At 46.8% G+C, this 144,179-nt stretch overlaps 2 protein-coding genes across 2 annotated transcripts; one reads left to right on the top strand and one right to left on the bottom strand.

Moving 5' to 3' along the window:
• Window positions 1-88,526: 88,526 nt before the first annotated feature.
• LOC109731576 (monosaccharide-sensing protein 2) lies at window positions 88,527-92,546 on the top strand. Its single transcript, XM_020290752.3, has 6 exons — window positions 88,527-88,753; window positions 88,833-88,951; window positions 89,248-89,814; window positions 90,453-91,411; window positions 91,520-91,707; window positions 91,800-92,546. Exons 2-6 carry the CDS (start codon window positions 88,873-88,875, stop codon window positions 92,239-92,241), a joined length of 2,235 nt encoding a protein of 744 aa, XP_020146341.1. The 5' UTR covers window positions 88,527-88,753; window positions 88,833-88,872; the 3' UTR covers window positions 92,242-92,546.
• A 3,437-nt stretch (window positions 92,547-95,983) lies between these two features.
• LOC109731575 (kinesin-like protein KIN-14D) lies at window positions 95,984-104,827 on the bottom strand. Its single transcript, XM_073501294.1, has 19 exons — window positions 104,505-104,827; window positions 104,162-104,418; window positions 103,918-104,086; window positions 103,574-103,701; window positions 103,342-103,425; window positions 103,146-103,223; window positions 102,983-103,075; window positions 101,153-102,670; window positions 100,986-101,067; window positions 100,803-100,898; window positions 100,523-100,699; window positions 100,293-100,399; window positions 99,994-100,170; window positions 98,199-98,365; window positions 97,875-98,128; window positions 97,614-97,786; window positions 96,945-97,351; window positions 96,706-96,800; window positions 95,984-96,255 (listed from the first exon to the last, which is right to left on the bottom strand). Exons 1-19 carry the CDS (start codon window positions 104,539-104,541, stop codon window positions 96,173-96,175), a joined length of 4,182 nt encoding a protein of 1,393 aa, XP_073357395.1. The 5' UTR covers window positions 104,542-104,827; the 3' UTR covers window positions 95,984-96,172.
• Between the last annotated feature and the right edge of the window lie 39,352 nt (window positions 104,828-144,179).

Below are 144,179 nucleotides of genomic sequence, written 5' to 3'. Positions count from 1 at the left end.
TTTCTGTAAAAAAAAACCTTTTGTTTTAAAAAAAAACCCTAGATCGGTTTTTTTCGGTTTTCTTATTTCGCGAGCGTTCCCCGAACCGTTCGTTTTAACGAACGCGTTCATCGGTTTTTCTCTGTTAGCGAACGTCCGTTATTTAACCGTTCGTCCGTTTTTCTTTTTCGTCGGATTTTCTCGTTATTTTTTCTCAGATTCGATTTCTGATCGAATTTTCGAATCTGTTTAACTTTTCGCTCGTTTATCGGAATCGGGTGATTCAAGCGCCTAGAGTTTCATCTCGAAATTCTCTTTCCGTTTAACCTACTCAAACAAGTTTTTGCTATAGTACAATTTGACCTAGATCCAGATTAGCAAACGATGTTTCTTTCTTTCGCCGTTTGACTTCCGTTGCTTCTTTCGAGTTGATTCTTTTTGCAAACCGGAGTTCTTAAGTTGAACTTTATGGTTAGATCTTTCATTCGAGTTTTACATGTGCATTAGTTGAGTACTGATTGTATGCTTGTTTGTTTGCGATAGAGTACCCGGAGTGTGCCGCTTGTTACTTCGACTCGCTAGGTTTTGCGGATCATCAGCAAGGCAAGTAACACTTTGATCATATCCCATTCATACCCAGTTTTATTGCATTAGATCTATTCCCTCAAACATTGCATGATTAGGATATAATTAAACTGTGGGTTTTGGGAAGTAGTTGAGGTAGTACCTATTACCTGTTTTCTTATCAAACCCTTGGGAGTTACTTCTACGTTGCTTTTATTATGCCATGCTATGCTCGTAGACGTGGATTGGGTTTGAGAGATATTCATGACAGATGTGAGATGTTTAATAATGGTTCAAACTTAAGGTGGCAACTAAAACTCACATCTGGGTGGATTGAGACACCTGGAGAACCCAGTGTTGTCTGTACGTATAAGGTCCGCCACCCAGGCTCAAAGGGATCATAGGATTATTCATGCTAGAAACTTCCGTGTGCAGCCACAAGCTATTATGGGCTCTAGCATAGCTGAGTAGGTTACAGGATCTCTTGAAGAGGTGGACTAGCAGATGTAGTGGAAAGTAGGTGTACCGGTCCATCCAGAGTAGAGAGTGATTGTTTCTGAAAGACTGTGTCTCGGTCATCCGTTTCTCAAACATCATGCAGTGCGAGAATCAAGCGGAGACGATCGAGTCTTGTGGGGAAAAGTGCACAAACCTCTGCAGAGTGTACAAACTGATCATGATTAGCCGTGTCCCCGGTTATGGACAACTTGAGTATCTAGTATCTGGATTATCATTTGAATCTCATCACCGTGATACTTATAATTAATTTTGTTGGGTTAATGATGTCACTTAATTGGGATTGAGTTGGAGGTACCTTCTCAATGTTTCAACCACCATGATAGTTAAATAAAATTTATTCCTTTGATGTAGGATAAAATTGGTTTTTCGCAAAACTGTAACCATAGAGCCTTTCCACCAGCCATATATGCATATAGTATAGCCTTATCATTGTTCATTGCTCTCTATGTGTTACATTGCCAGCATATTCTATGTGCTGACCCGTTTTCGGGCTGCAACGTTTCATGTTGCAGACTTTTCAGACGACGAGTAAGGTGCCTTAGGTCGTGGTTTTATACTCAGTGATGCCGCTGGAGTTGATGGACTCACTTATCTTCCAAGTCTTCCGCTGTTATCGTTATTAGATGGCCTTAAGCCATATTTTTCATACTTAATCTCTTCGGAGATATTCGATGTAATAAGTGTGTGATTGCTACTCTGTTATAAATCCTCCATTTGTACTGTGCGTGTCAGCATTACTGATCCAGGGATGACACTGGTGCACAGCAGCACAGGCCATTTGAGGTCTGGTCGCTACAATAGCGTTGCTAGTTGCAGGTGAAGATGAAGATTGCTCCATGTTGGATTATGTTTATGTTGGGATATCACAATATCTCTTATCTTAATTAATGCATCTATACACTTGGTAAAGGGTGGAAGGCTTGGCCTTATGCCTGGTGTTTTGTTCCACTCTTGCCTCCCTAGTTTCCGTCATACCGGTGTTATGTTCCTTGATTTTGCGTTCCTTACGCAGTTGGGTGATTTATGGGACCCCCTCGACAGTTCGCCTTGAATAAAACTCCTCCAGCAAGGCCCAACCTTGGTTTTACCATTTGCTACCACCTATCCCCTTTTCCCTTGGGTTCTGCAGACTCAAGGGTCATCTTATTTTAACCCCACCGGGCCAGTGCTCCTTCGAGTGTTGGTCCGAACTGAGTAGACTGCGGGGGCCCCTCGTGGAAACTCGAGGTCTGGTTTTACTCGTAGGATGTCTCATCCGGTGTTGCCCTGAGAACGAGATATGTGCAGCTCCTATCGGGATTTGTCGGCACATCGGGCGGCTTTGTTGGTCTTGTTTTACCATTGTCGAAATGTCTTGTAAACCGGGATTCCGAGACTGATCGGGTCTTTCCGGGAGAAGGTTTATCCTTCGTTGACCGTGAGAGCTTATGATGGGCTAAGTTGGGACACCCCTGCAAGGTATTATCTTTCGAAAGCCGTGCCCGCGGTTATGTGGCAGATGGGAATTTGTTAACGTCCGGTTGTAGAGAACTTGACACTTGACCTTAATTAAAACGCATCAACCGCGTGTGTAGCCGTGATGGTCTCTTCTCGGCGGAGTCCGGGAGGTGAACACGGTTTTTGGGTTATGTTTGACGTAAGTAGGAGTTCAGGATCACTTCTTGATCATTGCTAGTACACGACCGTTCCGTTGCTTCTCTTCTCGCTCTTATTTGCGTATGTTAGCCACCATATATGCTTAGTGCCTGCTGCAGCTCCACCTCTTTACACCATCCTTTCCTATAAGCTTAAATAGTCTTGATCTCGCGGGTGTGAGATTGCTGAGTCCTCGTGACTCACGGATACTTCCAAATAGTTCAGGTGCCGATGATACCGGTGCAGGTGACGCAACTGAGCTCAAGTGGGAACTCGATGAAGATCTTGTTCGTTGTGTTGTTTCTTTTCATTTTGATCAGTAGTGGTGCCCAGTTGGGACGATCGGGGATCTAGCAGTTGGGTTGTCTTCTTTTCTTTTGGTTCCGTAGTCGGACCTATGTGTGTATTCTGATTGATGTATGATTTATTTATGTATTGTGTGAAGTGGCGATTGTAAGCCAACTCTTTATCCCATTCTTGTTCATTACATGGGATTGTGTGAAGATGACCCTTCTTGCGACAAAACCACAATGCGGTTATGCCTCTAAGTCGTGCCTCGACACGTGGGAGATATAGCCGCATCGTGGGCGTTACAATCAGTCACCATATTTCATCATGCATTTCAAACTCTTCATATATTATGTCAAATGCGTGTATGAATTACAAAATATAGGGGGAGATCTCCATGATTCAACTCTTCAAGTGTGCATTGCTTAAAAAGCAAATTCCTCACTATGCCCATCTTCAGGGGGAGTTCTTCTATATCTTGCAATCAAATTCCTCAATATCAGTATTTACACTTCATATGTTTATCCCCGTTGAAAACTTAACCTATATTGTCATCAATCACCAAAAAGGGGGAGATTGTAAGTGCATCTAGTGCCCCTTAGTGATTTTGGTGTATTGAAGACTTATAGGTTAAGGGACTAATGTGTTTTTGAGTGTACACAGATCTATAAGTCTATGAGGAGTTTGATAATTACAGAGAAAGTCGACCCCTAAAAATGAAGTTCTTCGACTGAAGACTTTGGATTTCTGAAGACTTTCTGAAGACTTTGAAAGTGAAGAAATTGGTGTGACCTTGAAGACTTGGTATTCTTTTGAGGAACATGAAGCATGAAGACTTTTGTTTTCGTAGTTTCATTTTTCTCCTTCTTGAGTCATAGGAAACATCGTACTGTTAAAGGGGGTCTAGGAAATACTAAGGAAAAATTTCCATGTGATGCTCAACTCAAAATCCTACACCTACCAATCCCTTCGAGTTAGCCATTGGAAATCTCATACAGTTCAGTCATATTCTTCAGTGACAGAGACAGAGTTCTTCTGGTCTCTGAGGAATTAGTTCTGACTAAGGAGTTAGGAATTCGCCAGTGCAGATTGCCTACACAATGAGGAACATGATAGCCCTGAGGAATTTGATACTCAAATTTCTGACCGTTGCTGTGCTATGCGCCAGCTGTCCCAAAATATCTACCCACCTAACGGTCATATCATTGAAGGGCATTTATGTCTTATCATGCGGGCTGCTCCCTAGGCTATAAATAGCTCCCCCCTACAACCACTAGCTGGTTGGCTGCTCCGAGAGAAACTGACACTTGTCATTTGAGAGCATCCCATCCTGCGAGGACTTTGAGCGAAAATCATCAAGTGAGGAAAAACCCCAAACCCAAACACCTACAAACCCAAAGTGATTGAGCATCACTGAAGAGATTGATCCTGCATGGATCCGACGCTTGTTACCTTTGAAGACTGTGCTTCTTCCAGACAGTTAGGCGTCATGGTCTAGAGCATCCAAGATGAAATTGTGGATCGCCGAGTGACCGAGTTTGTGAAGGTTCGGAAGTCACCTGAAGACTTACCACGAGTGATTGGACGAGGTCTGTGTGACCTTAGTTCAAGGAGAATACGGTGAGGACTGTGTGTCCGGGACTGGGTGTCCTCAGGTTTAAATACCTAGCCGTTCCAACCAGACGTACAACTGAGACAGCAGTTGGAACTGGTCTACCAAATCATTCTCTTCACCAAGCCAACTGGTTCTATTTCCTCAACTCTTTCATTTCCTCATTCCTGTGTTGTGCAATTGTTCATATCTGTGTTTGAAGACTTTGACTGAAGACTTTCTCAATTTCCTCAGTTCAATCTCCTCAGTCTGTTTGTCTTCATCCTGTGTGATCTTGTGTTTACGCTTTCTGTACTCTATGCTTGTTTTCGTTTCATCACGATGACTATGCTTGTGTTCTGCTATGCATACTTTTGAGTACTTATTCCGCTGCAAGTAGTTCTTCGCTAAGGAATTTGCTCACCCACAAATTCCCCAGTGAAGAATTTATAAAAATTGCCTATTCACCCCCCCCCCCTCTAGTCGATATAATGCACTTTCAGGAACCAATCCAAATGGACAGTCAAGTCGGCCCAGATGATGCAGCCAACAAATATTAACCCGCCAAGCCCTGCTCATGCCTCCAGTCCAGTAAAGGCGACTGAAGATGTTCCATTGCACACAATGACTAAAGACGAGGTCACCATTACTGTGGAGGCACATAAAGCTCCGGAGACATTGAATGTGCTGGCCAAGTTCGTGACCAAAGATGAGTCGGCCGCATCTGAGAAAGGGAAGACAAAACTAGAGTTGCAAAACTTTGAAGATCTTAGCACGGACGAGCTTGATCAAGGTTACTTGACCCGGCTATCTACGAGCCGGGATATGGAGGCAAGCATGGTTAACATGCTAAAAAGAAAATATGAGGTATGCAGAGCTTCCTTTGTTCAATACTATATATTTATATAGCCCCCGAGTCTTAGATATAGGAGAGGATGAGTATGTGTGAGACTTGCAAATAATGTTGACAAGCCTGTTGTAGCCCCCAAGGGTCGGGTTGTTATGAAAATAACAAGCCGGTTCGTTCAGAATATGTCCCCATGTAGATTGAAGTGGCATGTAGCCTCCACAGGCCGGCTCATCTCCAGGAGATGAGCCGGATCTTGTCTTTGTATTCTGTGTTGAAAAATGCCACACGGTAGCCCCCAAGTGCCATGTAGATTGCTGACAACTGCTTGGGACTTAAAATGTAGAGTAAGTGTTTGCCTCTTGTAACCCTTAAGTACTGGGTCATGCGATTATGCCGGCAAGAAATTCTAGATTGTTAAGACTGAGCATGTGTTGTGTATGTCAGGATATGGTCAATGAGGCTGAATCAAAAGCTGCCAGTTTTCAAGAGCAGTGGAAAGGAGAGAAAAAGATTGCATGGAAAGGCAGAATCATCCTCTTCTGCATTGCAGAAATCATTATTGATTGACTCTGATAATTCGAGCTCTTTGAAGGCCTCATATGAGGACAAAAAAACATCATTGTTGAAATGTTCTGAGGAAGTAGAGGGTCGGCTTGAGCCGGTCAGAGAAGAGCTGAATCCGTTAAAACACCACATCACCAGCATTAATGTGGCTATCTTTGGAAAGTAGAACTGTCTTGATAAGTTTATGTTTAACTAACTCATCTGGTGACATACTCACATGCATCTTCTTGTAGGAAAAAGAGATGGCAGAGGTGTCCAACTACCTGTAATAAGACCGAAGGAAATATATACTTATGTGGAGCAATTGTGCATGGGTGGCATGTACGCCATCATGGCAGTGAAAGACGACGATTCATACCCCCCGAGGATCAAAGATATGATTAAGTATTTGTCGACATCCATACATAAGTGAAGGACGGGAAATAGGTTGGGACAGAGAGAGACAGAGAGAGAGAGAGAGAGAGAGGGAGAGAGAGAGAGAGGAGAGTGTAGGATCGAAAGTATGTCTAGAGGGGGATGATTAGACTACTTGACCAAATAAAAATCTAGTCTTTTCCCAATTTTAAGTCTTGGCAGATTTTAGCAACTTTAGAACAAGTCAAGCAATCAACCTACACATGCAAGTCTAATAATATAGCAGCGGAATGTAAAACATTGCATATGAAGGTAAAGGGAGGAGTTTGGAGGGAGCAAACGCAATGTAGACACGGAGATTTTTTCCCGTGGTTCCGATAGGTGGTGCTATAGTACATCCACGTTGATGGAGACTTCAACCCACGAAGGGTAACGGTAGCGCGAGTCCACTGAGGGCTGCACCCATGAAGGGTCCATGAAGAAGCAACCTTGTCTATCCCACCATGGCCATCGCCCACGAAGGACTTGCCTCACTAGGGTAGATCTTCACGAAGTAGGCAATCTCCTTGCCCTTACAAACTCCTTGGTTCAACTCCACAATCTTGTCGGAGGCTCCCAAGTGACACCTAACCAATCTAGAAGACACCACTCTCCAAAAGGTAATAGATGGTGTGTTGATGATGAACTCCTTTCTCTTGTGCTTCAAATGATAGTCTCCCCAACACTCAACTCTCTCTCACAGATTTGGATTTGGTGGAAAGATGATTTGAGTGGAAAGCAACTTAGGGAAGTCTAGAGATCAAGATTCTTGTGGTTGGAATGGAATATCTTGGTCTCAACACATGAGTAGGTGGTTCTCTCAGAAAATGTATGCTGGAAGTGTAGGCACGTGTCGGTGGGAGACGACACCTATGGGGTCACAAGAATCCCTACTACGGTTGTCGGGGCGCAGGGTTGCAAGAAGAGCAGGATTAGTAATCAGCACAAGGATCGTTTACCCAGCTCGGGCCGCGAGGATGCGTAAAACCCTAGTCCTGCTTTGGTGGATGTATTGAGTGTTCTTGAGCCTTCCAACTAGCTACGGTGGCTGGATCGATCCAAAGAGCCGAATCCCCCTCCAGTACGCCATGGGCCTCCTTTTATAGTCGAAAGGGGCTGCCACAGTGGCACACAGGAGGTGGGAAGGCGTACAGTGCTATGAGCTTATCGCTCGTATTATAGGACAAGACGCATTTAATGCATCACTTAGGTGTCCCCTTGCTTTATCGGGGACGGGAACGAGGCCCGTCCCGTCCATCGCTGCTCCTCCTTGCTTCGACACGCACCCTGGCCAGTGATGCATGCGGCGCCATGTAGGCAGGCAGGCAGCTGAGGTGGCGCGGTGGTAAAGTCTTCGCGAAGATCTCCATGCCGCCACGCAGGCGTTTGCTGAGTTGGCCTGGAAGCTGCATGTTGTCACGCAGGTGCCTGCCCAACTGGTTGGGCTGGTAGCTGCATGCGAACGGCGATGGAGACTTGGCTGGTGCGGGCCTGGAAGTGGCCCTGCTGGCGCCCTTGGTGAGGGCCTTGCTGGGTAGCCCGGCAAGGGCCTCGCCGCGGCGTGCTGTCGTCCCCGGCAAGGATCTTGCCGGGGGTCTTGTGGCTCTCGTCGGCAAGGATCTTGCCGAGGATCGTTGTCTTTTAATCCTTATCTGATCTTGAGTATTCCTTGTCTTCCCAAAGATCTGCATGCCACCATGGAGGTGCCTCCTGAGCCCTGGGCTAAAGGGTGGTGCACTCCGCTGGTGTTGGACGAGCCGCCCCGGCAAGGGCCTTGCCGGGGCCGCGGAGGCTGCCCCGGCAAGGGTCTTGCCGGGGGAACCTGCTTCGTTCCTCTGCGCTTTGTGGTCTCGGCCTTGGCGTTGCTCTAGCTGTCTTGGGCTTCGGTTTCACCTCGGTTCACCTCCCCTGTTCTGCTTGGTGCGGCCGTGGGCGCGGCTCCGACTGTCCGTGCACAGGTAAAGGGGTACAAAGGTGCGCCCCTTCTTTTGTACACTGACAGGAGCTCCCGGGCCTGGGCCGCACATAAGCGCGACACGTTGTTGGGGCAGGCCCAAAACGGTGCACGGACAGGCGGCGCGGTTTTTACTGCGGTAAAACTTTTCGCGCGCTGCGCTTCCCACGACCCGTGTTTGAATGCGCGACGTGGAGGGGTGCGCGTGATGTGGGCGGCATGCGTGGGGCGGTTCCCGCATGCATGCGTCACATCATGGTAAAGAGGCGTCTCGCGCCTTCCCCGTAAAAAGAGGGAGGCATGGAGGCGCGACTCATTTACTGGATGGACTCGGGTCGCAGTCTTTAAGGCGCCCACGCCCCCTGATCACGGGCAGGGGAACGGTCGCCTCACCCGTCCTTTCGACCCTGCACGCTCGCCACACGTCCTTCATGCAGGTGGCGAGCTGTGGAGGCGGGAAACCGGGCCGTCGCTAGTTGGGGCAGCGGGTCGGTCCTGATTCCCTGCGCCCCTGATGGCTGGATTGGCTGAGCGGGGCGGCCGAGCCCCAACTCCGCCCCTTTATAAGGAGAGGGAAGGGGGGAATGGCACTTCGCACTCTTCTATCTTCTATCTCCTCTTGCTTCTGCTTCTTCCTCTCATCTGCCATGGAGAAGGGGAACCCCGGTCCCTCAACGGTGGTGGCGAGGGTCGCCGCTCGACAGCGCGTCCCTCCTCCTCCTGAGCCCGCGGTGGCGGAGCCGGCCGCGAGGGGAAGGGGGAGGGGCGGGGCCATGGGCGAGGTCGTGGCAGAGGTCGTGGTGCCCGAGGAAGAGGAGGACGGGGCGGCGTGCCAGCCTCCCCCCCGCCAATGATGCCTTTCCCGATGGAGGGCCACGTTGGAGACCAACCTCGCGAGTTCTTTATCAGGCTGCGCCGGCCTCCGCGTCATGGTCTTCGTCTTCCCGCCCTGTTTGCTCGGGAGATGGAGCGTGACCCGCCCCAGACCCTCAGATTGCACATGAGGGGCTATGGGAATGGGGGCACGCGGGTCGACGTTGACTTCCCGGCTCCTCGGGTCATGTACTTCCACCGTGGATGGAAGACGTTCGCTCGCATCCACAGCCAGACGGCGGGGCTCGTCCTCTACTTCAAATTAATGGTGGACGGCCTGCTATCCGTCAAGGTCTTCGGGGATCTTGGAACTCGCCTGAAGTGCTGCGTGGAGAGCTCCTCCGACGGAGATTCCGACGATGGAAGCTCTTCCTCGAGCAAAAGCGATGAGGGGGACATCGGGGAAGATGACGGGGACGAGTCTGACTAGGCGTCGGACTGCCCGCGCCTGGGCGGGTGCGGCAGCAGCAGCATCTGCACCTGGCTGCTCCTCCGGCGGAGTTTCGCCGGGGGAGGGGCCAGCTCCTTGAACTTTTCGGGGCCGTCTCCTTGGGCGGCTGGCGTCGGGGGGCTGCGAAAGAGGAAGAGGGCGGGCGGCAAGGCCGTCAACTCGGAGTACGCGGACACCGACCCCTTCGTCGCGTGTTCGGTGACCTGCCGCCTCGTCTTCCAGCTCCTTTCCCGGCACCGTCATCACCGGCCCATCCGTGGGCGGCCACCGGGGTGTTCTCTTGGTGCTTTCTGCTACTCATAGTTCGCCTAGGCGCCCCTTTTGCCCTTTCGCCTCCTTGACTTGCCTCCTGAGGAGAGGGACAAGAAAGGGATCGCGGGCATCTCATCTCTTTTTTAATCTGTAAGCCTTTGGGCTTTGTTAAATTTAAAGCTCGTAATCCCCCTTGTTCATGTTTTTCTTTCCGTACGAACTGTACCTGTATGGGACGTTTTTAATGAAAAAGGGTGCTTGCCAGGTTCTTCGTGCGTGAGCGAGGCCCATGCCAAGGATGAATCCTTGCTATTTTCATAATAAACGTTATTGCCCGACAACGGGCCTTGTCGTTTCTCTTCTTCAGTCGACCGTTCTTGCGCTTTTGGCGGAGGCAGGGGCGAAGTAGAGTTAGGCTCCTCGTTCATCCCTTCACCACCGCAACTACTACCAAATTCCGACCCAGGAGGTAACTCTCGGGTACGGGGAAAAAGGGAGTACGGCGGTTTTAAGACATAAACGAGGCTTCACATGTCCCAGTTCCATACGGAAACGTACAGCAGGGGGGTGGAAAACTTATCTGAATCCGCAGCCCCCGGCAACCTTGGCTCGCCGTGGTTGGATCCTTACATCTTCAGCCCCCGGCAGCCTTTCCTTGCCGGGGTCGGAGCGTCAGTTCGTTCTCCTTTTCCCAAGTGGCTCAGCAGAAGTGCCCTGCGAACCAAAGAAAACAGAAAAGACGCACACCCGACCTCTAGGCTAGGGATTAGTCGCCGCTAAGCACTATCAACCCTAACCGAGGAAGAGACTCAACCTAGCATGCATGCTATGACTTAGGGCACCAGCGCTTCGTTTATTTATGCTCAAGGTCTGCGCCTGGCTTTGTACAAAGGGTTACATGCCTTGCCGGCAAAGCTTATACAAAAGGTGGCTTGCCGGGGGGCCCGGCAAGCCGCGCCTCATGGGTAAAACTTGTGAAGATGCTCGATGTTCCAGGAGTTACTCACTGGGACAGCATCTTCGGTCTCCAGGCGGACTGCGCCGGGCCTGGTGACTCGTATTACCCGATAAGGGCCTTCCCACTTTGGTGTCAACATGTTGGTATTCTTGGCCGACTGAACGCGCCGAAGAACAAGGTCGCCTTCCTCAAAACTTCGGGCATGAACCTTGCGGCTATGATAGGGGCGCAAGGCTTGCTGGTAGCGTGCTTCTCTCACAGCCGCCCGAAGACGATCTTCCTCAAGGAGCATTGCGTCATCTTGCCGCAACTGCTCTTGCTCAAGCTCATCATAAGCGAGCACTCGAGGTGACCCGTATATGAGTTCCGTGGGGAGAACTGCCTCTGCCCCATATACTAGGGCAAAGGGTGTCTGACCAGTGGCTCGATTTGGCGTCGTCCTGATCGACCAAAGAACCGCCGGAAACTCATCAATCCAGCGCCTTCCGCTCTTGTGCAGCCTGTCAAAGGTCTTTGTTCTCAGGCCTCGCAACACTTCAGCATTCGCCCTCTCCGCTTGGCCGTTGCACCGGGGGTGTGCCACGGAAGCAGAACAGACCTTGCCGCCGAGGTCTTGAACGTACTGCATGAAGGTGTGGCTCGTGAACTGCGTGCCGTTGTCGGTGATAATTCTGCTTGGCACACCAAAGAGGCAGACCAGTCCCTTGAAGAACTTGACGGCTGACTGTGCTGTCACCTTTCTCACTTCTTCCACTTCCGGCCACTCTGTGAACTTGTTGATTGCCACGTACAAGTACTCAAAGCCCCCGATAGCACGGGGGAAGGGGCCCAGTATATCGAGCCCCCAGACCAAGAATGGCCAGGAGAGAGGGATTGTTTGAAGGGCTTGAGCTGGTTGATGAAGCTTCTTTGAATGGAACTGACGCTTCACACTTGGTTACTAGTGTCGTCGCATCCTGGAGGGCGGTGGGCCAGAAGAAACCTTGCCGGAACGCCTTGCCGGCAAGGGCCCTTGACCCTATGTGGGAGCCACATATGCCTCCATGTATCTCCGCCAACAGCTCCAGTCCTTCCTCCTGGGGGATGCACTTCAATTTCACACCGTTCGGCCTCCTCCTGTACAGGACGTCATCGACGAACTGGTACAGGGCAGATCGACGGGCTACTTTTTCTGCTTCTTCCTGCTCTTCAGGAAGCTCCCCTATTTGGAGGAATCAGACGGTATGTTGTGCCCATGCCGGAGCCTGGGGCTCGACGGCAAGGACCAAAGGCATCTCTTATGCCATGGGAGCGGCTGTCTCCACGGCCAGGGCTTGACGCAGTGCCGGAGCTAGTTGCTCTTTGGCAGGCTCAGTGTGCACGGCAACATCCTTGCCGGCAGTCCCAGGGGGGCTCAGCGGGAAGGTACTTGCCGGGACCTGATTTCCTCCGCTTGTTCTGCCCCATTGACGGTTCGACGGATGGCTGAGTTAACCGGAGCAAAAAGGTACCTGGTTCCACAGGTAGCTTGAATGCGGCACGCTTCGACAGGTAATCGGTGATGTCGTTCTCCGCTCGGGGAACGTGCTCCGCTTGGATAGAGTCAAAGCGCTCCTCCATCTTCCTCACTTCATCTACGTAGGCCTCCATCAATGGGCTCTGGTAATCCTTGTTGACTTGCCTGACGACAAGCTGCGAGTCACCCCTGACGATGAGCTTCTTCACCCCGAGGTCTGCCGTGATTCTGAGACCGGCAAGCAGCCCCTCGTACTCAGCAGTGTTGTTTGTGGACATCTCCCTGGGAAAGTGCATCTGGTTTCACATACTTGAGGTGCTCTCCGGTGGGTGCGACAAGAAACACACCGGCACCGGCGCCTTGCAGCGAGAAAGCCCCATCAAAGTACATGATCCAGTCGCGGTCTACTTCCTTGCCGGGGAGAGCAGTCTCCTGGATTTCTTCGTCGGGTGTTGAGGTCCATTCTGCAATGAACTTCGCCAAGACTCTGCTCTGGATTGTCGGGGTACTTTCAAACTTCAACCCAAAACTTGACAACTCCAGGGCCCATTCCACAATCCTTCCGGTCGCATCTGGGTTATGCAGTATCCATTGCAATGGGAGGCGGGTGACGACAGTGATCTCGTGGGCTTGGAAGTAATGACGCAGCTTCCTCGGGGCCATAAGGAGGCCGAAGAGCAATTTCTACACACCGGAGTACCTTGACCTAGCCCCCTGCAAGAGGGAGCTGACAAAGTAAACCGGCTACTGCATCATTTTCTTCTTCTACACCACCTCACTTGACTGCGCGGGCACTGCCTTGGTGGCATCAGACTCTGCCGGGGGCCTTGCCTTGTCGGCATCAGGCCCTGCCGGGGGAATCTTTGGCTTGCCATCCGCTGGTTCTGTTGTCGCCACTACCTCCTCGTCGACCTCCCTCTGTGCCACCAGTGCGGCGCTGACCACTTGATTCGTCGCCGCCAGATACAGTAGCAACGGCTCTTGTGGTTTAGGCGCAACCAGTATTGGCGTGGAGGAAAGGTATTTCTTTAGATCCTACAACGCCGCCTCGGCTTCTGGGGTCCACTCCACCGGGCCTGCATTCTTCAAGATTTTGAAAAAGGGAAGGGCGCGCTCGGCGGACTTGGAGATGAATCGGCTCATGGCGGCGACGCAGCCGGTGAGCCGACGCACATCTTTGATCTGCTTGGGCGCCTCAATCTGTTCAATAGCCTTGATTTTGTCTGGGTTTGCCTCGATCCCGCGCTGCGACACGAAGAATCCGAGAAGCTTGCCGGACGGAACGCCGAAGACACACTTCTCAGGGTTCAGCTTAAGGTTGATCTTGCGCAGGTTTGCAAATGTCTCTTCCAGATCTTGCACAAGAGTTGCCCCGTCCTTGGTTTTGACCACTTTGTCATCCATGTATGCTTCCATATTTCTATGGAGCTAGGGTTCAAAACCAATTTGGACTACGCTTGCAAACGTCGAGCCAGCACTCTTCAACCAGAAAGGCATCCGTAAAAAGCAATACGTACCACATGGGGTGATGAATGTTGTCTTCTCTTCATCCTCTCTTGTCATGAAGATTTGGTGGTAGCCCGAGTAGGCGTCGAGGAATGACAACAGATCGCACCCGGCCGTGGAGTCAACAATCTGGTCGATGCGTGGCAACGGGAAGGGGTCCTTAGGACAAGCCTTATTGATGTCTGTGTAGTCAATACACAGCCTCCACTTCCCATTTGCCTTGCGCACCACTACCGGATTGGCCAACCACGTCGGGTGGAGCACTCCTCTCACCAAACCTGCTGCATCCAACTTCCTGATCTCCTCTGTGATGAACTCCTGCCTCTCCAGAGCCTGCTTTCTGACCTTCTGCTTGACGGGTCGCGCATGAGGGCAGACAGCTAGGTGGTGCTCAATCACCTCCCTGGGAACACCGGGGATGTCGGATGCTTGCCATGCAAACATGTCGACATTCGCCCGCAGGAAGGTGACGAGCGCGCCTTCCTATTTGCTGTCGAGGGTGGAGCCTATGGTGAAGGCCCCTCCCGTGCCATCCTCCCTGACGGACACCTTCTTGGTCTGCGGTGGCTCGGCTCTGGATTTCTTGCTCTTGCCGGTAGAGCTCTCTGGCACGTCCTCGACGGTAGTGCAACACTCCGAGGAGGTGTCCTTGCCGGAGTGGGTGTGAGAGGTCTTGCCGGGCTTGTTCTTCCCTCCCGGGCCTTCAGTGGCAGGAGCAAGTGCCTTAACGGCAGCTGCTGCAACTGCTTCCTGGTAGAGTTGGTCGGTGCAAATCAGCGCGTCCTTCTTGTCAGAGGGGACGGAGATGATGGTCAACGGCCCGGGCATCTTTAGCATGTTGTAGGCGTAGTGTGACGCCGCCATGAACTTGGCTAGCGCCGGGCGGCCGAGGATCCCGTTGTAGGGCAAAGGGATCTCGGCCACGTCGAAGACGATCCTCTCCGTCCTGTAGTTCAACTCTCCTCCAAACGTCACGGGCAGTGTGACCTTCCCCTTCGGCTGGCTCCTACCCGGATTGACCCCTTGAAACGTGCCCGTTTCCTCGAGGTCTCCATCAGGAATTTGCAGCCTTTTGATCACGACGGGCGAGATCAAGTTCAGGCCGGCCCCGCCGTCGACCAACATCTTGTTCACCTTGAGGTTGCGTATCGTTGGTGAGACCAACAATGGCAAACACCCGACCGCGGTTGTGCGGCCAGGGTGGTCCTCGGCGTCAAAGATGAGGGGCGTGCTCGACCACTTCAGCGGCTTCTGAGCGTCGAACGACGGCTCCGCTGCTGTAATCTCACGCGCCCACTTCTTGAGCTGGCGGTGAGAAGTATGCAGCGAGGCGCCACCGTCGACGCACATGGCCTCCGTAGCCTTCTAGAACTCTTGCTCAACGGACTCGTCGTCCTCGTCGTGATCATCGTCTTCTTGCTTCTTGTCACGGCCCCGGGCGGGCCTCTCTTGCTGGTTGTCCTTGCAGGGGCGGCTTCCTTGGCCGCCACACTTCTTGCCGGATCCCTCGGCACCGTCCTGACCTTTCTCCTTGTCCCGCCTCTCATACTCGGCCTTTTTCTTTTCAGCAAGCAGCTCGACTTGCCGGCAGTTCTGGAGGTCGTGGCCCTTGGTGCGGTGGATCTTGCAGTACTGCTTGCCGGAGCCCCTGGCTTATCGGCAGCTGCTAAGGCCCGGCAGGCGGCGCACCCGGCAATCTCCTTGTCGGGGCCATCTGCCTTGACCTTCTTGGCAGCGCCGGTGTCGTCAGATCCTTCAACGGCAAGTACGGCCTTGCCCTTGTGTTTCCTGTTGCGACGCCAGCCCTTCTTTGTCAGGGAGGCGGCGTCTTCGTCGATAGAGTCGATTTCCACGCCGGCGTCTTCGCCGGGGTACTTCCTTCCCTCTTCAGCCAGGGCGCATCTATCGGCCAAAACATAAAGTTCGGCCACATCCTTAACCTTGGTCATCGCCAGCTCTTCGCGCATCTTGCGTTTGCGCATGTCCTGATGGAACACGCTGATCACAGCGGCGGGACGAACATCGGGGATGTTGTACTGCACCCGGCTGAACCTCTGGATGTACTTGCGCAGGGTTTCCCCTTCCTTCTGGGGAATGATATGCAGATCACTGGCCTGGCCATGAGCTTGGTGGCCTCCTGTGAAGGTGCCAATGAACTCATGGCACAGATCCGACCAAGAAGAAATGCAATCCGCCGGCAAGTGCATCAACCAAGACATAACATTGGGCTTCAGTGCCAGCGGGAAATAATTGGCAAGCACCTTGTCGTCGCGAGCTCCGGCAGCCTGCATCGCGATGGTGTAGATGCTGAGGAACTCGGACGGATGGGTCTTGCCAGTGTACTTCTCGCCGACGTCGGGCTTGAACGTGCGGTGGGACGGCCACTGGAACTGCCGCAGCTCGCAGGTAAAGGCCGGGCAGCCCACCTCGTAAGGTAGGCCGCCGGAGCCCCCCGGTGCTGGGTGGTCCATAGTGGGTCCCGCCTGCTTACCCGACTGGTGGCGTGTATCACGCCAGCGCTCAATAGTGGTTCGAGCATCTTCGTGAGCTCGTTCTCAAAATACATGGCGTTGGTCGCGGTGGGTCCGCGGGTCGGATGATGCTATAGAGATGTTACCACAAGCGTCGTAACGACGGGCCAACGCCCGCGGCGGCTGGCGAGGAGGAGGAGAGTGCACCGTGACCGCAGCTCCCCCGGTCCTCCCAGCGCTGGCATGTGGTGGCTCGGTGGAGCGCCGGCCCGAGGTTCCCGCTGGTCGCGGATCATCTTTGTTGGCGACGGCGATGAGGCTACAGATGGTGGCCCTCCACTCTGCTTCTCCGCAACAGGAGGGAAGTCGAGGAGCAGCTGCGCGCGCGCCAAAGCTTCTGCTGGCGTGGGTGGCGGCGACAGCTGCGTGGACCGTGGCGCGCTTCGACTTCTAACCACATTAGAAGGAGCTCCATCACGACCCAGCGGTTGCGCACCATTTTCGCTAGCACTTCGGCGGGCATGCTGAACTCCTTCATCCCGCGAACGATGCACAGGGCTCTTCCCACCGCGGTGCCCAGGGTCACCGGCATGGTGACGCTGCTCGTCGCGCACATCATGGCAAGAGCGCACAGTGGTCGCCGGTGTGGGCGTCTTGGAGGTTGCTGCCGCCCGTGGGTGGCACAACGACACTCCTGGAGGGCCCAGCGCCGCCTGCGGTGGCCAAGCCCCATCTTTAGACTTGGTGGTGTGTGGCCCGTCGCCTGGCGCGCGAACGGCGTCGCTCGCCAGGCTCTGACTGCTAGGGCGATGTTGGTGCTCGCGGACCGCGGCTCGGGTTATGTCCGCGACCGGGCCGCTGCTCGCCCGTACTGGCATGGGCCATTCGGCCCCCGACGAGCCAATCGCTGTGGTCGTCTTCTTCTTGGGAGCCATGGCGATGAAGAACGCTAGGCTAACTACTAGACCAGATTCTCACAATTGCGCCCCCTACCTGGCGCGCCAAAGATGTTGGTGGGAAACGACACCTATGGGATCACAAGAATCCCTACTACGGTTGTCGGGGCGTAGGGTTGCAAGAAGAGCAGGATTAGTAATCAGCACAAGGATCGTTTACCCAGCTCAGGCCGCGAGGATGCGTAAAACCCTAGTCCTGCTTTGGTGGATGTATTGAGTGTTCTTGAGCCTTCCAACTAGCTACGGTGGCTGGATCGATCCAAAGAGCCGAATCCCCCTCCAGTACGCCATGGGCCTCCTTTTATAGTCGAAAGGGGCTGCCACAGTGGCACACAGGAGGTGGAAAGGCGTACAGTGCTACGAGCTTATCGCTCGTATTACAGGACAAGACGCATTTAATGCATCGCTTAGGTGTCCCCTTGCTTTATCGGGGACGGGAACGAGGCCCGTCCCGTCCGTCGCCGCTCCTCCTTGCTTCGACACGTGCCCTGGCCAGCGATGCATGCGGCGCCATGTAGGCAGGCAGGCAGTTGAGGTGGCGTGGTGGTAAAGTCTTCACGAAGATCTGCATGCCGCCACGCAGGCGTTTGCTGAGTTGGCCTGGAAGCTGCATGTTGCCACGCAGGTGCCTGCCCAGCTGGTTGGGCTGGCAGCTGCATGCGAATGGCGGTGGAGACTTGGCTGGTGCGGGCCTGGAAGTGGCCCTGCTAGCACCCTTGGTGAGGGCCTTGCCGGGTAGCCCGGCAAGGGCCTGGCCGCGGCGTGCTGTCGTCCCCGGCAAGGATCTTGCCGGGGGTCTTGTGGCTCTCGTCGGCAAGGATCTTGCCGAGGATCGTTGTCTTTTAATCCTTATCTGATCTTGAGTATTCCTTGTCTTCACAAAGATCTGCATGCCACCATGGAGGTGCCTCCCGAGCCCTGGGCTCAAGGGTGGTGCGCTCCGCTGGTGTTGGACGAGCCGCCCCGGCAAGGGTCTTGTCGGGGGAACCTGCTTCGTCCCTCTGTGCTTTGTGGTCTCGGCCTTGGCGTTGCTCTGGCTGTCTTGGGCTTCGGTTTCTCCTCGGTTCACCTCCCCTGTTCTGCTTGGTGCGGCCATGGGCGCGGCTCCGACTGCCCGTGCACAGGTAAAGGGGTACAAAGGTGCGCCCCTTCTTTTTTACACCGACAGCACGTTCTGATAGCTCTCTCCATGAATGAAGAGTGGGTGGAGGGGTATATATATCCTTCACACAAAATCTAACCGTTACACACAATTCACCAAACTCGGTGGGACCGAATCAGAAAACTCGGTCAGACCGATTCAGTTCAAAATGTGAACGTTAGGCTTTTCGATGGGACCGACATGTCAACTTGGTGGGACCGATTCCATTAGGTTTAGGGCATAACGTAATCTTGGTGAGATCGATTACACAAACTCGGTAGGACCGACTTTGGTAATAAGCTAACCAGAGAGTTGGTCAGGCAAACTCGATGGGACCGATTCACTCATCTCGGTGAGACGAAAACGTTACGAAAGGGAAACAGAGAGTTTGCATTACAAACTCGGTGGGACCGATCGCTCATCTCGGTTGGACCGAAACGTTACGAAGGGAAACAGAGAGTTTGCAATCCCATCTCGGTGAGACCGAGATCCCTATCGGTGAGACCGAAGTGACTAGGGTTTCTGGCAGTGGCTATGTCAAGTGAACTCGGTGGCGCCAGACAGATCAAATCGGTATGGCTGAGTTTGACTTTTGGTTTGGGACATATGTGGATATGAGAAAGTGGTTGAGGGTTTTTGGGGCATATCACTAAGCATTTTGAGCAAGTAAGCCATTAAGAAACACCTCATCCCCTTTTAATAGTATTGGCTTTTCCTATGGACTCAATGTGATCTTGGATCACTAAAATGAAAATGTAGAGTCTTGAGCTTGAGCCAATATGTGTCCTTAGCATTTTGAGGGGTCCACATTCCTAATCCATGCCATGCCAATCATTGAACTTTCTGAAATGATCATCTTGAAATAGTATTAGTTCAATGAGCTATATGTTTTTAGTAATTACCAAAACCACCCAGGGATAGTTGCACTTTCAATCTCCCCCTTTTTGGTAATTGATGACAACATATAGATCAAAGCTTCGACAAATGATAATAAGATTGAAATACATCGTCGCTTTGAGAAGTATGTGATAAGCAAGAGCTCCCCCTAAATTTGTGCATTATTTAAAATTTTCTTTTGAATGCAAATGCACAATCGATTGGGATCATGGGTTACTCTTCCATGTCACATACATCTTGGTGGAGCGCTCAAAATGATAGGAATTAAAACATGCACTCATCACCAAGCAAAGTGAATGATCATAAAGGAATATAAAAGATAATATCATCCAAGTAGACATTAAAGTATGATATGATCAAACACATGACCATGCAAGTATCTCACACACAGACATAAAGTATCAAACGAGCACACACAAAAGTTTCAACCAAATAGCAAGAGAGACAAAAAGCAACACTCTCTCACGAAGCATATGATCTATACATTTCTCCCCCTTTGGCAACAAGTTACCAAAAGGTTTGAAAATGCATAGTGCTATGCGTCTCTCTAGGCTTGATCTTTGGGAGGTGGTGTAGAGAGGACTCCAAGGACGAAGGCATCAGTAGATGTTGTTGGAGCTGGTGGAGTGGCAACTGGAGGTGGTACTGAAGCTGTTGCTGCTGGTGCTGAAGTAGTTGCTCTGGTTTCAGGCACTGGCACTGCAGCAGATCTCTGACCTCGGGGAACTCTCTGAAAAGCTTCTGTAGTAGCCTTCCCCTTCTTCTCCTCTGCTTCCTCCTGGAGCTGCTCAACAGTTGTCTGTATCTCAGTTACTTTCACATCAAGATCATAAAACTTGGTTTCAATGATCCTCTCCAAGCTCTCCTGATTCTGAGTCAGGGTGGCCAAGCCCTTCTCAATCCTCAAAGTTGCTTGAATCAGATAAGCCAGCTCATCTTGTTTGCTCTTTAAGAAAACTTGAGATGCCTCTTCAACACTTGGCATCTTTGGAGTTTTTTTGCGTTTGCCTTTGCTCTCTTCTCTTCTGCTTGCACTGAGGTAGGATCATCCTCATTCATCACAACTGTGTTATCTTCAAATTCTGGCCTCAAGAGTAAGTGCTCCTTGTCCAACAGATAAGTGCATGTGCCCATCTTGGAGTTGATGAGCACCTGAATGTGTGGAGCATACCCACAAGATCTCTTCTGATCAGCAGCTGTCCTCTTGATTGTTTCCACAATCAGGCTCATGACCTTAAATTTCTGAGGAACATCAAATATCTGCAGCAAGTTGATTGAATGGCCTCTGATCATCTTGTGATCTCCATATTTGGGTAACAGAGTATGCCTCAAGATTGTGTTGATTGTAGGTAGACCAGACAACAAATAGTGCACAGATCCAAACTTGTGTGTTTCCAAAGCTTTGTCTGGGATCTCCTTGTACATATTTGCCATAGAGTTGTGGTCTTTCTTCTTCTTGGCATACACATCCAAATCATCCTCATGCTCTTCTGGGCTTTGATCAATTTGGCCCATTCATCAACAGTTGACTGGTACCTTGTACCTTCAGACATCCAAACAACTCTACCATCTGGATAGAAATGAGATGTAGAATAAAACTGCATTATGAGCTCATCATTCCATTTGGTAAGCTTCTGTCCAACAAACTTGTCAACTCCACAAGCTTTGAAGCTTTCATGCACTCTTGGAAAATAATCTTCATTCTCATCAATGAATTCCCAATCAACCCACTTCATATCACGGACTATAGGTTTCTTGTCCAACAAAATGGTCTCATAGAAGTCTTATTGTTCTTTGGTGTGGAACCTGTAATCCACAGCAGTCTTCCTCCTCACAGCATAGGGATCAGACTATCTCCAAAGTCTCAGACCTGCATCCTTCCTGATGCTCATATCCTCTGCCACTGGATGAGTGTCATTGTGGTCTGGAATCTTTGGTTTCAGTTTTATCAGCACATGGGCTTCAGCATCTTCTTCTTCAACTTCAGGCACTGGGGCCTTGTTCTTCTCTTTAGCTGGTATGTTCCTGGTGCTTCTCTTGGGCTTAGAAGGCTTCTGATCTTGAGTAGTAGCTTTGGGAGCAGTTTTGGGCTTTGATGGAGCATCCCCTGACTTGATTGCATCGCCCATAAGCTTTTGGGACTCGGGTGCTAGTGCAGCATCCTCTTCCTCTTCATCTTCTTCTTCTGGATCTCTAAACATAGAGGATCTCCCAATGACTCTGGCAGTGGTCTTCTTGACCATCTCTTTCCTCTTCTTACCCTCACCAGCCTCCTTTGGTTCAAGTGTGAACTCCATGGTTTCCTAAGTGGAGGATCTGGCCTTAGACACTGGAACTCTTTTAGCTGGTGCCTTCTTGTGCAAACTAGGCTTGGTTGCAGCAGCAGTGCCATATTCCTTCTTCAGGACTTTCTTCTTGGAGCTCACTTCCTCCTCTATAGCCACATAGTCCTCATCCTCAGAATCTGAGGTTTTCTTCTTCCTTGATCTGGTGGCTGCCTTGGGTAAATTACTGGGAGTGCTCCTGCTGCCCTCATCATAGCTGCTTGAGGGACTAGTGCCCTCACTCATTTGCACTTGCTCTTCTGATTTGATCTGGCTATCACTCTGGTCAGACATTCTGGCAAGCAAACTGACAGCAGACCCTATGAATAGATATAGATGAGGTAGAGTGGATGAGCATCACAAAGTGCAGAGTTTTTGCAAAACAGATGAGTCAAAAACTTAGTTTTAGTTCTCCACAGAAAGCATTTCGGAGCTACCGATTTGTTAAACTCGGTGACATCAAAGCAACTTTTGGAGTCTAAACAAGTGAACTCGGTCAGACCGAGTCACGGTTCGGTGGCTCCGAGATTGCTAGGGTTTCACTGAGAGTTGAACTCGGTCGCACCGATTTGCAATTTTCAGTCAGACCGAAAAGTGCATGTGCAATGGCCTAAGACGAATCGGTGAGACCGATTTCTAAAACTCGCTCGGTCCGAGATGGGTTCGGCGGAAACCTAACCCTGAATTTTCGAATCAAACCTAACCTAAAGGAAGTTTTCTCTGGATAGATTAATTTCATACGTGGTAATGATCATGGGAAAGCAATGTGCTAGGAATCAGAGTAAGAAATTAGCACAAAGGATCGAACTCATGCCCTAGTTCGCCGGGAGTACGCTACGGTGACAACGGCGGGGCAGAATCCCGTTGATGGCGATGGAAACCAGTGGTGGGAGGTCGCTGGCGATGAGAAGACGATCTGGAGACCCGAGGCGGCAGAGCAGGATACACGCGAGATGGTGGGTTTTGAAGAAATTCCCAAAATCTGACCCGTGGGTATATATATCCAGACCCTGTCGGTGTGACCGAGTGGAACAACTCAGTGGCACCGAGATGCATAATCGCAAGCGGTTACTGCAACTCGGTGTGACCAAAAAGTTCAAATCAGTTGCACCGAGATTGAAAACCTAGATCAACTCAATCAACTCGGTGTGACCGAAGTGGATGGATTGGTCATACCGAAATGCACAGAGAGGTTTTGGAAGTTTAAGTCTACGACGAATCGGGGACTCCGAGTGCTCCTCACATAGAGTGGTCCAAATCTGACTTGATCAAACTTTGTGATGTAGCATGAATAGAGTTTGAGACAATAAAAGCATAGATAGCTAGAGGAAGTTCTTAGGCGTTCTTGTCCATCCACTTGGCAAAAGAGAAAAAGCCAAACAATCAAAGCAACAAGTGGATGTCCTTGAATGAGTAAAATATGCAATCAACATACTCACACAATAAAATGGCAAATGGAATATGTGACAAAGCATGCACAAACACTCTAGCATCTATCAAGCAATTGGCGATGACTAGGTCATCTATATATGAGTATATTGACTTAGGAGTCAAATGAGAACATTTGATCATAGCTCATACTCGTCGTTTAAGCACAAGTGGGGTTACCGCTTTTACATAAAGCATTGTTGTGTTCACACCATTAGAGTTGCTTTAGCTCAGTTGATTAGAGTAAAGCTCCCCCTAGATGTGATATCCCCCCTAAGAGGGATGAACTAACCTTGGGTTTTGTCGATGATGACTTCATGAAGATGTTGAAGATGTGGATGCTCAATGTTGATGTAGATCATTCGGAGCAATCCGTTGGAGTGAGTTGCACTTCCGATACCTACACGGGTTAGTCCCACAAGGAACAAACAAGGATATCCATAGACATAGAGTGATGTACACACAAGATGATGTCCATGAAAGCATTAGGTTACCTTGTACCTTGTCTTACCAACAAGAGGGTTTGTGACTCCTTGAACTAGTGCAAGATGTGAAAGTTGTTTGTACTTGTTCTTGCCAAGATGATATGAGTGAAGTATGTTGGCGGAGTCACCCTCAAGAACTCTCTAGTTCTTCTTCTTTGGGATCCACATCATCTTGATGGGAATCCTTGGAGTTGTAGTAGTACTTGATGAAATAGAACTTGATGTAGTCTTGGGAACCCACTTGACCAAGGCCTTGGGAGCTTCTTCAAATGCATCAATCTCCTCTTGAAGCTTGTCCTTGCCTTTTTGCTTGTGGTCTTGTGCTGGAAGATCATCTTGAGCTTGTGTCCCTTGGAAAGAAGTAGGATCATACTTCTCTTGTTGAGGAACAAACTTCGTCTTAGGGCATTGATCTTCTTCCCACTCAACTCCATTGTCATTGAACTTCCGTTCAAAACCAACACCTTGATTCTTCCGGTGCCTTCCTTGCTTGCGTACATTTTCCTCAAATTGCTAACTCCCGGCAAGGCTCTTGTAAACACCTTTCTCTATAGTTCCCTTCAATAAGCTATTTTCTTGCTCAAGTGTAACTTGGCTAAGAGAATCATTAGTGGAATCATGAGAACTACTAGAAGCAACAACATTGGATTTAACATGACTATTGTTACTACTAGAAGAAAAATCTTTCTTGCTCTTGTTGCTAGATTTAACTTGTGGCATGTAAGTAGACAAGAGTAAACGCTTGGCAATGTAAGAACAACTTTTCTTGCGAAGATCATCATTGATCACTTTTAAGAACCCATGCTCTTGCTCAAGGTTGAGCTTTTCAAAGCGTAGCTTCTCATGAGTCTTTAAAAGTTCTCGATGATCTTCCAAGGTAGTTTCATGAGCTAACTTAAGAGTGTTTAGTTCTTTAGTTAGACGCTCAATCTCCTTCTTATCATCGTCATTCATTTTATCTTGATTATCATGATTAATAGCAAGCTCATCATAGTTTTTGTCACTAGAGTTGTCAACAAGTAAATCATCATCACCTAGCAAATCATCTTCATCACTATTGAAATCAACATACTTGGGTGTGATACCTTTGGGCCTTTAGCCATGAAGCATCTCCCAATTCCTTCACTTGGTGAGTCAAATATGTCGTAGGAGTTGGTTGACACAAGTGAGGGAGTCCTGGATTAGGGGGTCCTCGGACAGCTGGACTATATCCCTTAGCCGGACTGTTGGACTATGAAGATACAAGATTGAAGACTTCGTCCCGTGTCCGGATGGGACTTTCCTTGGCGTGGAAGGCAAGCTTGGCAATACGGATATGTAGATCTCCTCCCTTGTAACCGACTCTGCGTAACCCTAGCCCCCTCCGGTGTCTATATAAACCGGAGGGCTTAGTCCGTAGGACAACAACAATCATACCATAGGCTAGCTTCTAGGGTTTAGCCTCTATGATCTCGTGGTAGATCAACTCTTGTAATACTCATATCATCAAGATCAATCAAGCAGGAAGTAGGGTATTACCTCCATCGAGAGGGCCCGAACCTGGGTAAACATCGTGTCCCCCGCCTCCTGTTACCATCCGCCTTAGACGCACAGTTCGGGGCCCCCTACCCGAGATCCGCCGGACACCGACATTGGTGCTTTCATTGAGAGTTCCACTGTGCCGTCACCGTAAGGCTTGATGGCTCCTTTGATCATCGGCAACGATGCGATCCAGGGTGAGGTTTTCCTCCCCGGACAGATCTTCGTATTCGGCGGCTTCATACTGCGGGCCAACTCGCTTGGCCATCTGGAGCAGATCGAGAGCTATTCCCCTGGCCATCAGGTCAGGTTTGGAAACTTGAATTATACTGCCGACATCCGCGGAGACTTGATCTTCGACGGATTCGAGCCCATGTCAGGTGCGCCGCACAATCACGACGAGCATGACTTAGCTCTGCCATCGGACAGTGTTCAGGAGATCGCACCTACAACTACTCCGGCCCTCAATCTGGAACAAATTGCGCCATCTGAGGACGGGTGGATAGACCCCGCCACGGAGGCCGCACTCTCAGTGGCGATAGAGCCGAATACTGACTTCACCTCCTATGAGACCTGTGTCGCCGGATCCTCAGATTCATCCTCGGCCACAGACCCCGAACCGCCTATGTCCATGCCTATCGAATCTGATTGGGCGCCGATCATGGAGTTTACCTCCGCGGATATCTTTCAGCACTCGCCTTTTGGCGATGTGCTAAATTCATTAAGGTCTCTCTCCTTGTCGGGAGAACCTTGGCCGAACTATGTCCGGCTAGAATGGGATGCGGACGACGAAGACATTCGCTCCCCACCCACCACCCACTTAGTAGCCACTGTCGACGATTTAACCGACATGCTCGATTTCGACTCCGAAGACATCGACGGTATGGACGACGATGCAGAAGACGAACAGGAACCATCGCCCACAGGGCGCTGGACAGCCACATCATCACATGATATATACATGGTGGATACACCCAAAGAAGACAATGATGAGGAACGGAAGGATGCAGCAAAGGATGGTTCCCTCGAGAAGCAATCAAAGCGACGGCGTAGGCGCCGCTCCAAATCCCGCCTCGGCAAAAACAGTGATAACAACGCAAGAAAGAATAATACCCCGGTCGACTCCAGAGGAAACGACGACCACACTGACCCAGCGATAGAGCAGGATGAGCTAGCGGACGGCGAACATAGTACGGAGCCGCTGTCCGATAACGGCGACGCCGAGCATCAAGCTAATCAACCTATCTCCGGAGAGGAGAATAGTCCGAACAACGATGCACACATCATCCCAGAAAGGCACTTGGAACAAGAGAACCTCCATAGAAGGCTTATTGCCACCGCGAGGAGTCTGAAGAAGCAGAAGCAAAGGCTTAAGGCCACGCAGAATACACTCAACGGCAGATGGAACAAAGTGCTCGACACTGAAGAAAACTATGGTGGCAGTCGCCACACAAAGAGCTATCCAAAGCGCAAGCTGTTGCCTGAGTTCGATGATGAGGCCGTAGAGCCTACACAGCCGAAGAATAAAACGGCCGATCAGCCGGATCGACCACCTCGTGGCCACGATAGGGCGGCTAACAAGGCCGCACATAAGTCAACACACTATTTACATGAGGACTGGCGCCAAAAATCCGGTATGACCAGGTCCATCTATGGATCTAGGAAGCGCGCTTCGGCACAAAATGAAAACCGAACACTACAACCGTCCGAACACCCCCTATGCTTCACCGATGAGGTACTGGATCATGAATTTCTAGAGGGATTCAAGCCCGTGAACATAGAGGCGTACGATGGAACGACAAACCCTGGGGTCTGGATTGAGGACTTCATCCTCCATATCCATATGGCTCGCGGAGACGATCTCCACGCCATCAAATACTTGACCCTCATGAAAGGACCAGCTCGGCACTGGCTGAAGAGCCTCCCCGAAAATTCAATTGGAAGTTGGGAGGAGCTTGAGGATGCTTTTAGGGCTAACTTTCAAGGGACCTATGTCCGACCTCCGGACGCAGACGATTTAAGTCATATAATTCAGCAGCCCGGAGAGTCAGCCCGAAAGCTTTGGAATAGATTTCTTACTAAGAAGAATCAAATCGTCAATTGCCCGGATGCCGAAGCCTTAGCAGCTTTCAAACACAGCGTCCGAGAAGAATGGCTCGCCAAACACCTCGGCCAAGAAAAGCCAAGGACAATGGCAGCCCTAACAAGCCTCATGACCCACTTTTGCGCGGGCGAAGATAGCTGGCTGGCCCGTAGTAGCACCAGCGACCCAGGCACATCTGAAGTCAGGGATGGCAATGGAAAACCACGACGCAGTAAAAGCAAGCGTCGAAATAACGAAGATGGCCCAGACAACACGGCGGTAAATGCCGGATTTAGGGGCTCTCGACCCGATCAGCGGAAAAAGCCTTTCAAAGGCAACAGAGATGGACCGTCCAGCCTAAACAAGATTCTAGACAAATTATGTCAGATTCATGGCACCTCCGACAAACCTCTAAATCACACCCACAGAGAATGCTGGGTCTTTAAGCAGGCTGGCAAGTTAAACGCCGAACATAAGGGGAGGGAGACACCAAGTGAAGACAAGGATGAGCCTCGCCAGCAAAGCACTAGGGGACAGAAAAATTCCCACCAGAGGTCAAAACAGTGAATATGATTCACGTAACAAAAAGAAGGAGCAAACATGCACTCCGAGACATATGCGCCTTAGAGCCCGTCACCCCTAAGTTCAACCCTTGGTCGGCCTACCCGATCACCTTTGATCGCAGGGATCACCTGACAAGTATCCGGCACGGAGGATTGGCTGCCTTGGTGCTAGACCCAATTATTGATGAATACCATCTCACCCAAGTCCTTATGGACGGCGGCAGTAGTCTTAATCTGATACATCAGGACACAGTCCGCAAAATGGGGATAGACCCGACAAGAATTAGCCCAAGTAATACTACCTTTAAAGGAGTAATACCAGGCCCAGAGGCCCGATGTATGGGCTCTCTAGTACTAGAGGTTGTATTCAGTTCTCCCGACAACTTCCGAAGTGAAAAATTAACCTTCGGCGTCGCTCCATTCCGAAGCGGCTATCAAGCACTACTCGGAAGAACAGCTTCCGCTCGTTTTAATGCAGTACCTCATTACGCTTCCCTTAAGCTTAAGATGCCCGGTCCACGTGGCATCATCACAGTTAGCGGAAACGTTGAGCGTTCCTTACGCGTGGAAGAACGTGTGGCGGCTTTAGCAGCCGAACACTAAACGGCCTCTCCAACCAGAATAAATGATCGGTCGTCAAGACCGCGGACACTGCTAGACGAGTCCGGCGCATCACTAGCTGTAACAGCTTAGATAAACCTGAGATTGGTTCGGTGGATATACCCCCATAGGCGGTACCAGGGGCTTCCCGCATGTAAAAAGGACTACAGTTCGGCTTGACCTAACTTATCTTGAATTTTAATGGTTTATTGAGAATAACCAATTTTTCGCACGACGACTTTCACCTAAATTTTTCTCTTTCACAGATGATAATCGTGCTACACACTTCCAGGATACGGCACAACTGAGACACAGGCACAGATGTGCAGCAGGGCCCCGCTCAAAGGTTTCTTTTTAGATTAAGACCCTATGTAAACCTTTTTTACTGTCTCTTGTTGCTTCACATCCTCCGGATACTCAGTATAACCGAGAGGGATGCTGACGTTATTGGCATTTCGCCACGTCAGAATAATGCACGTACCTGGACACTCAGGGTTCATTATCAAGGGCATTACTCAGCCCGGTATATGTTGTAAAGACCGAATACATTAGGGAGTGTTCGGCGTCGCGAGTTTGGCCTTATATGCATCAGCTCCGAATCATGTCTTTGGTAAAATGTTGGGTTTGCCCGGCTCCCGTGTTTTGCTACCTTACGTTCCGCTCTATCGGCTAAGGTGGCACCGGGAGAACTACTACGATTGTGCCCTGGTTCATCCGGATGAGCACCTCAGTAGAGAAAGCTGAAAACTGACTGTCATGATAAAGCGCGAGACTGGTCAACCACTCGATGACTTAGCGGAATCTTCGGGATTCCTCCGCATTAACGAAGGGCCGGTTTTCCCGGTCATGTACGTACGCGCCCCGTACTCGGGTGAGCGCAGAAGTACCAGGGGCTATATAGTAGCCCCACTGTCAAACTCCTATGGTTAAGTGAAAGTGTTAAAGCAATATAGTCCGATTGCCTCGTTCGCTGCGCTACCACCTCCTTAATGGACCAAGACATTGGATCAAGTGTGAGGACGCGCTTCTGCGAACACCCCCGCATTATATGGGTGGGGGCTGAAGCCGACGACTACAAACTTTCAGGATATATATGTATATATATACATAAACGACCGCACAGGAGGCATAATAATACTTTCAGGCAAAAGTATAAACACAGCCTTTATAATTCAAATAACATTGTTCTTACAATTGGGTTACATGTCACTAGAACATGATACTCTTCGAGCACTGAGCCTCTATTAAACGAGCGCCTTCCAGGACTTCATCAAAATAGTGCTCGGCTGATACCCGGCCTACGGCCGAACTCTGGGTTGCAATAGCGGTGGCCTCCATCTCTGCCCAGTATGTCTTGACACGGGCAAGAGCCATCCGCGCGCCCTCTATACATGCCGACCTCTTCATAGCATCGATATGCGGCACAGCGCCAAGGAATCGTTGCACTAAGCCAAAATAACTATCCGGCCTTGGTCCTTCCGGCCAAAGATGATCCACAACAGACCTCATGGCAAGCCCGGACAACCTATGGAGCTCGGCCCACTCGGCCATTCACTCATTTAACAGCAGCGGATGCACTGGCACATTGAACTGCGACCAGAACAGCTTTTCCACTTCGTGATCTTTTTGATCTTTGAAAACTCGGTCGCATCAGCAGCACTCGCTGCCAAATCCACGTATGCGTCTGCAGAACTCCATAGATCAAGAGGGGCATACTTAGGATCTCCGAACTTCGTCCGCAACAAAAAGGGCTTCCCAGCCGTGATATCTCCGGCTTGACGTAGCTCCTCCTTCGCCGCTCTGATTTTAGAGCGGGCTTCCTTGGCTGCTACCATGGCCTTCTCCAGGTCCGCCGTCTTCGTTTGGCTTTCCTTTTCAAGAAGCTCACAACGGTCGGCGGCATCTTTCAACTCAACAGCCATCTTGGCTATTTTCTCTTTGCTCTGGCAATGCGCAGCCTGTTCGGCTTTCAGCTCTTCGACCGCCTTTAGGGCGGCCGCATCACTCTTCCTGGATTGTTCCTTGGCTCGGGCGAGTTCCGCCCGAAGGGTCTCCATGGCGGCTGCTCCATCTGCAGTCACAGCATATTAAAGATACTAGCATCATGCTCCTCTTAATACATGTTGATCACTAGAGAAAATACATACCTTGTGCCTCGTCAAGCCGCTTGTTTACAAGCACGATGTCAGCATCTGCCGCATCAAGTTGCCGCTTCAGTTCGGCAAACTCACCAGTCCGGCTTGCCACCGGACTCACAGCCGCCTGCACATGAAAGCAGTACGGTTATTACCTGGGACTGTGATCCTCTATTTGCCGCCTTTTTCGACAGCAACCAAAGTCTCAGGGGCTACTATCTGCATAGGGCACACCTAGCGTGTGCGGTATCGTCAAAAAATATATATTACTTTGCGTACCTCAAAGCCTCTCAGCAGGCTCATAAAAGCTTCATGCAACCCGCTTTCGGCGGACGAAATCCTCTCAACCACCATACCCATTAGTGTACGATGCACTTCTGAGATAGCCACTTGCTCCAGAAGATTCTTCAGTGCGTTTGGTCGCGCACCGGACAGCTCCGGACTTTTTCTGCTGCTCCCTTTAGGAGCCGAATACTCCGGACTTCGGGAGGCTGAAGGATTACCTTCTGGCCTTGGCGGATCAGGAGAAATCCTCTGTGACGACACCTCTGGGTCGCCCGCCTCATGAGGCGGGGAGGCATGGGGAGGTGTTTCGCTCTCCATCATCTCCGGAAGAAGATCCCCCAAAGATGAACTCTGTCGAGAAGGGCTACGATCCGAACTACAAGACATACGCCTCGGTTATTGTCCTCAGAAATAAAGCAAGATATGTTTACTATGGAGTACTTTTGTTTACTTACAGCTCGGTGGAGGGCTGATCCCCTTGCGGGCACTGTGCGGTAAGGATACCCTCCGAGGTAGGGCCCCCTGACAAAGATTTTTTCCCTTGTTTGGAAACCATTGTTCCCAAGTCTTCAGAGGCGGCCCTCTTCCTTCCTTGAGGAGAGGGGATTTTAGATCCTTCTCCCCGGTTATCCTCCTTCGCGGAGGTACTAATTCCCCCGGTCTGGATGAATAATGAGTGCGGCCCGCTTTCGGCTGCTTTATTCCCCCCTTTATCTTCCCCTGATGGCGCTTGATAAGGCGCGAGCTCAAGCATCCTGGCCAGTACTGGATCTGTTGAGCCTTCGGGAAGGGGGGCCGAACACCTGATCATCTTCGCCTTTTTACCCAGTCCTGGTCAAAGAGCGACTTTTCAAAATGATGTTGTGATGAACAAAGAGACAGCATGTTCGGCCGAAGAATTACTTACTTGGGTATCTTGACAATTGCAGCTCAGACCCGCATCCTCGGTGGTGTCCGGACACTTTACTTGTGATTCGAAGAACAATCCATACATCTCTTCGAGCGTCATGCCGAAGAAGTGTTGAATAGCTCGCGGTCCTTCCGGGTTGAACTCCCACATACGGAGAGGTCGATGTTTGCAAGGCAGGACTCGACAAACTAGCATGACTTGCATTACCTTGACAAGGCTGACATCTCTCTCGAGGAGATCTCGGATGCGACTCTGCAATGTCGGCACATCATTTACTGCCCCCAGTCCAGCCCCTTGTTGATCCACGACGTCAGTTGTGGCGGGGGGGCCGAGCGGAAGGCAGGGGCGGCAACCCACTTAGTACCTCGGGGAGCTGTGATGTAAAACCACTCCCGTTGCCATAAGTTGGACACCTCCGGGAAGGAACCCTTTGTCCATGGAACATCGGCGCCTTTGCTTATTACGGCACCTCCACATTCTGCGTGTCGCCCATTAATCATCTTCGGCTCCACGTTAAAGGTCTTGAGCCATAAGCCGAAGTGTGGGGTGACGTGGAGGAAGGCCTCACACACGACGATGAACGACGAGATGTGAAGGATGGAATCCGGGGCCAGATCATGGAAATCAAGCCTGTAATAGAACATGAGCCCTCTAACAAAGGGATCCAGACTAAGTCCTAGCCCTCGAAGGAAGTGGGAGACAAATACGACACTCTCGCCGGGTTCGGGAGTGGGAATGACCTGCCCTCGAGCAGGCAGTTTGTGCGAAATTTCGGCGGTCAGATACCTGGCTTCTCTTAGCTTCTTGATGTCCTCCTCTGTGACGGAGGAGGGCATCCACCGACCTTGAAGGTTGGATCCGGACATGATTGAAGGTCCGAAGCTTATCCTGGGCCTTGGGTGTTGGAACTCGGGGTGGGGGGAGGCTTCGATTGAGCGCGAGAAGAAAAGGACAGGCCTTGGCCCCTTTATAAAGAGGATGAATATCAAGCGTCCTCCGCGTGGCCATTTGGAACTTGCCTAAAATCGAGGAGTCATACTACAGGCACGATTGGGTTACCCATACCCGTATTGATGAGAATCGCGTGATAAGGGGACACGATCTCTGCTTCGACAAGACGTGCCAGGAAAACCGCTTCGCAATATGTGCAGTAGCTGGTTGAGAAAACGGTTCGAATAATGACCGGGCCATGGTGTGATGCCACGTTATGAAAAGTTGTCAGCAGATTAGATTTGTGGAAATATTATTCTCTCTACGGTGGTACATGGAATTTGTTTTGCAGAGCCGGACACTATCCTGGTGTTCAAAATCTTCTATGGAGTATTCGAAGGAAGAACCCGCCTTGCAATGCCGAAGACAATCTGCGCGCCGGACTCATCGTCATTGAAGCCTGGTTCAGGGGCTACTGAGGGAGTCCTGGATTAGGGGGTCCTCGGACAGCCGGACTATATCCCTTAGCCGGACTGTTGGACTATGAAGATACAAGATTGAAGACTTCATCCCGTGTCTGGATGGGACTTTCCTTGGCGTGGAAGGCAAGCTTGACAATACGGATATGTAGATCTCCTCCCTTGTAGTCGACTCTATGTAACCCTAGCCCCCTCTGGTGTCTATATAAACCGGAGGGCTTAGTCCATAGGACAACAACAATCATACCATAGGCTAGCTTCTAGGGTTTAGCCTCTATGATCTCGTGGTAGATCAAGTCTTGTAATACTCATATCATCAAGATCAATCAAGCAGGAAGTAGGGTATTACCTCCATCGAGAGGGCCCGAACCTGGGTAAACATCGTGTCCCCCGCCTCCTGTTACCATCCTCCTTAGACGTACAGTTCGGGACCCCCTACCCGAGATTCGCCAGTTTTGACACCGACAACAAGTGCTAGACCAGCAACACCTTCATCTTGAGTATATTCGGAGTCGGAGTGATAAGTTCTTTCAGAGTGATGGTCGGAGTTGGAGCTGGATACCCATTCACCAACATGAGCTTGATGTCTTCGTTTTTTGTAGCTCCTTGATGACTTGTCCTTTCTTTCCGAATCCTTGCTTCTCCGAGAGGTTCTTCGTTCATAACGATCATCTCTGCTCCTTCTCTCTCTTGGTGGTGATTCCTCTCTTCTACTTCTCCTTTTGGGTGAATCTTCTCTTATTTTGTAGGGGTCGTACACTCATTGGAGTAGTGTCCGGGTCTTCCACAATTGTAGCAATTACGCTCACGACTCGAAGATCTTTTGTCATTGTAGGACCTTGACTTGGAACTTCTTTCCTTGCTTCTATTCTTGCAGAACTTGTTGAAGTTCTTCACCAATAGGCTCAATTCTTCATTGAAGGTTTGTTTCTCACTTGATGATGTAGGAGCATCACATGAGTCTTTGTAAGCACCACTTGACTTGTTGTGGAGCTCTTCCTTATCCTTGAGTGACATCTCATGAGCAACAATTCTTCCAATGACTTCTGTTGGCTTGAGATCTTTGTAATTGGGCATCATTTGGATCAATGTGCACATGGTATCATATTTTCCATCCAAGGCTCTTAGGACCTTCTTGATGATGAATCTATCGGTCATCTCTTCACTTCCTAAGCCGGCAATCTCATTTGTGATGAGAGCAAGCCTAGAGTACATTTCAGCGACACCTTCACCATCCTTCATTTTGAACTTGTCAAGTTGACTTTGAAGCACATCCAATTTGGATTCCTTGACGGAGTCGGTACCTTCATAGCAATCAAAGTATCCCAAATTTCCTTTGCATTCTCAAGACGGCTGATTTTGTTGAATTCTTCGGGGCCACAATCCGTTGAAGAGGATATCGCAAGCTTGAGCATTGTATTGCAGCATCTTCAACTCTTCCACGGTAGCTTCACGGTTCGGTTCTCTCCCATCAAAGAATTCACCTTGCAAGCCAATACACACAATAGCCCAAACGGCGGGGTTATGTCCAAGAATAAGCATTTTCATCTTATGCTTCCAACTAGCAAAATTAGTATCATCAAAGTAAGGACCTCTACGGTGGTAATTTCCCTCGCTAGACGCCATACTCTCCTAGGTTGTGAAACCAATGCTACGATCACCAAAAGCTATGGAAATCAAGGCAAATGGAGAACAAAACTCTGATACCACTTGTAGGACCGGAAGTATGTCTAGAGGGGGTGATTAGACTACTTGACCAAATAAAAATCTAGCCATTTCCCAATTCTAAGTCTTGGCAGATTTTAGCAACTTTAGAACAAGTCAAGCAATCAAACTACACATGCAAGTCTAAGAGTATAGCAGCGGAATGTAAAACATTGCATATGAAGGTAAAGGGATGAGTTTGGAGGGAGCAAACGCAATGTAGACACGGAGATTTTTTCCCGTGGTTCCGATAGGTGGTGCTATCGTACATCCATGTTGATGGAGACTTCAACCCACGAAGGGTAACGATTGCGCGAGTCCACGGAGGGCTCCACCCACGAAGGGTGCACGAAGAAGCAACCTTGTCTATCCCACCATGGCCATCGCCAACGAAGGACTTGCCTCACTAGGGTAGATCTTCACGAAGTAGGCGATCTCCTTGCCCTTACAAACTCCTTGGTTCAACTCCACAATCTTGTCGGAGGCTCCCAAGTGACACCTAACCAATCTAGGAGACACCACTCTCCAAAAGGTAATAGATGGTGTTTTGATGATGAACTCCTTGCTCTTGTGCTTCAAATGATAGTCTCCCCAACACTCAACTCTCTCTCAAAGATTTGGATTTGGTGGAAAGATGATTTGAGTGGAAAGCAACTTGGGGAAGGCTAGAGATCAAGATTCTTGTGGTTGGAATGGAATATCTTGGTCTCAACACATGAGTAGGTGGTTCTCTCTCAGAAAATGTATGCTGGAAGTGTAGGCACGTTCTGATGGCTCTCTCCACGAATGAAGAGTGGGTGGAGGGGTATATATAGCCTCCACACAAAATCTAACCGTTACACACAATTCACCAAACTCGGTGGGACCGAATCAGAAAACTCGGTCAGACCGATTCAGTTCAAAATGTGAACGTTAGGCTTTTCGATGGGACCGATTCCATTAGGGCTAGGGCATAACATAATCTCGGTGAGACCGATTACACAAACTCGGTGGGACCGACTTTGGTAATAAGCTAACCAGAGAGTTGGTCACGCAAACTCGGTGGGACCGATTCGCTCATCTCGGTGAGACCGAAACATTATGAAAGGGAAACAGAGAGTTTGCATTGCGAACTCGGTGGGACTGATCGCTCATCTCGGTTGGACCGAAATGTTACAAAGGGAAATAGAGAGTTTGCAATCCCATCTCGGTGAGACCGAGATCCCTATCGGTGAGACCGAAGTGACTAGGGTTTCTGGTGGTGACTGTGTCAAGTGAACTCGGTGGCGCCGGATAGATCAAATCGGTATGGCTGAGTTTGACTTTTGGTTTGGGACATATGTGGATATGAGAAAGTGGTTGAGTGTTTTTGGAGCATATCACTAAGCATTTTGAGCAAGTAAGCGATTAAGCAACACCTCATCCCCTTTTAATAGTATTGGCTTTTCCTATGGACTCAATGTGATCTTGGATCACTAAAATGAACATGTAGAGTCTTGAGCTTGAGCCAATATGTGTCCTTGCATTTTGAGGGGTCCACATTCCTAATACGTGCCATGCCAATCATTGAACTTTTTGAAATGATCATCTTGAAATAGTATTAGTTCAATGAGCTATATGTTGTTAGTAATTACCAAAACCACCCAGGAATAGTTGCACTTTCAGAGAGAGAGTGATAGAGAGGGAGAGGGGTAGAGTGTTGGATGGGTGGTGGAGTTGCTTCTCGAAGATGGTGGGAGAGGCCTACTAGACAAACTGAGGGTAGAACTGTAATATTATCAATAAGAGTGGGGATGTGTTTCTGTGTGTGCGTGTGCGTGATAGATGTGTCGGGAGGCATGCATGGATGATGAAGGGGGGCCATGTGTTTGGTAAGTAGACCTAACTAGATCGGTAGATCAATTGTTGTGTGTCGGAGGAAGGGAGAGACAAAACTAATGAGGTAGATGAAGGAAATATGCCCTAGAGGCAATAATAAAGTTGTTATTTATATTTCCTTATATCATGATAAATTTTTATTATTCATGCTAGAATTGTATTAACCGGAAACTTAGTACATGTGTGAATACATAGACAAACAGAGTGTCACTAGTATGCCTCTACTTGACTAGCTCATTGAATCAAAGATGGTTAAGTTTCCCAGCCATAGACATGAGTTTTCATTTGATTAACGGGGTCACATCATTAGAGAATGATGTGATTGACGTTCCGTTAGCTTAGCACTTGATCGTTTAGTATGTTGCTATTGCTTTCTTCATGACTTATACATGTTCCTATGACTATGAGATTATGCAACTCCCGAATACCGGAGGAACACCTTGTGTGCTACCAAACGTCACAATGTAACTGGGTGATTATAAAGGTGCTCTACAGGTGTCTCCGATGGTGTTTGTTGAGTTGGCATAGATCGAGATTAGGATTTGTCACTCCAATTGTCGGAGAGGTATCTCTGGGCCCTCTCGGTAATGCACATCACTATAAGCCTTGCAAGCAATGTGACTAATGAGATTAGTTGCGGGATGATGCATTACGGAACGAGTAAAGAGACTTGCCGGTAACGAGATTGAACTAGGTATTGAGATACCGACGATCGAATCTCGGGCAAGTAACATACCGATGACAAAGGGAACAGCGTATGTTGTTATGCGGTTTGACCGATAAAGATCTTCATAGAATATGTAGGAACCAATATGAGCATCCAGGTTCTGCTATTGGTTATTGACCGGAGATGAGTCTCGGTCATGTCTACATGGTTCTCGAACCCGTAGGGTCCGCACGCTTAACATTCTGTGACGATTTGTATTATGAGTTATGTGATTTGATGTACCGAAGGTTGTTCGGAGTCCCGGATGAGATCACGGACATGACGAGGAGTCTCGAAATGGTCGAGACGTAAAGATCGATATATTAGAAGGCTATATTCGGACATCGGAAAGGTTCTGAGTGATCCGGGTATTTTTCGGAGTACCGAAGAGTTGCGGGAATTCGCCTGGGGGGGAGGGTCAATGGGCCTTCATGGGCCTTAGTGGAAATAGAGGGCAGCAAGGAAGTGTGGGGTGCGCCCCCCCCCCCCCTAGGCCCAAACCGAATTGGTTTAGGGCTTTGGGGGCCGACCCCCTCTTTCCTTCTCCCCTCCTCCTCTTTCCTTCCCCTCCTAGTTGGACTAGGAAAAGGGGAACCTACTCCTAGTAGGAGTAGGATTCCCCCCTTGGGGCGCACCCTATGAGGCCGCCGGCCCCCTCCCCTTGCTCCTTTATATACGTGGCCAGGGGGCACCCCATAGACACACAAGTTGATCATTGATCCCTTAGCCGTGTGCGGTGCCCCCCTCCACCATAATCCACCTCGGTCATATCGTCGTAGTGCTTAGGCAAAGCCCTGCGCTGGTAGCTTCATCATCACCGTCATCACGCCGTCGTGCTGACGAAGCTGTCCCTCGACACTTTGCTGGATCATGAGTTTGTGGGACGTCACCGAGCCGAACGTGTGCAGATCGCGGAGGTGTCGTACTTTCGGTGCTAGGATCGGTCGATCGTGAAGACGTACGACTACATCAACCGCGTTGTCATAACGCTTCCGCTTACGGTCTACGAGGGTATGTAGACAACACTCTCCCCTCTCGTTGCTATGCATCACCATGATCTTGCGTGTGCGTAGGATTTATTTTGAAATTACTACGTTCCCCAACAGTAGATCGATCAGCGCGTGGTGAAAAGGAGTTATAACGACCTAGCTAGTTATATGTATAGCGGGAGATCGGTCAGTGTACATCCATTTGTTAGAGGCAAATAAGGCCTAGCGAGACGGATAGACAAAGAGAATGGAGCTAGGAGGTGGTGCCAGAGGCCTACTAGCTAGATAGGGGAGGAGTGTGCGATTGTGAGATCGATGAAAAGAAGGGCGAGAGTTTACACGTGTGTGGGACCGTATGAGAGACACGAGGCATGGACACAGAAAGGAGGAGATGGAAGGTGCGTGTGTATGTGGTAGGCAGACATCGCTGGAGAGGTTTATCGATCGGTGTGTGTCGGAAAGGAGTTGCGGAGACTGTGGGAGAACGACCTAAAGAAAAAAAGTGAATGTGCGCGATGGATAGAATGCTAAGGGAGGGGGAGGGCGTGTGCATGCACGAGAGAAAGTTAGTCCTAGATACAAAGGTTAGAGGATTGTGTGGGTGTAAGAGACTAACAAAGATCATAATTCGATATGAAAGTGGATTCACATATTTGAATAGGAGATCATAGTGTTATAAACATATGCATGCATGAATATAGCGGTGATACGCGCGGTGTGGTTTTGGACATGTTATACCATAATGTGATAATGTGTGGCGTTTGCGACTCACAGCTAAATATCGAACAATCTAAACCATACTATACATCAAGCAATCTCACATTTTATTTGAATTTTTGATAATGTGTGGCGTTTTCAGCTCACAGCTAAATATCAAACAATCTAAACCATACTATATATCAAACAATCTCTTTATTTGAATTTGTGATAAGGTGTGGTGTTTGCAACTCACATCTAAATACTTGTAGGCATAGGGGGTAGGGCACCATACATTATGTGATAAACACATTATACATATGAGACATGGTTTAGATTATAAAGATCTAGCTAGAGCTTGAAATGTATTGTGATTTGAAATCAACATAAAGTGGATTCAAAATATCAAGTTCGAGTTCATATAGTACACATAGTTCATATCTAACTCGACAATAATCATGTGGTGTGCTATGAAGATAATATACAAACGATGGTTTAACTTGACAATAATGATAATTGTAGATCTTATTAAAATAGATAAATGAATTCAAATGGTTTAACTTGACAACAACCATGATTGTAGATCTTATTCAAATAGAGAAACGAATTCAAATTTAGTTCATATTGAAGCGGTAGTATATACGTTGGAATGCACTCAAACGTTCATTTGAGTAGCAGGTTGCATGCATTATACACGTAGCGAAATATTTTAATTGAACATAACATGAATTCAAAGTTTTGAATGGCATTTGTAGTGCGAATTGATTTGGTACATTACACGGGACTAGACTCTCTTGTGTGGTGCGAACTGATTTCTTTTTGTTTTTTCGTCGAGGGAAGTGCGAATTGATTTGGTACAGTACACGTTAGGCTTGTCCGAAAATTTCAACCCGCGCCTTGTTGCCCCAAAATATTTAAGATATATCTTTGTCTTGTTGTGCTCCGAAAATTCCCTTCATCTCAACCCGCGCCTTGCTATCCCAAAATTATAACGCACGCGAGAACTCTCACCTCCTGCGAAATCCTGACACACGAATTGCCCGTGATACCACTGAACCGAAAGAACCGCCTAGCTCAAATCGGTGGGGGTACTTTCGTAACATACCCCACATTTCCGACAAGCGCGTCCCTAAGCCATGGTTCCCCCTCCCATCCCATCCGCCGACCCATTCGTACACCGAGGCCACAAAAACCCGTGAAGCCCCACACCCTCCTCCGTCCGCCACCCAGCCGGAGCCTCTTCCCCGATGACGTCGTCCACAGCAACACCTCGACGTCCCTCATCCACCGCACCGGATGAGGATCCGTTGTCGATCTTGTCATCCCACCAGTTCAGCCACCCCGTCCTCCACCTCCAAGGAGCTACCCCGACGTTCCCCATGTCTTTCGCGCCACCTCCATTCCCACACCGCCGTCTTCACCTGCACCACTTGAAGAGCAGCAGCATCACCGATTCCTCGGATGAAGCTGAGGCCTAATCGGCGCCACCAAAGAGGTTCTACACTAATCGCCGCATTTTCTTCTTCATTCGATCTCATGGTGCTGTCGGCGCTCGGTCCTGAGCCGACATGGCGCGGCTCCATCCACGGCAGCGTCACCGGCCACTTCCTCCACGGCGTCGCTCCCTCGGCGGCGACGTACACATCAGTAGGAGCTGCTGCTGCTTTGGCTCTCTCTCGCGCTGCTGCTCTGCTCTTGCTCTCCGTCCCCTGCCTGGCTTGCTCTTGCTCTCGCTCGCGCTGCTGCTCTCACTCTTGCTCTGGCTTGCGCTGCTGCTCTACTCTTGCGTGCGCTGCTGCTGCACGAGCAGCAGATCCTGCTCTCCCTCGAGCCCCTGCAGCTGGTACCCGAGATGCTGCTACACGACCAGTTGCCCCGGCTCTCGCACGTGCTGCTGCTCCGGGCGATGCTGCTGCTTTTCTGCCACTAGTGCATTCAGTTTCGATAGTAAAATTCAGTTTTGACAGCAAAATTCAGTTTTGACAGTTAAATTCATTTACGACAGTTAAATCCAGTTTCGACAGTTAAGTTCAGAGATGAGCGGATAATGTATTTTACATCTAGCACTTTATGGTTATGTATTTTACGTCATCTATTGGAGATGCTATTAGAATTCCACTCAGGTTAACATTGTCTCTCTTGTCCTACTTCAGCCTCGCCGTCGTACAACTCACCGGAGCTGCTCCAATGATGAAACCCTCCATCACAGCGGAGCAGTACCCCGGGCTCCATCTCCAGATGCCTAAGATCTTCTTACCCTCCTCCAATAGCCAAATCAGTTGGAGCATCCTCACCGACCAACCCAATCACGCTGAGATCTACATGGCTTCGCCAAAGAGGTTGTAGACTTGTTGCGTCGCTTTTTTACTCTACATGTTACATATATTGTCCACTGAGCACACATAGTGAGGTACCAGTCAACTTAGCTATCTGTGATGGACTCTCTTGAATGCCATCATTATTTATCTCTGCGCGTTTGAGCTGTGCATTTGTAGATGAGCCTGGGAGTTGAACTAGTAGGGCAGTGGCCTGGGTCCAAAGTAGTAGAAGTAGCATAAAAACATTTTTTGAGTGTAGGCTTTTCCCTGCTCAAGCCTGCCTACTAGAATCGCCAGTGCTTGAAAGGAAAAGTGAAGGAAAAACATAGGAATTGGAAAGTTTCCTATGGTACTACTATTCATGCATTTGGTTCAAAGGAATGGAGCAAAGGAAAACTATAGGATTTGTTCCTTTAGTGTCTCCTTGAAAGAAAAATCGTAGTGTAACATCCCAAAATTCTAAATTTTGGAATGTTATAATAAACAGGTAGATTGGATTGATTGTTTGATTGATTGACTGAAAGTGAGTGAATTAAAAATCTTTTGAAAGTTAAATGAGAGGGAATAAAAGGACTTTCCCAAACTTTCATTTTTGCTTTTATGATCTCCGTGAATTCAAATTCTTTTCACCACAAAACCCTGGAGAGAAGATGACATGACTTCTTCCATTTATTTAAATGACAAGGGGTGTTGAAAATATTTGAATTTTATTTGGAAATATTTTCCAATTCAAAAACTTTAAGCAACTCAATGATTTTCATGAGAGAAGATAAAATGACTTCTTCAAAACATATGAAATATGAGTTGGAAGTTTAAAAGGATCTAATTTAAAGTCATTTTGGAAATTATTTTCAATTTGGAGTTATTTGGGTTTTATTCAAATTATTTTTCTCCAAAAACAAAATATATGGAAATTAGGGTAAAATGATTCCCTACATCAGAAAATTGGAGAGAAATAAATTTGAAATCATTTTGGTATTTTTAAAATGGTTTTTATTGGATTTTATTAAGGCAGTAGCACTGTTTGATTTATCTAATTTTTTCTATATTTTATTTGACACTAGAAAAATGATCATGTCGTATCAAATCTTTTTCTGAAAATTTCAGTATACTATATGTTTATATAATATTTTTATTTATTTCGTTTTATTATTTTTCTTTGTCTGGAAAAATGTTTTAAAAAAAACTCTTCGAACGGTGCCAGGCCGATGCCCAGCACTGCTCTCTCTCCCCGTCGCCGACTGGGCCAGCCCAGCGCCCGAGCCAGGCCGCGCCCCGCCAGCCCAGCGCGCCCTCGCTCGTCCCCGAGCTCCCGCTCGGGAGTCCGCCGCCCGTACGCCGCCGCCGCCGACGTGCCCTAGGCGCACACGCCTCCCCACGCCCCCTCGCGCACGCCAAGCCACCGCCTCGCCTCCCCTTATAAGCACGGCCACCGCGGCCCTCTCTCCCCTCTCCTCCCGCATCTCGCCGCCGCCTCGTAGGGATTGCCGCCGCCGCCGAGTTTCCTCGCCGTCGCCCCGCACCTCCCCGACCACCGCAGCCACCACCCACCTCACCGCCGCGCCGCGCCGCCGTGCCCCGCCACCGCTGGAGCCACTTCGCCCCACCGCCGCCGGAGACACGACTCGCCGGAGCCGCCGCCGCCGTGGTAAACCCTAACCCGATCCGCCGCCGGTTTTTAACAAAAAAACCGTTGCCCTGGTCCGATCTGGTTTTCTCGGTTTTGTTTTAACAAAAACGGTTTAGTTTTTTAAAGTTCGATCTATTCAATGAGCGTTCTCTATTTAGAATTGGTTAGCGAGCGTTCGCTCGATAGTTTATTTTATTTTATTCAGGGACCTGTTAGTAGTTTTTTTTCTTTTACAGATTAGTCCCTAGTCTTTAAACGACCACATCTTTTTACTCGTTTATCCAAATCCAACGAAAGCAACGCCCACTTCTTCGTTATGATCCCCTCTATCCAGTAAAACAACTTAAACATGTTTTTGAAAGTTTTAAAATTTGAATTCAAACAGATTTGTATTCAAACTTCTTTTGTTCATAACTTAAGTTCCGTAACTCCGTTTGAGTTGATTCTTTTTGCAAAGCGAAGCTCTTGACCTAAAATTTCTGATAAGGCCAAATCCATCTAATTTTGGTACTGTTAGAAATTGTTTTATGTTGCAAAAGTTATTTGCTTGGTTTTGATGTTTTCCGAACTGTCTTCTTCGTTCTTCCCGATCTTTTGAGTGATTGCTTATGTGTGGTTACTATTGCTTGCTCACGATAGATTGAACGGAGTGTGACGAGTAGAACTATCAAGAGTTATGAGTGCGAATCATCTTCATCAACATTGCAGGCAAGTTCACACTTTGATCATACTTTTCATTTCCCAGTTTTATTGCATTAGATCAATCCTCAAACAACTGCATGATTAGGATCTGATTAATATGTGGGTTTTGGGAAGTAGATGAGGTAGTACCTATCACCTGTTTTATTATCAAACCCTTGGGAGTTACTTCTACGTTGCTTATATTGCTATGCTATGCTTGTAGACGTGGATTGGGTTTGAGTGATATCCATGACAGATGTGAGATTGTTAATATATGGTTAAACTTAAGGTGGCAACTAAAACTCACATCTGGGTGGATTGAGGTACCTGGGTATTCCAGGATTGCCTGTTTTCTTTTGGACCGCCACCCAGGTTCAAAGGGATCATGAGATTATTCATGCTAGAAACTTCCGTGTGCAGCCACAAGCTATTATGGGCTCTAGCATAGTTGATTAAGTTGTGTGAACTCTTACAGTGGTAGACTAGCAGATGTAGGGGATGTAGGTGTATCGGTCTACCCATCGTAAGGTGCTAACGCTTCTGAAAGACTGTGTCTCGATCATCCATTTCTCAAACAACATGTAGTGCGAGAATCAAGCGGAGGCGATCGAGTCTTGTGGGGAAAAGTGCACAAACCTCTGCAGAGTGTACAATCTAATCATGGTTAGTCGTGTCCCCGGTTATGGACATCTTGAGTATCTAGTGCTTGGATTATCATGTGAATCTCATCATGTTCCTTTAATTAATCCTGTTGGGTTAATGATGATACTTAATTGGGATTGAGATGCTGTCAACCATCTCAATGTTTCACAACCACCATGATAGTTAAATAAAATTTATTCCTTTGCAGTAGGGAAAAATTGGCTTTTCGCAAAAACATTATAACCATAGAGCTTTTCCACCAGCCATATTTGCATGTAGTGATAGCCTTTGTTCATCATTTCTCTATGGTGTGAATTTGCCAGCATATTCCATGTGCTGACCCGTTTTCGGGCTGCAACATTTCATGTTGCAGGATTCTTACGACGAGTAAGTGATACGTTAGGGTTACGATTTCTACACTCAACTTTGTCGTTGGTGTTGATGGGAATCCACAACCTTGTTACTTCCGCTATTTGGATTGAGGTAATAGTATTTACGTTACTTTATACATGTGATTTACCTCTGTTATAAATCCTCGAGTACTGTGTGTGTCAGCATACCGATCCAGGGATGACACTTAAGCACAGAGACTTGATCCATTCGGGTCGGGTCGCTACAAGATGGTATCAGAGCACATGTTGACTGTAGGACGTGACCCTAGAAACTGGCAAGCCCATAGGAAGGATTTTCCCTAAAACTTTCCTTTTCAAAAAGATCTTTTACCTCTCTCCTTTTCCGAGCTTATGCAAACATTCCCTTTAAGTGAGACCATACCCTTTTTCCTTTTGGACCACTCGAAGATTCGACGGATAAGACCACTTCAAGAAGTACAAGATATCGGACAACTAAGACCATTCGGAATGAAGAGGATTTTACCGTGCATTATGATAATGGAAACTACAACGGTTGAAGACTCCGAAGACTAGGAGAATTGGAGACTCTGAAGAATTCCCAGATTTTTATGACCTAGGAAGGCTACCCTTATGGAACTTGGCAGACTATGGAAGATGTCAATACCCGAGATCAAGTTGTATCGGAGAAAGACCGGAGCATGGAGAGTTAAAAACTCAAAGTTCTGTCAAGGAAAACCCTAAGGCAGGAGATATCAACTATGGAGAGTTAGCTCATGGAAATGACAAGAGCAGAAACACGGCTATCCATGATGTTATCGCCCGCTTATGCTATTGTCACCGTGCCGAGTTAAGCATGCATATGCATGGAAGGATTGGATGGTAGAAGGCTGATGGAGCACCTATCAGCAAGTTGAAGTTTTAACTTTAGACCGGTGTATCACCAGGATCTGGAGTATTACATCAAGAAGTTAAGATGGACCTGCAGGAAATAGTATTTGATAAGGAAGCGTTTCATGAAGAACTCAGGACGCGGAAGCTGAAAGTAGCCAAGCTAGAGGAGCAAAACCTTGAGACATCAAAGGTTCGTTAGGAACTGAAGGACAATAGGATCATGGTTCATGTCAAGGATGTTGAAACCCAAAAGTTTGGAACGCAACTCCAGAAATATAAAGGACGTCACGAGAGACTTCGCGTCAACAGAGATGATCTGGCAAAAGAACTTGATAAAGACAAGCATGATCGGAAGAAGCCATCGGAGACATGAACAAGACTTCAAGAGTTTGGCGACTTTGAAGATTTTTGACCTCTAGAAGACCCAACCCCTGTTATATGCCTACGTTAGATGCGACGTTTGTGAGCTGTCATTTGTTTGATGTTTTTTCGACAGCCACGATAAAAATCTGTCTTTTCAAAAAAAATTGTTTGTATTGTGTGCATCCCTCTCGATCTCTCTTATCCCACCCCAAAACCCTTGGACCCAATAGAGGATGAATGGAGATGAGCTTGTATTTTCTGGACCGATGAGTCAATTGGAGACGGGCCGATGGATTCAGAACATGGAGGATCACATGAAGAATAACCCTATAGTCGGAAAGGATATGACCCGGCATGCTCTTCAATGTTTTGAAAGAGGTGTTGCTACTTGGTGGAGGATGTACCAAACCATCAATGGATGGCAAGGAGTAACCACTTGGAAAGAATTTAAGTGGACTCTACAAAGATCTTGTCTTGTGTCCCAGAAATTGAAGCCTTATGGAAAGGATATGAAGAAACCTTGTGCATACAAGCCTTGTGGAGAAATAGGACACAACCATAAGGAACACAAGGATGAATGCCCGAATTGTGAAGGAAGTCACCCAGTTGAAGAATGCCCAACTAGGCAGATCACTTGTTTCTTGTGTGAAGGGACTACCCACTACCCTGCTCAGTGTCACATCTAGCCCATGGTACAAAGGACCATCCAGCAGAAGAAAGAAGCAATGAAAAGAGCCCTCATGGAAATTTTAGAGGAATCTGTGATGAAGGAAGAGGTGGAGGACACACCCAAAGAAGAACCAATTAAACCCTGCACCAAGTCATGCTATTCATGTGGAGAAGAAGGACACATCTCCCAAAATTGTCTGAATGGGGATTTAGTAGAATTCCCGACAGAGGAAGTAGAGTATGACCCACAGGAAATAGAAGCCCTGATTGGAACGGAAAAGTCCAGGAAGAGAAGTAGATTGGATCCCAGGAACAACCCAATTTCTACAAAGAAAGACCTGAGTCATATCACATGTTTCAGGTGCAAAAATTCAGGACACTACTTCAATGATTGCCCAAAAGGGAAGATGAGGACCCCAGGAGGCTATATAATCACAAGGAAACCTCGAGATATGTCAGAAGTAATATGTTTCCGTTGTGATGAAGCAGGGCACTTTGCTAGAGAATGCCCCAAGGAGACGGAGACTTGTGATAAATAGTTGAGTGCAACGAGAAAAATAGTAGTAGTAGTGTGGACATTTCTTTTATTAGTGAGGTGTCGGGTTGAGGCATGTAATGGAATGCAGGAGATTGTAATAATTTGACAATCAATAAATTTAGCATCATTGGTATTGATTTGGATTTTATGAGTTGTTACTCTATGAAGAAAGATTTTGACCATTTTCGAGGATATGAGAAATATGGTCTATGGAAGATTGTGCATTTTAAAGGTGGTAGTACCCTGTGAGGAAACTTGACCCTTGGAAAAAGGTAATGATATTCCACGAAGTGGATTTCGAACAAAATAAGTATGAGTTTTATCTCGATATGTTGGATACCCCAAGAATATGAGGGTATGGAGTATTATTGGATGTAAAGGAGGTAGTCTATGAAATTGGAGACAGAGCATGTCTTCGTGTGTTCCCTCTACGAGGAGTTAAACGGTTTGGAGTTAAGGGAAAGTTAGCCCCGAGATTTGTAGGACCATACCGAGTTTTGGAGCATATGGGAGAAGTGACCAACAAGCTGGAGTCACCCGAAGGACTGCCAGGAGTTCATGATGTGTTTCACGTTTCCCAGTTGAAGAAGTGCCATGCAGAGATGGCCAATATTCCCCTGTAAGGACGCTTGACCCTGGAAAGGATAATGATGTTCCACGAAGTGGAGTATGTACTTCATAAGTATAAGTTTTTTTTATCTCGGTATGTGGGATATCCCCCGAGGATGAAGAGATGAATTACTATTGGATATAAAGGAGGTATGATGTTGGAAATATGGATCAATGGAAATTCCATAATGAGTCTGAGTAATCATGTCCTAGTTTGGTGCCAATAGAAGGAAGGAAGACAGTACAATTGGATGGATTTAAGAATGCTAGGAAGTTGGATGTTGGATTACGGACCAGTTTCCCCGATGATGAGTTCAAGGTTTACCAGTGATGAGATGGGCCATAACCCACAAGCCCCAGGACCTGCCAAGAAGCAAGTACATTCTTGCTGAAGGAAAAACCCTGGAAGAAGTTACAATTTTATCAGCAGACGATTTTATAGGAGTAACGCAAAACCTGAGAGTTGTGAAGAAACGATAGATGTTTGTTTGGCTTGCAGAATCAATGGATTTTTCCGAACTTGGTTCGTCGACAAGAGAAATTCTGCAATGCTTGTGAGGATGATCGAGTGTTAGAATGCGAGATTCGCTAAACCATGTACAAGGTAATGATTTGGGTGCGGGATGGATTGATCACCATACCGACTTACTCTTATTGTTCACCTTGCTATACGGGATGGTAAATCTGAGTGACTTGCCTATAGTGGAGAGACGACGATCAAAACCTTGTTTGAACCTTAGAATGGTATAAGTATTTTTCCCTTGTACAAGCCTATTGTTGCCAACCGTAGGTTATACGGTGAGGATCAGCCCAGACCCATTTCCTGCAGGAGAAACCATAAATTGTTGACCACCAGGAGATATCGATAGTTGTTTAGTATTGGCGCCATACCCGTCAGCTATGAAGACCCAGTCTCAAAAGAACCTTACCAAGATGAAAGGACAGAAGTATTGAGGAAAAGGTTATGCCCCTACCGGAAGAGCCCAGAGAAGGAATTTTCCCGAGAAATTGAGAAGACCAACACTGTCAACAATAAGGATGGAGTATATGAGTTTTGGTGGAACCGTAACAATGTTTCTAAGGGTGGTAGCACCCGAGACCCCGGTGATGATCGATGGATTTTGAGAAGACCCCAAACCTAACCTATTTCTTTCTAGCCTCTCCAAATCTCGAGGACGAGATTCATTTTAAGGGTGGTAGGTTTGTAACATCCCAAAATTCTAAATTTTGGATGTTATAATAAACAGATAGATTGGATTGATTGTTTGATTGATTGACTGAAACTGAGTGAATTCGAAATCTTTTGAAAGTTAAATGAGAGGGAATAAAAGGACTTTCCCAAACTTTCATTTTTGCTTTTATGATCTCCGTGAATTCAAATTCTTTTCACCACAAAACCCTGGAGAGAAGATGACATGACTTCTTCCATTTATTTAAATGACAAGGGGTGTTGAAAATATTTGAATTTTATTTGGAAATATTTTCTAATTCAAAAACTTTAAGCAACTCAATGATTTTCTTGAGAGAAGATAAAATGTCTTCTTCAAAACATATGAAATATGAGTTGGAAGTTTAAAAGGATCTAATTTAAAGTCATTTTGGAAATTATTTTCAATTTGGAGTTATTTGGGTTTTATTCAAATTATTTTTCTCCAAAAATAAAATATATGGAAATTAGGGTAAAATGATTCCCTACATCAGAAAATTGGAGAGAAATAAATTTGAAATCATTTTGGTATTTTTAAAATGATTTTTATTGGATTTTATTAAGGCAGTAGCACTGTTTGATTTATCTGATTTTTTCTATATTTTATTTGACGCTAGAAAAATGATCATCTCGTATAAAATCTTTTTCTGAAAATTTCGGTATACTATATGCCTATATAATATTTTTATTTATTTCGTTTTATTATTTTTCTTTGTCTGGAAAAATGTTTTAAAAAAAACTCTTCGAACAGTGCCAGACCGATGCCCAGCACTGCTCTCTCTCCCCGTCGCCGACTGGGCCAGCCTAGCGCCCGAGCCAGGCCGCGGCCCGCCAGCCCAGAGCGCCCTCGCTCGTCCCCGAGCTCCCGCTCGGGAGTCCGCCGCCTGTACGCCGCCGCCGCCGACGTGCCCGAGGCGGACACGCCTCCCCACGCCCCCCTCGCGCACGCCAAGCCACCGCCTCGCCTCCCCTTATAAGCCCGGCCACCGCGGCCCTCCCCTCTCCTCCCACATCTCGCCGCCGCCTCGCAGGGATTGCCGCCGCCGCCGAGTTTCCTCGCCGTCGCCCCGCACCTCCCCGACCACCGCAGCCACCACCCACCTCACCGCCGCGCCGCGGCGCCCTCCCCAGCTACTCCGCCGCCGCCGTGCCCCGCCACCGCTGGAGCCACTTCGCCCCACCACCGCCGGAGACATGACTCGCCGGAGCCGCCGCCGCAGTGGTAAACCCTAACCCGATCCGGCGCCGGTTTTTAACAAAAAAACCGTTGCCCCGGTCCAATCTGGTTTTCTCGGTTTTCTTTTAAAAAAAATGGTTTAGTTTTTTTAAGTTTGATCTATTCAATGAGCGTTCTCTGTTTAGAACTGGTTAGCGAGCGTTCGCTCGATAGTTTATTTTATTTTATTCAGGGACCTGTTAGTAGTTTTTTCTTTTACAGATTAGTCCCTAGTCTTTAAACGACCACATCTTTTTACTCGTTTATCCAAATCCAACGAAACCAACGCCCACTTCTTCGTTATGATCCCCTCTATCCAGTAAAACAACTTAAACATGTTTTTGAAAGTTTTAAAATTTGAATTCAAACAGATTTGTATTCAAACTTATTTTGTTCATAACTTAAGTTCCGTAACTCCGTTTGAGTTGATTCTTTTTGCAAAGCGAAGCTCTTGACCTAAACTTTCTGATAAGGCCAAATCCATCTAATTTTGGTACTGTTAGAAATTGTTTTATGTTGCAAAAGTTATTTGCTTGGTTTTGATGTTTTCCGAACTGTCTTCTTCGTTCTTCCCGATCTTTTGAGTGATTGCTTATGTGTGGTTACTATTGCTTGCTCACGATAGATTGAACGGAGTGTGACGAGTAGAACTATCAAGAGTTATGAGTGCGAATCATCTTCATCAACATTGCAGGCAAGTTCACACTTTGATCATACTTTTCATTTCCCAGTTTTATTGCATTAGATCAATCCTCAAACAACTGCATGATTAGGATCTGATTAATATGTGGGTTTTGGGAAGTAGATGAGGTAGTACCTATCACCTGTTTTATTATCAAACCCTTGGGAGTTACTTCTACGTTGCTTATATTGCTATGCTATGCTTGTAGACGTGGATTGGGTTTGAGTGATACCCATGACAGATGTGAGATTGTTAATATATGGTTAAACTTAAGGTGGCAACTAAAACTCACATCTGGGTTGATTGAGGTACCTGGGTATTCCAGGATTGCCTGTTTTCTTTTGGACCGCCACCCAGGTTCAAAGAGATCATGAGATTATTCATGCTAGAAACTTCCGTGTGCAGCCACAAGCTATTATGGGCTCTAGCATAGTTGATTAAGTTGTGTGAACTCTTACAGTGGTAGACTAGCAGATGTAGGGGATGTAGGTGTATCGGTCTACCCATCGTAAGGTGCTAACGCTTCTGAAAGACTGTCTCGGTCATCCGTTTCTCAAACAACATGTAGTGCGAGAATCAAGCGGAGGCGATCGAGTCTTGTGGGGAAAAGTGCACAAACCTCTGCAGAGTGTACAATCTAATCATGGTTAGCCGTGTCCCCGGTTATGGACATCTTGAGTATCTAGTACTTGGATTATCATGTGAATCTCATCATGTTCCTTTAATTAATCCTGTTGGCTTAATGATGATACTTAATTGGGATTGAGATGCTGTCAACCATCTCAATGTTTCACAACCACCATGATAGTTAAATAAAATTTATTCCTTTGCAGTAGGGAAAAATTGGCTTTTCACAAAAACATTATAACCATAGAGCTTTTCCACCAGCCATATTTGCATGTAGTGATAGCCTTTGTTCATCATTTCTCTATGGTGTGAATTTGCCAGCATATTCCATGTGCTGACCCGTTTTCGGGCTGCAACATTTCATGTTGCAGGATTCTTACGGCGAGTAAGTGATACGTTAGGGTTACGATTTCTACACTCAACTTTGCCGTTGGTGTTGATGGGAATCCACAACCTTGTTACTTCCGCTATTTGGATTGAGGTAATAGTATTTACGTTACTTTATACATGTGATTTACCTCTGTTGTAAATCCTCGAGTACTGTGTGTGTCAGCATACCGATCCAGGGATGACATTTGATCACAGAGACTTGATCCATTCGGGTCGGGTCGCTACACGTAGGAATTTTAATATCCACTTGTCTTCATTTTCAAATTCCTATTCATGAAGCACAAGACTAAGAGATAGTAGCATAATAGCATTATAACCATACATATTATTTTGGTTTGACTTAATCTCACCATACTTATTTGCATCATGTGATCTTCCAATTCTTGTGAACCAAACACCCAGATTGGCAGAAATCATGTGTTTTTTAATTCTCCATTTTGCACGTGCATTCCTATCTTATTATTGTGTATTTCCTATCCCTGCGTTGTTAGAATCCTCCAATTCAAACGAGCCCTTACAGAATTACTTCTCTTACAGATAGTTGTCAAAGAAAACCTTGTGTGGTTTGTCCCGCTCCTGCTGCGCCGGCGTCCACCCTAGCTCAGCTGCTCCAATGACAGAAGGGTCCACCATAGCAGGGATCCGGCCTCCGGACTGTCTTTCGCCACCTCAGATCTTCTTCCCCGCCACCGGCAGCCACGACAACTACATTACCATCATCAACCGAGTAGATGACCTCAAGGACTACACGGGTCCGCAAGAGAGGTCGCACTCTTTCGTTTCTGCTTACGTTATGCATCGCTTAATATTACATGCTACTTTATCGTCCCGTTCACCGATTAGACTCTGAGTCAGCTCCAAACTAATGCTCAAACTTGAGTTTTTAAAAGGTTTTGGGGTACATATCAGGGCCGCAATCAATAGTATCTATCTACTATCTGGTTAATCTCTGGTCTCTACTATGAGTTTCATGTTGGGTGGGAAACAAACAGTAAAGAAGCCATTATTTGTATTTTTTAACTGAAGCCATTATTTGCCTGCTATCATTGGTTTTGGGTCTATCAACAAGTTGCTACCATCACTCTGGATTTCTGCATGCACTCCTTACATAATCTCACTATGTTTTATTCCTATGCATGTCAGTTATTGTACACAATGGAACTGAACATGTAGAGCAAAAGAGACGAGCCTTGCGTGGCAATAAAATTTCATGCATTTATCGCTCCATGGTGGGCGCAAAGGCAGCCCCCTCCACCCATTTCGGATTGTAATCAAGAGGAAGATAACTGTTCTGAGGGGGATTCAGAAGGAGAAGACCACTCCTATTTACCCCCTGAGGTCTTCGCTCTAACTTGGCATGCTGATGTTGGTAATATCATGCATATGGTGCCTTGCATTGCTTACTTTATACATCAAATATGTCATCTGCTTAGTTTAGACATGCTTTGTGTGAATGCCATCTGTTTAGTTTCTTTATAGTATATGTGAATTATGCAACACATCTTCTTTAGCCAGGCATCATATATGTGAATTTTGCGATGCCATCCTGCTTAGCCAGTCATCTTATATGTGAATTATATCATGCCATCCTTTTTTCGTTACATCAACAATGTTAGTACATTCAACTACTCTTCGTGTGCATCAGCCATTTGACATGGTGATGGAAAATTCTTGAGTGAAAACAAGGTCTTCAGGGCAGACTATGCTATCTAACGAAGCGCATATCTCGCTGGTTACGGATAGCTCCTCAGAGGAGGATTCAGAGACAGATGACCAGTCCTATCCCCCCCCCCCGAGGTGTATGCTCTAACTTGGCAGGGTTATGTTGCTCATATTGTGTGTATGGTGTCTTGCATTGCTATGTCATTTGCTTAGTTTAGACATGCTTTGTGTGAATGCCACCTGTTTAGTGTCTAATTACCATATATGTGAATTATGCAATGCCATCTTGTTGCAAGACATTATATATGCAAATTATGGAATGCTATCTCATTGTAAGGCATTATATATGTGAATTATGCAATGCCATGTTGTTTAGCCAATCATCATATATGTGAATTATATCATGCTATCCTTTTTTTGTATTACGTGTTCCATTTGTCGACAACGTTTGTATATTCAACTACCCTTCCTGTGCATCAGCCATTTGAAGCGGTGATGGAAGTATCTGGAGTGAAAACAAGGTATTCAGAGCAGACAATGCTACCTACTGAAGCAGACATCTTGTTTGTTATAGATAGCTCCTCAGAGGAGGATTCAGAGACAGATGACCAGTCCTATTTCCCCCCTGGGGTGTATGCTCAAACTTGGCAGGGTTATATTACTCATGTCATGCATGTTGTCTTGCATTGCTTAGTTTTTACATCATATATGCGATTGTCATATGCTTACTTTCTTAGTATATAAATCATATATTTGAATTATATCATGCCATCATGTTTACATAGACAGCATCTATCTGAATTATGGCATGCCAACCCATTTAATACATCATATAGTTATATCATCTCATCCTGTTTAGTGTTTACAGTCACCATACTTTGAATTATGTCATTCTATCCGTGAATTATATCATGCTATCATGTTTCCATAGGCGGCATGTATGTGAATTATGGCATGCAAACCTATTTAATAAATACATTATATAGTTATATCATGTCAGCCTGTTTACATAGTCATCATATTTTGAACTATGTCTTTCCATCCTTTTTAGTTAGCCATCATATATGTGAAATTGTGTCATGCTATCCTGTTTGGTTAGACAACATAAATGTGAATTATTTCATACCCTCTTTTATTCCCCACTATCCATTGCACCTGTCTATATACAATGTCTATACATTCAGTTACTTTTCTTGTTTATCAGCCATTTGAATTGGAGAGGGTGATGGAAGTATCTAAGGGGGTAACAACACGGTCTTCAAAAAAGATAGTGCTACCAGTCGGTGCAGACAGAACCACGGTTGTACTTGCCCAAGAACCAGCCCCACCACACATAACCCAGACTCTCGCAGATTGTACCCCTACCTAGTTGGACAGAGAACCAGCTACACCCCTTCTCACCCCAACCCCAGCAGATAGTAACTCAGTTCCAGTTGACACAACACTGTCTCCACCACAGAGTACCCAAACACAAGCAGTTAGTAAGGGAACTGCAGTGCCCAAAGCACGAGGACCACCACTCTGAATCCCAACTCAATGCTTAAAGCAGAAGAAGAATTGTTCTCAGGTCAGGTTCTGTAGCTATGGTTCATACTCCTTTGCTCTTGCATCACTGTATTCACTCATACCAACTATTTTCAAATTTGAAGGATGGAATTGAAACTCCAATGGCGCAACAGGTATGTTTTAAACCTGTTTCTTTAACTGGTTTGCTGTTGTAACTTGCTCTATGTTGATTTCAGTTTCAATTGAATAAATAGTTATGTTCTCATGTCATGCACATTACAAGTGTTGTTATTGCTCTGTAGTTTCCCACACTTATATTTTGTCTATTATGCTTTGTCTTAAAAAGATATTATTTGAACGGTGTCTATATCTTGATTTGGCAACAAAAACTAGAATGATATAGACCAGGGTACATAGATATATGTTTGTTTCATGCTGTTATCCTGTCCACTTTACTACTGAACTGATTTACCGAAATGAGTTTCATATACAACATGGTAAACCTGTGACGTGTCTGCTTGTTTCTCTTTTAGAATGCGGACAAAATATTGGAGAAGAGTACCCCGTTATGCAATGGTAACAAAAGTAATGCAGATAAGGTTCAAGATAGCAAGACATCCCTGTTGGTATCCAAGAAAGCTGATAAAAACTATCTTGACGACAGTGAGACAAACCCAGAGTCCTGTCCTGATGTAGTGTTCGTGTTACTGGCCACTACTACTAGCACAAGCTCTTCGAACTCGCTGCCTGAATCAGTTCGTCTTCTTGAGTCTCAACTTCAAGTTGAAAGACATCGATCAAATGTGCTGCGACAGCAAGTGCTGGAGGATTTAAGCGCCAAACAAGAGAAAGTTAATAAGCTTGCTAACCATCTTGCCAGCATTATGGGTACCTAGGATATTGTTTCTTGAGCTCTTCTGAAGTGGTTTCAGTTCTGGACTTGTTTTGCTGCGGCGTTTATTTGCACTGGTCGCCAACTTTGACAACCAGTGTATGTGATATGCTGCTTTGTTCCCTATATTTGCACTGGTGGCGAACTTTGATGCCCAGTGGATGTAATATGTGTAATAGCCGTGATAGCCTAGCGTAAGTTGCTTGCTTATTTATTTCCTTGTTGTCTTGTTTATTTGTTTGCTTGTAGTCAGTGCAGTTCTTTTTCCGCGGTTTGCTAGTGGCCGCAATAACCTAATTTTTCAAACTAGGCCACAATAACCATGGGCTACATATTTACTGTAGTGATCATGGGCCTCCTACGGGCCATAGAAACAATGGGCCTTCTACGAGCTGTAGAAACAATGGGCCTTCTATGCGCCGTAGAAACAATGGGCCTTCTACGGGCCGTATGATCGATTGGCCAAACATGGGCCAATAACAGACCGCATTATGGGATGTAAACGGGCTAGAGTTGGAATCGTCCGTTCATGAGCTGACCATAATGGGCTGTCGTTAATCGGCCGTATTTGATGATGCTATGAAAATGGCCCAACGGATTAACGGGCCACAAACAGGCCGACTGTAACCACGGGCTGAATTTGGCCCACAAGCAGAAAAGGCCAGTAACGGGCCGTAAGTAACCGAATGCTGGAAATGAGCCCAAGAATAAATGGGCCCTGAGAAGGCCGAAAGATAACACGGGTTGGAAACAGCCCAATGCAATAAGTTAATGGGTATAAAGCGGTACACTGTTCATTATGGGTGATAGGATCGATATAGTTGACTAGAGGGGGTGAATAGGCAACTAACAATTTTTAGCTTTTCTTTACCAATTTAAACTTTGCATCAAAGTAGGTTGTCTAGATATGCAACTAGGTGAGCAACCTATATGATGCAACAACAATAAGCACACACGCAAGCAAGAGATAAAGCACAAATAAGCTTGCACAAGTAAAGGCACGAGATAACCAAGAGTGGAGCCGGTGAACACGAGGATGTGTTCCCGAAGTTCCTTCCCTTTGAGAGGAAGTACGTCTCCATTGGAGCGGTGTGGAGGCACAATGCTCCCCAAGAAGCCACTAGGGCCACCGTATTCTCCTCACGCCCTCACACAATGCGAGATGCCGTGATTCCACTATTGGTGCCCTTGGAGGCGGCGACCGAACCTTTACAAAAAAGGTTGGGGCAATCTCCACAACTTAATTGGAGGCTCCCAACGATACCACGAAGCTTCACCACAATGGACTATGGCTCCACGGTGACCTCAACTGTCTAGGGTGCTCAAACACACAAGAGTAACAAGATCCACAAGGGATTAGTGGGGGGATTCAAATTTCTCTTGGTGGAAGTGTAGATCGGGGCCTTCTCAACCAATCCCTAGAGAATCAACAAGTTTGATTGGCTAGGGAAGGAGATCGGGCGAAAATGGAGCTTGGAGCAACAATGGAGCTTGGAGGTGGAAGAGGTGGTCAACTAGAGGAGGAAGACACCCCTTATATAGTGGAAGAACAAATCCAACCGTTATCCACCAACTCAGCCTGCGCAACGCGGTACTACCATACCTGAGGCGCGGTACTACCGCAGGGGCACGCGGTACTACCGCAGGGCCCCGCGGTACTACCGCCCACGCAGCAGAGACCAGAACAGCCTAAAATGCACTAAAGCAGAGGGCGGTAGTATTGCTGGCATGGTACTACCGCTCCCCCTTGCGGTACTACCGCAAGGCAGGGGTTGTCCAGAGATGGGGAGGCACGGATATAAAAATTACATCCGTGGCTACTTCCGCAGAGTTGGAGTCGATGCAAAAACCCGACGCGGTAGTACCGTAAGCCAGCAGCGGTACTACCACGCGAGGCGCGGATGTAAAAAAATTACATCCGCCCCTTACTGCCGCGTACTTGCGGAACTAAGTTAGATACCACGGTACTACCACTTACAGAAGCGGTACTACCATGGGCCCTTGCGGTACTACCGCACCAGCAGGCGGTACTACCGCAAGGTCCTGCGGTACTACCGCTCTAAGGAGCAGTACTACCGCACGCCCTAGTTCAGCAAGCAAGAGCAATATTTGCATAGACAAGGAAAACATAGGATACTCCAAAGGCTAGAGGAAAGGAGGTGCAAAGGAAGATATGTACGTGATGAATCCACCCAACCTTTCCAACGCGGACCCCCTCTTAATAGTACGGCTTCCCTACGACTCAATACCACCGAAAAGAAATGAAGAGAAACGCCGTCTTCCATAGCCTTCGAGGGGAACCAAATCATCTTGTGCCTAGTCAATATATCTGAAATATTCGATGCACATCATTAGTCCGCAAAAGCATTGTCATCAATCACCAAAACCAACTAAGGGATAAAAATGCCCTTACAATCTCCCCCTTTTTGGTGGATTGATGACAACACGGGATTTGCACGAGGGTATAACGCAAAGAGCAAGGGCAAACCCCAAGTCTCTAAAATATAGACGGGCTCCCCCTAGATGTGTGCTATCTCGATGAGTGCTTTGGACTGCACGGCACACATACTAGGATCAACACTCCCCCTATATTTTATAGACATGGCAAATCTTGCAATAAGGCTAAAGCTAAGCAAGATAGACAGGAGCATAATGTAATAAGCACAAGATAGAATAAGCTCACTACGGTACGATAGAGTGCATATGTCTTACACCATATGATAGAAGGTCTCACAAGCACAAACCAAAGCAAACCAAAGCAAACGAAATAAACGAAGTTCAACTGACCCAAACACGACACAACTCGCAAATCCTACACTCTCTCCCCCTTTGGCATTGAGACGCCAAAAAGGCAGAGATGACACCTACAGCAATAGTGGTGGCTCAAGCGGAGTAGTCACTTGCACGCTCCCCGTTAGACTCTGCAGCTGGGACGGACTCCTCCTCAAACTCGGTCCACCAATAACCCTGCTTGCGCATCCATTCTGCCTCTGGGGTGATGTGCACCTCTGACCCGCTAGATATGTTCTCGCCAAAGGTCCTGAAAATCCGCTTATCGCGGTGGCGAGTCTCCTTGGAAGCCACATGGGTCTGGTAATGCCCCTTTGCCTGCATACAAAACAAAACCTTCATCTTTTTCTTCAGTCGCTTAGCCCAAGAAGGCTCAGAGGTGGGAGGGATGTAACCCTCAGAGCTGTCCTCGTTTGCTGCCTCCTCCTCATCTTCATTTGCATCCACGTCCATGGCAGCTGCAGTATCAGCACGAGAGGTAGTGTTGGCCCACTGAGGCTTGATACGGAGGTTGATGGGCTCATGCCGGATCCAACCAGGGGCCTCAAACTCATCCTGAGGGTAGACCCGCTCCCAAGTAGCCGAGATCAACTGAAACAGATAAGGTCCATAGATGGGGACCTTGCGGTTGTAGACCGCAAACCGAAGCTCATGCCACATGATATGTGAGACATCAAGTGGTAGTGTCTGAGAGTTGCGAGCATCTTCACACAGGAGCATCATATCCACAAGATAGGCATGCACCTTGTCCTTGTCCCCAATGCGTGGGAAGAGAGTGTTGCGGAAGATCCGGTGCATGATGTCAAGAAAGGAGTTGAGTACCCAAGATGACTTGCCATTAGAGAGCCTCTTCTCCACATAGAAGGGCATAAGCTTGTTCTTGTTGGCAGACTCGGGATTGGCATGAGGGCGAACACCTTGGGGTGTGGCGAGCCCCTCATCCGGAACCCCAAGCAAAGTCATGAATTCCTTCCAAGTAGCAGTCAGCTGCCGACCATTGGTCATCCAAGTCATGGTCCTTTCCTCATCGGGATGAAAATGCACTGAGGCAGAACTGAGCAAGGATCTCAGGATCATAATCTTTGTGGAATGAGATGATATGCTCAATGCCAAATTGCTCCACTAGGTCTAAAGCCTCACCAAAGTATTCCCGGTGCGCCTCTTTTCGCATGTGATGCATGTTGATCAACTTCACCTCCACATAGGTGTTTTGCTTGGCCTTGATGACATCCAGATAAATGAGATTCTGCTGCTTGGTCCAAAATAGCTCATTCCCTCGAAAGTTGGCACGAGGGTTTCCATATGGATTGATCTTCCTCCGAGAGATGAACTCAGCAAGCGGTATCTCATCCATACCCATGACGGGTTCCTTCTCTTTGGTGGCGGTGGTCTTGGTTCTACGTTGGGGGGCATTGGAGCCCTCTGCTGCCTCTGTGTTGCGCATACGCTTGGATCCCGTGTCACGGCTTGGATTGGAGCGGCGAGCCGGAGCACCTGAGCCACCACCTAAAACACACACCACAAAACAAACAAACACGCACGAAACGCGAGAAGGATCAATGCAAAGACCACAGCAAAGCAGGTGAAACAAGTAGACATGGCACGTGAGAAGTGCCACAAGAGGGATGTGAGACAACGGTAGTATCGTGTGCTGCGCCACGTGCGGTAGTACAGCTCCAAGGAGCGGTAGTACCGTAGACGCGGTAGTACCGCACCAGCAGGGCGGTAGTACCGGACGTGCGATGGTACCGCACCTAAAGAGCGGTAGTACCGCACGGTTGCAGATCTGAAACGGCCACGGAGATCTGAGCACAACCGTGTCAACACGCGGTACTACGGTCGATCAAATCCATCACGGGACAACTATAGCAAGTACCATCACTACACAAAACTACTCTCCTACGTCCTACTCTTGCATAGATTTGGCCTAAAATCTCAAGAACAACTTGCATCTCCCCAAAACCTAAAAGAAACAAGACGAACAAGAAAAAGGGAGGGATTGGGGAGAAACCTTGTTCCATGGCAAGAGGGAGTGGTGGGGAACGATCCCACCGGTCGGAATCCGAGGAGAGCTGCCGGAGACGGAGATCCGGCGAGGACCTCCGGCGCCGTTCTTGAGCGAGAGAGAGAGAGAGAGAGAGAGAGAGAGAGAGAGAGACGGAGTGGGGAGAGAGACGAATGGGTATGGGGGAGTTAGAACTCCCCCTGCCCGTGTTTGACACCCCACGCGCCCTCGACCGCACGGTAGTACCGCACGTCATCACGGTACTACCGCCCCGGGCGGAAGTACCGCACCGTGACTTTAGTACCGCTCCCCCAGGCGGTAGTAAAAAATTACTGCCGCGCTGGGTGCGGAAGTACCGTGCGCTCCTCACGCGGTAGTACCGCACGTCATTGCGGTAGTACCGCCCGGGCGGAAGTACCGCACCGAGGCCATAGTACCGCTCCCCCAGGCGGCAGTAAAACATTACTGCCGCGCTGAGTGCGGAAGTACCGCGCGCCCCCCCTTGCGGTAGTACCGTGGCAGGCCGCGGTAGTACCGTGAGCTCAAGAAAAGACAGTTTCAACCAAAATAGAGAACACCGAAGCACGGAACCTTCAAGCGAGAGACCACACCAAAGAGCTAACACACTGGACACCATAAGCACAAGCTCGGCACGAAGGAAGAGAGGCAAGAGACAACACAGACCAAAAACGAGACACAAACTCTCCAAGGAGAGGGCGGTGGCCGGAGCCACCTATGTTTGAGTCAATTGGTATGGCACCGCGAAGAATTATCCTTGGGCCCATGACCAAAACTCGTCTTTGAAGCACAAGTACCATCAAAAATGGCTAATGTGAAAGAGTTGATCACTTTATGCATAATGGGGGGAGGGAGAGTTCATTGAGAGAACAACACTCCCCCTATGTCCATGCCTACACCTAGATTAGACAACAAGTTGAGTGTGGTGGAGTGTGCAAGGGTTCAAGCAAAATTGCTCGAATCAATGATATTTAGCTCATGCCTTAACTCGCGAAATCTTGCTTCATCCAAAGGCTTCGTGAAAATATCTGCAAGGTTATCATGGGTGTTGACGTAGTTGAGCTCGATCTCCCCTCACCTAATGTGATCTCGGATGAAGTGATACCGAATCTCAATATGCTTCGTCTTGAAGTGTTGCACGGGGTTGAGAGAAATCTTGATGGCACTTTCATTATCACACCAAAGAGGCACTTTATCACAAATGACACTGTAATCCTTTAAAGTTTGCCTCATCCATAAGAGTTGTGCACAACAACTGCCGGCCGCCACATACTCCGCTTCGGTGGACGAGAGAGACACACAACTTTGCTTTTTAGAAGACCAACTTACCAAAGAGCAACCAAGGAATTGGCACCCTCCGGAAGTGGACTTCCTGTCCACTTTGTCTCCCGCCCAATCGGAGCCCGAATACCCTACAAGCTTGAAGTTTGCTCCTCTTGGGTACCATAAGCCAAAGTTTGGGGTATGAGACAAATATCGAAAGATTCGCTTGACTGCCACAAAGTGGCTTTCCTTAGGTGCGGCTTGAAACCGTGCACAAATTCCCACACTCAACATGATATCCGGTCTAGATGCACAAAGGTAAAGCAAGGAACCAATCATGGAGCGATATACCTTTTGATCCACTGCTTTACCATTGGGATCGATGTCAAGTTGGCACTTGGTGGGCATTGGAGTGGACGTCGGCTTGACATCACTTAGGTTGAATCTCTTGAGCATGTCTTGAGTGTATTTGGCTTGGTTGATGAAGGTTCCTTCTCTTCTTTGCTTTACTTCGAAACCGAGAAAGAACTTCAACTCTCCCATGGAAGACATCTTGAACTTTGAGGTCATGAGCGCGGCAAATTCCTCATTGAAAGCTTTGTTAGGGGAACCAAAGATAATGTCATCAACATATAGTTGGCACACAAACAACTCCCCTTTGACCTTCTTAGTAAAAAGAGTGGGGTCGATTAGCCCAACTTCAAACCCACGATCTTGTAACAACTCGGTAAGGTGGTCATACCACGCACGTGGGGCTTGTTTAAGGCCATAGAGTGCCTTATCGAGTTGATACACATGATCGGGAAAGTAGGGATCCTCGAACCCGGGGGGTTGTTTGACATAAACCAACTCATTAATAGGACCATTAAGAAAAGCACTCTTCACATCCATTTGTTGCAACTTAAAGTTGTGATGAGAAGCATAAGCAATCAACAAACGAATAGATTCAAGGCGAGCAATGGGAGCAAAGGTTTCACCGTAGTCGATACCCTCGACTTGGGAGTATCCTTGTGCCACCAATCGTGCCTTGTTGCGGATGATGGTCCCATGAGCATCTTGCTTGTTCTTGAATATCCACTTGGTTCCAATGACATTGTGGTTCCCCGTTGGCCTTGGCACTAATCTCCACACCTTATTGTACTCGAAGTTGTTGAGTTCTTCATGCATGGCATTAAGCCAATCCGGATCTTCGAGTGCTTCATATACCTTTTGGGGTTCAACACAAGAGACAAATGCGTGATGTTCACAATAGTTTGCCAATTGTCTACGAGTGCTTACCCCCTTTTGAATGCTTCCAAGCACATTCTTCATGAGATGACCCTTGGTGGAGAGCTTGGATGCAATCTTGGCGGCATGACGCTCCAATTCCTCCTTGGTGGTGAGTTGAGGAGCGGTCACTTGATCATCTTGAGCGTCGTCTTGAGCTTGTTCTTGATCTTGAACTTGCTCGGAGGAGAGAACTTGACCTTGGGCATCACTTGGTGTGTCAGCACCGTCTTGAGCATGATCTTGCCCTTGGTCTTGTTCATGAGGTTGAGGGCCTTCACTTTGTTCTTCGGAAGCGTGTGGGCCTTGGGTTGGTGATGGCTCCACTTGAGTGGAGCATTGTCCTTCTCCTTCGGCCACAAGGGGTTCCTCAATGGGTAGGATAAAACCAACACCCATTCTTCTTATGGGTTGAGGAGGAATTTCATCACCTACATCACAAGTGCCACTTTGCTCCACTTGGGAGCCGTTATTCTCATCAAACTCCACGTTACACGTCTCCTCAATAAGTCCCGTGGATTTATTGAGGACACGGTAAGCATGAGAGTTTGTAGCATAACCAACAGATATGCCCTCATAAGCTCTAGCCTCAAATTTAGACAACCGAACACCTTTCTTGAGAATGAAACACTTACACCCGAACACCCGAAAGTACTTGAGGTTGGGCTTGTTACCGGTGAGTATCTCATATGGAGTCTTGTTCAAGCCCTTGCAGAGGTAGAGCCGATTGGATGCATGACACGCGGTGTTGATGGCTTCGGCCCAAAAGTTGTATGGAGACTTGAACTCCGCCATCATGGTCCTTGCCGCATCCATCAACGTCCGGTTCTTCCTCTCCGCAACACCGTTTTGTTGAGGGGTGTAAGGTGCGGAATATTGATGCTTGATCCCCTCATCACTAAGAAACTCATCCAAGGTGTAGTTCTTGAACTCGGTGCCGTTGTCATTTCTTATTGTCAAGATCTTTGCATTGTGTTGACGTTGGGCTTCATTTGCAAAGTCAATGACGGTTTTTTTGGTCTCGCTCTTCCTCTTGAAGAAATACACCCAAGTGTATCTTGAATAGTCATCCACAATCACCAAGCAATACTTCCTACCCCCAAGACTATCAAAGGATGGAGGCCGAAAGAGATCCAAGTGAAGGAGCTCCAAAGGCCTCTTCGAGTAAATGATAGTCGTGGGAGGGTGAGCCTTCTCATGTAGCTTTCCTTCGATACAAGCACTGCAAGCACGATCTTTAGCAAAACTAACATTCGTTAGTCCACGGACATGGTCCCCCTTGAGAAGACTTTGCAAAGATCTCATATTGACATGGGCTAAACGGCGATGCCAAATCCATCCCACGTCAACTTTAGCCATTAGGCATGTCGCGGTCTTAGTGGGTCGCTCCGAAAAGTTAATCACATAGATACCGTTCTCGACATGCCCAACAAAGGCTACTTTAAGAGTCTTGCTCCACAAGAGCGCCACGGTATCAATATCAAAGAAAGTGGCAAAGCCCATGATTGCAAGTCGACGAACGGAAAGTAAATTGTATGCAAGGGACTCAACAAGCATGACCTTCTCGATCGTGAGATCATGAGAAATAACAACTTTGCCGAGTCCCAATACCTTAGAAGATGATGCATCACCCCACTCGACATTGGTGGGCATAGATGGAATCTTGTGCACGTCCACCACCAAGTCCTTGCTTCCAGTCATATGATTTGTAGCTCCACTATCGAGCAACCATGATCCCCCACCGGAAGCAAACACCTACAAGAGATCAATGCTTGGTTTTAGGTACCCATTTTGTAATGGGTCCTTTGATGTTAGTAACAAGGGTCTTAGGAACCCAAATAGACCATTCAATATACTCATGAGGAGAACCAACAAATTTGGCATAAACATGCCCATCACTAGCACGGCATAACACATAAGAAGGATTAAAGTCGCCGGCTTTGTTGGAAGGGGTGGCATTGCCCTTCTTGACACCGCCACCCTTCGCATTGTTCTTCTTCTCCTTGGAAGCACCCTCTCCCTCCTTCACAAAAGTTTGCTTGAGAGGAGGAGGTCGTTTGGTCTTGTCATTCTTCTTCTTGTTCTTGGGCTTGGGTGCGAACCCAATCCCCTCCTTGGCCACAACTTCCTTTTGATTGATCAAAAGGTCGTTGAGGTTCTTCTCACCTTGTATGCATGACACAAGGCCTTTCTCAAGTTGCTCCTTCAACTTAGCATTCTCCTCAACAAGATGCACATGCTCACAACAAGGGTTAGTAGCATTTGCATTATCAATTAACACCATATGAGGAAAGGTGGCTTTCTCCTTGGTTAGCTTCACTTGGAGTTGATCATGAGACTCCTTGAGGCTAGCATCAACGCCCTTCAAGACTTTGTGAGCCTTGTCGAGAATGTCAAACTCCTCTTTGAGTCTAGCAAGATCAACCCCAAGCTTTGCCTTCTCGGAGTTTAGCACACGAGAAACAACAAGAGCATGATCAAGATCTTTCTTTAACTTAGCATGATCATCGTTGTGTGACTCCTCAAGAGCCAAACGAAGACCACACTCTTCGTCAAGAGCATTGTAAAGATCCGAAATCTCATCGGCATAGTCACGACTATGCCCCTCCATCTTAGAGATGGTATCTTCGTGAGCCTCGATCATGTCATTGGCTTCACCAAGTTGTTCCAAGAGAGCAACAAAGTGCTTCTTCGATTTACCCTTGAGTTTACCCATAAAGGTCTCAAACTCATTCTCCTCCACATTTGTCCCCTCATGTTCATCAATGCTATCCGAAGAAGGATGATTAATGATGGTAGTTTTGATGTTGGGGGTTACTTGTTGGTGGCTTTAGCCATGAGGCACTTGGCGGTGATGTTCTCATTGGGTGAGTCAAAGAGAGACACCCGTGGAGTCGTCGCAATGGCAACGGAGGCCATGGCAACCGACTCACCATCTTCCTCATCATCATCATCCTCATTGTACTCTTCTTGTACCACCAATGCCTTGGGAGGAGTCTTCTTGGTGAAGTTGCTCTTGTTGGGGAACGACTTGGCCTTGTCCTTTCGGATGAGCTTGCTACCATTGTCTTCCCTCTTCTCATAAGGGCACTCCCCAACAAAGTGGCTCACATTGCCACAATTGAAGCAAGTCCTCACTCGTTGCTTGCCCTTTGTGCCACTTGAATTGTTCTTGTTAAAGTTGGCCTTGAGTTCTTCTTGCTCCAAAATTGCCTTGAAGCAAGCGCCATGTGTTCATGATAGGCATACTTCGTATCTTCGAGGTTGCTCTCCTCTTCTTCCTCTTCATCCTCTTCCTCCATACTAACCTTGGCCTTTAGAGCAAGGTTGGGCTTCTTTACTCTTTGAGAGCGAAGAACCGCATTGTCGGCGGTCTTGTCCAAGATGCTCATAGCAACGAACTCATCCAACACTTCACTTGAGGACAAGGTGTGGAAGTCCGGCCTTTGACGAATGACGGAGGACATGGCTTTGTGGTAGGGCATCATTGCCTTGAGGAATTTGCGCTTGATCCAATTGTCATCCGTGTCCTTACTTCCATGATCTTGGAGAGAGACCGCGAGTTTAGTTACTCTCCGATAAAGCTCACGAGGTTCTTCATCTTCTTTCATTGCAAACTCATCGGTTTCATCTTGCAGCACTTCATAGTTGGAGCGTTGAATGCTTGCGCTTCCCCGATAGAGGGAAACCACTTGGTGCCAAGCATCTTTGGCTATGGTGTAGGGCCGGAGATGAGGAAGATCTTCGGGTGGGATTGCTTCTTGGATGATGAAGAGAGCATTCTCATTGAATTGATTATCCACGGCTTCTCTAGGAGTGAAGTTACTTCGGTCATGCGGATAGAAACCTTCTCCAATGATTCTCCAAAGGTTAGTGTTCACATGATTTAAATGATGCTTAAAACGAAAGACCCAAGAATCAAATTCTACATTCTTCTCAATCTTAGGGGCCAGTCCGGCATGATTCAAATGAGTGGAAGGAAGCGGTCCACCATAAACAATTGGAGGTTCCACATGGGCAAAGATGCCGGTGCCATTTTTACCACTAGAAGAAGGAGCTTTCTCGCTAGTAGCTTCCCCCTTGTCGGAGGTAGCATCCGTCACCTTGTTAGCGGGATCACACACTTTCAACGGTGCGGTGGAAAGTTTAAGCCCTTCTAAGAATTTATTAAACATGCTTTCGACCTCGGTCATCATGGAGGTTTTCAATGTGTCCAACGCCACATTGAATTCCTCACGAGAGACCGTGGTTCCCCCATCTCCCATAGACGAGAGCGGATTCACACCGGAGTGCTCCTCCACACCGTCTACGACGTCAACCATACTCTTCGGACGGTAAAGTCCTTAATAAAGAGACGAGGCTCTGATACCAATTGATAGGATCGATATAGTTGACTAGAGGGGGGTGAATAGGCAACTAACAATTTTTAGCTTTTCTTTACCAATTTAAACTTTGCATCAAAGTAGGTTGTCTAGATATGCAACTAGGTGAGCAACCTATATGATGCAACAACAATAAGCACACACGCAAGCAAGAGATAAAGCACAAATAAGCCTGCACAAGTAAAGGCACGAGATAACCAAGAGTGGAGCCAGTGAACACGAGGATGTGTTACCGAAGTTCCTTCCCTTTGAGAGGAAGTATGTCTCTGTTGGAGCGGTGTGGAGGCACAATGCTCCCCAAGAAGCCACTAGGGCCACCGTATTCTCCTCACGCCCTCACACAATGCGAGATGCCATGATTCCACTATTGGTGCCCTTGGAGGCGGCGACCGAACCTTTACAAACAAGGTTGGGGCAATCTCCACAACTTAATTGGAGGCTCCCAACGATACCACGAAGCTTCACCACAATGGACTATGGCTCCACGGTGACCTCAACCGTCTAGGGTGCTCAAACACCCAAGAGTAACAAGATCCACAAGGTATTAGTGGGGGGATTCAAATTTCTCTTGGTGGAAGTGTAGATCGGGGCCTTCTCAACCAATCCCTAGAGAATCAACAAGTTTGATTGGCTAGGGAAGGAGATCGGGCGAAAATGGAGCTTGGAGCAACAATGGAGCTTGGAGGTGGAAGAGGTGGTCAACTAGAGGAGGAAGACACCCCTTATATAGTGGAAGAACAAATCCAACCGTTATCCACCAACTCAGCCTGCGAACGCGGTACTACCGTACCTGAATCGCGGTACTACCGCAGGGGCACGCAGTACTACCGCAGGGCCCCACGGTACTACTGCCCACGCAGCAGAGACCAGAACAGCCTAAAATGCACTAAAGCAGAGGGCGGTAGTACTGCTGGCGCGGTACTACCGCTCCCCCTTGCGGTACTACCGCAAGGCATGGGTTTTCCAGAGATGGGAAGGCACAGATATAAAAATTACATCCGTGGCTACTTCCGCAGAGTTGGAGTCGATGCAAAAACCCGATGCGGTAGTACCGTAAGCCAGCAGCGGTACTACCGCGCGAGGCGCGGATGTAAAAAAATTACATCCGCCCCTTACTGCCGCGTACTTGTGGAACTAAGTCAGATACCACGGTACTACCACTTACAGAAGCGGTACTACCATGGGCCCTTGTGGTACTACCGCACCAGCGGGCGGTACTACCGCAAGGTCCTGCGGTACTACCGCTCTAAGGAGCAGTACTACCGCACGCCCTAGTTCAGCAAGCAAGAGCAATATTTGCATAGACAAGGAAAACATAGGATACTCCAAAGGCTAGAGGAAAGGAGGTGCAAAGGAAGATATGTACGTGATGAATCCACCCAACCTTTCCAACGCGGACCCCCTCTTAATAGTACGGCTTCCCTACGACTCAATACCACCGAAAAGAAACGAAGAGAAACGCCGTCTTCCATAGCCTTCGAGGGGAACCAAATCATCTTGTGCCTAGTCAATATATCTAAAATATTCGATGCACATGATTAGTCTGCAAATGCATTGTCATCAATCACCAAAACCAACTAAGGGATAAAAATGCCCTTACAATGGGCCAGTTTCACCACAGGCTGTTAATGGGCCAAGAGTTACAAAGGGCCTCATATGGGCCGAAAGACGTCATGGGCCATGCATGGGCCGGAAGTTACAACGGGCTGGAATCATATTGGACGGCCTAGATGAAGCGACTGGGCTTAATTCGGATAGGCCGTAAATGGGCTATATACGGACAGGCCGTTAACAGGCTTTCCATGGGTTGTGTCGGTGTACAAAAGGGGCGCACCTTTGTACCCCTTTACCTGTGCACGGACAGTCGGAGCCGCGCCCACGGCCGCACCAAGAAGAACAGGGGAGGTGAACCGAGGTGAAACCAAAGCCCAAGACAGCCAAAGCAACGCCAAGACCGAGACCACAAATCACAGAGGGACGAAGCAGGTTCCCCCGGCAAGACCCTTGTCGGGGCAGCCTCCTTGGCCCCGGCAAGGCCCTTGCCGGGGCGGCTCATCCAACACCAGCGGAGCGCACCACCCTTGAGCCCACGGTCTCCAACACCATGAACCACGTTGGGCCAGGGCTCGGGAGGCACCTCCATGGTGGCATGCAGATCTTTGTGAAGACAAGGAATATTCAAGATCGGATGAGGATTAAAAGACAACGATCCTCGGCAAGATCCTTGCCGAGGGGAGCCACAAGACCCCCGGCAAGACCCTTGTCGGGGACGACAGCACGCCGCGGCGAGGCCCTTCCCGGGCCACCCGGCAAAGCCCTCACCAAGGGCGCCAACAAGGCCACTTCTAGGCCCGCACCAGCCAAGTCTCCACCGCCGTTCGCATGCAGCTGCCAGCCCAAGCAGCTGGGCAGGCACCTGCGTGGCAACATGCAGCTTCCAGGCCAACTCAGCAAACGCCTATGTGGCGGCATGCAGATCTTCGCGAAGACTTTACCACCGCACCACCTCAGCTACCTACCTGCCTACATGGCGCCGCATGCATCGCTGGCCAGGGCGCGTGTCGAAGCAAGGAGGAGCGGCGACGGACGGGACGGGCCTCGTTCCCGTCCTCGATAAAGCAAGGGGACACCTAAGCGGTGCATTAAATGCGTCTTGTCCTGTAATACGAGCGATAAGCTCGTAGCACTGTACGCCTTTCCACCTCCTGTGTGCCACTGTGGCAGCCCCTTTCGACTACAAAAGGAGGCCCATGGCGTACTAGAGGAGGATTCGGCTCTTTGGATTGATCCAGCCACCGTAGCTAGTTGGAAGGCTCAAGAACACTCAATACATCCACCAAAGCAGGACTAGGGTTTTACGCATCCTCGCGGCCCGAACCTGGGAAAACGATCCTTGTGCTGATTACTAATCTTGCTCTTCTTGCAACCCTGCGCCCCGGCAACCGTAGTAGGGATTCTTGTGATCCCATAGGTGTCGTTTCCCACCGACATCTTTGGCGCGCCAGGTAGGGGGCGCAATTGTGAGAATCTGGTCTAGTAGTTAGCCTAGTGTTTCTTCATCGCCATGGCTCCCAAGAAGAAGACGGCCAAAAGGACAGTGCTACTTGCAAGCGCGAAGGGCGCCAGAGCGGCGACAAGAAATCTAAGTCATGCTGAGCCTTTAAATATTTCCCTTTTTTATATAAGGTTATCGTCCTCAGAGATCCTGCCTATGTATGGAAAACCTGCACGCAAAGGGGCCCTCCCGCGATTGGCAACGCCCTTGTTCTGTTTCGAGTCCACTCAACAGCTCAAGCGGCCGCGTCGAGAGTGGCGGGGTAGCCTTCCGCACCTGGCAACGCTCTCGATTCTGACTCGAGTTAAGCTCGACAGTTCGGGTGGCCGCGTTAAGGGCGGTAAGGTGGTTCGCCCGGCAGCAAGCACACCCGGCAGGCCAATGGGGATCCGTCCCCAAGACGCCTCCCTGGGTTTACGCGCCGGCAGGCCTACCCAGTTACGTAGGGTGTACATACAAAGGAAAATCGAACATGAAAATAACGTGCATAACATCAAAAGTACTACAGAGTTATATTACATCAATTGTCGCCGCGGTTCAACTAAATATAGAAATTGTCTTGGCCATGAACCTGCAGCGACGATAAGAAACGGGGAGCCAAATCCCGGCACTGGCCCTCCACCCTCATAATTCCGCCGACACCGCTGATGATGGGCTTGATGCGCTCCCTGAGCGGTGCCAGGTCAGTATCCTCCGGCAAGCTCTCCAGCGCGGCGCCGAAGTCGAGGTCGGGGTACCAATACGCCACCTTGGTGAGCACCTTGGTCATGGCACCCTGGCAAAGCCTCCGGGCCTTGTCGGCCAGCGAGGCCGCCTGGTTGGTGTGAAGCCGCTCCAAACCACCGACGACCTTCTCAAAGAACAGGGTCAGGCTGCAGTTGGCGCTCACACTCCGCTCTGGGACGTACCTCACGTCCGGCATCCCCATGGTGGCCAGCTGCACGGCGGCCTGGTTGGCGATGGTGGCGAGGCGATCGAGCCAGCGGTTCTCGCCCTCCATGTGCTCCTTGAAGTCGAGGGCCTCGTTCTTCCGCAGCTGCTTCTCGGTCTCCAGGTTTTTGGTCAGGGTCCCCTCCCGGGCCCTGGCCTCCGACATCATCTTCTCGAGACCCTCTAGCTTCAGCTTGAGGTCTTTGATGGAGTTGTTGGCCTCGGAGAGCTCCCCGACCCTAGTGACGGCCGCGCCATGCGCCTCCGTCAGGGCGCCGTTAAGCGTGTCCCTCTCCTGGGACAGCTTCAGGGTCTGCTCCTTCAGCCCGTCCCGCTCCATCTCCAGCTCCTTCACCTTGCCGACGTGACACAGGGCCTGGGCATCGAGCACCTCTTTGTGCCTCTGCTCCGGCTCACGGGTCCGCTGCAAGACAAGCTTCCCCACCTCTTCATCCTTGCCGCGAAGCGTGGCAGCAAGCTTCTCCTCGCGCGCGGCAAGGTCCTCCTCCTGGGAGTTCAGTGCGGCCTCGTGCTGGGTCCGGGCGGCCTCGGCGGCGCTGGCCAAGTTCTTCGCCGTCTCTTGGGCCTTCTCGACGTCGGCCAGCTTCATGGTGAGCTCCACATCACGCTTGGCCAGCTCGCCCTGGGCAGCCTTCAGCTCGTCGCGAGCCTGGCGGAACCAGTCCTGCGTCTCGGCGACGCGCTTGTGGAGGTCCGCCTCCGCCTTCCCCACCACCGTCGTCCTGGACCTAGCCTTGTCCAGGCGGGCACGGTGGAGTGCCTGGAGCCTCCGGAAGTTGGCACCCATGGCCTGGAGCAGCCGCTCCTTCTGGGAGCCGTTGCCACCAATGCTCGGCTCGTCGACGACCTCAAGTCCGGTGGAGGCGAGCACTTCGTCGTTGAACACCTCTCCCTCGACGGGGGCCCTGGTGCTTGACGCGCCGGGGAGGTGGACGAAGAGGTCGTCGCTCACCTTCAGGTACCTGCCGGAGCCAGAGGCAGCGGAGGAGGAAGGCTGGTCATCGAACACCTCCTCCTTGGCGCTGGCCTTGCCGGGCTCCCGGGCAGGCCCCTTGCCGGCCTCCTCGGCAGTAGCCTTGTTGGGCTCCCCGGCAGGCCCTTTGGCGGCATCCTCCGCAGCGCCCCTGGCGGCCTCCTCGGTGGCGATCTTCTCGGCCTCCGCCACGGCATCCTTGGCCACGTCCTCGATGACGGTGTCCAGGTCCTTCCGGTCCACCGAGAGAGGATCTGGATATCAAGAAGAAGGTGGGGTAGAGCCAAGATCAAAGATTCAAAAAGAAGAGAAAAAGCAGGGACGAAAGGCCAGAGACTTACCGGTGCTAGGCTGGGAAGTAGAAGTCCCCTCCCAGCCAACATCTGGCACCGAGGTGAAGCCACCAGCGCCCAAGTTCTCCTCCTCCTCCATGTGCATGAGCTTGGTGCTTGGCGCCCTTGCCGGGGACGCCCCTCGGGGCGGTGTGGTTGATGGGGGGGGGCGTGGTGGGAGTAGCCCTTTGTGGCTCCTCCCGCTGCTGCTCTCCTCCTGCATACGCGGCAAGGTCAGCACCAAAGTATCATAACCCTGACACATGTCGACGAGGAGTGAGCGGTGAACTTACGTTGGGGGCTGCGCCGGGGGCTGCTGTCCGGACTGCTCAACACCACCAGCGGCGCCCTTGAAGCACCAGCCGGGGGCTGGCCACCCGCCGAGGCCTTGGCCCTCTTTACCCTTTGGGCCAGCGTCTCCGTGTCCCTGCAAGGATGAAAATGAGTCAAGACATGCGGCACGAACTAAGGAAACAGAGATGGCGAAGAGGGCAAGTTGCTTACTCGACGTTCATCTCCTCCTCTGCTGCCTTCCTCTTCCTCCTTGGGCTGAGGGACCCAAAATTAAAGGTGACCCCCGCGTCAACGTCTGCCGGGGGAGGGGAAGGAGGTGGCGTCCGAACACGCCTTGCCAAGGAAGAAGCGGATGCCCTCTCCTCCGCGGCCGTTGCCACTTTCTTTGTCGCCGCAGCCCTCGTCTGGCATGCGGACATCTCCTGGGCCTGCCGCAGCTGCACGGCCCTGCCAGGCCGGACCGGCTCGCTGGAGGTGGCCCGCCGCAGGACCCGTCCTCTCCCCGTGGCTGGAGGATCGACGGCCACGACCTCCTCCTCCTCATCGGCCTCTTCCTCCGACGACTCATCGGCCGCGTCTTCGACAAGAGGAGCCCCGGTGCCGGCGCTGCTGGCCTCCCCAGCGGCCTCCGCCCACCGGGCGAGCTCCTCCTCCTCCGCGGCCGCCGCGACCTTGTCCTCCACGCCACCAGCGTTGCCGGCCTCCTCGGCAAGCTGTGCCTCCATCGCCCTGGCAGCGATGTAGTCCAACTCCGCCTGGGTGGTGTCCTGGATGAGCCGCAGCTCATCGTTGACATACCCCTCATGCAGGGTGTCGAAGAACTGCTGCACCTGGATGTCCTCTGGCTCGACCCAACTCGGGTCAGGGCCGTGCGCGTTGCAGTCCGGCATCATAGCAATAATGTCGGTCTGGCGCGAGTTATTGCTAAGCGGGACCACTCCTGCTGGCAACTTGAACAAGGGCCCCTTGACGACCTTGCCAGCCTTCGCGGCGGCCCTCGCGACCTTGCCGGTCCGCTCGACCTCGCCGTCACGGCCCACATCGAGCTAGAAAAGCCGCTGGCAGAAGTGGGCATGCCCCATCACTGTGAAGTTGTGGTCGAGGCCGGGGCGAAGCCGCATGATGTCGGCGGCGTTCATGAAGAGCCAGGTCGGCCTCCCCTTGTTGTGCAGTGGAGCGATCCGGCGGCGGATGAAGTCCGCTCCGATCATCTCAAGGGTGAGCCCGGCCTCGGTGAGCCGAAGGATCCTGGTGGTGGCGATCGTGAGCTTCTCATCGTCGGCATCGACGTCGCTCCAATCGCTTCTGCGGACCGGCGGCACCCGGCGAACTTCGCAGAACGCCGGCAAGTCCTTCTCTTCAATCCAGCACCACCGGCCCCGCCACTCTTCCCACCTCTCCTTCATGGCGCCATCCGGGTACGCTCCCTTGGACCTTGGGATCCAGGTGACGCAACCGGAGGTGGCGCCCCCCGTTTGGATCCGAGGGAAGAAGTAGTGGCGGAAAAGCGCCGTGTTGGGGTGCACCCCGGCAAAACCTTCACAAAGGTGCGCGAAAAGGGCCATGCACGCCACAGCATTTGGGGTAAAATCCAAGAGGCAGAAGCCAAAGGTGTGCATGATGTCGCTAAAGAAATCGGAGAAGCGAGGACAAAGCCCGCAGGAGAAATAGTCGACAAAGAAGGGGTACCGATTCGGGGCAGCCTCGGCGCAGTTGGCGGGGATGACGCGCGTGGCTGGGTGCCCCAACTTCTCTCCCCCGTCTTCACCCCCCACAGGGGCTTGAAGGCTTCCCGGAGCTCGAACACATCAACTGTCGAGGGGAAGTAGGCGGATTGCGTCCTCTGCACCGCCAGCGCACTCTCCGGCGGCTCCGTCGCTCCGGCATCCTTAGCCACTCCCTTGCCCTTGGTGGATTTGGGCGCCATGGCGGCTGGGGGAGGGGGGAAAGAAATAGAGGACGGCGGGAACACGACAGCGGCAAGCAAGAGAGAAGCTTAGGGAAGAAGAGGAAGACGAACGGAGACTTCCAAGATTGGGATTGCGCGGAGGGTAAAGGAACAGTGCGCTCACGGTTATCCCTTTTTATGGGGAAGGTGCGGGTCGCGCTGCCCATTTACAGCGATGTGACGCATGTGTGCGGGAACCGCCCCACGCATGACCCCCACGTCACGCGCACCCCTCCATGTCGCGCATTCAACGCGGGTCGTGGGGAAGTGCAACAGACGGAAAATTACCGCGGTAAAACCCGCCCCTCCTGCCCGCGCACCGTTTTGGGCCTGGCCCAACAATGTGTCGCGCTTATGTGTGGCCCAGGCCCGGGGGCTCCTGTCGGTGTACAAAAGAAGGGGCGCACCTTTGTACCCCTTTACCTGTGCACGGACAGTCGGAGCCGCACCCACGGCCGCACCAAGCAGAACAGGGGAGGTGAACCGAGGTGAAACCGAAGCCCAAGACAGCCAAAGCAACGCCAAGACCGAGACCACAAAGCGCAGAGGGACGAAGCAGGTTCCCCCGGCAAGACCCTTGCCGGGGCAGCCTCCGCGGCCCCGGTAAGGCCCTTGCCGGGGCGGCTCGTCCAACACCGGCGGAGCGCACCACCCTTGAGCCCACGGTCTCCAACACCATCAACCACATTGGGCCAGGGCTCGGGAGGCACCTCCATGGTGGCATGCAGATTTTTGTGAAGACAAGGAATATTCAAGATCGGATGAGGATTAGAAGACAATGATCCTCGGCAAGATCCTTACCGAGGGGAGCCACAAGACCCCCGGCAAGATCCTTGCCGGGGACGACAGCACGCCGCGGCGAGGCCCTTGCCGGGCCACCCGGCAAGGCCCTCACCAAGGGCGCCAGCAGGGCCACTTCCAGGCCCGCACTAGCCAAGTCTCCACCGCTGTTCGCATGCAGCTGCCAGCCCAAGCAGCTGGGCAGGCACCAGCGTGGCAACATGCAGCTTCCAGGCCAACTCAGCAAACGCATGCGTGGCGGCATGACGATCTTCGTGAAGACTTTACCACCGCGCCACCTCAGCTGCCTACCTGCCTACATGGCGCTGCATGCATCGCTGGCCAGGGTGCGTGTCGAAGCAAGGAAGAGCGGCGACGGACGGGACGGGCCTCGTTCCCGTCCCCGATAAAGCAAGGGGACACCTAAGTGATGCATTAAATGCGTCTTGTCCTGTAATACGAGCGATAAGCTCGTAGCACTGTACGCCTTTCCACCTCCTGTGTGCCACTGTGGCAGCCCCTTTCGACTATAGAAGGAGGCCCATGGCGTACTGGAGGAGGATTCGGCTCTTTGGATCGATCCAGCCACCGTAGCCAGTTGGAAGGCTCAAGAACACTCAATACATCCACCAAAGCAGGACTATGGTTTTACGCATCCTCGTAGCCCGAACCTGGGTAAACGATCCTTGTGCTAATTACTAATCCTGCTCTTCTTGCAACCCTGTGCCCCGGCAACCGTAGTAGGGATTCTTGTGATCCCATCGGTGTCGTTTCCCACCGACGGGCTGGCCCGCTACCTTTTGACCAAGTCAAACAGGCCGGCCTTTTCACCGGAATGGGCCTCTGTTGGGCCGTGCCACGTGTCAACGTATCATAGGCTCCTCATGTCCAATGAGTGGATGACATCTGTCCCAACGGTGAGCCGACACGTGGTTCCTCTGGCCATTGAGAATTTTACACGTGGAAAATCCCCATTGGTCCGGGCTATTAACGGGTTATCGGATCCAAAACCGGACCCAATAGCTTAACGGTGACCCGTTACGGTGGATGCCACGTGTCGGTTGCCCTTGACGAAAGCACTTCTATGACGCGCCATTTATCGTCATGGAAGTGGACACTTCCATGATGATAATTTTGGTAATGTCATGGAACACTTCTACGACAACACATGTATGACTATCTTGATTCTGTCATAAAATCGTCATGGATGTACATGCATGATAGAAAACGTGACCTACCGTGACAAACACGTATCATCAAGGAAGTGTATTTTTTGTAGTGAATGGTCGCGAAGTAAACAAGAAGGGTGCATTTCTCCAATTTTCATTTACCTCTGTTTTAAAAACTTGAGCTCTGGCACCGCTGCAAATCACTGCTTCCCTCTGCGAAGGGACTATCTATTTACTTTTATGTTGTGTCATCACCTTCTCAAGTAAGCGCCAGAACCTGAGAGCACTATTGTCATCCTCATGCATTGTGTGTAGCTAATGTTGGGTGCATCATGACTGGATCTTTTCTACCATGAATTACAATGTTTAGTCGCTGCTTGAACTTTGGAGGTGCTCTGCATTTATGTTTTTGCGGTCTCAGAAAGGGCTAGTGAGATACCACTATTGTCATATTATATCATGGTTGTTTTGATACAGTGTTGTTGTTTGAGATATCTTATTATTAGTTGCTCGCTAGTTGATTATGTCATTGATATGAGTTAATATAATTTTTAAGAGTTATTGTCGACATGGTTAGTTATAATCTTGGTTGAAAACATGGGTGCTACTTAAGCTTATTTATGTAAACAAGAGCAAGAGAGTTCGTAAAAGGTTTTATTTTTCACTTTTAGTTTATCAACTGAATTGCTTGAGGACAAGCAAAGGTTTAAGCTTGGGGGAGTTGATACGTCTCCGTCGCATCTACTTTTCCTAACGCTTTTCCTCTTGTTTTGAACTCTAATTTGCGTTATTTGAATGAAACTAACCCGGACTGACGTTGTTTTCAGCAGAACTACCATGGTGTTGTTTTTGTGCAGAAATAAAACTTCTCGGATTGGAACAAAATTTTGCGAGGATTTTTTATTCAATAAATAAGAATTTTTTGAGCCAAGAACCACCGGAGGGGGCACCTGGGTGGGTACAACCCACCAGGGCGCCCCCCCCCCCTCCAGGCGCGCCCAGGTGGGTTGTCCCTGCCTGGTGGCCCCGCAGGCCTCAACCTTGATACTATAAAATCACATATTTGGAGAAAAATCAGGGAGAAAGAATTATCACATTTCACGAGACAGAGCCGCCGCCACCTCCTACTCTTCATCGGGAGGTCAGATCTGGAGTCTGTTTGAGGCTCCAGAGAGGGGGATCTTCGATCTTTGTCATCACCAACCCTTCTCCATCGCCAATTCCACGATGCTCCCTACCGAGAGTGGGTAATTTCTTCGTAGGCTCGCTGGTCGGTGAGGAGTTGGATGAGATTCATCATGTAATCGAGTTAGTTTTGTTATGGCTTGATCCCTAGTATCCATAATTTTCTGAGATTGATGTTGCTATGACTTTGCCATGATTTCAGATCTGAACCATTTATGTTATCACCATTATATCTATGTTCTAGATCTGATATTGCAAGTTATAGTCACCTACTACATGTTATGATCTGGCAACCCCGGAGTGATAAAAGTGGGGACACTTCCCTGTGATGACCGTAGTTTGAGGAGTTCATGTATTCACTATGTGTTAATGCTTTGTTCCGGTTCTCTATCAAAAGGAGGCCTTCATATCCCTTAGTTTCCAATAGGACCCCGCTGCCACGGGAGGGTAGGACAAAAGATGTCATACAAGTTCTTTCCATAAGCACGTATGACTATTTACGGAATACATGTCTACATTATATTTATGAACTGGAGCTAGTGCCGTATCGCCCATGGTTATGACTATTATATGATGAAACCAACGAATTCACCGATCCAATGCCTACAATTCTCTTATATTGTTTCCGCTAAGTTACTACTGCTACTGTTAGTATTGCACTTGCTACAAAATCATTGCTATCACTGTTACCGTTACAATTGCTGTTGCTACTACTATCAAAACTATCATACTACTTTGCTACTGATCACTTTCCTGTAGATAATTAATCTCCAGGTTTGGTTGAATTGACAACTCAGCTGCTAATTGCAAATATTCTTTGGCTCCCCTTGTGTCGAATCAATAAATTTGGGTTGAATACTTTACCCTTGAAAATTGTTGCGATCCCCTATACTTGTGGGTTATCAGTAACTCGTTCGGTTTGGTCATCGTTGACGACTTTTCAAGATTTACATGGGTGTTCTTTCTTGATGACAAAATCGCAGGTCCAAAAGATCTTCGAGAACTTCGCTAGGAAGGCCCAAACCCAATTTGAAGTGAAGATTAAGAAGGTTCGAAGTGACAATGGAACAGAGTTTAAGAACGCCAATGTGGATACCTTTCTTGACGAAGAAGGGATTTCACACGAGTTCTTGGCTACGTACACTCCTCAACAAAATGGAGTTGTTGAGAGGAAGAACTAGACACTTATTGAGATGGCAAGAATGATGCTTGACGAATACAAGACGGCCAAGACACTTTTGGGCGGAAGCGGTTGAGACAGCTTGTCATGCTACGAATCGACTATATCTTCACAAGCTTCTTGGCAAGACGGCATGCGAGCTTCTCACCAGTAACAAACCCCAAGTTGGATACTTTCGAGTATTTGGCTCAAAGTGTTACATTCTTGATAAGCATCGTCGCTCAAAATTTTCTCCTAAATCTCATGAAGGTTTCCTACTCGGTTATGGCTCAAACTCTCACGCTTACCGTGTCTACAACAATTTCACCTGAAAGGTTGAAGAGGCGGTAGATGTGAAGTTTGATGAATCTAACGGCTCACAAGTAGAGCAATTGCCAATTGATGTAGGAGACAAAGATCCTTCAGAAGCAATCCAAGATTTGTCCATTGGCAAGATTCGCCCAATGGAGCTGGAGAGTACTTCATCCGTCCAAGTGGAAGCCTCAACTTCACATCAAGGTGAACCACAAGTTGATTCGAAGGCATCCACAAGTGGAACACGTCAAGACGGAGGAAATGAGGAAGTGCAACAAGATGAACCACATCGACCTCCCTCTCCACCTCCACAAGAGAACAACAACGCCAACAACAATGAAGGAGGACAAGAAGAATAAGAAGATAATGAAGAGGATGTTCCACCCCAACCCAAACAAAAGCTCTCACGAGTTAGAGCAAGAGTCACAAGAGACCACCCCGTCGAACAAATCTTCGATGATATTCAAACCGGGAGAATTACTCGCTCTAAAACTCGTTTGGCTAACTTTTGTGAACACTACTCATTCATTTCTAGTATTGAACCTATGAAGGTTGAAGAAGCTCTTGAGGATCCGGATTGGGTGAACGCTATGCATGAAGAGCTACACAACATCGAGAGGAATCAAGTGTGGACATTGGTTGAAAAGCCGACGACAAGCACAATGTCATTGGAACCAAATGGGTGTTTCAAAATAAGCAAGATTAAGATGGACAAGTTGTACGCACCAAGGCCCATCTCATCGCTCAAGGAAAACACTCCAATCGAAGGTATGGACTATGGTGAGACATATGCCCCCTTTGCTAGACTTGAGTCCATACGCATCTTACTTGCTTATGCCAATCACCATGATATCACTTTATACCAAATGGGCATTAAAAGTTCTTTTCTAAATGGAGAAATTGAGGAGGAAGTTTATGTGAAACAACCTCCTGGCTTTGTCAATCCCAAGAAACCTAATCATGTCTACAAACTTCACAAAGCTCTTTATGGTCTTAAGAAAGCTCCTAGAGCATGGTATAAATGCTTGACCAAGTTTCTTATTGAAAAATTCTTTGAAATTGGGAAGATTGATTCTACACTTTTTACTAAAAGGGTTAATGGTGAATTATTTGTGTGCCAAATTTATGTGGATGATATCATATTTGGTTCTACTAACCCCCATTTTAGTGAAAAGTTTGGAAGGCTAATGTCGGAGAAGTTTGAGATGTCTATGATGAGTGAACTCAAATTTTTCCTTGGTTTGCAAATCAAGCAAACTAAGGAAGGTACCTTTGTTTCTCAAACAAAGTATACCAAGGATCTTTTCAAGAAGTTCAACATGCAAGAATGCAAAGGTATGAAAACACCCATGCCTACTAGTGGACATTTTGACTTGACCAAGGATGGAAAACCAGTTGACCAAAAAGTTTACCGCTCTATGATTGGTTCAGTGTTATATCTATGTGCCTCCCGTCCCGATATTATGCTAAGTGTGTGCATGTGTGCACGATATCAAGCGGCCCCTAAAGAGTGTCATCTTAAGGCCGTGAGAAGGATAGTGAGATACTTAATTCATACACCAAACTTTGGCATTTGGTATCCTAAGAGATCATCTTTTGATCATGTTGGCTACTCCGATTCGGACTATGCCGGAGACAAGGTTGATAGAAAGTCCACTTCGGGTACTTGTGAATTTCTTGGTACATCCCTTGTGTCTTGGTCCTCCAAGAAACAAAACTCGGTATCCTTATCTACAGCCGTAGCGGAATACATTGCTGCCGGATCATGTTGTGCTCAATTACTTTGGATGACCCAAACCCTTAAGGATTATCAGATGCATGTGAAACATGTTCTATTGCTTTGTGATAATGAAAGTGCTATTAAGATTGCTCAATCCCGTGCAACATTCTCGAACTAAGCATATTGAAGTTCTTCATCATTTCATTCGAGATCATGTTGCTAAAGGAGACATCAATCTTAAGCATGTTCGTACTGATAAGCAATTGATGGATATATTCACCAAACCGCTTGATGAGAAAGTATTTTTCTGTTTGAGAGGTGAATTGAATATCATTGATGCCTCAAACTTGGAGTAGAAGCTCCATTTGGATACATGCAAGGCATGAGCCTTTTATGACTAATCCTTGGTATTTCTCTTATGATGATGATCACATGTCTTGGATCTATACTTGTACCTTTGCATGTTATCTAACCCTTGCAGGTACTTGGCTGAGCCCAAATCCATGAGATTGCAAGTCACTCATATTTTGAGCAATCTCTACATCACCAAGTCCCTACTATATGGTTGTTGAATATAAGGAAGCATGAACTCACTCAACATATCCTTTGACAATTTCAATATATCAAATTTCACTTGGTATCATGTTTCATGTTTGTCATTTTGGATACATAAGTGCTCTTCCTTGCAAGACTAACCCATGTAGGAAGATGAACTCAAACTACTAGTGTTGCTCCCAACTCTTGATGGACAACATCAACCTTGAGCATCCAATACAAGTTCGACTACATGATCAAGATCAACACCACAACCCAAGGTATGTCATTCCATCTTAGAGAAGCTTTGCTCCAATTCATGAGACAAAGAAACTCAACAAGGTGTGAATACATCAAAATGCTTAAACGAAAAATGGTAACCCCATTTTGAGCTTAAACGATGAGTATGACCTATGATCAAGTGATCTCACTTGACTCCTAAGTCAAAATACTCCAACATAGGTGACTTAGTCGCCGACCCCTCTCTAGATGAAGTTCTCTAGTGTCCTTTTGCCCATTTGCTTTTTCTATTTGCATACTTTCTTTGCAATTTTGTCTCTCTCCAAAAAAACTTCATCTAGATCTCTTTTTTGGTTTTATTCTGTGTTTAATTCATTGCAAATCCTTCTGTAAATTCCTTGCAAATCCTTGTGAGATTTCATTTGCCATGTGAGCCGAGTTGCCAAAAATTTGCTCTATGTTGAATTCGGTCCCTCCGATCCAAACCCATCGGCTCGACTGAAACACAAGGTCTCCTTGTAAACAGTCCATCGGTACAACCGACATGGACTGACTCGGCCTCACCGACCGGGACCTTCTGTGACTCTGTCATTTCGGCTTCACCGACGGAAAATGAATCGGCGTCACCAATTTCAACTCTGAGAAAATGTTTTGCCATTTCTTAACTGCCTATTCTTTTCAGCTCCACTCTATGATTCTTCTCTCTAAGCATCACAAAATACCTACTGCCTTGTAGTGTCTCTCGAGGACCACACCTACTTGACTCATGCTCCAGAAGTACCCTCCTTGGAAATTGATGTCAAAGGGGGAGAGAGAGCACATCAAAGCTTATCACATGAGCACATCGAAGCTCTTCCAGATGCTAGTAAACAAAGAGGAGAGAAGTCACATGTCTTTTAGAGGGAAAAGACATGTCAATATATCTGATCCTAGCTATTGCTATGATTCTTTCTTGTTGCTCTGATTTTAGTTGATATTACCCCATTTGTGCTCTGATTTTATCTCACCCTACCCTATCTTCTCACATTATCCAATATTAGATTCAAGGGGAGAAAGAGTCCATGTCTAAGGGGAGAAAAATCTTTGGGATTCTTTGCACATCTTTAAATCTTTGGGGGCATGTCTATATCCTAATGGAGTACTCAGTACTCACCCATTACATGTCATCCCAGTCTTGGTATCTTTTGTGATTTTCTAAAACTGCTTTACTTAGGAGTGTTCTTGTGTTATCTAATCTTGTTTTCTCAAGCCCACTCTTCCCAAAGCTAGCTCAAAATCACAAGGTGAGTATATGCATCACACTCATGTGCATAATTGTCTCTTGCTGATGTATATATTGTTTGCAAGGAGGATTCATAAACATGAGGTATACTTCTCAACCACATCATTTGCTCTGATGCATATAGCCAAGATACATGTAACTCTTTGCTTGATCTGTCATAATTATGCTTCACATGTTCTTGTATTCTATCTTCACATGATTGCGTATATGTAGGGGGAGCTTATGCATGTTACTTGTTTCTCCAAAGCTTTACTTGTTACTCTTCATATCATTTACCTAAAGCTTTGATGTATGTTGTCATCAGTTACCAAAAAGGGGGAGATTGAAAGCACAAGTGCTCCCTGGGTGATTTTGGTAATTAATGTCAACATATCTCTTGTTGGACTAATGCTTTTATCTAGTGTATTTCAGACAAGTTCAACAATGGCGTGGAAAGGACTAGAGATGCGGACCCCTCAAAATGCTAAGGACACATATTGGCAAAAGCTCAAGACTCTTCATTTATATTTTAGTTATCCAAGATCACATTGAGTCCATAGGAAAGCCAATACTATTAAAAGGGGATGAGGTGTTGCTTAATGGCTTGCTTGCTCAAAATGCTTAGTGGTATTGCTCCAAAGCCCTCAAGCACTTTCTCATTCCAAATATGTCAAAACCCTAAACTCCAACTCGGCCCCACCGATTCTTTCTATCCGGTGCCACCGAGTTCATTTGACATAGCCACTGCCCTAAACCCTAACAATTCGGTCACATCGATACGGATCTCGGTCTCACCGAGATGGCCTTGCCAAGTCTCTGTTGCCTGTTGCAATTATTTCGGTCTCACCGAAATAGCGATCAGTCTCACTGAGTTGGCTTGACATCTTCTCTGTTGCCTTATTGCTTCACTTCGGTCTCACCGAGTTCATGCAATCGGTGCCACCGAGTTGATGTTTTCCCTAAGACCTATCACATCGGTCCCACCGAGTTGTTCCAGTCGGTCCCACCGAGATTCCTAATGTTCACATTTTGAACTAAATCGGTCTCACCGAGTTTCTATTCGGTCTGACTGAGTTGGGTCAATTGTGTGTAATGGTTGGATTTTGGAGGCTATATATATACCCCTCCACCCCTTCTCCATATGTGAGAGAGCCATCCGAACGTGCCTACACTTCCAGCATACATTTTCTGAGAGAGAACCACCTACTCATGTGTTGAGATCAAGATATTCCAATCCTACCACAAGATTCTTGATTTCTAGCCTTCCCCAAGTTGCTTTCCACTCAAATCTTCCTTCCACCATATCCAAATATGTGAGACAGAGTTGAGTGCTTGGGAGACTATCATTTGAAGCAATTTGAAGCACAAGAGCAAGGAGTTCATCATCAACACAACATCTATTACCTTTTGGAGAGTGATGTCTCCTAGATTGGTTAGGTGTCGCTTGGGAGCCTCCGACAAGATTGTGGAGTTGAACCAAGGAGTTTGTAAGGGCAAGGAGATCGCTTACTAAATGAAGATCTACCCGAGTAAGGCAAGTCCTTCGTGGGCGATGGCTATGATGGGATAGACAAGGTTGCTTTTTCGTGGACCCTTCGTGGGTGGAGCCCTCCGTGGACTCATGCAACCGTTACCCTTCATGGGTTGAAGTCTCCATCAACGTGGATGTACGATAGCACCACCTATCAGAACCACGCCAAAAATCTCCGTGTCTTCATTGTGTTTGCACATAGCATGCTTTACTCTTTCCGCTGCTCATACTCTTGTCATGCTTGCTTGAAATGTATTGTGAATGTTTAAACTTGTGCTAAAACTCCCCTTTAACTTAAAGAACTTAAAACTTGCCACTTTTACTTGTTGAGGGTCTAATCCCCCCTCTAGGACCCTCTTCTCGATCCTTTCAAGAAGTGGTTGCGGTACAAGGAAGCGGAAGTACCGCGCAAGTGGTACTACCGCTGGAGCAGTACTGCCGCTCGGGGGAGCAGTACTACCGCTTAGAGCTGAAAACTATCCAAGCAAAACAGAAGGAAGCTCCAAAACTGAAACTACTATAACTCCTACAAACGGACTCCGAAATCAACAAACTCAAGCTTGTTGGATAGAAGAAGTTGCAGGGAGAGTATGCCTATGATATAGAGTTGTGAAACCTCCATCAGAGAAGAACCGGCATAAACTCCAACATCGAAAACATCATAGAAGATGCATATGCACTCTATTTTCTATGAACTCGAGCTTGTCATGAAGATGGACATAATCTCTAAAACTCACAAAGAGAAACACCAAACAAGAACCAAGAAAGATGATGCAATGATGCAATGGATTGAGCTCTCTATGAATGATACGATCAAGCTACTCACTTGAGAGCCCCCCTTGATAGTACGATAATCTATCATATAACCCGATGTCCCAACTATCACCATGAGACCGGTAAAATAGAAAACCTATCAAGGGCAAACCTTTGTCTGCACATAGTCCACTTGAGCTAGATGATGACGTTCTTGACTTCCTCAAGTTGGACCAACTTTCTTGATTGCACTGGCTCAATGAAGACAAGTGGATCGCTCCCCCATACTCCACTATGGGTGAGCCACTCTTCGACACAGGTTCACAAGTCCATTGGCACCACAATGTATGGCAAGCTTCAAGCATGTGATCTCTTCGTGATGCTCCACTTGAACTTGCAGGTGCAAACTTGATGACGATCACCACTTGATGTCATCCTTGATGGGTTGTATGAGATCTTCCTCTTGATGCAAACCCATGGAAACATACCTGACCCCACATAGAACTCTCACATAGACCATGGGTTAGCACACATAGCATAATGGACAATACTTATCATACCATGGGATCACTTGATCCCTCTCGGTACATCTTGTACTCTTTGTGTGTTGATCAACTTGATTCACTCTTTGACTTAGTCTTGATCAACCTTGTATCATGTCTTCTCTATGACTAATCTTTGGATAATTCCTTGAATAGCACCTTGGTCAACACATATACTCCTTGAAACCAACAAATGGACTTCAAGAAATGCATATGGACAAATCCTACGAATATAACTCAAGGAAACCATTAGTCCATAGAGAATGTCATCAATTACCAAAACCACACATGAGGACACCATGCTCTTTCAATTACTTAAGTAATACTGTTCTTACAATCATTCATGATGATAGTGCTAATCTCTTGAGGACTATTTGCTAACCAACATGTCGTTTTTGTTGTTGACATCCAATGGCTGCCATGGCATGCCCAACCTGGTTATCTGTTCTCTTGATTTTCCTGATTTCAGCTTGCCTCTTCTTCAACGGCTCTGCTATTACAGCCACCTGGTACATGTTCCTTGAACGATCAAGTGACCATGCATTCACTAAGGACGGGATTTCAGTGCAGTCTGTCTCCACCAGTATTGGTTTTTTCTGACCACTGCAGTGCCAACTTGACAAAAATATACACACCTTGATCTGTTGTTGTTTTTCACGCGGAAATCAAGTTAATTGCAAGATAGTACCATAATTGGGGCTAGGTCACAAACTGTACCAACTTTTGTTTCTTTACTGATCAGTGCCTATTTTGGGTCGAGTCACAACAACTCACACTAATTTTGTTTTGAACTTTTTTTACAGCCAAACTGACGGTGGAACCCGCTCACAGGGATGAAGTGGCAAAAAATAATCATGTTGACTCTTTCCCTTCCACCACACCTTCGATCTTCTTCACCCTTCTCGGATTCAAAGGCAACTCAGCCGGGGCACACCACCACCGCTAGGGCACGCCACCACCCTCCTCATCGGCCTCTCACTGGCGTCGCTGCATGCCACCACATCCAACCTCTAGCGCACCATCTCCCCTCCCTTCTGCACCCCCCTTCTTCCCTCGATCTGGATCCATCCTCCATCGTCGGCGGCTGCTGTAGTACTGTTCCCGTCTCAGGTCAGCCCCCTATACACCGTCGCTCGAGCAGCATCCCCTATTTAGCATTCTCACATGCATACCCTCTCCGGGACGGCACCCCTCCCACACTATGAGCTGAAGCAGTTAATCTCGAGGCTTGAGCACTTCCCGCCAGCTAAAAAGTGCGCCTGTCTCTTGCCTTTCTCTAGAAGGCCGTCGCCGGCCGTTCCTCCCAGGCTACCGTCGAGAATGACCCAGCCCTTCCACCGTCATCATCAACGGCCACCAGTAGGAGCCCCGAGCCATGGACGCTCTCCTCCACCACCTACTCCAAGCAACCCAACAAGGATCGAGAGAGGATAATGGAGATCCACCGCCCCTCGCCTCGTCAACCATCACCAAGCTGGCCATCCCCAGCATCCTGCCTCGGCTCGGCCCCCTGGTCTCCCATTGTGGAGTAGTTGGCACTTGGTAGAGACCCATGGGAGTCACGATGTTTTTTTTGTCACGTCATCCCCGCGAGCAGGCCCCACTTATCAGTTCGGCGGTCAAAAACGGTTCAAACGAGAATTAGTGCGATTTGTTACAACTCGACCCAAAACCAGTACTGATGTGCAAAAAGAGAAAGTTTTTTTCTGAATACAATACAAACGCAACCGCTCATGTATACGCACATACACTCACCTCTATGGACGCATACACGCACACCCCCTACCCTTATAGACTGAGCCGACATATCATCTTGAGATTGGCGAAGTCATCATAGGCGTCTCGTAGTCGACGAAGACATATCCTCCTATTGAACATGCATCGCCGGAAATTCCTGAAATACATCCGAAAAAAATGCTAGCACCAGGGTTCGAACCGTGGTGGGCTGATAATAATGAAAGTTGGTATTCTGTAAATAAATATAAGAGCATTTAGAACGCTCTTATATTTTTTTTTATGGAGGGAGTACCAATTTGTTGACATGGTACTAGTATCTTCTTGCAATTAAGTCGTGGAAATCACGTATGGCCGATTATATACAGCCGTAAAATAAATACACAGCTGTAAAATAAATTACACCGATTCGATTCCAAGCGGGGCATCAGCCTTTTGTCGTCACTCTCGCGGGGGGGACGCTGCTGGCCTTGTCTTCTTCTTTTCCGGTGGCAGCCGGGGCAGTGAAGGAGGGGTAGCTCTTGGCTCCTATTTGAGGCGGCTTCGCTCGGTTCTGATCTACCGCACCACACCACCACACCACACCAGGGGCCTGCCGCTTCTTGGGCTTCTCCATCTCATCTCCTTGGTTGGTTCTCTACTAGAGAGGTAGGCGAGATTTTTCATCTAAATAATCCCAGCTTGTGGTGGCTGGTTCGTTTATTTTGGGCTGGGTTTCTGCGCGCAGGCGCAGCTGCAGGGATCCTTGGTGGAGAGGAGGGAAGAAGATGTCGGGTGCTGCACTGGTCGCGATTGCGGCTTCCATTGGCAATCTGCTGCAGGGGTGGGACAATGCCACCATCGCTGGTAAGTAGCCCAGATTTGTTTTACCACCTTGTTAGATCACTCCGGTGAGTTCTTGTTTTGGGAGCTTCCTTTATAAGTAGTTTAGACCAGATGCTGTTCAGTACTACTACTAGTAGTCTTCTTTGGAACAAAAGACGGGTGATTTAAACTGATGCTTGTTTTTCCTTCCTAAAAGCAACACCGTACCAACCAATTGTCAAGACAAGTTTGGATTGTGAACATCTCTCATCTGTAAACTTGCTATCCTTTACTTTTACTCAAGTCACAGATTAACAGAGCATGCTTTTCGTCTTCAGGTGCTGTTCTGTACATCAAGAAGGAATTCCAGCTCGAAAATAATCCGACTGTGGAGGGGCTCATCGTGGCCATGTCGCTCATCGGTGCAACCATCATCACCACATTCTCCGGGCCAGTATCAGACTGGGTTGGCCGGCGCCCTATGCTCATTCTCTCTTCGCTTCTCTACTTCCTCAGCGGCTTAATCATGCTATGGTCACCCAATGTCTATGTGCTGCTCCTGGCACGCCTTGTCGATGGCTTTGGTATCGGCTTGGCTGTCACACTGGTGCCTTTGTACATCTCAGAGACGGCTCCTTCGGAGATCAGGGGAAGGCTCAACACGCTTCCACAGTTCAGTGGGTCAGGAGGGATGTTCTTGTCATACTGCATGGTGTTCGGGATGTCACTCTTGCCATCACCTGATTGGAGAATTATGCTCGGGGTTCTCTCAGTTCCGTCGTTGTTTTTCTTCGTCTTGACGGTATTTTACCTGCCAGAATCTCCGAGATGGCTTGTCAGCAAGGGCCGAATGGCAGAGGCAAAGAAGGTGCTGCAAAGATTACGGGGAAGGGAGGATGTCTCAGGTCTGTTTTTTTCACTCAAAACTCCATATTCATTTCACCTGGATTGCTACAGACCCCTTCTTTAAATTCATCCCTGATAGTGGATTGCAATTAGTTACCTAAGTGATATGCACTAGTGTTAACTGTTATATTTGGGTTGCACAATTTTTTAACAAAAAATCATTATTTAATTTTTACAGACTGTATAACAGATCATAAATGACCAAAGAGTAAGAAATTATGTTGAGTCTTGTTAACATTAAATTCATGTTGGTACTTTGCACAACACAGAATGTCGAAGTAGTAGTAGTAGCCTCAGTGGAGGCTTTTTTTGCTCTTTAATAAATGACCTTGTTGACAAAGCTCTGATGAACTGTGGCTATATAGGTTGGTAAATGGACACAAGTATGCAACTTAAGTTAAGAACTTGCATAAGCTGCTCCTTTCAGTAAGGTATTCAAGTCAATTATGATATGTTTCTAAAGATATAATGTTTGGGTATCCCTCGAAAATGATTTCACAATTCGGGTTTCAATATATGTTTCTAAAGATATAATGTTTGGGTATGTTGGAATCTAAGTGTTGGTAAATTTCAGTTGGTGATTTACGAATAACTATGAGTAAAGTTACAGTTATCATTCCAAATCAAATTTGTGCAGGAGAAATGGCCCTTCTTGTTGAAGGTTTGGAGGTTGGAGGAGACACCTCCATTGAGGAGTACATAATAGGACCAGCTAATGACCCAGCTGATGATCATGTTGTTGATGGCGATAATGACCAAATAACACTATATGGGCCTGAAGAGGGCCAATCATGGATTGCTCGACCTTCCAAGGGACCCAGCATGCTTGGAAGTGTGCTTTCTCTTGCATCTCGTCATGGTAGCATGGTGAACCAGAGTGTGCCCCTTATGGATCCTCTAGTCACGCTTTTCGGAAGTGTTCATGAGAACATGCCTCAAGTTGGAGGAAGCATGCGGAGCACATTGTTTCCTAACTTTGGCAGCATGCTCAGTGTGGCAGATCAGCACCCAAAAACTGAGCACTGGGATGAGGAGAACGTTCATAGGGACGATGAAGAATATGCATCTGATGCTGGAGGCGACTACGAAGATAATGTCCATAGCCCGCTGCTGTCACGACAGACCACAAACACGGATGGGAAGGACCATGGTCACCATGGAAGCACTTTGGGCATGAGAAGGAGAAGTCTCTTGGAAGAGGGTGGGGAGGCAGTCAGCAGCACTGGTATTGGTGGGGGGTGGCAACTCGCATGGAAATGGTCGGAGCGACAAGGCGAGGATGGCAAGAAGGAAGGAGGCTTCAAAAGAATCTACTTGCACCAAGAGGGGGTGGCCGACTCAAGAAGGGGCTCTGTTGTTTCACTTCCTGGTGGGGGTGATGCCACGCAAGGGGGCAGTGGGTTTATACACGCAGCTGCTTTGGTAAGCCACTCGGCTCTTTACTCCAAGGATCTTATGGAAGAGCGTATGGCGGCTGGTCCAGCCATGATTCATCCATTGGAGGCAGCTCCCAAAGGTTCAATCTGGAAAGATCTGTTTGAACCTGGTGTGAGGCGTGCATTGTTCGTCGGCGTTGGAATTCAGATGCTTCAGCAGGTAGAGATTATGCTGCTGATTTCTTTAATTACTGTATGTATGCCAGATATGAACAAACATATAGTCTGAAACTGGCCAACAAGTACTAAGTCGATTTTCCTTGTGCAGTTTGCTGGAATAAATGGAGTTCTCTACTATACTCCTCAAATTCTGGAGCAAGCTGGTGTGGCGGTTCTTCTTTCCAATCTTGGCCTCAGTTCAGCATCAGCATCCATCTTGATCAGTTCTCTCACCACCTTACTCATGCTCCCAAGCATTGGTGTAGCCATGAGACTTATGGATATATCTGGAAGAAGGTAACTAACTGGTTTGCTTTGGAATCTCAATTCTCAGTGTTATCACTTTTTCCGATCAAACAAGGTCTTATTATTTTTTTTCCTTTCTGCAGGTTTCTGCTACTAGGCACAATTCCCATCTTGATAGCATCCCTAATTGTTTTGGTTGTGTCCAATGTTATCAACTTGAGTACGGTGCCCCACGCTGTGCTCTCCACAGTTAGCGTCATTGTCTACTTCTGCTGCTTTGTCATGGGCTTTGGCCCGATCCCCAACATTCTATGTGCAGAGATTTTCCCCACCAGAGCCCGTGGTGTCTGCATCGCTATTTGCGCCCTCACATTCTGGATTTGTGACATTATTGTTACCTACAGCCTGCCTGTGATGCTGAATGCTATTGGTCTAGCAGGTGTCTTTGGTATATATGCAGTCGTTTGCTGCATCGCCTTTGTTTTCGTCTACCTAAAGGTCCCAGAGACAAAGGGCATGCCCCTCGAGGTCATCACCGAGTTCTTTGCGGTTGGGGCGAAGCAAGCGCAGACCACCATTGCCTGATTCATCATGGAGCTTTGTTTTCAGTTTGCACACTGCGCTGAAAATTGCAAATTGGACGGGTCCTCGTGAGGAACGGAAAAACTTTTGAGTTGTAAATGAGATAGCTACCCAAAGAGTTCATCACGAGGAACGAAAGCTGTAAAAGTAGGAGGATTTCATGCCCCCATTTCATCGTCTATTCTTGCTTATTAGTACTGTACTGTAATCGTCATTAGTTGCTGTAGGGATGTTCAACTTGCTAATCTGATTCTGAACTACTATGCTGATGTCCGAAATAAAGAAAAAGCATGTTTTTTTTGTGTCAACTTGCAAACTTTCTTTTAAACATTGTGCAATGTATTGTAAATTTCTTTATCAACTTCCCTCGATTCAGAGAGAAGCACTTGTTGTTTGTAAGTCATGAAAGATTTTTCTCGACACATTTGCTGCATGGAGCTTAGTGGTAGAAAAATTAAATATAATACTCCCTCCGTTTCTAAACATAAGTCTTTTTAGAGATTGCAATGCGAACTAGATACATATGCATATATACGGATTTTAGAGCGAGATTCACACATTTTGCTCCGTATGTAGTTGGTAGAACCAGGGATCCTACCGGACCTGCTCTGTAGGTTGTAGGGGAAGGATGGAGGAGGGCGCGGCGATGAGCGGGCGCGCCGGCGGCTGGGCGCCGTCGCGTAGGAGGAGGATGGCGGCGGCGGCTAGGGTTCCGGCTCCTTTGGGAGCCGGGCAATAGGGATAATAATATTCTTATTGCTTAATTCCAAAAAGAGTCTTACAGCCTATATTTATAACCTAGATAACTTGCATAAGAATTAACCTAAGATAACTTGTGGGCTAAGATTGCCCGGTGGGCCTAGCTAAACCGGCCATAACACTTCTCCCCGCCTGCACAAACAGCTCGTCCTCGAGCTGTAAGGTGGGGAAGCGCTTGCGGAACTCCTCGAGGCGATCAACCAGCGTCAAACACCTTCTCGACAGCTGGGGCGGCCAGGTCGGCGGCGACGGCGTCCTCCGGAATGTAGTCTGCAACCTCCAGGTAGAAGAGTCGCGGGCAGGCATGGCCGGGCGTGTAGGGCTCGTCACAGTTGAAGCACAACCCTTGGCGGCGACGCTCGAGTAGCTCAGCTGAGGTGAGCCGGCGGAACGGGCGCGCCGCGGTCGCGGCGAGGGGTGCCGCAGAAGCCTGCGCAGGCCGACCCTGCGCGGAATCCGGCCCGGGTAGCGACCCAGCGGTCCGGGACGGTGATTCCTGCTGGATGGCCACCGCGCGGCGCTCGAACGCGCGGGCGTAGTACATGGCCGACTGGAGATCCTGGGGTCCCCGAAGCTCCACGTCCACGCGGATGTGATCCGGAAGTCCACCGACAAAGAGGTCGGCCCGCTGCTGCGCCGTCACGCCCGATGCATGGCATGCCAGGGCCTGGAAACGGTCGGCGAAGTTCTGCACCGTGGAGGTGAAGGGAAGGCGGTCGAGCTCCGCCAGGCGGCTCCCGCGAACCGGAGGCCCAAAGCGAAGGAGGCAGAGCTCGCGGAAGCGCTCCCAAGGGGGCATGCGGCCCTCGTCCTGCTCGAGGGCGTAGTACCAGGTCTGTGCTGCGCCGCGAAGGTGGTAGGATGCCAGCCAAGTGCGCTCTGACGCGAGCGTGCGTTGGCCACGGAAAAACTGCTCACATTGGTTGAGCCAATTAAGCGGGTCCTCCGTGCTGTCATAAGTGGCGAAGTCGATCTTGGCGAACCGTGGCGGCGTCTGAGTTGGCGCGCCATGGCCGACCGGCTCGGCGGTGCGGAGCAGGGATGATGATGCCGCCCAGTCAACGGTGGGGAGGCCATCGTAGGCCCCCGCGGAGCCGGACGAGGCCCCAGACTGCAGCGTGGGTACCGATGGGTCCCCGGCCTCCGTGTAAACTGGCGGTGGCGACGTCCCGGTTAGCCAGGCCGGGATCGGAGATGGTGACGGCGGAAACCGGACCTGCTGGATCGGGAGGCCTCCCGGTGTGGACTGACCCAGTCCGGAGCTGGGTGGCGGCGGTGGAAGCTGGACCGGCACGGGTGGCGCGGTTGGCGCGGCTGGGGCCGGCGCGGGCCAGTACGGCCACTGCTGCGCTGGGGAGGGCGCGGGAGGCGCGGGTGGCGCCGCGAGAACCGGCGCGGGCCACTGCGGCCAGGACGGCGCTGGGGGGCGGCGGCTGGAGCGACGGATGGGCCCCGACGATCGCCGCGGGTACTGAGTACCAGGGCAGGTGCAGCAGCGGCGGGGGCCCGCCGGTGTAGCCCGCCTGGAACGGCAGCAGGGGCGTCCCGCTCGGGCCCGACGTGTTCTGGATTAGCCAGTGCGTCGCCGGGTGGCTGTAGGCGGGAGGCGCAGCCGGCGGGGTGGTGTGTGGGCCGGCCAAGTACAGGGAGATGCCCTAGACGGCCGTCACGAGGTCCCGCAGAGTGCTGGTCATCTCCTCCGGCGTGAAGACGGAGGTTGTCGGCGGCGCGGAAGCGACGGGGGCCGGCGCCGCGGAGGTGATCGGGGTCGGCAGCGTTGGGGACCCAGCAGTGGTCATCGGGGCGGTGGTGATGATGGGCAGCGGCGGCGTGGGTGTTGATGACGACATGATCGAACCCGAGTCTCTGGATACCAAATTGGTAGAACCAGGGATCCTACCGGACCTGCTCCGTAGGTTGTAGGGGAAGGATGGAGGAGGGCGCGGCAATGAGCGGGCGCGCCGGCGGCTGGGCGCCGTCGCGTAGGAGGAGGATGGCGGCGGCGGCTAGGGTTCCGGCTCCTCTGGGAACCGGGCAATAGGGATAATAATATTCTTATTGCTTAATTCCAAAAAAAGTCTTACAGCCTATATTCATAACCTAGATAACTTGCATAAGAATTAACCTAAGATAACTTGCATAAGAATTAACCTAAGATAACTTGTGGGCTAAGATTGCCCGGTGGGCCTAGCTAAACCGGCCATAACAGTAGTCCATATTGAAATCTCTAAAATGACTTATATTTAGGGACAGAGTACTGAAGTTGCAAATAATTTCTCTGGTATAAAACTGACACTTCTAATTTAGAGAATTACATGATATCTTATTATATTGGCGATTTCGTGACACTCAAAACAACATTTGCAGTATGACGATTGAATTGCATGCGTTTTTACTCTGTCGTAACTGAGGACTGAACTGTTCACTACCATGGAAGTACCTCTTCCTGTATGTTTATTTATTAGTACTGTACATAGTTCATTGCATCAGTAGAATCAAGTCAACACAGTTTCCTACCATATGGTAAACTATTTTGTATTAAGGATAAAAAAAACACAGGCTTCCTACCATATGGTAAAACTACTGAGAAACTCCGGTTATGTTCTTCACAGTGCAACGTTGCAGCTACTAAATTAAGTGCATCAAGTCAGTCAATATCATTGGATCCTTCGAAAGAGAAAAAGAAAGGCAACATCTTGAAAAACAACAAAGAATGAGAAAAGGTTTCTGGTCTATCTACCATACTGAACCCCAAATCCTTGTAGTTGATGAAATTATGCGCAAATCTAAGAGCACAACTGAAACATAAGAGAGCGCCAGATCATAGGAAAACATCACCGGCTGATTTCAGACCCTATGAGAAAAATACACCTAGGCTATACCTAATTTAGGCAATAACAGATTAGAAGCCTTCACTGAATTGCACCTAGGCTACATATTCATGTGCTTTAACGACTTCTTGGAAGTTGTTTAGAGCGTACTGAAATAGTAAAAAGGATAAGTGAATCAAGCACAAGAGAGGAGAGATTCACAACACCTAAATTTTCTCCCTGCCTAATTTCCAACTCATTGGGCATAATTACAACAAGCTAGACTGTACACTCTAGAGCTTCCAATAGATATTTAAGGCAAGTGGAAAATGGTTTAGCCAAAATGGTACAGTAAGAAACTTGATCTATGGTCCTCGTTTTGCACTACTAGTAGCTCTTGCTGGTGGAATTCCTTGGGTGCTTGTATTTCTTCGTGCCCCTGTTGGCACTGCAACAAGAATAAGAAAAAAATATGTAGAAATGTTGAGAGTGGATATAATCCAGGTATTTGAATGTTAATAATCAATACTCTGGTAACTATATTCCTTGCGAGATTTCTACAAGAGTCACTTTTTTGTTAGATACAGTACCAGGAGTTACACTGAGTTTGTATTAGATTAGATTCGTTATCTGTTCGTCAATGCAAATATCCTTTTACTCTGGACCGTAGTCAAAACATTGATTCCATGTCAATGCATATCCAGCTAAATCCCGTTGTAATTACATGTTCAAGACACACTGTACATGTATGTTACCGAGATTAGGAGTGGACTATATGAACTAACTGTATGGATAAAACTGTCAAACTCAGTTATGTTTCTCCCAAGCATTATTTTGTCAACCTTGGCATATTCAGAAAATTTCGAAAATCCAAGTGCAAAATAAAGAGGCATCTTACCTGAGGGTTTAGGAACAGCAGGATCCCTTGGTTTAGGCCGCAAGCCTGATGCTTTTCGGACTGTCAACTTCTGAACTCGAGATACCGTCTTTGTCCTACATGAAGGGAAAAAGGTGCAAGTCACAGACAACAGCCACAACCATGACAAAAGTTCCACTTCATGGAACTTCTGTATAAATTGAATTGTCAAATAAATGAAACTATTAAATCTCAGACTAATGAGAAAAGGAAATACGCACAACCGCTCTTTCACAGCGCTAGACGCTTTCTCTTGCCCTTGGTCTACCACACTGCTTACTGAACTGTCAGTTTCTGCACCGGTGGAATTACCCCCATCAGATGCATCACTTAACCTTCCATCAGATTCAACATCACCAAGACCAGAAACCTCAGGTTCAATGGAGAGCATGGACCCAGATTCAGATTGCCTGTCACTAGTGTCAGAGAAGTTGTCAAGATCAGAAGCTGCTCCACCACCAACACTTGAGACCTTTCCTAGTGATGTTATGCCCGGAGAAGATGATGAATGCTTCAATATGTGATCAGCTTGTCTGTTGGACTTCAATTTGGAGGTGCTAGTATTCAGTAGCTGCAGCTGTTCGATTTCGTCGTCCTTCTTTGAGATAGTATCTTTTAGCATCGAAAGCTGCAAGTCGACACATTAGATGTCAACAACTGTAACTGTATTTCATTATGAGAAAAAATCTTGTGCCACATGACATACTGTTTTGAATTTTGACACCCTGGTATGATATCCTTAATTTATTTGCGCACCTCAATATCAAGATCATTAGCTAGTTACGCTAGTATGTTGCAATATCACTGCATTTGTCGCTTATTATTAGTCCTTAAGGTCCTTGCAATATCACTGCACCTCAATAATGTTTTGTGTTGAGAGAGTATGTTACCTGATCCATCAATTCTCTGACATCTTTGACGTCTTTTCCCTCCTTATTGGTCCTTGCAACACCTAGTTCCACCCCAGACACTCGTTCCGCAAACTTAAGTGTACTTAAGGTCTCTGTATAAGACGAAACGTCTGGATTGACCTGCACAAACATTAGTGTCTTTGCATGCCCACCTGCATATGAAAATTTTCCATGTCATGAACCTCTCTATACAACACATAATTATGTGACTAAAATTAGTTCTTTAGTGAAAAAGAATACCCAGAGAAGTCTGCAAGACTTGTGTAAGCTTGCTATTTCTGTATGGTACATGCGCATTCTTCTGTGATAAAGAAAATATAACATCCCCAAGAGCAGCCAGAGATTTGTTGATGTGCTGTGCTTCTTTGAGCCTGTCTCCTGTAACCGCAGAGCGGTCCACCCTCTCACTTCCAGCAAGATCCACAAGGTGTAGAGCGCCACGTGAAGTGTTCCCAGTTTTTAGATCCTGGCCTCGGACATGAATCGTCACAACACTGCAGAAGATTACCCACCAATAAGGAGCTTTATTCCTGCAGAAAAAGAGAACTGGCAAAATTAACCTACCTGTGAGATCTGCTGCTTCTCTCGTTCAAAGCTGTTGCACTCATCGCTCTATTGCCGTGACCAGTTTGCATTAGATCAATAACATGAGAAGTTGAGTTGACAGGACATATAGTTGCGTCAGGAACAGCAATTCCGTTTGGCTGCATGGTATTCTGAATCCCTATCTTGTGCAAGTTAAGGAAAAAAAAAGGGGGAGGGGGGATGTTTCAGTCTGCAAAAGGCAATTCATTGAATTACAAGCAAGACTATGATAGTAGAAATCTCATGAATACCGTGTACGGGCAATTGGTGTACCCAACCAAAGTTACAACTTTTTGGGCCTCTTCGGTGGTGACCAGGGGCGGAGCCAGAAATTTTGTGAAGCCTGGGCAAGTTTTATCATAAGTATATAATATAAAAAATTAAAATCAGGTATTCGGATCAAGTCTATTTTTTTGCCTGATATCGATTTTTCCGGTAGGCACTAGAAGAACTGTTTAAAAAAAACACAAATATTCGGCACTTTCACTTGAAAGCATTTAAATGAATTTTGAGTTCAAACACTTCCACCGACAATCCTTTCCCTAATGCGCGGGTTTGAGTCCTCCCTAACCCATCGTGGCCATAATTTTTTTAAACACTACTAAAATTTAAAATCAAGCTTGCAAGACATAGTCGATCTTGTGACATCGAAAACACCTCCACCATGCTAGGATCTATTTTGTGTTAAATTATGCATGCGGCTTCTATTCCACACTATGTGAACGTGTAACAAAAAAGATCTGGGTCCGACAAAATATCCAGTCGGTTTCTAAAAATTCTGACCGGTAAAAAAACCTTCATTCAGGTATGCAACATATAAAATAGTACTAAAATCCCAAACCACAATCTACATAATAATGAAGTAGTCATACAAATTTAATTTATAGCGAGGTACTCAAAATTTAAACCCCCAGTAAGTCTGTCGAACAGCCGAACAGGCAGATCGTGGCGAGGTGGAGCGATGGACCAATCATGATCCTTTATTTTTTTGAGAAAAGATCACGGTCCTGCTAATCCCAAACAGGCTGCTTGCTAGGCCGGTAAGCTAGTGGGCCTACTTCTCATCTGAGTACCACTACCACCACGTTAGAGGGCGTTAGCCATAACCAACCCAACTGGCCGGGTAAAACACGATTGCGTTGACGATTTTTCCTTGATATAAGGAGGCCATCGTAGCTGGCGCGTCCTAGCGAGCCCGGGCAACTGCCCAGGGTCGCCGGGCGCTGGCTCCGCCACTGGTGGTGACTAATTTTGCCACAGTTTGCCACACCTGCCTTACCTTAGGTGCTCAAATTCTTAGCCACAACTTTGGCTTGCCTAAGGGAATCTTGCCATACTTTGTGTGTGTATGACATGTGTGGATTGTTTCTCACAAGAAGAATCTTGCCTTAGGTGTGGCTAGAACAAAACACCCACCTAACTTGGTCCTGCCTAACTTGAGGTGTGGCAAAGTGTGGCAAGGTGTGTCTAGGAACCAAAAACAGCCCCTTTATTTCCAGACACTTTCTTGCTAATAACAGATGAATTCAGAATGCATAAAACCATGACTAATGTTGCGTATTCGAGAAAAATGACTAAGTTTTGTTAGAACTTGCAGAAAACACAAACGGACTACTATGCCCAACTAAAAGTTGCAGAATTGCAAATAGACCTATTTCAACTAATTTCGTTATAATAATATTACCACATAAAACAATGGCTAACATAGAACATACAGAAAACACACGCAAACTACTATCCGGTGAAGCCAGTTTGGACAAACAAAAGGATATTTCTTCTGTGCACCACCACCACCAAGGAGATCACGGATTTGCTCATTGTAGATCTCAATCATTTGAACAGTAAGTTCATATGTGATCATGTCTCGCCGAGCATGGGAGATATTGAAAAGGTCATTTAGTGCTCTATAGTTAACGCCCCATTCCTTTTCAGTTGCCTTTTCAGGCCCCATCTAAGAAATCAATTGAAACAAGATATTGTAAGCACATCATTGACTATTAAAACATATACTATTAGTTCTTCCATGCAAACAGAAATAAAAAGCTAAAAGTTCATGTTCTGAAAGCTTCATACCATAGTGTATGTTTTCCCTGATCCAGTTTGACCATATGCGAAAATGCAAACATTGTAGCCATCAAGAACTGATCTAATTAGTGGCTGAATATCCTTGAAGACCATATCTATTAAGGAAAATTAGGATATAAGAAAACCAATTTATGACGTACACTATATTACCGCATTGTTACATCATAAATAGAAACTCGAAAGAAGGTAAATTGCATAGATCTCACTGTTATAAGTACCTTGTGTAGTGGTAGGCCCAAATACTTTGTTGAATGTGAAATTCTTGCCCCCTTCCTTTTGTTTTGTAGGGTTCGTTAAAATGAGTTCACCATTGTCGCCAATATATTCAACTGAATTGGAGCCCTCATCCTCCCCAGGTTGAAAAGGTCTAATCCGACAGTAAACTCTGATGTTTCCTGCTTCGTAATACTATGTTAACCTAATATTTTTAGCTGTACTACCTAAGTAAATATAATAGCCAAACAAAATGAACTAATGATTGTAGTACAAAACTGGCACCTTTTAGTTCCTGGATCTCATTGAACAATTTTCTGTTTTCTTCAAGAGCTGCATGATATTTTTCTGCAGCATTTGTTACCACCTTAAGGTTTTGTCCTATAAAAAATGCAATAATGTTAATTGTGATCTATTGATGAAATTATGTAAATACAAGAGATAACTACTCGCAGGGTTCATTCTTACCAAGGCCAGCTAGTTCTTCAAGCCATCTTTTTTGACAATTTAGGATTTCATGCCTAACTGAAACAGAACATAGCCTCAAATCCTGATAAAACAAAACACTATTCACATAACTGAAAATTTAGGAACTCCCGATGGAAACCGAGAAAAGGAATTGATTTGACTAATACCTGAATGTTTTGTACTTGCAAACCCACAAATTGGTTGACCACTATTCCTTTCTGCTCCCAGAACTGGATTCGAGATTTAGATACTTCTTCAAATTCCCTTTTTCTCTTGATAGAATCTTCTAACATGAGCTCTACTTCTTTTATCCTATGTTCCAACTCCTCCTTTACCTGGGAAGCTCTGGTCTCTAACTGCTGACTATGTGTCTCATGCAATCTTTTTGTTGCTTCAAGCTCTTGCCCGAGTTGCAGAATTACGCTGGCATTGTCTTCCTTATCTGCAAGAAGCCTAACTACATCCTCCTCCTTAGATTCTAAGAGCTTGCAGGCTTCTTCGTATGACGATCTTAATGCTTCCATTTCCAGCTTAACTTTCACAATTATACTGTTACCATCCTCCTTTTCCTTCATCAACCTAAGAATGTCCTCATTCTCCTTTGTTAAGCTGTCCTGTTTGAGTTGCAAAATCATACTGGCATTGTCTTCCTTGTCTGCAAGAAGCTTAATTATATCTTCCTTCTTAGATTCTAACAACTTGCAGTTCTCCTCGTGCAATGATTTTAATGCTTCTAAGTCCAGCTTAAGTTTCATAATTGTATTGTTATAATCTTCGTTTTCCTTCATCAACCTAATTATGTCGCCCTTCTCCTTAGTTGATGTATCTGTGTCTTCATCAGTTGATTGCTTAATGTTTCCAACTGTGCCTTTTTTCAGGTCAGCCTTATTATCTTCCTTCTCCTTCGATGACATGAAAATGTCTTCCTTCTCCTTCATCAATCGAATTGTATCTTCCTTCTCCTTCAGCAACCTAATCATCTCTTCCTTCTCCTCTGTCAACCTAACCACAATAGTGTTCTTCTCTGAAATCAATCTATCATTACCATCATCTGTTGTTTGCTTTTTGTCCTTAATACTACCATTTTCTGAATTAACCATATCTTCTTTCTGTATTGACCTAACCACATCGCCATTCTCCTTCATCAGCCTAATTATATCTTCCTTCTCCTTCAACAACCTAACCATCTCTTCCTTCTCCTTTGTGAATCTAAATATAGTATCATCCTTCTCCTTAAGTAACCTATCATTTCCTTCATCGATTATTCTTTGTCTTTCTTCAACCATGACCTTTTTTAAATCAACCATATCTTCCTTTGCCATCAACAGACTAACCATATCTTCCTTCTCCTTCAACGACCTAACCATTTCTTGCTTCTCCTTTTTCAATGTCACTATAGTATCATCCTTCTCCTTAAGTAACCTGTATTTTTCCTCATCCACTATTTGCTGTGTTTCTTCCACCTTGCCCTTTTTCAAGTCGACCATATCGTCCTTTTCCTTCAACAACCTAACCATATCTTCCTTCTCCTTCAACAACCTAACCATATCTTCCTTCTCCTTCAGCAACCTAACCATATCTTCCTTCTCCTTCATCAATCTAGCCACCTCTTCCTGGCATTTCATCAACATAGCCATATCTTCCTCTGGTAGTTGTCCTTTGTCTTTGAGCTTATCTTTCTCCATCTGCATGACAAGAGTGGGCTTTCATAAAGAAACAGATCAACTTTCTCCATTGAGCTAAAGCTATGGCCACTCAAGTACATGAATTGTCATTATTTACAGAGTGGACAAGAAAGTAAGTCAACCTTGCTGTTATTTTAAGCTATATGAAATAAACAAATGGGGTTCTGCTCAGTCACACTATTTTACAATTTACTGGAGATGAGAAGAGCTTGAAACTCATTGAGAAGAATTAAGCAATTTACTTGCAGTGCACAAAATTTCTGGTAAAAACAATTCGGAGATAGATGGCTCAAAGAAGGTACTAGAATTTACATGTGTTTGCCCGCTTTGCCCACCTGCTAGTGCTTCCAGCACTCTTATCCTTGACTGATACTTCTCTTCGCGAGCTTTAATCAGGTTATTTTGCTGCAGACAAGAAAGAGATCACAATGGACTATTCAATACAAAAATAAACATGAATAACTATTTATCTTACATTTCTTATATGCCCAGCTTGAGAAGACATACGCCGTTCAATTTCAACTATGACCTTCCTCAGCAAGCAAGCGATGCGCTAGAATGAAATATTTCCATCCATTTTACGCAAGGAAAGATGTTAACACGTGTAAAACAAAATCTCCTAAATATGGAAAGAACAAACTAACTATATTGCTTTTTCATTAGAAGCCTACATAAGGTATCTGTCCGTTCTTCCTGTCGATGCTCTCATCAACGATGCTGTTCACGACACCCAGAAGTGACTGAGTGGGTGCATTCTGCAAAATAGGTTGGCTCGTCAAACACGAGAACAAGTTGGCACCGGAAAATAACATACTAGTACGTTTTCTTTTTCATTTTAAATTTCCACGAGAATTGATTGATTATCTTGATGGTTTCAAGTACAGTATGCAGCATTGTACTTACATCCAAGCTGGAGGATTTCATCAAGTCTGAAATCTTACAACCAGGAAGATCAGCAAATCCCCCTTGTTTCATCTGAAGTACCCCTGACGGAGAATACAGATCGGCCCCTAATGAAGGGGTGGACGGTTCTGCATAGAAAGATGACAAAAGATGATGTTTCAATTCGCAATCAAGTTATTCCCAAGCTTATTAACTTGGACTGGTGAATACTATCGCAAATTCTCAATATCAGTGCAATTGTGCAAACTCCCTAATGGAGAATACTGTCATTCTTGATATTTCTCGAGAGTACAAAATAAAATAAAAATAAAATCTTGATATCAGTGCAAGTAGAATGGCAGGACCTGACATAATTGGACTGGTGAGCACTCTTTGCAGCTTGGCAACCATATACTTTCTGCTTCCCTCGCTATCGCTTCTGGTGAGGAAAGTAAGGTTCCGTTCTTCGCCGATGCGTGATCCAAATCGATCCTTGAGGGCAAGAATGCAGGTCACAACAGCTGTCATTTGACCCTGGATGGATGCAATGTCAACCAAGGATAAGAAGAGAGAAGTCATTAATAACAGGGATACGGCAACCGAAGCAACCCTCTCGAGGTCGAAGGCGCTGAAGGTAGGCACGCCCATCCGCTCGACGGCAGCGCGGAACCTGCCGACATTGTCCGTGGAGGCGTCGTCCAGCAAGGCGCCGGGGCAAATCTTCCTCAGGAGCGCGCAGAGCAGCCTGCCGCCGGAGAGCGCGGCGTGCAGGTCGCTGTCGGAGGCGTCGGACGGTGGCGGCAGAGGCACGTCGGGGAATATCATGCGAAGCCAACCGACGGCATCCGCCCGCCGCCTCGCTGTGGCTAACCCTCCCAAGAATCAATCAGTCAGTCAGTCAGCCGATGGACCCCACAAGAAGATAGAAGAAGCAACAAGGGTGGGTGTTTACCTGGGTCTGGCGCGGCATTGGGGGCGCGGAGGGACATGGAAAGCGAGGTGAAACGGCGCGACGGAGACGGGCATGCGGTGGGTATAAGCCGCCCAGCATCGAGGGGACGCCGAGGAGAGGGAGGTGAGGACGGGAGGGAATGGAGCGCGCGAGGCGGTAGCCACGCGGGCCTCGTGCTATTTTTAGGTGGCAGGGAGAGAGAGAGAGAGAGAGAGAGAGAGAGAGAGAGAGAGAGAGAGAGACGCGCGACGGGAGGAAGAAGAGGAGGAGGACGACGACGAGTCTTGGCTCTGCTCGACTCGGACGGGGCCAGAATTAAAGACAGGGCGCAGTCTAGCCCATGAGAGAGCCCATCAAAATTGTTTAGAGACAAAAGTAACAAAACAAGGATCACTATATTGTATGATAGTCTTTGCTCTGCTCGACTCGGCCGGGGCCAGAATTAAAGACAGGGCGCAGTCTAGCCCATGAGAGAGCCCATCAAAATTGTTTATAGAGACAAAAGTAACAAAACAAGGATCACTTTATTGTATGATAACTGGTTTTGAACGTGGCGTTTTGGCTCCTACATGTATATGCTCCTATTATTTGAGCCAGACATACAGGTTGATATGTCAGCTTTTGTGTCATTTAATTAATGTTTCTAGAGCGACCTTCCAATATGAATGTATTGCGGCAGATTTTTGTATGCCCTCAAGGTACGGTTCAGTCGCATATGGATGGGTCCAGTAGGTAAGCCGGTTAATTTAACACATGGACCGTGGGTTCAGGTATTGCTTAGTATCAGGGTGGTGGTATAGAATTTTCATGGATGATTCACTGCTCATATTGCAAGCCGCTTAGCCGCCTTAGGCATTGTTCGGTTACACCCTTTGTCAAGAGGACCAGAGAGGATTGGGGGGGGGGGGGATTTTGACTTGCAGAGGATTAAATCCACCTCAATCCTTGCCAAAGCTGCTGCACAACCTTGTCAACCGAACACAGCCTTAATGGTGCCCGCCCCTGGCAACGCGACTGCACGAGGGGGTGGACCGTTGCTTCCTGATGGGCCATTGCTTCAGAAAATAGTGTTGTATATTCACCCCAGGGGAGTGAAAGTAACTACGACAGCTTATTTACTATTCGTGGCCCGTGGTGGTGTATAGTTGTTTAAATAATCTTAAGACAAAAACGACCCGTATAATTCTAAAGTGATGGTATACTTAATGACTAAGCAATTACTCGGTATCCTGTTTTTGCATGAAAAAGTGCTTTATTTATGTAGGAATAGTTGTACACTCGCTTACCATCAAGGTAATCATAGTATTTGGAGGCTCCTGTAACCACAAGTCGGTTCGGAGTTCCACTCTCGATATATAAGACAAACGATCTGCAGTCCTATTTTGTAAACGACCAATATGTATACATAAAAGCTCTCTCTCCTTCAACACCTCCTTTATCTCATTCACAAGATGGCCTAAGTACGACTAATTCTTATCTGAGTTATTTAACATATTAACTAACTTGGCACAATCCTATTGTATGACCAATGGCAACGATGTATGTTGTATGGCCATTTTGATTCCTTCTCTCGTGCCTATACATTCTGCTTCTAGCACATCCGTGCAATGAGGTATATAACAACATGTTGAAGCAATATGCTTCCCTTACTGTCCCTTACCACCATCGATGCACCAAACGTATTATCACATATGTTGAAGGACCCATCCAGCGAGACGGCGTACCAGCCCACCGGCGAAGGAGGCCATTGTAACATCCCAAATTTTCAATTTGGAATGTTATACATTAGATCATCATTGCATAGCATATTTTATTGCATTTTGGCAAATCCTCAAAAAATCCTAAGCAACTCAAGGACCCTCGGAGAGAGTTGGGGATTTCCCGGTTTTCATATTTGATTTTATCAAATAATAAGACGAGGATTTTTTTCGTTTTAATTATTTTCCCTCCGAGAAATATTTCGTATTAAAATAAATGAGAGGAGAAAATATGACTTCTCCAAAATAATTGAAATATTGGAGGAAAAATATTAAATTCAAATATTTGATTTTATTCGCAATTTTAATTGCATTAAAAAAATTGCACGTTTTCAAAACTGCATTTTTTTGGGCCAAGAAAATGTTCATCTTGTTCTAATTATTTTAATTAGACGGTGAAAATTTGTTTTAGCATTTTTGGATTTTTATTTATTTTTCTATAATTTTTTTAGATTCGACGAAAATTATTTAAAAAAAACGCCGAGCGCGCCGACTGGGCCGAAGCCCAGCCGACGGCCCAGCCACCCCCACGCCTCGTCTCCCTCCTGGAGTCGGACGCCGCCGCCGCCGTGTCCCGCTAGGACACCGCCGCCGCCGCCTTGCCCCCTCCCCCACGCCACCCCCCTCCCCTCCTATAAGTACCCCCGACCCCGCCCCCTCTCCCTCACCCCGTTCCCCACCCCGAGGAGCCCGACGCCGAGCCGAAGCCCAACGCCGGAGCCGAGCCGCCGCCGCCGCGGGAAGCCCCAAACGCCGCCGCCCTCGTCGCCCCTCGCCGCCCCCGACGACCCCGCAGCCCCGCCGCCCCTCGCCGCCCTCTCCCAAGCCCGCCGGAGTCCCGCCGGACCGAGGTAGCCGAACGCCGCCGCCATGCCGGTTTTAAAAAAAACCGCTCGGTTTATTTTTTTCCGAACCCTAGATTTTTTTAATAGATCGGTTTATTTTTTCCGGTTTAATTAATTAGTGAACGTTCACCGATCCGTTCGTTTTAACGAACGCGTTCGTCGGTTAGTCGCCGTTAACGAACGTCCGTTCGTTTAACTGTTCGTCAGTTTTTTTTATCGGTTTTCCGCGATTATTCCAGATCGCGATTTCTGATCGGATCTACGTTCTGGTTTATCTTTTTGCTCGTTTATCGGAATCAGGCGATTCAAGTGCCTAGAGTTTCATCTCGAAATTCTCTTTCCGTTTAACCTACTCAAACAAGTTTTTGCTACTGTAAAATTTGACCTAGATCCAGATTAGTAAACGAAGCTTGTTTCTTTCACCGTTTGACTTTCATTGCTTCGTTCGATTTGTTTCTTTTTGCGAACCGGAGTTCTTAAGTTGAACTTTCTGGTTACATCTTTTATTTGAGTTTTACCTATGCATTTGGAGTGCTTATTGTATGCTTGTTTGTTTGTTTGCGATAGAGTACCCGGAGTGCGCCGCTTGCTACTTCGAATCGCTAAGTTTCACGGATCATCAGCAAGGCAAGTGACACGTTGATCATACCTCTTTTACTACCCAGTTTTATTGCATTAGACCAACCCTCAAACATTGCATGGTTAGGATCTAATTAAATTGTGGGTATTGGGAAGTAGTTGAGGTAGTACCTATTGCCCTGTTTATTATCAAACCCTTGGGAGTTACTTCTACGTTTGCTTATATTGCTATGCTATGCTCGTAGCCGTGGATTGGGTTTGAGTGAATTTCCATGATAGATGTGAGATTGTTAATTAATGGTTTACTTAAGGTGGCAACTAAAACTCACATCTGGGTGGATTGAGGCACCTGGAGAACCCAGTGTTGCCTGTTTTTCTAAGGACCGCCACCCAGGCTCAAAGGGATCATAAGATTATTCATGCTAGAAACTTCCGTGTGCAGCCACAAGCTATTATGGGCTCTAGCATAGTTGAGTAGGTTACATGATCTCTTGAAGAGGTGGGCTAGCAGATGTAGGGAAAGTAGGTGTAACTGTCCACCCGGAGTAAAGAGTTATTGTTTCTGAAAGACCGTGTCTCGGTCATCCGTTTCTCAAACATCATGTAGTGCGAGAATCAAGCGGAGGCGATCGAGTCTTGTGGGGAAAAGTGCGCAAATCATGGTTAGCCGTGTCCCCGGTTATGGACATCTTGAGTATCTAGTACTTGGATTATCATGTGAATCTCATCACCATGTTACTTTAATTAATTTTGTTGGGTTAATGATGATACTTAATTGGGATTGAGATGTTGTCAACCATCTCAATGTTTAACAACCACCATGATAGTTAAATAAAATTTATTCCTTTGCAGTAGGGAAAAATTGGCTTTTCGCAAAACTGTAACCATAGAGCCTTCTACCAGCCATATATGCATGTAGTATAGCATTATTATGTTCATTACTCTCTATGTGTTACATTGCCAGCATATTCCATGTGCTGACCCGTTTTCGGGCTGCAACGTTTTATGTTGCAGACTTTTCAGACGACGAGTAAGGTGCCTTAGGTCGTGGTCTTATACTCAGTGATGCCGTTGGAGTTGATGGACTCACTTATCTTCCAAGTCTTCCGTTGTTATCGTATTAGATGGCCTTAAGCCATAATTATCATAATTATTTCTCTTTTGAGATACTCGATGTAATAAGTGTGTGATTGCTACTCTGTTATAAATCCTCCATTTGTACTGTGCGTGTCAGCATTACTGATCCAGGGATGACACTAAAGCACAGAGCACAGACTGTTTGAGGTCTGGTCGCTACAAAGGTGGTATCAGAGCACACGCTGACTGTAGGACACGACCACTAAGCTTAAACCCTAGAACACTATTCTCTTCTCATTTCTGACTCCTCTCCACTTTCTACTCTTTTAGGAATGGCGGATGCAAGGAACAAGTTCATGCAACCGGATGAAGAAACACCTTTTGGACGACACTTGAAGGAAGTCACTAAGTACCTGAACATCGGAATACCAAGCTTCACCGGGACCTACAACGCCACACTACCAGAAGAGGAGCGCTGGAAGATTCAAGTTCAAGTTCCAGGAAGGACGTTTACGCCAGTCACTGAGCCTATAGAGTTTTCCTTTGATGCACCAACCTGGAGTTTAGGGAAGAGCATGGCAGCCCACATCTCTATGGGACGCATTGGAGAAGTCTACCGCAAGGAGCTTAAGGATACTATTTATCTGATTTGTGGATGCCGAGATGAGCAATGGGAGATGATCAGCACCAAGAGGGATGGATCGATTGCAGCTTTCATCCAGGAGCAAAACCAACACATTCGTCGCCAGGAGAACCAGATGTGCTCAGACATGATATATCTGAAGAAGGCATTGACCAAGATCACGGAGTTGGAGGAAGAACTCAAGTCTACGCGCGATGGATATGAGGAGGAGATCGCCACGTTGTTGGAGAAGAACGGCGAACTGATACAGAAGATCGAAGTATTCATGGGAGACCCATCACCTGGAGGACAAGACGACGATTCTACTTGCCCGGATAACTACATCCTCATCGATGACACCGACTCAGACCCCAGTGAGGATGACTTTGTTGATGAAGCTGGAGCAGATATCATGGAGTCTTCGACCGATCAAAATTTCTAGTAGACCACCATAATCAGTAGTAGTATTCCCCCATGTATATAGTATAGTCCGAGCACTTTGTAACGATAGTTAGATCGATTGTATGCCTTGTTTGATTGAGTGATATTGATTGTGTTTGTCTCATGAGCATATGGGTAGTGTTTTCCCTCTAGACCTCATTCTATTCTAAATTCTCATCTTTTCTAAACCTATCAGATGCCTCCGAGACGCGACACCGGATTTGTTTTCCCACCGGAGATCACTCAGTTGATTCAGCAGCAGAATGCCCTGATACAAGTGTTAGTACAGAACCAAGGCAACAACAACAACAACCCACCACCACCACCTGTTGATCACTTAGCCCGTTTCTTGAGGCTAAATCCGCCGGTGTTTTCCAGCAGCACCGAGCCGATTGTTGCAGATGATTGGCTCCACAAAGTTGGAAGGAAGTTGACCACTGCAGGATGCACAGATGCGGAGAGAGTGCGTTTTGCCGCACATCAGCTTGATGGACCCGCAACATCATGGTGGGAGAATTACACAGCCACTCACCCTATTGACACTATCACATGGGACCAGTTTCAGCAAGCTTTCCGTACTGCCCATGTTTCAGCAGGAGCTATGGCTATGAAGAAGCGTGAGTTTCGCAACCTACGCCAAGGAGGTCGCACCGTAGACCAGTATGTGGAGGACTTTAGTAAGTTAGCACGTTATGCTCCAGATGACATTGCTACAGATGCAGCCAAGCAGGAGAGGTTTCTCGAAGGACTGAATGATGAGCTGAGCATGCAGTTGATGGTAGCAACCTTCAACAACTACCAGGAGTTGGTATATAGAGCTCTCATGATTGAAGGGAAGCAACAGCAGATTGAAAACCGTAAGAGGAAGTATGGACAAGGGAAGTACAATTCTGGAGCTCAGCAGAAGCCACGTTTTACCCCGAAATCGGGAGGACAGTTTCAGCATACCCATGGAGGAGGTAGTTCGCACAACCATAATGGACCCAAGAATGGTAATGGGAATGGAGGAAGCAACGGACAGAACCGTAATAACCCATCTACCCCAGCCAAGAGGGATCTAAGTCACGTTACTTGTTTCAAGTGCCAGAAGACTGGACATTATGCAACTGAATGCCCTGAAGCCCAGAATGGAAGTGGCAATGGAAGCTCTAGGAAGAAGCCTAACCCGTTCAATAAAGGACAAGTGAACCACGTTTACGTGGAGGAGGTTGAAGCACAGCCTGATGCAGTAATAGGTAAGTTTTTGGTTAAGTCATTTACTGCAATCGTTCTTTTTGATACTGGTGCATCGCATTCATACATATCAAGGGGATTTGTGGATAAGTATAAATTGCCCACCAAAGTTCTTAGAACACCTATGTTAGTAACCTCGCCAGGAGCAGAGTATATGGCAAGCCAAGGATGTTTTCAGATGCCATTGGCCATAGGTAGGCATGTTTTCCCCTCAGACCTAATAGTTTTGGAGTCGCAAGGTTTGGATGTGATTTTGGGAATGGATTGGCTATCGATGTATGGAGGAAACATCGATTGCGCCAGTAAGATGATTTTGCTTACCACCCCAGAAGGAAGAAGGATTAAGTATGTATCCCGGCATATGCCGAAGAGGACTCAGGTGAATTCCTTATCAGGAGTTGTACAGGAGGAAGTACCAGTGGTGAAGGATTACCCGGATGTATTTCCAGAAGAGTTGCCAGGCATGCCACCAGATAGAGACATTGAGTTTTTGATTGAACTTTTGCCAGGCACAGGGCCAATATCTAAGAGACCGTACAGGATGCCCGCAAAAGATTTGGAGGAGATTAAGAAGCAGATTAAGAAGTTACTGGATAAAGGCTATATTCGCCCAAGTTCGTCACCTTGGGGATCACCAGTACTTCTAGTGGAGAAGAAAGATGGATCGTTGAGGATGGTTGTTGATTATCGTGGATTGAATGAAGTGACCATCAAGAACAAGTACCCACTGCCAATGATCAATGATCTGTTTGACCGATTACAAGGAGCTAAGGTATTTTCCAAGATCGATCTACGATCAGGATACCATCAGTTGAAGATTTGAGAGCAGGATATACCTAAGACGGCTTTTACCACCAGGTATGGGCTATATGAGTATACCGTTATGTCATTTGGTCTGACTAACGCACCTGCCTATTTCATGAACCTGATGAACAAAGTGTTTATGGAGTTTTTGGATAAGTTCGTCGTGGTGTTCATTGATGACATTTTGGTCTACTCAAAGAATGAAGAAGAGCATAAGGAGCATTTGCGTTTGGTACTTGAGAAGCTCAGAGAACATCAGTTATACGCCAAGTTCAGCAAATGTGAGTTTTGGTTGAAGGAAGTTGGATTCCTCGGACATGTTATATCCGGAGAAGGAATAGCCGTAGACCCCGCCAAAGTTGTCACAGTAACAAACTGGGAATCACCCACGTCAGTTGGAGAAATCCGGAGTTTTCTTGGACTTGCAGGATACTACCGGAGGTTCATTGAGAATTTCTCGAAGATTGCTAAGCCCATGATAGAGCTGTTAAAGAAGGACACCAAATTCAATTGGACTGAGGAATGTGAAGCTAGTTTCCAAGAGTTGAAGAAACGTTTGGTTACATCACCAGTGTTGATTCTGCCAGATCAATGCAAGGATTACGAAGTATATTGCGACGCTTCACGTCGAGGACTTGGAGCAGTGCTAATGCAGGAGGGAAGAGTTGTTTCATATGCTTCACGACAACTTAAACCCCATGAGAAGAATTATGCCACGCATGATTTGGAGTTAGCAGCCGTAGTCCATGCGTTGAAGACATGGAGACATTTTCTCATCGGAAACCATTGTGAGGTGTACACGGATCACAAGAGTTTGAAGTACATTTTCACGCAGAAGGAGTTGAATCTCAGGCAAAGGAGATGGTTGGAGCTCATTAAGGATTATGATATGAGATTGCATTATCACCCAGGGAAGGCTAACGTAGTAGCTGATGCGTTGAGCCGCAAGAGCCATGTTAACACCCTCATGACCGGAGAGTTACCGAAATTATTAGCCAAGGATCTTCGCGAGCTATGTTTGGAGATAGTTCCAAGAGGCTATTTAGCAACATTGGAGATTCAGCTTACCTTGATGGAAAAGATCAGAGAAGCTCAGAAGACAGACAAGGAGATTGACGAGATAAATGAAAGGATGAGCAAAGGAAAAGCCAAGGGATTTCGTGAGGATGAGCATGATACCTTATGGTTTGAGGACCGCGTTTATGTGCCCAATGATCCGGAGATCAGGAAGTTGATCTTGCAAGAGGCCCATGATTCACCGTATTCGATTCACCCAGGAAATACCAAGATGTATTTGGATTTGAAGGATACTTTCTGGTGGACCGGAATGAAGAAGGATATTGCGGAGTATGTAGCAGTTTGTGATGTATGTCAGAGAGTGAAGGCAGAGCATCAGAAGCCAGCAGGATTGCTACAGCCATTGCCGATACCCGAATGGAAGTGGGATAAACTAGGCATGGATTTTATCACGGGATTGCCCAGGACTCGTTCAGGCTATGACTCAATATGGGTTGTAGTCGATCGTTTGACGAAAGTAGCTCATTTCATCCCAGTGAAGACCACTTACACCAGTGCTAAGTTGGCAAAGATATACATGACCAGAATCGTATGTTTGCATGGAGTTCCGAGGACCATTGTATCAGACAGAGGAACCCAGTTTACCTCGAAGTTCTGGAATCAGTTACATGAAACTTTGGGAACCAGGCTAGAATTCAGTACAGCCTTTCACCCACAGACAGATGGACAGACCGAGAGAGTCAATCAGATTTTGGAAGATATGCTGAGAGCTTGTGCGCTAGATTATGGATCTAGTTGGGACGACAATTTGCCATATGCAGAGTTTTCTTACAACAACAGTTATCAAACCAGTTTGAAGATGGCCCCTTTCGAAGCTTTGTACGGAAGGAGGTGTAGAACACCATTGTTATGGGACGAAGTTGGAGACCGCCAGTTGTTTGGACCAGATTTGATTAAGGAATCAGAACAGAAAGTGAAGTTGATTCGCGATAGGCTCAAGGTAGCCCAGTCCAGGCAGAAGAGTTACGCGGATTCTAAACGTAAGGAGACAGTTCACGAAGTCGGAGACAGAGTTTATCTTCGAGTATCACCACTTCGAGGAGTGAAGCGCTTTGGAGTTAAGGGAAAGTTAGCGCCCCGTTTTATCGGACCATACCGAGTTTTGGAGCGTATGGGAGAAGTTGCTTACAAGCTGGAATTGCCTGAAGGATTGTCAGGAGTTCATGATGTATTTCACGTTTCTCAGTTGAAGAACTGCCACGCAGAGATGGTTGAGATACCACTGAGAGATACCGTGCCGCTGGAAGTGATTCAGTTGGAAAGTGATTTGACCTATGAGGAGAAACCAGTTAAGATTCTTGAGTATGCCAGCCGAGTCACCCGCAGCAGGGTTATCAAGTTTTGCAAAGTTCAGTGGAGTCACCACACTGAAGATGAAGCCACCTGGGAACGAGAGGAAGATCTACGGAAAAACCACTCTCACCTATTTTCTAGCCAACCCGAATCTCGAGGGCGAGATTCATCTTAAGGGGGTAGGTTTGTAACATCCCAAATTTTCAATTTGGAATGTTATACATTAGATCATCATTGCGTAGCATATTTTATTGCATTTTGGCAAATCCTCGAAAAATCCTAAGCAACTCAAGGACCCTCGGAGAGAGTTGGGGATTTCCCGGTTTTCATATTTGATTTTATCAAATAATAAGACAAGGATTTTTTTCATTTTAATTATTTTCCCTCCGAGAAATATTTCGTATTAAAATAAATGAGAGGAGAAAATATGACTTCTCCAAAATAATTGAAATATTGGAGGAAAATATTAAATTCAAATATTTGATTTTATTTGCAATTTTAATTGCATTAAAAAAATTGCACGTTTTCAAAACTGCATTTTTTGGGGCCAAGAAAATGTTCATCTTGTTCTAATTATTTTAATTAGAAGGTGAAAATTTGTTTTAGCATTTTTGGATTTTTATTTATTTTTCTCTGATTTGTTTTATATTCGGCAAAAATTATTAAAAAAAAACGCCGAGCGCGCCGACTGGGCCGAAGCCCAGCCGACGGCCCAGCCAGCCCCGCGCCTCGTCTCCCTCCTGGAGTCGGACGACGGCCGGTAGGACACCGCCGCCGCCGCCTTGCCCCTCCCCCACGCCACCCCCTCCCCTCCTATAAGTACCCCCGACCCCGCCCCCTCTCCCTCACCCCATTCCCCACCCCGAGGAGCCCGACGCCGAGCCGCCGCCGCCACGGGAAGCCCCGAACGCCGCCGCCCTCGTCGCCCCTCGCCGCCCCCGACGACCCCGCAGCCCCGCCGCCCCTCGCCGCCCTCTCCCGAGCCCGCCAGAGCCCCGCCCGACCCCGCCGGAGTCCCGCCGGACCGAGGTAGCCGAACGCCGCCGCCGTGCCGGTTTTTTTTTTAAAAACCGCTCGGTTTTTTCCAAACCCTAGATTTTTTAATAGATCGGTTTATTTTTTCTGGTTTAATTAATTAGTGAACGTTCACCGATCCGTTCGTTTTAACGAACGCGTTCGTCGGTTAGTCGCTGTTAACGAACGTCCGTTCGTTTAACTGTTCGTCAGTTTTCTTTTTCGTCGGTTTTCCGCGATTATTCCAGATCGCGATTTCTGATCGGATCTTCGTTCTGGTTTATCTTTTCGCTCGTTTATCGGAATCAGGCGATTCAAGTGCCTAGAGTTTCGTCTTGAAATTCTCTTTCCGTTTAACCTACTCAAACAAGTTTTTGCTACTATAAAATTTGACCTAGATCCAGATTAGTAAACAAAACTTGTTTCTTTCGCTGTTTGACTTTCGTTGCTTCGTTCGATTTGTTTCTTTTTGCGAACCGGAGTTCTTAAGTTGAACTTTCTGGTTACATATTTTATTTGAATTTTACCTGTGCATTTGATGAGTGCTTATTGTATGCTTGTTTGTTTGCGATAGAGTACCCGGAGTGCACCGCTTGCTACTCGAATCGCTAAGTTTCACGGATCATCAGCAAGGCAAGTAACACATTGATCATACCTCTTTTACTACCCAGTTTTATTGCATTAGACCAACCATCAAACATTGCATGGTCAGGATCTAATTAAATTGTGGGTATTGGGAAGTAGTTGAGGTAGTACCTATTGCCCTGTTTATTATCAAACCCTTGGGAGTTACTTCTACGTTTGCTTATATTGCTATGCTATGCTCGTAGCCGTGGATTGGGTTTGAGTGAATTTCCATGATAGATGTGAGATTGTTAATTAATGGTTTACTTAAGGTGGCAACTAAAACTCACATCTGGGTGGATTGAGGCACCTGGAGAACCCAGTGTTGCCTGTTTTTCTAAGGACCGCCACCCAGGCTCAAAGGGATCATAAGATTATTCATGCTAGAAACTTCCGTGTGCAGCCACAAGCTATTATGGGCTCTAGCATAGTTGAGTAGGTTACATGATCTCTTGAAGAGGTGGGCTAGCAGATGTAGGGAAAGTAGGTGTAACTGTCCACCCGGAGTAAAGAGTTATTGTTTCTGAAAGACCGTGTCTCGGTCATCCGTTTCTCAAACATCATGTAGTGCGAGAATCAAGCGGAGGCGATCGAGTCTTGTGGGGAAAAGTGCGCAAATCATGGTTAGCCGTGTCCCCGGTTATGGACATCTTGAGTATCTAGTACTTGGATTATCATGTGAATCTCATCACCATGTTACTTTAATTAATTTTGTTGGGTTAATGATGATACTTAATTGGGATTGAGATGTTGTCAACCATCTCAATGTTTAACAACCACCATGATAGTTAAATAAAATTTATTCCTTTGCAGTAGGGAAAAATTGGCTTTTCGCAAAACTGTAACCATAGAGCCTTCTACCAGCCATATATGCATGTAGTATAGCATTATTATGTTCATTACTCTCTATGTGTTACATTGCCAGCATATTCCATGTGCTGACCCGTTTTCGGGCTGCAACGTTTTATGTTGCAGACTTTTCAGACGACGAGTAAGGTGCCTTAGGTCGTGGTCTTATACTCAGTGATGCCGTTGGAGTTGATGGACTCACTTATCTTCCAAGTCTTCCGTTGTTATCGTATTAGATGGCCTTAAGCCATAATTATCATAATTATTTCTCTTTTGAGATACTCGATGTAATAAGTGTGTGATTGCTACTCTGTTATAAATCCTCCATTTGTACTGTGCGTGTCAGCATTACTGATCCAGGGATGACACTAAAGCACAGAGCACAGACTGTTTGAGGTCTGGTCGCTACAAAGGTGGTATCAGAGCACACGCTGACTGTAGGACACGACCACTAAGCTTAAACCCTAGAACACTATTCTCTTCTCATTTCTGACTCCTCTCCACTTTCTACTCTTTTAGGAATGGCGGATGCAAGGAACAAGTTCATGCAACCGGATGAAGAAACACCTTTTGGACAACACTTGAAGGAAGTCACTAAGTACCTGAACATCAGAATACCAAGCTTCACCGGGACCTACAACGCCACACTACCAGAAGAGGAGCGCTGGAAGATTCAAGTTCAAGTTCCAGGAAGGACGTTTACGCCAGTCACTGAGCCTATAGAGTTTTCCTTTGATGCACCAACCTGGAGTTTAGGGAAGAGCATGGCAGCCCACATCTCTATGGGACGCATTGGAGAAGTCTACCGCAAGGAGCTTAAGGATACTATTTATCTGATTTGTGGATGCCGAGATGAGCAATGGGAGATGATCAGCACCAAGAGGGATGGATCGATTGCAGCTTTCATCCAGGAGCAAAACCAACACATTCGTCGCCAGGAGAACCAGATGTGCTCAGACATGATATATCTGAAGAAGGCATTGACCAAGATCACGGAGTTGGAGGAAGAACTCAAGTCTACGCGCGATGGATATGAGGAGGAGATCGCCACGTTGTTGGAGAAGAACGGCGAACTGATACAGAGGATCGAAGTATTCATGGGAGACCCATCACCTGGAGGACAAGACGACGATTCTACTTGCCCGGATAAGTACATCCTCATCGATGACACCGACTCAGACCCCAGTGAGGATGACTTTGTTGATGAAGCTGGAGCAGATATCATGGAGTCTTCGACCGATCAAAATTTCTAGTAGACCACCATAATCAGTAGTAGTATTCCCCCATGTATATAGTATAGTCCGAGCACTTTGTAACGATAGTTAGATCGATTGTATGCCTTGTTTGATTGAGTGATATTGATTGTGTTTGTCTCATGAGCATATGGGTAGTGTTTTCCCTCTAGACCTCATTCTATTCTAAATTCTCATCTTTTCTAAACCTATCAGATGCCTCCGAGACGCGACACCGGATTTGTTTTCCCACCGGAGATCACTCAGTTGATTCAGCAGCAGAATGCCCTGATACAAGTGTTAGTACAGAACCAAGGCAACAACAACAACAACCCACCACCACCACCTGTTGATCACTTAGCCCGTTTCTTGAGGCTAAATCCGCCGGTGTTTTCCAGCAGCACCGAGCCGATTGTTGCAGATGATTGGCTCCACAAAGTTGGAAGGAAGTTGACCACTGCAGGATGCACAGATGCGGAGAGAGTGCGTTTTGCCGCACATCAGCTTGATGGACCCGCAGCATCATGGTGGGAGAATTACACAGCCACTCACCCTATTGACACTATCACATGGGACCAGTTTCAGCAAGCTTTCCGTACTGCCCATGTTTCAGCAGGAGCTATGGCTATGAAGAAGCGTGAGTTTCGCAACCTACGCCAAGGAGGTCGCACCGTAGACCAGTATGTGGAGGACTTTAGTAAGTTAGCACGTTATGCTCCAGATGACATTGCTACAGATGCAGCCAAGCAGGAGAGGTTTCTCGAAGGACTGAATGATGAGCTGAGCATGCAGTTGATGGTAGCAACCTTCAACAACTACCAGGAGTTGGTATATAGAGCTCTCATGATTGAAGGGAAGCAACAGCAGATTGAAAACCGTAAGAGGAAGTATGGACAAGGGAAGTACAATTCTGGAGCTCAGCAGAAGCCACGTTTTACCCCGAAATCGGGAGGACAGTTTCAGCATACCCATGGAGGAGGTAGTTCGCACAACCATAATGGACCCAAGAATGGTAATGGGAATGGAGGAAGCAACGGACAGAACCGTAATAACCCATCTACCCCAGCCAAGAGGGATCTAAGTCACGTTACTTGTTTCAAGTGCCAGAAGACTGGACATTATGCAACTGAATGCCCTGAAGCCCAGAATGGAAGTGGCAATGGAAGCTCTAGGAAGAAGCCTAACCCGTTCAATAAAGGACAAGTGAACCACGTTTACGTGGAGGAGGTTGAAGCACAGCCTGATGCAGTAATAGGTAAGTTTTTGGTTAAGTCATTTACTGCAATCGTTCTTTTTGATACTGGTGCATCGCATTCATACATATCAAGGGGATTTGTGGATAAGTATAAATTGCCCACCAAAGTTCTTAGAACACCTATGTTAGTAACCTCGCCAGGAGCAGAGTATATGGCAAGCCAAGGATGTTTTCAGATGCCATTGGCCATAGGTAGGCATGTTTTCCCCTCAGACCTAATAGTTTTGGAGTCGCAAGGTTTGGATGTGATTTTGGGAATGGATTGGCTATCGATGTATGGAGGAAACATCGATTGCGCCAGTAAGACGATTTTGCTTACCACCCCAGAAGGAAGAAGGATTAAGTATGTATCCCGGCATATGCCGAAGAGGACTCAGGTGAATTCCTTATCAGGAGTTGTACAGGAGGAAGTACCAGTGGTGAAGGATTACCCGGATGTATTTCCAGAAGAGTTGCCAGGCATGCCACCAGATAGAGACATTGAGTTTTTGATTGAACTTTTGCCAGGCACAGGGCCAATATCTAAGAGACCGTACAGGATGCCCGCAAAAGATTTGGAGGAGATTAAGAAGCAGATTAAGAAGTTACTGGATAAAGGCTATATTTGCCCAAGTTCGTCACCTTGGGGATCACCAGTACTTCTAGTGGAGAAGAAAGATGGATCGTTGAGGATGGTTGTTGATTATCGTGGATTGAATGAAGTGACCATCAAGAACAAGTACCCACTGCCAATGATCAATGATCTGTTTGACCGATTACAAGGAGCTAAGGTATTTTCCAAGATCGATCTACGATCAGGATACCATCAGTTGAAGATTTGAGAGCAGGATATACCTAAGACGGCTTTTACCACCAGGTATGGGCTATATGAGTATACCGTTATGTCATTTGGTCTGACTAACGCACCTGCCTATTTCATGAACCTGATGAACAAAGTGTTTATGGAGTTTTTGGATAAGTTCGTCGTGGTGTTCATTGATGACATTTTGGTCTACTCAAAGAATGAAGAAGAGCATAAGGAGCATTTGCGTTTGGTACTTGAGAAGCTCAGAGAACATCAGTTATACGCCAAGTTCAGCAAATGTGAGTTTTGGTTGAAGGAAGTTGGATTCCTCGGACATGTTATATCCGGAGAAGGAATAGCCGTAGACCCCGCCAAAGTTGTCACAGTAACAAACTGGGAATCACCCACGTCAGTTGGAGAAATCCGGAGTTTTCTTGGACTTGCAGGATACTACCGGAGGTTCATTGAGAATTTCTCGAAGATTGCTAAGCCCATGATAGAGCTGTTAAAGAAGGACACCAAATTCAATTGGACTGAGGAATGTGAAGCTAGTTTCCAAGAGTTGAAGAAACGTTTGGTTACATCACCAGTGTTGATTCTGCCAGATCAATGCAAGGATTACGAAGTATATTGCGACGCTTCACGTCGAGGACTTGGAGCAGTGCTAATGCAGGAGGGAAGAGTTGTTTCATATGCTTCACGACAACTTAAACCCCATGAGAAGAATTATGCCACGCATGATTTGGAGTTAGCAGCCGTAGTCCATGCGTTGAAGACATGGAGACATTTTCTCATCGGAAACCATTGTGAGGTGTACACGGATCACAAGAGTTTGAAGTACATTTTCACGCAGAAGGAGTTGAATCTCAGGCAAAGGAGATGGTTGGAGCTCATTAAGGATTATGATATGAGATTGCATTATCACCCAGGGAAGGCTAACGTAGTAGCTGATGCGTTGAGCCGCAAGAGCCATGTTAACACCCTCATGACCGGAGAGTTACCGAAATTATTAGCCAAGGATCTTCGCGAGCTATGTTTGGAGATAGTTCCAAGAGGCTATTTAGCAACATTGGAGATTCAGCTTACCTTGATGGAAAAGATCAGAGAAGCTCAGAAGACAGACAAGGAGATTGACGAGATAAATGAAAGGATGAGCAAAGGAAAAGCCAAGGGATTTCGTGAGGATGAGCATGATACCTTATGGTTTGAGGACCGCGTTTATGTGCCCAATGATCCGGAGATCAGGAAGTTGATCTTGCAAGAGGCCCATGATTCACCGTATTCGATTCACCCAGGAAATACCAAGATGTATTTGGATTTGAAGGATACTTTCTGGTGGACCGGAATGAAGAAGGATATTGCGGAGTATGTAGCAGTTTGTGATGTATGTCAGAGAGTGAAGGCAGAGCATCAGAAGCCAGCAGGATTGCTACAGCCATTGCCGATACCCGAATGGAAGTGGGATAAACTAGGCATGGATTTTATCACGGGATTGCCCAGGACTCGTTCAGGCTATGACTCAATATGGGTTGTAGTCGATCGTTTGACGAAAGTAGCTCATTTCATCCCAGTGAAGACCACTTACACCAGTGCTAAGTTGGCAAAGATATACATGACCAGAATCGTATGTTTGCATGGAGTTCCGAGGACCATTGTATCAGACAGAGGAACCCAGTTTACCTCGAAGTTCTGGAATCAGTTACATGAAACTTTGGGAACCAGGCTAGAATTCAGTACAGCCTTTCACCCACAGACAGATGGACAGACCGAGAGAGTCAATCAGATTTTGGAAGATATGCTGAGAGCTTGTGCGCTAGATTATGGATCTAGTTGGGACGACAATTTGCCATATGCAGAGTTTTCTTACAACAACAGTTATCAAACCAGTTTGAAGATGGCCCCTTTCGAAGCTTTGTACGGAAGGAGGTGTAGAACACCATTGTTATGGGACGAAGTTGGAGACCGCCAGTTGTTTGGACCAGATTTGATTAAGGAATCAGAACAGAAAGTGAAGTTGATTCGCGATAGGCTCAAGGTAGCCCAGTCCAGGCAGAAGAGTTACGCGGATTCTAAACGTAAGGAGACAGTTCACGAAGTCGGAGACAGAGTTTATCTTCGAGTATCACCACTTCGAGGAGTGAAGCGCTTTGGAGTTAAGGGAAAGTTAGCGCCCCGTTTTATCGGACCATACCGAGTTTTGGAGCGTATGGGAGAAGTTGCTTACAAGCTGGAATTGCCTGAAGGATTGTCAGGAGTTCATGATGTATTTCACGTTTCTCAGTTGAAGAAGTGCCACGCAGAGATGGCTGAGATACCACTGAGAGATACCGTGCCGCTGGAAGCGATTCAGTTGGAAAGTGATTTGACCTATGAGGAGAAACCAGTTAAGATTCTTGAGTATGCCAGCCGAGTCACCCGCAGCAGGGTTATCAAGTTTTGCAAAGTTCAGTGGAGTCACCACACTGAAGATGAAGCCACCTGGGAACGAGAGGAAGATCTACGGAAAAACCACTCTCACCTATTTTCTAGCCAACCCGAATCTCGAGGGCGAGATTCATCTTAAGGGGGTAGGTTTGTAACATCCCAAATTTTCAATTTGGAATGTTATACATTAGATCATCATTGCGTAGCATATTTTATTGCATTTTGGCAAATCCTCGAAAAATCCTAAGCAACTCAAGGACCCTCGGAGAGAGTTGGGGATTTCCCGGTTTTCATATTTGATTTTATCAAATAATAAGACAAGGATTTTTTTCATTTTAATTATTTTCCCTCCGAGAAATATTTCGTATTAAAATAAATGAGAGGAGAAAATATGACTTCTCCAAAATAATTGAAATATTGGAGGAAAATATTAAATTCAAATATTTGATTTTATTTGCAATTTTAATTGCATTAAAAAAATTGCACGTTTTCAAAACTGCATTTTTTGGGGCCAAGAAAATGTTCATCTTGTTCTAATTATTTTAATTAGAAGGTGAAAATTTGTTTTAGCATTTTTGGATTTTTATTTATTTTTCTCTGATTTTTTTTATATTCGGCGAAAATTATTAAAAAAAAACGCCGAGCGCGCTGACTGGGCCGAAGCCCAGCCGACGGCCCAGCCAGCCCTGCGCCTCGTCTCCCTCCTGGAGTCGGACGACGGCCGGTAGGACACCGCCGCCGCCGCCTTGCCCCTCCCCCACGCCACCCCCTCCCCTCCTATAAGTACCCCCGACCCCGCCCCCTCTCCCTCACCCCATTCCCCACCCCGAGGAGCCCGACGCCGAGCCGCCGCCGCCACGGGAAGCCCCGAACGCCGCCGCCCTCGTCGCCCCTCGCCGCCCCCGACGACCCCGCAGCCCCGCCGCCCCTCGCCGCCCTCTCCCGAGCCCGCCAGAGCCCCGCCCGAGCCCGCCAGAGCCCCGCCCGACCCCGCCGGAGTCCCGCCGGACCGAGGTAGCCGAACGCCGCCGCCGTGCCGTTTTTTTTTTTAAAAAACCGCTCGGTTTTTTCCAAACCCTAGATTTTTTTAATAGATCGGTTTATTTTTTTCTGGTTTAATTAATTAGTGAACGTTCACCGATCCGTTCGTTTTAACGAACGCGTTCGTCGGTTAGTCGCTGTTAACGAACGTCCGTTCGTTTAACTGTTCGTCAGTTTTCTTTTTCGTCGGTTTTCCGCGATTATTCCAGATCGCGATTTCTGATCGGATCTTCGTTCTGGTTTATCTTTTCGCTCGTTTATCGGAATCAGGCGATTCAAGTGCCTAGAGTTTCGTCTCGAAATTCTCTTTCCGTTTAACCTACTCAAACAAGTTTTTGCTACTATAAAATTTGACCTAGATCCAGATTAGTAAACAAAGCTTGTTTATTTCGCCGTTTGACTTTCGTTGCTTCGTTCGATTTGTTTCTTTTTGCGAACCGGAGTTCTTAAGTTGAACTTTCTGGTTACATATTTTATTTGAATTTTACCTGTGCATTTGATGAGTGCTTATTGTATGCTTGTTTGTTTGCGATAGAGTACCCGGAGTGCACCGCTTGCTACTCGAATCGCTAAGTTTCACGGATCATCAGCAAGGCAAGTAACACATTGATCATACCTCTTTTACTACCCAGTTTTATTGCATTAGACCAACCATCAAACATTGCATGGTTAGGATCTAATTAAATTGTGGGTATTGGGAAGTAGTTGAGGTAGTACCTATTGCCCTGTTTATTATCAAACCCTTGGGTGTTACTTCTACGTTTGCTTATATTGCTATGCTATGCTCGTAGCCGTGGATTGGGTTTGAGTGAATTTCCATGATAGATGTGAGATTGCTAATTAATGGTTTACTTAAGGTGGCAACTAAAACTCACATCTGGGTGGATTGAGGCACCTGGAGAACCCAGTGTTGCCTGTTTTTCTAAGGACCGCCACCCAGGCTCAAAGGGATCATAAGATTATTCATGCTAGAAACTTCCGTGTGCAGCCACAAGCTATTATGGGCTCTAGCATAGTTGAGTAGGTTACATGATCTCTTGAAGAGGTGGGCTAGCAGGTGTAGGGGAAAGTAGGTGTAACTGTCCACCCGGAGTAAAGAGTTATTGTTTCTGAAAGACCGTGTCTCGGTCATCCGTTTCTCAAACATCATGTAGTGCGAGAATCAAGCGGAGGCGATCGAGTCTTGTGGGGAAAAGTGCGCAAACCTCTGCAGAGTGTACAAACTAATCATGGTTAGCCGTGTCCCCGGTTATGGACATCTTGAGTATCTAGTACTTGGATTATCATGTGAATCTCATCACCATGTTACTTTAATTAATTTTGTTGGGTTAATGATGATACTTAATTGGGATTGAGATGCTGTCAACCATCCCAATGTTTAACAACCACCATGATAGTTAAATAAAATTTATTCCTTTGCAGTAGGGAAAAATTGGCTTTTCGCAAAACTGTAACCATAGAGCCTTCTACCAGCCATATATGCATGTAGTATAGCATTATTATGTTCATTACTCTCTATGTGTTACATTGCCAGCATATTCCATGTGCTGACCCGTTTTCGGGCTGCAACGTTTTATGTTGCAGACTTTTCAGACGACGAGTAAGGTGCCTTAGGTCGTGGTCTTATACTCAGTGATGCCGTTGGAGTTGATGGACTCACTTATCTTCCAAGTCTTCCGCTGTTATCGTATTTATGGACTTAAGCCATAATTATCACAATTATTTCTCTTTTGAGATACTCGATGTAATAAGTGTGTGATTGCTCTGTGCGTGTCAGCATTACTGATCCAGGGATGACACTAAAGCACAGAGCACAGACTGTTTGAGGTCTGGTCGCTACAGCCATGGAACTGGCTCCCCAACACGGGACCCTTTTCTCTCCAATGTGCCATCAATCTCAACACTCCTTTTCCCTTTTAACATATCATAACCGGACTCACTTCTAATCTGCTCCAAGGACAACATATAACTTTGTAAAAATACCTTGTTTGCCTCAACTGGAACTGGTTCTTTGTCATGCAACACATCGTCGCGCAACTGCCAATTCCGCCATACAATCATAATCACCCTCGCCCTCTCATTTTCAGACAAAGTTACGAGCAAATCAAACAGACACTCCCCTCCCGTGTTTACTATTGATTCCTTTACTGGAATAGATCACACCTCCCCCATAGCATCCCAAACCGCGCCAGCCACAGGACAGGCTACCACTGCATGGAAGCTATCCTCTGCTACCCGTCCACACCTCCAACATTGGTCACTGACCTCAAGGTGTCTTGCTTTTTTAACTTGGCGCGTTGGTAATCCTTCCTGTAACAATTTCCAAGCACAAATTTTCATCTTCTGCGGCACATCAATTTTCCAGAACATATGCCAAACTGGCCGGTCCCCATCAGGTCTCGTACTTATAGCCACTCCACCATTTTTCTCTAACAATTCCATGACAGCAAGGTGGTAAGCACTTCTCACTGTGAAACTTCCATCCTTTTCGAAATGCCATGCAAGAAAGTATTCATCTGACCTGCGAGACACCTTAATTTTTAAAATTTCCTGTACATCTGGCTGTATCATATATTCACTCAGTCTTGGTTCTTTCCATGAGCCATCCGGAAGAAGAAACTAATGCACATGTGAGAACTTGCAATTACCACGATCCCCAAGGGGCTAACGGGATCCTCCTTGCGGTATCCAAGGGTCTCTCCATACCCTAACATTCATGCCATTGCCAATTCTCCAGATCATTCCTTTTTTCAACGACTCCAAACCATGCTCAATTCCCTTCCATACAGGAGACGCATTACCCGCAAAACCAGTATCCAGCAAACTTCCACGTCTATAATATCTTGCTTTTAGCAATCTCGCACATAAACTGTCGGGTCTATCAATCAATTGCCATGCCTTCCGTGCTAGTAAAGCTTGGTTTAATAGTCGCATATCACGAAAACCAAGGTCGCCTTGATTCTTTGGGCGTATAAGTTTGTCCCATGCCATCCAATGCGTCCTATGCTTCATGTTTTTCAACTCCCCAACAATAGCCACGGATCATACGTGTTAGGTCATCACATGTAGATGCCGTAGTTTAAAAACACTCATCATGTACGTCGATACCGACTGTGCAGTTGACTTAATCAATGCTTCCTTTGCCCCACTTGAAGCTTGCTTCTCCCCTAAATCAAAAGAACGCTTGCTCAAATTCGCTTGAAGTGATTGAAATTTTCCTCTATTCATCCTTCCTTCCGAAACCGGCAGACCAAGGTACCGGTCCTCAAATTCTTCACTAACCACTTTTTTTAAACCTGGACCGTAGAACAATAGTTCTATGGTAATTATATTATAAAAAAGTAATATTTACAAATACATGAACTAAAAAGACCAAAAAACCTAACCAATGCCCTTTCTAGGAAACATGTCTCAATTACGGATGGGTTTGAATCCAATCTTTGAAGTGATCTGCTTTACTTGGCTTAGCTCTGTGAACTACTGCAGTGAGTGTTTCTTTCATGCAATAAACCCAGGTCAACAAGTGAGGTGCAGCCTTCCTAAAATTTTATCATTTCTCACTAACCAGATGCTCCAACATCCTGCCAGAATGATGTCCAGTGCCAGATCATGTGGTAGCTCATTCATCCTAATGCTTATCTCATCCAAATTTGAGATTCCTCTTGGTCTGTGAGGTAATATCTTGTTCCAGCAGTCCCATGCAAAAGTGCAATCCCAAAAGAGATGTGTGGTCGTTTCTTATGTCTGTTCATTGCATAGGGCACAATTATAGCCCTCTAAGTACATTGATCTTCGTTTCAAGAGGATTCTTGTATTAACACGGTCGTAAAGCAGTAACCAGAAAAAGAATTTGTGCCTCAACTGTGCAGCAGATTTCCATAGGGTTTTGAAAACCGGGTGGCAGGTACTCGGTCCAATCAAGGATTTCGAGCCGAGTAGTTATTGGATTTCCATGGATATCCCCATTTGTTTCTACCTTGAAATTGTCCCCTATCTTGAAGTTGTGTCTGCAACTGAAGGAACTGTTGGTATGCTCGGGGGGAGAGAGGCAGATGAATCAAGTCCTCAAGATTGGGTGTTTCCAAGACTTTCAGCAGAGAGATGTCTTTATTGATGCAGAATGAGGCTAGTTGAGGATAGCTGTCACGCCCAAGATGCGACCCTATCCTAAAGGAACACGAAGGTCCCACCAAGGATAGAAGCGCATCTTGAAGACGCTTTTGCAAGGTGGATATCATTACATCAACATTACATAATATTTGGGGATACATACAAGGCATACAAATGCCGCAAGAATACATCAATACATCATACATAAGCTCAACATCCGACTACGGATGAAACATAAACAGAAACTCAAACGACATCCACCCTGCTAGCCCAGGCTGCCGACCTGGAACCTATCCCCTGAACGAAGAATAAGCAGAAGAAGAACTCCAAACAAGTAAACGTCGCTCTCGCGTCATGATCATCGCACACCTGTACCTGCAACTGGTGTTGTAGTAATCTGTGAGCCACGAGGACTCAGCAATCCCATTACCATGGGTATCAAGACTAGCAAAGCTTAAAGGGAAAGGAATGGATAAGGTGGTGAGGTTGCAGCAGCGACTAAGCAAGTATGGTGGCTAACTTACGCAACTGAGAGCGAGAAGAGAAGCAAAGGAACGGTCGTCAACTAGTAATGATCAAGAAGTGATCCTGAACTCCTACGTACGTCAAACATAACTCAGACCGTGTTCACCTCCCGGACTCCGCCGAGAAGAGACCATCACGGCTACACACGCGGTTGATGCGTTTTAATTAAGGTCAAGTGTCAAGTTCTTTACAACCGGATATTAACAAATTCCCATCTGCCACATAACCGCGGGCACGGCTTTCGAAAGATAATACCCTGCAGGGGTGTCCCAACTTAGCCCATTATAAGCTCTCACGGTCAACGAAGGATATTCCTTCTCCCGGGAAGACCCGATCAGTCTTGGAATCCCGGTTACAAGACATTTCGACAATGGTAAAAAAAACCAGCAAAGCCGCCCGGATGTGCCGACAAATCCCGATAGGAGCTGCACATATCTCGTTCTCAGGGCACACCGGATGAGCCAGACGTCGGGTTGGCATAGACCCTGGTTGCCCAGGGGGCACCGGACATCGCTCGGTTTGGACCAGCACTTGGAGAAGCACTGGCCCGGGGGGGGGGGGGTAAAATAAGATGACCCTCGAGAGAGCGACTCCCTAGGGAAAAGAAATAGGCTAGGCAAATGGTAAAACCAAGGTTGGGCCTTGCTGGAAGAGTTTTATTCAAGGCGAACTGTCAAGGGGGTCCCATAAATCACCCAACCGTGTGAGGGACGCAAAATCAAGGAACATAACACCGGTATGACGGAAACTAGGGCGGCAAGAGTGGAACAAAACACCAGGCATAAGGCCGAGCCTTCCACCCTTTACCAAGTATATAGATGCATTAATAATATAAGAGATATTGTGATATCCCAACATAAACATAATCCAACATGGAGCAATCTTCATCTTCACCTGCAACTAGCAATGCTATAAGAGGGGCTGAGCAAAAGCGGTAACATAGCCAAACAACGGTTTGCTAGGAAGGGTGACAAAGGTTAGAGGTTCATGGCAAAATGGGAGGCTTGAGGAACAAGTGAAAAGGTAGCGCAGCAAAGCGATAGAACGAAGCAACTAGCATAGCAATGATAGTAATGACATCCAAGGTGACGGTCATCTTGCCTGAAATCCCGCTAGGAAGAAGAACGAGTCCATGAAGAAGAAGCCACGAAGACGAACGAATCCTCACGATCGCAACGACACGGGAACTATCGAGAAGAAGCACACAACAAGGTAAACACACCACACATGAACAAGGCATGATGCTCAATCAAGTATGATGCATGACAAGGCTACATGAAGCTACTCATGACAAGAGATGATGCATACAAGAACAACACATCAAGGCAAGTTTAAATGAGGCCGGAAACAACATATAACAAATCCGGTAAGTCCTCATATGCAAATTTCGAAATTAGTCCAGAACTGAATAAACCTCATATTCAAGTTGTTAAACAGCAAGTTAAGAGCACCATGATGATCTACACAAAATTCTAGTCAAGTTACATATAAAGTTTATTAGATTCGGAGCTACGGCCTAGAAGATATGAGCAACACAAGATAAGCATGGCATTGATGCAAAATGCATACAAACATCAAGCAAACACCTCAACACAAGGATGCAACATTATAATATGAGACTACATGCAAAACTAAGCAAGTTTCATATAGAGCATGCTCAAAACGGAGCAACGGTGCAACACATACACTCCAAACAAGATATAACAACAGTCTGTCGAAAACAGCAACTAGGCATAATGCAGGCATCAAAACGATATGCTACAAGAACTCAACATGAAAACAAAAGGCATGGACATGATGTACAGGTAAAGCACAACAAAACATGAACACTGAGCTATCTCCAGAAATCACTAGAACATGCTCAAAAGGACATGGGAAGATTGCAAATAATAACAGGTTCACAGACTTGGTGAAATTACTGGACATGGCAGAAATAACATCAGGTTGCAATGTTCAGAGCACGAAATCAACATGCTAAAGGAACTTAACATAGCAAAGAAAGGCATGACATGAATCTACTCAATGCATAAGGAAAAAGTCCCTTACTGACCATAAGCCAAAAAGGACCATAAGATATGATGGCAAGCATGTAAACATAGCAAGTTTCGTTATCAGGTTTCAGACTTGGCAGAAAACAGAGCATGGCAGAAACTATAATAAGAAGGCATGTTGGTGAGCTTGATGCACTCACCACAAAGCAATGCATGACAAAACAAGCATACCTACAGCAATATGGCATGTTAATGAAGCTATCCATGGTAAGAACAAAAGCATAGCATGTATGACACCACTACAACAAGCTTGGCAAAAATGAATATCATGTTAAGAATCTGCCAGAAATATTTTATAGCAAAAGTAGAGCAAGATTGAGTCATGCTATGGCACTCCATAATTTCAACCAAGGGCAGGAATGGATCAATTACAACTATAGCTACAAAACATCCTTACTGAACATCTCCAAAATATGCATGCATCTCTCTGTAGCATCAAGTTTACATGGCAACAAAATATCAGCAGACAAAGACTTCGAGAAAACACCAAGTCCCTGAAATCAGAAACATTACGGGGCCTAGTTTGCATGCTTGTGCTAGTCACCACAGAGATCACAAAAATACATGGCATACACCTCTGGAACGATGGCATGGCATAAAACAAAACACATGTAGAGCTCATGCCCATAAGATGCACAGATTAAAAGATACAAAAATGACAAATCACCAAGTTCTGATAAGAACCAGCAGATAACAGCAACTAGCACTCTTGCAACGATGATTAGGGCATCAAGATGGACTCAAATGAACATGGCACAATGGAACAAAATGTAGAGCATCACGAGACGAACAATTTTACATATTACACACACCGAACGAAGTAACACACAAGGAGTTACACACAGATGAACATGCACACATTATATGCAAACTCAGGGACTTAGCAGTTTTACTGAAAAAAACAGGCGGGCGACTAAACGCTAAATGACGCCTAGGGCGCGGGAATAGGGCATCTCACCACGTGGGCTTCGGCCCAGGTGAAGAGGAGGCCTGGGCTGGGCCAGGCACGGGCGGGGCCCACGGGGCTGAGGCAGGCCCGAGCGGGAGCTCGTCCTCCTCCTCCCGCTTGAGCAGGAGGGAGGCGGCCATGGCAAGGCGGCACCGACGCCGGTCGGCAGGGAGGCCAGGAGGGGCCCGGCGCAGCGAAAATGAGCGGATCCGGTCGGATACTTGCCGGATCCGGTGGGGGCGGGGGTCGGCGAAGCTTCCCAGGGCGGCGGCGGCGACTCCTGGTGCAAAGGGAGAGAGAGACGTGAGAGAGAGGGAGAGCAATGGAGGAGAAAGAGAGTCGGGGCGGGGCAGGGCGACCTGGAGACCCGACGGCAGGGGCCTGGGTGGTCGTCGGCGGCGAGGGGCGGGTCGTCGGCGGCCAGAAGGCGGCGGGGTCGCGGCGAGGGGAGCTTGGGCAGGAGGCGAGCGCCGTGGGGCGGCGGCGTGGAGCGGGCCTCGGCCCAGATCGGGGCCCAGGCGGGCTGGCTGCGGGCCCTGGAGGGCCCGGCGTGGTGGGAAGGCGCGGGAGGGCAGGTGGCCGCCCCTGGTTGGCTCCAGGCGGCTGGGAGGCGGCGCTGACCAGTGGGAGTGCGCCAATTGGCGGCGGGGAGGTGATGTGGCGGCGCCAAGTGGCAAGAAGGGAGCGGGTGGCGCGGAAATGGAGGTGGAAGGCGGAGGAGATCCCGAGGAGGAGGGGGGAAGCTGCGGCTGAGGGTTAGGGAAGGCTAGGGCCTGCCCAAAATGGCATGGGAGGGGTTTATATAGGGAAGGGGGGGTTAGGATTAGGGTTAGGAGGGGTTTCGGAGCTTTCGGAGCCCTCCGATCGCGATCGGGCGGTTCCGGACGCGAGGAGAGGTTTAGTGAGCTGGACTTGGACTGTGAGAGAGGAGAGGGAGAGACCCGGCGACGTTTTCGGAGACCGAAACATCTGACGAAGGTACCGCCAACGATACCGCTATGAGTTCAACGGTTGGGCTATCAAACGGACTCCGAATGCGACGAAATTTGACGGGCGGTCTGTCGGTGCTATACCAAGGCCACTCGGCAAATACCGCCCCATTCCGAGAACGTTCAACACCCGCACATGAAAAGAGACAAAAGGAGGCGCCGGGTGACATAGGAGTGCCGGATTGCAGAACGGACAACGGGGAAAATGCTCGGATGCATGAGACGAACACGTATGCAAATGCAATGCACATGACGACATGGTATGAAATGCAGATGATGACATGGCAAAATGCAACACGCAAGCAGATGACAAGGCAACGATAGCGAATAACTGGCAGACACCTGGCGCAACGGATCCGGGGCATTACAATAGCTGCTCTGCATCGCCTGATCCTTCCATTTGTCCTTCCAGAATGCAACTACGTTACTAGTACCAGCTACACACAAAGGTTGCTCTTTATAAATAGGAAGTAGCTTATGCACAGCTTTCCACCAGAAGGAACCAGTAGGTCTATCATTAGGTAGATGTTGTGAGCAATATAATTCCCATATTATCTTGACCCAGGGAGTGTCCTCTCTATTCATGAACTTATGGAGGAATTTCAGAAGTAATGCTTGGTTGTGGATTTCAACATTTATCACTCCCAAGCCATTCCTTTTTCCTGTGAGCCATATTTTCTCCAAAGACAGTGCTTGAGGTATAAGTTAATTTGGTTAAGCACTATTTTGGGGATCATGAGTGTGGACATGAAGAATGTAGGCATGCAGGAGAAGATAGATTTAACCAAAGTGAGCTTGTCCCCAGTGGATAGAGAGTTGCAGCCAGTCAGTCTTGATGAAATTCTTTTGAGCATAGGGGAGAAATCTTCCACTTTAGGTTTTGAGTGGCACAAAGGCAGACCCAAGTAAGGTAGAGGGAACTGTCCAATCTAACATCCCAGTAAAGTGGATATTTCTTGCATTTGTCTGTCTGGTGTGTTGATGGATATCAATGTGGATTTGGCATAGTTGACTTTTAATCCAATGTAAGCAGCATAGTGCAGTAATAAGTTCTTGACATGTTGGAACTGATCTGATGAGGCAGGTAAGAGTAGCAGGGTATCATCTGCATATTGGATGACAGGGAAGGTAGTGCAAGACTGGTGTTGGAGAGGAGCTTCAATAAGTTGATGTGCCATGGCTTCATTCAACATAGACTGCACGAGGTCATCAGCAAGGACAAAGATAAGAGGGGACAGTGGATCCCCTTGTCTAACTCCTTGCTTGCATAGAAACTGTCTACCTGGTACACCATTAAGGAAAACTGCAGAAAAGCTAGTGCTGTAAATCTGTTTGATCCAGCTAATCCATCCTCTTGCAGATAAAATCTCTATGATGGTGTTGTGATTTAGAAGATCAAAAAGCCTTCTCAAAGTCTAACTTTAGCAGCACAATCTCTTTTTTGGATTGATAGCATTGGTGAATATACTCAGAGGCCTAGGCTAAACAATCCTGAATGCATCTATTGTTGAGAAAACCATAATGATTTTCATGGACCATCTTCAGTATCAACTTCAGTACTTGCCTAACATTTGTCACTGCCGTGTTGGGCCTGTTGGGCCCGCGGGCCTGCATCTTGGCCCATGTACAGGTGGGTTTCTAGTCGTATGCAGGCCGTGGTGACCCAGTAGGCAGCATTTTTTATTTTTTATGTCATTTTAGTTTGCTATTAAAGTTTTTAACATAAAATACTTTATGAAAATTCTTTTTGATATTAAAGTTCTTAACAAAATACTTTGATAATTTTAGTTGCATAAATTTTATATAATTTTAAGTTAATATTATTTTGATAATAACTAGAGGTTTATACAAGCTTTTTAGTTGATTCTTTTTGCTATTGAAGAATATTATAGTTTTGTTTTAGTTGATCATAACAAAAAATTTTAATTGATTCTTTTTATTTCATTTTTTTGCTATTAGAGTTTTATAGAAGCTTTTTAGTTCATTTCTTTTGCTATTAGAGTTTTATAAAAGCTTTTTAGTTCATTCTTTTGAAAAGCAGTACAAATAAACTCTGAAAAGGTTGAAAGTTGGCATGGTATCATCATTTCATCCACATAGCATGTGCTAAAAAGTTGAGAGGGTTACAGCAAAAACTGGATGCACTTCGTGTACAAAATGGACAATCTCTTTCAAAGTATCACAGTTTCAGACGAAAACTCGTCTGTTACAAAGGGATTTATTTTTTTTTAACTTATTTCAACTCCAGACTTTTTGTGCGTTCAACATGCACATTAAAAGTCACATCATCAATTTTCAACCCTTTCTGACTTCATTTGGTATTTTTCATGCATTTACTGATTTTTTTAGCTAAATGACCCTGAAATTGAAAATCACTACAAAATGAACTCTAAAAAGGTTGAAAGTTGGCATGGTATCATCATTTCACCCACATAGCATGTGCTAAAAAGTTGAGAGGGTTATGGCAAAAGCTGGATGCACTTCATGTACAAAATGGACAATCTCTTTCGAAGTATTACGGTTTCGGACGAAAACTCGTCTGTTACAGAAGGCATTTCATTTTTTCCTTCGCGTAATCAGAGCCATCATCGTATCCTCCTTCACTTTTTCTTCATGTGTGTCCCTTTCTTATTGCACCGTAAATCTTCATCGTTTAACAGGGTACTTGGGTCAGCCTTCACTTTGAAGGGAGAAATTTCATGAAACTTTTCATAATCTTCAGCCATGTCTGTCTTGCCCTCCACTCCCACGATGTCTTGGCGCTTTGGCTCATCGTATGATGTATTCTCTTCCTTATCTTTTTCTTTTTCTCGGTTTGGTAGACATGTCCTTCACATAGAAAACCTGCGCCACATCATTGGCTAGGACGAATAGTTCGTCTGTGTACCCAAGATTGTTCAGATCCACTATTGTCATTCCGTATTGTGGGTCTACCTGTACCCCACCTCCTGACAGATTGACCCATTTGCACTGAAACAAAGGGACCTTAAAATCATGTGCATAGTCAAGTTCCCATATGTCCACTATGTAACCATAATATGTGTCCTTTCCCCTCTTGGTTGCTGCATCAAAGCGGACACCACTGTTTTGGTTGGTGCTCTTTTGATCTTGGGCGATCGTGTAAAATGTCCATTTATCTCGTACCCTTTGTAAGTCAATACAGTCGAATATGGTCCCCTGGCCAACGAGTACAGCTCATCTCCAACAATGTTGTCACCCATGAGATGTGTTTGCAACCAACTGCCCAAAGTCCTGATGTGTTCACATGTAATCTAGTTGTCACACTGCTTCGGGTGTTAGGAGCGCAGAATATTCTTGTGTTCATTGACATATGGGGTCACCAAGGTAGAATTCTGTAGAACTGTGTAGTGTGCTTGAACCCAAGAATGCCCGTCCCTACATATTATTGAGTCCGCTCCTAGCATGCCTTTTCCAGTCAGTCTCCCCTCATACGGCGATTGAGGGAGACCAATCGGCTTAAGGTCAGGAATGAAGTCAACACAAAACCCAATGACCTCCTCTGTTTGATGTCCCGTGGAGATGCTTCCTTCTGGCCTAGCACGGTTACGAACATATTTCTTTAAGGCTCCCATGAACCTCTTAAAGGGGAACATATTATGTAGAAATATAGGGCCCAGAATGACAATCTCGTCGACTAGATGAACTAGGACGTGCGTCATGATATTGAAGAAGGATGGTGGGAACACCAGCTCGAAACTGACAAGACATTGCACCAAATCATTCTTTAACCTTGGTAGGATTTCTGGATCGATTACCTTCTGAGAGATTGCATTGAGGAATGCACATAGCTTCACAATGGCTAATCGAACGTTTTCCTGTAGAAGCCCCCTCAATGCAACCGGAAGTAGTTGCGTCATAATCACATGGCGGTCATGAGACTTTAGGTTCTGAAACTTTTTCTCTGGGATATTTATTGTTCCCTTTATATTGGACGAGAAGCCAGACGGGACCTTCATACTGAGCAGGAATTCAAAGAAGATTTCCTTCTCTTCTTTGGTAAGAGCGTAGCTGGCAGGACCTTGATACTGCTTTGGATGCATGTCGTCTTTTGCGTGCACACGTTGCTGGTCCTCCTGTGCCTCCAGTGTATCTTGTGTCTTCCCATACACGCCCAAGAAGCCTAGCAGGTTCACGCAAAGATTCTTCGTCACGTGCATCACGTCGATTGCAGACTGGACCTCTAGGTCTTTCCAATAGGGTAGGTCCCAAAATATAGATTTCTTCTTCCACATGGGTGCGCGTCCCTCAGCCTCATTCGGAATAGATAGTCTGACAGGACCCTTTCCAAAGATTACTTGTAAATCATTGACCATATCAAGTATGTGATCACCAGTACGGAGGGCGGGTTTCTTCCGGTGATCTGCCTCACCTTTGAAATGCTTGTCTTTCTTTTGACATTGATGGTTGGTCGGAAGAAATCGAAGGCGTCCCAGGTACACATTCTTCCTTCATTTGTCCAAATATATACTTTCGGTGTCATCTAAACAATGCGCGCATGTGTGGTATCCCTTGTTTCTCTGTCCTGAAAGGTTATTGAGAGCAGTCAAATCATTGATGGTTACAAACAGCAACACATGTAGGTCAAATTCCTCCTAGTTGTGCTCATTCTACACACGTACACCTTTTCCATTCCACGGCTATAAAAGTTCTTCAACTAATGGCCTTAGGTACACATCAATGTCGTTGCCGGGTTGCTTAGGGCCTTGGATGAGCACTGGCATCATAATGAACTTCCGCTTCATGCACAACCAAGGAGGAAGGACATAGAGTCATGGGCCAGGTGCTATGATTGCTGCTCTGCTCCCCAAAAGGATTAATGCCATCTGCGCTTAAACCAAACCATATGTTTCTTGCGTCACCTACAAAGTCCCCCCACCTTCTCTCAATTTTTCTCCACTGTGGCCCGTCAGTGGGTGCTCTCAACTTCCCGTCTTTCTTACGGTCCTCTTTGTGCGATCGCATCAACTTGGCATGCTCTTTGTTTCTGAACAGACGTTTCAACTGTGGTATTATAGGAGCATACCACATCACCTTGGCAGGAACCCTCTTCTTGGGGCGCTCGCCCTCAACATCACCAGGGTCATCTCGTCTGATCTTATACCGCAATGCACCACATACCGGGCATGCGTTCAAATCCTCGTACTCACCGCGGTAGAGGATGCAGTCATTAGGTCTTGCATGTATTTTCTGCACCTCCAATCCTAAAGGGCATAGAACCTTCTTTGCTTCGTACGTACTGTCGGACAATTCGTTTTCCTTTGGAAGCTTCTTCTTCATTATTTTCAGTAGCTTCCCAAATCCGTTGTCAGATACAGCATTGTCTGCCTTCCATTGCAGCAATCCCAGTGTGGTACCGAGCTTTGTGTTGTCATCTTCGCAATTTGGGTACAACCCTTTTTTGTGATACTCTAACATGCAATCGAACTTCAACTTCTCCCTTTGACTTTGGCATTGTATCTTTGCATCAACAATGACCCGACGAAGATCATCATCGGGCACATCGCCTGGTTCCTCTTGTTCTTCAGCTTCCCCCGGGTAGTATCACCGTATTCAGGGGGATAGTTGTCATCATCCTCTTCTTCTTCGCTATCTTCCATCATAAGCCCTCTTTCTCCGTGCTTGGTCCAAACATTATAGTGTGGTATGAAACCCTTCTCAAGCCGGTGGACGGGAAGGGTTTTCAAGTTAGAGTAATCCTTCGTATTCTCGCAGACAGGGCATGGACAAGACATAAAACCATTCTGCTTGTTTGCCTCAGCCACTTCGAGAAATTTATGCAGGCCCTCAATGTACTCGGATGTGCATCGATCACCGTACATCCATTGCCGATTCATCTGCGTGCATTATATAATTAAGTGTATCAAAAACCATTACAGAACATCATGAATAGAGAAGTGACCAAATTAATACGAATTGATCATCACATTTAAACCAAAGTACAGTAGTGATCAAATGTTATTGCTAGAAAAATAAATACATAAAGTTCATACATAGTTCTCATAGAACAACATATAGCTCTCTAGAGCATCTAATTAGAACATACATTGAAACTATGAAAAACATTTAAATGCAACAACAAATGCGATCATAATCGCAACTAAGGTAACAACTGATCCAACAGCATAATGATACCAAGCCTCATTATGAATGGCATATTTTCTAATCTTTCTAATCTTCAAGCGCATTGCATCCATCTTGATCTTGTGATCATCGACGACATCCTCAACATGCGACTCCAATTCCATCTTCTCCTTCTCAATTCTTTTCAATTTTTTCTTCAAGTAATTATTTTCTTTTTCAACTAAATTTAACCTCTCGACAAGAGGGTCGGTTGGAATTTCCGGTTCACATACCTCCTAGATAAAAACATCTATGTTATGTTGGTCGGCATAATTGTCATAAACACTAAATGAAACAAATCATAATAAAAGATAATATACCACATCCAAATCATAGACAGGATGAGGGCCGACGGGGGCGGATAACAAAACCATGGCACTATATAATAACAAACAATAATAAAAGTAAGGAAATTATACAAGTATCTATCTAAATCATACAAGTAAGAATTTTTTCTTTTAAAAAGAAGATAAGAACAAGAGGCTCACCACGGTGGTGCCGGTGACGAGATCGGCGCGGGCGATCGACGGCGCTGAGGACGGGGACGGGACGACACCCTACACATGTGCAGACTCTAAGAAGTTAATTTGAGCTCAAATTGTGCATCTAAATTAAAAGAACTCCCACATACACTCCTCCACTAAAACCCACAAACCACTCTACTTCTAGAGCATTTAAAATGAGCTAAATTAGCAGTGAGAGATGAAAGGATGAAGTTGCTAACCTTTTAGAACACTTGTGTAGTTGGTGCACCGCCAAACCTAGAGAAATCTTGGGCAAAATGGAGTTTGGAGGTCGAGCTTGGAGAGGAGAAAGCTTAAGTGTGGCTCAGGCATTTCATCGAACACCTCATGTGCGTAGGAGGTGAAAATAGAGAGCAACACACCTCCCACATGCCGCCCGGCCAAAAAACAAAGGAGTGAGCAGGTAGGGGCGAGCATATATATAGGCATATCTTTAGTCCCGGCTGGTGGCTAGAACCGGGACAGAAGACTGGCTTTTAGTCCCGATTCCAGCCACCAACCGGGACTAAAGGGGCAGCGCCAGGGGTGAGGCCCTTTGGTCAAAGGGGTCAGACGAACCGGGACCAATGGCCCCCGAGGCCCGGTTGGCGCCCTGGCCTTGCAAACCGGGACTAATGCACCCATTGGTCCCGGTTCATAGGAGAACCGGGATTAATGCCCTTATCTCGCCTGGACCAAAGCCTTGTTTTCTACTAGTGGTGTGAGGCAATCTCTTTCACTGTTACTATCACACCTTTTTCTAGAAAGGGGAAAGAGGAGAGCCTAATGTTGCTTTCATGTACTGTGGCTTGTGTATCTGCCTAGAGAAGGTCGTGTTCTGTGTAGTGCATGTATGTACCAATTGGAGAGACGAAAGAGAGAACACAGATGAAACCATTTCTCAAATTGTTACCACAGATTGTATTGGGAGGACTGTTTTCCATGTTTACAATCCACTTGTCTTGATATGAACTTATTCCTGTCTTTCTAGGATCTATTTCAAAGGAACACTCTTCATTATGAGAATCAATGAAAAGACTTTACGCCAATATTTGGTGGCCGTCACTTAGCTTTTGTTGGTTGAATTATGCTTGTCCTGTATGATTGAAAACTGCCTCTTGGTTGCCACCAGCCAGTCCTAGAATTGACAAGCTGAAGATGTAAACGTATCTCTCACTTTGCACTAGTGTCCTAGAATTTGCCTCTCATGTAAAACATGTGGCCTCTCCTTAGAGGCTTGATCTTCGATATTTGCAAAGGGTTCATGCGTGGGACTGTAGACATCACCCACCTTAATTTTGGCGTTCTCTCGCTTGTTCCTAAGGTCTCTGAGGCACACAATATTCGACAGTTCCGACCGATCGCGCATATTAATGCCCCTTTTAAGATTTGCGCAAAAGCGTGTGCTACTTATTGAGCTTGAGTTGGTTTTTCCCTTGAAGAGGAAAGGGTGATGTAGCAAAGTAGAGATAAGTATTTCCCTCAGTTAGAGAACCAAGGTATCAATCCAGTAGGAGACAACGCACAAATCACCAATACCTGCACAAATGATTATGAAATGCAGGCATCACGTCCGTGTCAAGTAGACCGACTCATGCCTGCATCTACTACTATTAATCCACATATCGACCGACTCCTACCTACATATAGAGTATTAAGTTCATGAAGAATAGAGTAATGCTTTAAGTAAGATGACATGATGTAGAGGAATAAACTCAAGCAGTATGATGTAAACCCCGTCTTTTTATCCTCGATGGCAACAATATAATACGTGCCTCGCTACCCCTATTGTCACTAGGTGAGGACACCGCAAGATTGAACCCAAAGCTAAGCACTTTTCCCATTGCAAGAAAAACCAATCTAGTTGGCCAAACTAAACCGATAGTTCGAAGAGAATTACAAAGATATCAAATCATGCATAAAATAATTCAGAGAAGATTCAAATAATATTCATAGATAAGTTGATCATAAATCCACAATTCATCGGATCTCGACAAACACACTGCAAAAGAAGATTACATTGGATAGATCTCCAAGAACATCGAGGAGAACATGGTATTGAGAATGAAAGAGAGATAAGAAGCCATCTAGCTACTAGCTATGGACCCGTAGGTCTATGGTAAACTACTCACGCTTCATTGGGGGGGGGGGGCAATAGAGTTGATGTAGAAGCCCTCCGTGATCGAATCCCCCTCCGGCAGGATGCCGGAAAAGACCCCAAGATGGGATCTCACGGGAACAGAAGGTTGCGGCGGTGGAAAAGTGTTTTCGTGGATGCTTCTGGTGGTTTGGGAATATATGTGAATATATAGGGCCAAGGGTTAGGTTAGAGGAGTCCCGAGGAGGCAGCAAGGCAGGGGGCGCCCCACCTAATGCGCGCCCTCCCCCCTTGCCGCCGCCTCGCGGCTCTTCTGACTTGATCTCCAAGTCTCCAGGGTGTCTTCTGGTCCAAGAAAAAAACATCGTGAAGGTTTTATTCTATTTGGACTCCGTTTGGTATTCCTTTTCTGCGAAGCTAAAAAACAAGGGGAAAAACTGGCACTGGGCTCTAGTTTAATAAGTTAGTCCCAAAAATAATATAAAATAGCATATAAATGCATATAAAACATCCAAAACAGATAATATAATAGCATGGAACAATAAAAAATTATAGATACATTGGAGACGTATCAAGCATCCCCAAGCTTAATTCATGCTCGTCCTCGAGTAGGTAAATGATAAAAAAAATTGATGTGGAATACTACATAACATATTTGTCCATGTAAGTTTTCTTTATTGTGGCATGAATGTTCAGATCCATAAGATTCAAAACAAAAGTTTAATATTGAAACAAAGATAATAATACTTCAAGCATACTAACAAGGCAATTATGTCTTCTCAAAATAACATGGCCAAAGAAAGCTTATCCCTACAAAATCATATAGTGTGGCTATGCTCCATCTTCATCACATAAAATATTCAAATCATGCACAACCCCGTTGACAAGCCGAGCAATTGTTTCACACTTTTGGTGTTCTCAAACCTTTTCAACTTTCAGCAATGCATGAGCATGAGCCATGGACATAGCACTATAGGTGGTTGTGGAGAAGACAAAAAAGAGGGAGATAGTCTCACATCAACTAGGCGTATTAACGGGCTATGGAGATGCACATCAATAGATATCAATGTCAGTGAGTAGGGATTGCCATGCAACGAATGCACTAGAGCTATAAGTTTATGAAAGCTCAAAAGAAAACTAAGTGGGTGTGCATCCAACTTGCTTGCTCATGAAGACCTAGGGCAATTTGAGGAAGCCCATCGTTGAAATATATTAACCAACTTCCATAATAAAAAATTCCCACTAGCATATGAAAGTGACAACATAGGAGACTCTCTATCATGAAGATCATGGTGCTACTCTGAAGCACAAGTGTGGAAAAAGGATAGTAACATTGCCCCTTCTCTCTTTTTCTCTCATTTTTTTTGTTTTTTTGTTTGGCTTCTTTGGCCTTCATTTTTTTTATTTTTTTCCTCACATGGGACAATGCTCTAATAATGAAGATCATCACACTCTTATTTACTTACAACTCAAAAATTACAACTCGATACTTAGAACAAAATATGACTCTATATGAATGCCTCCGGCGGTGTACCGGGATGTGCAATGACTCAAGAGTGACAAGTATGAAAGAATTATGAAAGGTGGCTTTGCCACAAATACGATGTCAACTACATGATCATGCAAAGCAATATGAGAATTATGGAACGTGTCATAATAAAACGAAATGATGGAAAGTTGCATGACAATATATCTCGGGATGGCTATGGAAATGCCATAATAGGTAGGTATGGTGGCTGTTTTTAGGAAGGTATATGGTGGGTGTATGGTATCGGCGAAGATTGCGTGGCACTAGAGAGGCTAGCAATGGTGGAAGGGTGAGAGTGTGTATAATCCATGGACTCAACATTAGTCAAAAAGAACTCACATACGTATTGCAAAAATCTACTAGTCATCGAAACAAAGTACTACGCGCATGCTCGTAGGGGATAGATTGGTAGGAAAAGACCATCGCTCATCCCCGACCGCCACTCATAAGGAAGACAATAAAAAATACCTCATGCTCCAACTTCGTTACATAACGGTTCACCATACGTGCATGCTACGGGAATCACAAACCTTAACACAAGTATTTCTCCAATTCACAATTACTCACTAGCATGACTCTAATATCACCATCTCTATATCTCAAAACAATCATAAGGAATCCAACTTCTCACAGTATTCAATGCACTTTATATGAAAGTTTTTATTATATCCCTCTTGGATGCCTATCATATTAGGACTAAATTCATAACCAAAGCAAATTACCATGCTGTTTAAAAGGACTCTCAATAATATAAGTGAAGAATGAGAGTTCAATAATTTCTACAAAATAAAGCCACCGCCGTGCTCTAAAATGATATAAGTGAAGCACTAGAGCAAAATTGCCTAGCTCAAAAGATATAAGTGAAGCACATGGAGTATTCTAATAAATCATGATTCATGCGTGTCCCTCTCAAAAGGTGTGTACAACAAGGATGATTGTGGCACACTAAAAAGTAAAGACTCATATCATACAAGACGCTCCAAGCAAAACACGTATCATGTGGTGAATAAAAATATAGCCTTAAGTAAAGTTACCGATAGACGAAGATGAAAGAGGGGATGCCTTCCGGGGCATCCCCAAGCTTAGGCTCTGGGTTGTCCTCGAATATTACCTTGGGGTGCCTTGGGAATCCCCAAGATTTGGCTCTTGTCACTCCTTATTCCATAGTCCATCAAATCCGTACCGAAAACTTGAAAACTTCACAACACAAAACTCAACAGAAAATCTCATAAGCTCCGTTAGTATATGAAAATAAATTACCACTTTTGGTACCGTTGTGAACTCATTATCTATTTATATTGGTGTAATATCTACTGTATTCCAACTTTTCCATGGTTCATAGCCCCCTATACTACCCATAGATTCATCAAAATAAGCAAACAACACATAGAAAACAGAATCTGTCAAAAACAGAACAGTCTGTAGTAATTTGTAACTACAAAAATTCTGAAAAATTAGGACAACCTGGGAAATTTGTGTACCAATCTTGTGAAAAAGGAATCATATCAAAACCTCAATTCTGTAAAAAATGAAAATTATTTTCCACGGCGCAAAAGTTTCTGTTTTTCAGCAAGATCAAAACAACTATCACTGTAAGCCATCCCAAAGGTCTTAATTGGCACAATCACTAATTAAAACACAAAAACACATCTAACCAGAAGCTAGATGAATTATTTATTGAAAAACAGAACCAAAAAGCAAAGAACAAAAATAAAATTGGGTTGCCTCCCAACAAGCGCTATTGTTTAACCCCCTTAGCTAGGCATAAAAACACATAAATAGATATAGGTATTGTCATAGTAATAATAAGGCAAATCTCGAAAGCTAATC

Source organism: Aegilops tauschii, chromosome 6, assembly GCF_002575655.3.
Source record: "Aegilops tauschii subsp. strangulata cultivar AL8/78 chromosome 6, Aet v6.0, whole genome shotgun sequence".
Taxonomy (NCBI): Eukaryota; Viridiplantae; Streptophyta; class Magnoliopsida; order Poales; family Poaceae; genus Aegilops; species Aegilops tauschii.
Note: the sequence above shows the minus strand (reverse complement) of the source record. Positions and strands in the feature narration are given on the sequence as shown.

Bases quoted from the DNA above. Each gene is read 5' to 3' on its own strand.
- LOC109731576 (XM_020290752.3), top strand. From the start codon at position 88,873: ATGTCGGGTGCTGCACTGGTCGCGATTGCGGCTTCCATTGGCAATCTG. The intron at 88,952-89,247 runs GTAAGTAGCCCA...TTTCGTCTTCAG, and splicing joins GGACAATGCCACCATCGCTG to GTGCTGTTCTGTACATCAAG. The intron at 91,412-91,519 runs GTAGAGATTATG...TTCCTTGTGCAG, and splicing joins GAATTCAGATGCTTCAGCAG to TTTGCTGGAATAAATGGAGT.
- LOC109731575 (XM_073501294.1), bottom strand. From the start codon at position 104,541: ATGTCCCTCCGCGCCCCCAATGCCGCGCCAGACCCAG. The intron at 103,702-103,917 runs GTCCTGCCATTC...CTTTCTATGCAG, and splicing joins CACCAGTCCAATTATGTCAG to AACCGTCCACCCCTTCATTA. The intron at 97,787-97,874 runs GTATTCTTTTTC...TTTCATATGCAG, and splicing joins AGTCTTGCAGACTTCTCTGG to GTGGGCATGCAAAGACACTA.